Source organism: Cryptotermes secundus, unplaced genomic scaffold (assembly GCF_002891405.2).
Source record: "Cryptotermes secundus unplaced genomic scaffold, Csec_1.0 scaffold1059, whole genome shotgun sequence".
NCBI lineage: Eukaryota > Metazoa > Arthropoda > Insecta > Blattodea > Kalotermitidae > Cryptotermes > Cryptotermes secundus.
In genome coordinates this window covers 67,454-211,632 of record NW_019722450.1, presented here as the reverse complement: position 1 = coordinate 211,632, position 144,179 = coordinate 67,454, and the positions used below count along the sequence as shown (strand labels likewise).

Genomic DNA, 144,179 nt, shown 5'->3' with positions numbered 1-144,179 from the left:
GAAATATCAGTCACCATGGCAACAGTCCAATGGTACAGTTACATAGATGACTGTAAACTTACAATTATCTCCGATCTGTCATCCCTTGACATGAAATTTTCCAGACAGGGAGCGTGAATATACTGGAGTAACTGAATAGAAAAAAAGAAAAATTCAGTATTTTCCTTAATCTGGGTGTACATGGACCACTGATCCATGGACGACCGGGTAACAAAACCCTAAACTAATTTAGTGACATGACGATAACGCGGCTATTCCTTCTTCTACTTGTTCGTCTCTGATGAACTGCGAACCACTGCACGCTATCCTGAGTAAGAAGAACACAGTCCACATCTCGCACTCCAATTTCTTTTAGATTCATTTCAATATTACCATTCCATGTAGGACGCGCGTAGCTCAGGCAGTTAGTCGCCGGCTTCCCACGGCGCCGGCCCGGGTTCGAGTCCAGGTGAGGTCATGTGGGATTTGTGGCACTGGGGCAGTTTTTCCTTTAGTACTTCGGTTTCCCCTGCCAATTCTCATTCCACCGACCGCTCCACACTCATCATCATCCAGGGCTGGTACAATAAGCCAATTAGTGGCCGACGTACCATGTGGACTCAAGTCTCACCCTACCCCACGACACTAAAATAAAATGTAAGATTACATATCCCATGTGGTCTAGTAGTCAGAATGCTCGGATATAGATCCAGAGGTCCCGGGTTTGATTCCAGGAGCTACCAGATTTTCTGAGTAGTAGTGAGTCTGGAACGGGGTTCACTCAGCCTCGTGGGGATATTTGAGGAGCCATTTCAACGAAATAGTGGCTTCGGTCTAGAAAACCGAAATTAACGACCGTGGGAATCCGTTGCGATGACCACGCGACACCCTCTATCCGCAAAAGTTGGCACTAACTTCGCCAACAAGCAGCGGTCGCTAGGTCGGTATAGTTCGCTTGTGGACTACAGGCCACAGAGTTTTTTCTTTGTATGTGTTCTCTTGTCTAGTTAAATTTCTGTATATATTTCTCGTCTATTCTAAGCGTGCCACATGTCCGACTCAGCCTCCTTGATCCCCTGCCTAATTACCATCCAGTAACAAAGACGGGGTTGGTGATTACAGAGAAGGTGGGCCATCTCGTAATTCGCATATCCTTCTCGTGGCATTCGATCCGTAGACTGCCGGATATGACACAGATGTTGCTGAGAATATCACGACGTCTTCAGGAGGTTCACATCTGGCAAACCGCGGGAAAGATACATAAGTACCACCAGCAAGAACACGAGGCGCAATAAATAAAACAAGAAGTAGCTAAATTAAGTTCCGGTCCTATTTCTACAGAGTTAAAGAGGTCGACATGCGTTAAAAGTGTACTATAGCCGTCCTTTACAGCTTCCAATCATGATTACAGACTGAATTTCCGGGAAAGTGAATTATAATTCTGTTCGTTACAACTAAATCAAGTATGCCGCCGGGGTGCACCCAGTTTCGCATGTAACGCTTATACGGATCTAACTCCTGGGGAGTTAAAACTGCAGTGAGATCCGACTACGTCTATAGACAAAAAAAAATTAACTCCGTGGTTTTAGTCCGCAAGAGCATTATACCGACCGAGCGACCGCTGCTTGTCGGCGAAGTTAGTGCCAACTTTAGCGGATAGAGAGTGTCGCGTGGTCAGCGCAACGAATCCCAACGGCCGTTAATTTCGGTTTTCTAGACAGGGGGCGCTATTTCCTTGAAACTGCTTCTCAATTATCCTCACGAGGCTGAGTGAACCCCGTTCCAGACCCACTACTTCTCAGAAAATCTGGTATCGCCGGGAATCGAACCCGGACCTCTGATTCTGTAGCCAGGATCTCTGACCACTAGACCACAGAGGTGGTCCTCCGACTACGTCTATCTACTACCAAAATCAGTAATACGTGGAACTTCATTCCCACTAAAAGAATATGATTTGAAGCAGTTCAGACACCAATGGGTTCAGAAAACAAACAAGACAATCACTTATTCTGTCAACATCTGCTTTATATTGCTGTTTTAAATATCAAACTTTATTACTAACATAACGTGATAATATAGACACAAGATGAAGTCATACTGAATAAACGACGAAACTCAGAAAATGATACCAAGTATTCATGTACGCCTGATGATGACCTGGTTAAGGGTCGAAACATATAGCGAAGATATCAACGGTAAAATAAAACAGATATTGACACGATGGTGTCCATCTTGTCTATTTTCTGAACTTACTGCTGTCCGGACAGCTTCAAATTGCATTCTTTTAATTAATTATACACAACAGTATGCACACCATAAACATTCATTCCCACCTCATCTACATGGCTCACAGCGCGAGGTTTGTTAACCTATGGGAGCTGGCATAGCTCAGTCGGTACAGCTAGGGGCTAGAGGCTGCACGGCTGGGTTCGATTACCAGCATGAACAACAGACCGGCTCTGAGGCTTACCCAGCCTGCTGTCAATTGGATACCGAGGGCTCCTTCCCAAGGAGTAAACCGGCCAAGGTGCCAAGCTGACGACTCACCTCCATCTAGTACCGAGGTCAAGAATGGAGCTATAACTCCGCTCGCCCATAATTCTTCACTGTGTGGTGATTAATTACATGGAAAACTTTGCGTTTATTTTGTTCACCTATATTGTGCTTGACCACAAATATGCATTTATTGTGGTTAAGAAGTTGCATCTGTTTATTGCTTATTGCAACGCGTTAATGACTAGACACGTGTTTTGAATTGATAAGTTATTTAACATTTATGATTCTTAAGTACAAGTAAGAGTAACACACTTGCTAATCTATTCAGTTTACATTGAGTTTAGCGGCGCCTTTTTCTTCGCTTCTTCTTCTCGAGAGTGACAGACTGCGTTCCCGCTGCTGTGGGACGCGGCGACACTTCGTTTGGCGGAAGTGCCCTGTCGGCTTCTGTATGAGGTGCAGATCCCAAATCTGACTGCTCATGATATGTTTCCTTCAATTCCCTTACAGACTTCCACAGCGCACTCATGCTTGATACTTCTGCAAACAGCCCATCTTGTGCAGTGTCAAGCTTCGGTTTCTCATCCTTTGGTGCTGGGAGGAGTGCAGTCGTTTCGCTGGTTTCCTTCTTAACAGAGGATTGGAGCTGGCTGGAGGCGCAATTGGTCTCTGTACTGTTTGCATGAGGAGTGGGCTTTGAATTCGCTGAAATCTGTTCAACATGTGGCTGTGGGTGTTCCTTATTATTGAAACAAGCCTCTGTCTTTATCTGATCCTTTTTGATAGGAGCATCGTTAAGGCCAGCTTCTATTGGCCATTGTGCCTCTGCGTTTGAGTTATCTTCCAAGTCAGCCAAAATGTTACAATTCGGCATGTGTCTTAAATGTGGTTTTTCTCGCAGCCTGTAGCATGTTAGCTTATTCTTCAGTTTTACTATATATGTTAGCTTCTCGTCGAGTTTATCCTCTAGTTTGCGTATTTTGTCAGCTGCTTCTGCAGGCTGTAAACCGTTAGGATTATTATCACTAATGTCCACACTAGTCTGTGTTGCTGTACTTACTGTCTTCACAGAGCTCGTAACCACCTGACTCTCTTCTGAAAAATGATCAATTTTGACCTGTAGCCGCTCTATCTGGTTCTTTTGTTCTGCTACTATTGATTCGAGTTTCCTCACCTTCTCATCAGCTGCTATCAAAAGATCGGCAGAGATTTTCGGTGCTTCTGCCTTCACCTTCAAATCCTGGATCAATATTAACTTGGCCTCCTTAAGACTTAACACTTCATCAGACAACCTCTTCATTTTTCTCAAATCATCTACCAAGCTTACCCCCAATGTAGCTTCAGTTTTCTCGTTACTAGCTTCCATCATTTCCTGGTTTGCGTTTATTACGGATGAAAGCTTTCCTGGTCTGTGATGTACTGACCCCTCAGCTGGTCGAAGATATCCTTAATAAACTGCTACAAAGACGTCTGCTCTTTTGTCTTCTCTCTTCGTTATTTATAGTGGCTTTTCGCAGTTGAGATTCTTCTGCTTCTGTGGCAACGGCTTTGCTAGCTGGAGACTCACTCACGACTGAACGCAATATTATCACGTGTCCGGCAATCGCCTCGAAGTCCAAGTTATTCCCTCTCTCGTAACTCACTCGTAACTGTATCAATCCTCACTAATCACTGGCTACTGAATAGTGTTCGCTGCTTCCTATTTAGCCTCGGCACAGACAACACAGAAAACAGTTACGTCACAGGTACCGCCGTTGCCTGACGCCGTTTTTACAAGTGTTGCTAGCAACGGTGTCGGGAGTTGTTTACGGTTGGGTAGTAACCACTGTATTCCTTGTTACGTCACCGCGGCAATGATTGCCTGGCTCAGCCGCTCCTCTGCCACGTCACAGTGGTGGGAGGGTGTTTACCGAGCGTTGAGTACTGATGGAAGGAGTGGGGGTATGTGACGTCACTGGCGAGACCACAGAGTCCACGCGCCCCCCACTTCCCGTTGCGCCATCCACGTCACACTGCTCCTTATATATGCTCGGCACGGATCACCCACAGAAAACACATCGCTGCACAGCAACGGGTATCATGTATTATTATCAGGCGTGTCCACCCATGCATTGCCTAGCAATGGACGCCCTATTGTTTTGCATTCGTTGCTGTGATATCTGTTTACCGGTCAGTTAGCTAGCAACGGACGCTCTTCTATTGTTGGATGCTCGCTGGTTGGAACATGTTTGCGTATTCGCCTCCTAGAAACGGCCCAATCTGTGACAAGATAATAATTTGCCCTATTGGTTCTATTGTTCTAATCGAACAAGCAGGAAATGACCCTTCCAACAGCGCATCTAACGTTGCTCGCGCATGCGTTCCGAGTGATTATCAAGCTGTTGCATAGCAACGGTCGTGTCTTCTCGCTACACTTCTCCGGCTCTGTTGTGTCATACCGCTGCGTGCGTATCCCTCCTACATGTTTACCTAACTGTTGCATAGCAACGGTCCTGTCTTCTCGCTACATCCTTCCGGCTCTGCTCCGTCATGCCGCTGAGTGCGCATCCCTTCCACGTGTTTACATAGCCGTTGTATGATCGTGTTTTTCCCTGCTATATTCCAGTTCCTGATATCAGGCCGCGTCATGTACGGTTATAATTCCGCAGTCTGGTTTTTACCTATTTTTTGTTGTTTTTCATATTAATTCGTAATGAATATATAGTGAAAGTTTTGAGGACCTTAATTACATTAGGCCACGTCCACACGTCTAGGGGAACGGATCTTACATGCACTAACACCCGTGTAATATGTGTGTCGTGGATCGCATTTTTCAGTATGAGCTGCTAGTAATGCGGTTTTAGAAAATGAGGCAACTGAAAAATAAAAATATCGACATGATTTTCTTCACTATTTCTTGAAGACGAATGGAACGAGGTGATAAAATATTCTGAAACGCGACAGACATGCTCTGGGCACTGGTTTGGTGTTAATGACGCCCTGCATGTCTAACACAAGTATCAGTTAATTATTTTCACCAATATAGAGATGGAAAATTTTGGCAAGATATTCTAGGAATGTTAAAGAGTGCTTAATCAAGTAAATTTTTTAGATTTTATGCCCGTAAACCTAATGGTACACACTTATATTTTCTCGCTTTATGTTAGGTTTAATGTTCGTGTGTACGTCTAATAATTTTAAATTAACAGTTTGAGTTATGTACGGTTGTATGTCCAAACAGGATAAACTTATAAAAGTGTTAATTTGAACTGATTTCCCGGTTATCGAAACCCTCTTCCATATCTTTGCCTGATCATTCAGTATTTAGCTTCTCGAGAGTTTCCCGCGTACATAATTTTAACCGTCGCCGTACATCATCGTATCCTGCCAGTAAGCTAAATAAAAAAATCCAGGAGAAAGATTCCCTCTTTGGGGACTCACCTCCATTTAAGTGTTTCTAACAGCATGTAGATAAAGCTAAAGGCAAAGGTATCCCTGTAAGAGGCCGTGAAGTCCCATTGGGTTGAGACGTCGAGGCTCCCATAATTTGTTTAGAAAGTGGGCTCACAGATGGCGGTAAGTTTTTTGTCAGCCTTACGCTCCGGCCGACCTTTACCCCCAGGAATATTCCTGGTACTCATTTCTGTTAGAGGCTGAGTCGACCCCAGGGCCATATTTGCTGCTGGAAGGATTAGGTCTTTTGCACCTCCTCGGGACTCGAACCCTTTACGTTCCGGCTTGTAGCATAGTGCCTCAACCAACTACGCTACCGCGTGTGCCCAGAAGTATGCAGATGCTCCAAAATATTTTCGTGTATACGTATCGTGACCTAACATCTGAAAGTCGCAATTTTGTCACATTAATTATACATAATCCGCAGAATCTGCAATATATATATATATATCTGTTCAATAAGTGAATGAGTTATGCCCACTGGCGTAACTCATGTATGTCTTTTTGTTCAGTTATGTATTATTTTAATTCTTGTATTGGGGGTTTTACTCAGGTCCGTCTGGTATAGCTAGGACGGTGTTTCTTTTCGGTCTGTGTGTAGTTTCGCTATTGTCCAGTAGTTTCACTGCTAGTGCATTTGTGCGGTTTTCTAAGTTTCTTAAGTATTCGGTATTCCACTTATTTATTTCCGTGAGAAGAGACGGAAAAATGGAGTGAACAAATGTGTCCTTTCCTGTTCAACGGCGAGGTAGGCACGTGTCAGCGGCAATTAATTTACACGCAATAACAGTGAACGTGCAATTTCCTGTCGGACCGTTGCTATGCAGTGATGCGGTAAACACGTGATAGTGGCAGCGTATAAACACGCAATAATAGAAGAATTCTTGGAAGAGGTGTAGCGATGTATCAGCCGCTACCTAGCAACTGCTGAAGGGACAAACAAAAGATTTTATGTGAGCTGTAGTTAGAGTGTGCAAATCAATGAAACAGTTAATTGTGATTATGAGGTATAAGGTCAGGAAATCCAATTAGCAATCCAAACCCCTCGGGCTGGACGACCGAGGGGTCAGAGTTCGAGTCCCGGTGGGGGTAAGAATTTTCATTTCTCCACGTCGTGCAGACCGGCTCTGGCGCCCACCCAACCTCCTACCCAATAAGTACCGGGGGGGGGGTAAAGCGGCAGGGGCGTGAAACTGACCATTCACCTCCGAGGTCAAGAAAAGTGGATCTATACATCCACTCCCCCATACGCCTTCATGGCGTAGTGATTAAATAGTTAAGCACAGGGACAAATTTACCTGTATAGAGCCATACAAGTATATTCGCATATTTATAAGTTTCTTATTGGTATGGCATTTCATCTGTTGGAAGGAAAAACGAAGACTGAAGGTACGAGGGTAAGTCAATAAGTAAGTTAAAATGGATATAGAACTTAAACAAATAAGAATACTGATTTGAAAAACGCTTTTATTTCTCAACATAATCTCCCTATACACTGAGGCACTTGCCCCATCGTTTCACAAGCCCCTGAAAACCAGCAGCATAAAATTCTTTGGGCTGCTGTCGGAACCAGACGGTGACTTCCCTATCTACAGCTTCATCTTCGGGAAAATGTTCAGCCGAATGATAATGTTTAAGAGGGCCGAACAAATGGTAGTCGTTTGGAGCAAGGTCGGGGCTATATGGAGGATACTCGAGGACTTCCCACTTGAAATTTCGCAGCGTCTCGTGTGTCTTGTTGGCAGTATGGGGACGCGCGTTGTCATGCAAGAGCAACACGCCTTTGGTGAGGAGTCCTGGACGCTTCCGTTGAATGGCCTTACGAAGTTTCCTGAGAATCTTACAGTAGGAGTCGGCATTTACGGTTTGTCCTTGAGGCTGGAATGCGGTGAGCAGTATGCCTTCGTGATCTTAATCACCACCTGGTTCCGACAGCAGCCCAAAGAATTTTATGCTGCTGGTTTTCAGGGGCTCCTGAAACGATGGGACAAGTGCCTCAGTGTACATGGAGATTATGTTGAGAAATAAAAGCATTTTTCAAATCAGTACTCTTATTTGTTTAAGTTCTATACCCATCTGTAACTTAATTATTGACTTACCTACGTATATGAAGACAAAATACCGAGAACTGTAGAGAGATAAGCAAGTGAATAGATGTAACAAGGACCTTAATAATTTATCTTCGTTTAGAAATGTTCAGATGAAAGGAAATCAAAAACGCCAATCTCGGTTCTTCCCTAACAGCGAAAGACTGACATTTACAGTCACATAAAACTATCCTAAGAGAATTCACCGTAAAAATCTTAACAGTCGCTAATGCAGTCACGAAATTCCCCGCATCTTCTAGAGTTCTATCCTAAACTAGATCAATTCAACCCATTATCTTAATATTCACTGTCATCTAAACCTAGATCTAACAGGTACCCTCTTTCCACCAGATTTTCTGATCAAAATTGTGCATGCATTTTCTCTCCCGCCCGTATTATGTATTTTAAATGAACTGTACATGGACAATTTCACAGAAGCACAATTCTGTCTCTCTCTGGGTTACCCAGTCTTTAATTAATTAATAAAAAAATAATATTAAACTATGATATAATAAGCGCCGAAGTTGTCTGATATAAAAATAATTTTCCGTAGCCCTCAGATACCGTATCTCAGGCAACTGACAGAACCAAAAGCTCTTTCTGTGGGTTTTACATCCCACCAGAAATCACTTGTCAGATGACAGAGCAGACTTCAACAAGCCGGACATGGTGTCTCCGGTAGTAAGGAGGCATGTCACGGAGAACCAGGTTTTGTCACGCATCCTAGATATAACACGCGTTAATCAGGCGAAACTACGGAGACGCAACAAAACGCTACTGTGTGGTTCCTACCACCTGCCGGCGTATGCAGGAAGAGACAAAAGACTGCGTAACGACAGCTTTCATCAATACGGTTTCACTATTTTTTTTTCCTTTGGCGCTACAGCCCTCATTTGGGCCTAGGCGTATCTCCATGAAACTCTCCGTTTCACTTCGGTTTTACTAGATCTTAGACATACGGTAGGACTCCTTGGGCGGGTGATCAGCTCGTCGCAAGGCCTCTACCTGTACACAAACACAGGAAAACGCACACAAACATCCATGCCCTGAGTTGGATTCGAACCCACGATCCCGGCTTCCGAGCGAGCGAAGACTGTGCATGCCTTAGACCGCTCGGCTACCGTGACCGGCACGGTTTCACTATAGTTCTGCAGAATCAGAAGTTCAGTGTTCGGTTCCTGAACTGTCTCCATGTGAACAATTGCCACATATTATTTTCTGTGACGTCCGTATCCAAATAAACAAACTGTGCTAATAATCCCTCCAGATTTCAGTTAAATCAAAATTATATCCCCCTACAGTGAGGGCTTCTTAACATAAAATTTTGATTAAAACTTATTATTCAATCAAAAAAATCAGACGTTTATGTATCTGTCTGTCTGTCCATCCATCCCACACTACATATCCCACATGACATGACGTGAGACTGACTCCAGGTCGCGGTGGGTAGACCGTGGCTGAACCGCACGGCGTCCCGTGTTCAGCCGACCGCGGTCCCATCCTTGAAAACTGTTTACCGCAATGCACGAATTAAGAAGTTACAACCGCATAAGACAGACCTACAGTTATGCTAATTCTTATCGCGACGTCACTGTCGTGATTCCGGCGCCTTGGATCGGCTCAGCAGGAACCGAGATGAGATACGGGATAACGGCTTAGTCACCTCGCCTCTCCACCGTCCTTGCTTTGTGTTTGTCTTCCGAATGACCCAAACGCAACTGCCGGAGACAACTCTTGTTTTCTTTTGTAACGCTAGAGATTTTCATACTCCGTTCATGCAGTATGCTTGTTATTTCTGGTTCGGAACCCATCACAATCGCCGCGCGGTTTAAGGCATGAAATATCTTCGTCGGCTCGAATAATGGTACCGTCGGTTCGAATCCCACTCAAGGCACGGATGTTTGCTTGTATTCTGTTTGTGATAGGTGGCGGCCTTGCGTGGGGCTGATCCTCCGTCCAAGGAGTCTACCGACGGATGCCCTATGCTCCAAGTGGGAGTAACAGGAGGAGGATGTGAATGCCCATTCTAGCTTCGATCAGCGTTCGTTCAGAAGACTTCATTTCACCACGTTTCATCGGGAGCCGGAATTGCGCAGTCGGTATAGCGACGGGCTACGGGTTGGACGGTTAAGTCCGACTGCCGGCAGTACAAGAGGTCAAGAATGGTAGAGCTATACCTCCACTCCAAGATATGTCTTCATGGCGTAGTGCTTAACAAAGAGATACTTTTACCTCTCTGTTTTTACCTTTTCGTGAAAGGAAAGGCCGAAATACAAATGGCGCTATAGTTTTTTCTTCCAAGTATGTGAAGAGAAATGAATACGTCTTTTTTGTCGGGAAATCTGAAAGGAAGAGACTATTTGGGAGACCTTGGCGTAGACGGGAGAGTATTATTAAATGGATCTTAAAAGTGAGGGTATGGACTGGACTTATTTCGCTCAAGATAATGTGACGTACGGACTTATTGCTAGGCAACGACTCGGTAAACACATTCCCGCAGAAGCGTAAGCGAGCAACAATACGACGTCCATTGCTAGACAACAGATCAGTAAACAAGCCTTCTCAATAACAAAGTGGCTGTTTCTGCGTGGTCCGTGCGTCGAGTTTAAAGAGGGACAAAGAAGATCGTTTTTAGTTCTGTCTTCTGGATTTAACGCCGTGTGTAGTCCGTTGTAAGTCGAGCTGATGTATAGCTTTACCATTCTTAATAATGTATCTGATGTGAGTGGTCAGCCTCACACTCTGGCCACCTTACCCACGGGGAAAATCCCCTGTTATCCGCTGGACAGGAGACTAGGTGGGCCCCAGAGCTGGTCTGGACGGTGTCGGGAGAAGAAAAATATCTTTCTCATGTCGAGAATCAAACCTTCTACGTCCAGCCAGCCGCTATACCGACTGAGCTATCCCGGCTGAAAATCTTATGTACAAGGGAACGTAATTTGTGACTATTGTTTCTGCAGGACGAATATATTTGCAGTGATAGCTTTGTGTCTGTAATAAGTCTATATCAATATAGTGAGGCCGATGAGGCATAGAAAACGAAGAATATTTGGGAAACTTGGACTACTTCATGAAAGCACACCTTTCCGCTTCTGCGCAGTCTCAGTCCCTGCTTCGGAAACTGTGTATTAAAGCTTCCTTGTTGCTCAAGATGGCGGTTGTCATAAGATTATATTACGAGAATAACCTTGTAAGGCAGTCTCTTTTTGTTTCTGCACGATTTCAAGTCACTGCATATCAGTCGTTTCCTCGTAAATCATTGTCCATTTTCTCATGTCTCTTTGTTCGAAGTGTTTTGTTGTCCGTGACAAGTAGCTGGAAAACCCCAGGTCTGACCACGTCAGGTACAAGACCCATTATTGGCAGCGCGCCTGTATCTCTTACCGACTCAAAACTGTCAGCAACTTTAATTGTACACTTGACAGCATAAGCGAAACGGCCGCACAGAAACTGCATTGGCAGTGAAGTTCTGAGAATAGTACAAATATATTTTTGAGTGGTATTCTTGTATGTCATACACCGGTAACATAAAATTCTTTACGCCGTCGCCAATCAAATACTTTTGTAATTAGAAGTTATTTACAAACATATTGAGTCTGTTTGTGGTACCGATCACAGTGGCCGTGTGGTCTAAGGCATGAACTGTCTTCGCTCGCTCAAACACTGAGATCGTGGATTCGAATACCACTTGAGGCATGGGTGTCTCTTCTTAATGGATAGATCTGGGCGCCGTAGGTTCTTACCGGAGCTTCTTGCTACATCTTGGGAATGAAAATTCATACGTCATTTTGTTGATAAGATCGTCTTTCTGGACATCTTTCGGGTGCAATTGGACACGTGCAAATAAGGAAATATATAAAACAACAACGAAAGACGCAACTACATATGCCACATGACCTGACGAAGCGTTCAGTCGATCTGGAATGTTCGCAATAGGATCCAATGTTCTGAAGAACGCCATAAAGGAAACAAGTACAGTCCATATCGTATGATAGCTGAAACACAGAAGCGCATTAAATTCGATTCTGAGCACTGTTATTTAAATTCGAAATTGTTGTGAAACTTCGTCTCTGACATTAAGGGAGGAACGTAGACTGAGGGTGTTTGAGAACAGGGCGCTGAGGAGAATATTTGGACCGAAGAGAGATGAAGTGGCAGGAGGTTGGAGAAAACTGCATAATGTGGAGCTTCATAACTTGTACTCTTCTCAAAATATAATTAGAATGATCAAATTAAGGGGGATGAGATGGGCAGGGCATGTAGCATGAATGGAGATGAGGAATGCTTATAGGATATTGGTAGAAAGCCAGAAGGAAAGAGAACAGTGGGAAGACCAAGGCGTAGGTGGGTGGACAATATTAAAATGGATCTTAGATAGATAGGATGGGATGGTATGGGTTAGATTGATCTGGCTCAGGATAGGGACCAGTGGAGGGCTCTTGTGAACACAGTAATGAACCTTCGGGTTCCATAAAATGCTGGGAATTTCTTGAGAAGCTGCCGAATTAGCGGCTTCTCAAGAAGGGATCAGCTCCATGAGTAAGTTTGGTCAGAGGAACTGAAAGACAGTCGTCCTTCTCCAATTGACAGAATTTGGTAACACTGTAAACCACACGCCTTCTTTGATTACGCAGTATTTGACGAACCGTGCTTCATCAACGAGAAGTCGTGTTGTATTGGCCGTTGTAGAGAGGAAGTAAACATTGCGTCTTGTCTGAAAGATGTGTACCTCACCGCGGGCGTACTTCGCTTTGTCGATTTATAGAAGACGTTTAGCAGATAACGCCTAGAATGAAGAACTGTACAAGAACGATTACATTTGCCGTTGGACCATCGCACGAAATCGCAAATTCCAGTAACCATCAAGATCCCATCTCTTGCTCGAACACACAAACAGAAAGACAATGGTGTATGCTTACGGGTTTTGTTGGTCACTTTAGATACATATATGATCATAGAAAACCTCATCACGTATTGAGACTGCTGACACGCTCTACTGACCGCAATGAGAACATGTTTAAGATTCACTGCAAATTACTGGTATAACTCATTGCCAGTGCTCTGAGATTCTTAAACTACAATGCGATTCTAAATTATTTCCCGGGTTTCCGTGGCCTATAATTTTCAAACCGGAAACAACAAAATAAAACTGCTTACGAAGTATGAAAATATAACTCAGAAAGTTGTATTTGACAACGCTGTACTGACCGCACTGATGTCTGGGAAGAAATATGACGTCATATTTCAAAATGGCGATTGTTCAAGAGAAAGCAATGTGTCTGAAAATCATAGGCCACAGAAACCCAGGAAATAATTTAGAACCATCCTGTATATGTGTGCCTTTCCCATAATGTTTCAGTGAATTGTTTAGTTTTTATAAAACTGATAGGAACTGCTTGCCAAACAACTCTGACATTCAAGTATGTAATCTAGGAGTAGGAGGATTCTTATGTGATGCTGCGTAAGTCGAGAGCACAGCCAACCGTTCGTATAATTGTGAGAATGTATACAGTACATGGGTATGTGAAAAGTGCGTAATATTGATGAGGTTATTCATGTCCGAAACGGAAAGTAACACTGACCAAAAAAATCTCCGTGGCCTATAGTCCGCAATCAAACTATACAGACCAAGCGACCGCCGCTTGTCGGAGAAATTAGGCTGAAAACCAACTGACGCGAGAAGCCGCGCGCGGTTTGTCGAGTGTTGTCGCTCGCGGCCGTTATTTGTATTGCTTTTATGAGCCGCGCGCGGTTAAGTTTTGGAATGCGGCACACAGGCGGCAGAGCTGTTGCACGTCTAATATGTACAATTACGGACGCGCGCGACAAAGAGCTGCTAGCCGCTCGCGACTAGTCGCGCCAGTGGGTTTTCAGCCTTAGTGCCAACCTTTGCGGATAGAGTGTGTCGCGTGGTCAGCGCAACGAATCCCCACGGCCGTTAATTTCGGTTTTCTAGACCGGGGACGCTATTTCCTTGAAATAGCTACTCAGTTATCCTCATGACGCTGAGTGGACACCGTTCCAGACCCACTACTTCTCAAAAAATCTGGTAGCGCCGAGAATCTAACCCGGACCTCTGGATCTGTAGCCAGGAACTCTGACCACTAGACCTCAGAGGCGGTCAGAAGATAGAACTCTCAATAATTAAATTTGCTCACAAGATTTGGTGGAGACGATACATCAAATGTAATCGAAACTGACTGACTGGTTTCGTAGAAGAAATATGACGACGGAGAGATGTTTCTCAACAATGAGTTCGTCAAAAGTTGCGCAAATAACACTTACAATCACTCGTGGCTTATCGTGCTACATTCGGAGTAGGGGCGGAAGTTCAAACCGTGGAATGAACTACATTACCTTCGCAAGTAAGAAAGCTAACTGGCTGGCATTTTAACTCCCGGTCTGCTTTCTCAATCATAACGAACATCTGAATGACATTACAAGCAACAATGACGGAATAACAGAAAGCAGCAGTTTGTGCATCATCCGGGCGATTCCTAACATGGCGATACAGAGAAACTTTGACTCGCTACTACTGCATAACTGGAAATGCACAATAATAGATCTGAGCCAAATTCAGGACATTTCCCGCCCAACAGTAGTCTCCAACGCCTCTGGTAGATGGGGGAAGCATCGAGATACCGCTGAGCCAGTAGAGGCCGAACTCGCTGGCTGAGTCGGGACTGATGGCACGCACCAGTACCGGTAGGGTATAGAGACTGGTAGAATATCACAGGGGGACACACAATGGACCAATATCTGATCTAAGTGCACTGGGAAACCCACCCTCTCCAATAACAACAACAACAACAGGGATACTGTATTTATAAAAAGAAAAAGTTCCCCTCTGCTTCATTAATCACCATGAAATAAAGATCGCGGAATAGACATATACGTAACCCCGTGCAGGTCCATATAGAGATGGAGTTTCTTCCTAGCAAACTGATTTATTTTCAGTTTTAAGTTCTACGAGCCGGGATGGCGAAGTCGGTATAGCGACTGGATACGGGCGGGACGACCGAGGGGTCGGAGTTCGAGTTCGAGGGTCGTGAAGCTGACCAGTCACCTCCAACTAGTACCAAGGTCAAGAATATACATCTATACGTCCGCTCCCCAATACGTCTACATGGCGCAGTGATTAATTAAGCACAGGGACAACTTTAGCTATGGCTCTACAGTCCTTTTGTTGGACCTTGGCCGCTTTTTCAGTTTCTTAATCTATACACAGTCGGTAGGGCTCCTTGGAAAGGGGCATCAGCCCGTCGCAAGGCCTCTACCTACACACAGAACGACATAAACACAGAATAAACGCACAAACACACACAGACATCCATGCCTCGAGTGGGATTTGAACCTACGATCCCAATGTTAGAGTGAGCGAATACAGTTCATGCCTTAGACCGCGCGGCCACTGTGATCGGCGTGACAACTTTACCTTACCTTTCTTTTTAATTTAAAGCCTAATTAGTGGGAAGGATGATCTGGCTGACCTCTGTTTACGCGGAAGCATTTAAATGTACAGTGGAGTCGTTGCAATGATGTCTCCTTTTGCTCTTGGCTTACAGATAAGGCTGATTCCGGCTTCATTTAAAAGACGCGTTTTGAACCGATTAAGATGGGAAGATGGTTGTAAATTATGAATTAAAATGGATGAGAAAGGAAAGGATCGTGGAATATTTGAGATACTATCTCTGAATTTGCACACCGCCTCTGTGGTCTAATGGTCACAGTTCCTGGCTACAGATCCAGAGGTCCGGGTTCGATTCCCGGCGCTACCAGATTTTTTCTGAGTAGTGGGTCTGGAACAGGGTCCACTCAGCCTCGTGATGATAATTGAGGAGCTATTTCAGGGAAATACCGGCCGTGGGGATCCGTTGCGCTGACCACGTGACACCCTCTATCCGCAGAAGTTGGCACTAACTTCGCCGACAAGCCGCGGTCGCTCGGTCGGTATAGTTCGCTTGCGGACTAAAATCACGGAGCTTGTTTGTTCTCTGAATTTGCACGGAGGACTGAAGAAATCATGTAAAACCATAGTCTAGATACCTTGGTGGCCGGCCTGGACCTCCCATACACGAAGTGGTTCTTTCAGCTATATTTGTATCCGCAACACATTAATATCGAGGCAAATGAGACAAGAAAATTGAAAAAGACAGCACTTGAAATCCACTGCTCTTCTATCCAGAGTCCAACTCTTCATTATTCTTAACTTGTCCACGAGGTCTTTTTTTTCTTCTTCAATGATAGTGGGGTGGGACTAAGTCCCTTGCACTGCGGCCACTTCTGGCCTATTGTACCAGCCCCCGATGATAGGTGAGGGTGATTGTGGAGCAATTGGTGCAATGAAGATTGGCAGGGGAAACCAAAGTACTCGGAGAAAACCTGCCCCAGCGCCACGTTGTCCGCCACAAATCCCACCTGACTAGACCCCGGGATCGAACCCGGGCCGCCGCGGTGGGAAGCCAGCGACTAACCGCTTGAGCTATAGCGCGGCCATGTCCACGAGGTCGTACTCTGTTGCCTAAATATAAAGCAAGATGCAACTGGCCCCATTCAAAAGACAGCTGCTTTGATACTTCATAAAACATTAGTTAAGACTCAAGGTCTTTTTCTTTTCAACCGGTCCCTTGAGCGTCGTGGCATGTTCTGCGGATGGCATCATGAAAATGAAAAAAAGTGTGGGTGTGTACTGGTTGATTTTGCGGTATCACATCCTACACTTCGGTTCCTGTATCCTTAACAGGGGAAACCAATGTTTCCTAGCTCCTGCCTTCACATCATGTTTTATTTAATGACACTTTATATTACACAGTCTATACGGTGTGGAAGTGCCGATCACATCGGCACAGCGGTCTAGCATGAACTGTCTTCGCTCACTCGAGCACTGGAATAGTGACTTCGAATCCCACTCAAGGCATGGATGTCTGCGTGCGACGGGCTGATCCCCCGTCCAAGGGGTCCTACCGTGCACTGCATTACGAAACTGGAAAGGCGGCCAAGGTCCAAACAAAGGGCTGTAGAGCCACAGACATATGCAGTGTCGAATCGCAGGATGATCAGTGAATAATGATTGGGGAAGAATCTGGAAGGAAGCGATCGTGGCCTAATTTTATGAGATACCCCATCATATCTGGAGGGACTGAAGAAGAACATGACAACTTCAGACAGGATAGCCGGTCTCCGGGGCGATAGTTTAACTCGTACCCTCCCGAATAGGAAGCAGTATTGCTAACCATCGCGACTTTCCATTTTACCGCGTCAAAATACTAATTAAGCGACTGCCTGAGCAGCCAACAGTTGCTGCAACAAGTGGAACGATCTACCCCCCCCCTCCCCCTAAACATGGTTCTTAATTTCTTGAACACCTTGAAGAATGAAGCTAAAGTTATTTCTATGCTTAACTGAACACCACGTCATGAAGACGTATGGGTGATTGGAGATACAGCTCCATTTACTGGATGAAGGAGAGTGACGAGGCTTTATACTTCGGCCGCTTTAACGCAGGGGAAATAACAACCAGGAAAGAATTGGATAAAAGGCTGGATGGGGCCCAGAGCGGTGTGGAAGAGGAAGAGAAGAGAAAACCCGTTTCGCCTTCCGGAATTGGCCGGTTTGAATATAGGAAACAAGAAAAATGTCTTTCGTCCTGTCGGGAATAGACCTCCGGTAGTCCAGGACGTATCTTGTTTACTATAGTGACTGAGCTACCCCAACTGTGAAATTACTGAGGCACGGTGTTCATCCAAATAAGTAAGTAAAATGTAAAGGTATCCCTGTAACACGCCGTGGAGGCCTATAGGGTTGTGAAATGTTGAGGCTCCCACATTCTCCAGATGATAGGCTCACAGATGGAGGTGAGGCTGTCAGCCTTGCGCTTCGGCCGCCCTTTTCCCCCGGAATATTCCTGGTACTCATTTCTGTTAAGAGACTGAGCTAAACCCAGGGCCATAGTGCGGCTGGGTGGATTAGGTAAATTAAAAGTTCATCCAAATAACATTTAAGAATTCACTTTCTACCACACAGAAAACATACTGCTGTTCAATTACAAAAAGCAACTGATTCATGCCGTAAAGGGTAGTTCGCGGCGAAGTATTGGAGAAATGCACCTATTTTCTTCGCCATTAGCATACACCGGTCTGTGAATATGAATCTCCCAAACTGATTAGAAAATATATGTAACAGTTGCAATGCTGCTCATTTTCAGTTGTGTGCGTTGTTTTGTTTTGTGCTATGCCAAGAAGGTCGCATTTCCTATCACACAGCCTTGTAACATTGTATGACTTAGCACTAACAGGAATTGCTTACTCCACATAACGTTTTATTTAGAACATGAAGTAAAACTATGAAACATAACTGCATACATAGAGAAGAGACTGATGTTACTGAAGCCTAATATACAAACCAGGTCAATAAGTACATTTAAGTACTGAGGCACTATGCTACAAGCCGGAAGGTCGGGGGTTCAAGTCCCGATGAGGTCACTGGATTTTTTCAATTGACCCAATCCTTCCAGCCGCACTCTAGGCCCTGCGGTTTACTCAGCCTCTAACAGAAATGAGTACCAGGAATTAATTAAATAATTTTCCTGGGGAGTAAAGCACGGACGGCGCGTAAGGCTGACAACCTTACCGCCATCTTTGAGCCGATTGTCTAGAATCTAGATAATGTGGGACCCTCAAAGTCTCACAATCCTATGGGCCTTCACGGCCTGGTACAAGGATAGCTTTACTTTTTTACTTTTAAAAACTACCAAGCGTTTGCAACGACAGCGAAAACATAAACCTCCACGGCAAGTGACACACCAATTCCTAGCATTTCTGGCGTAGATTAACGAATAGAGTAATGCGACTTTCAGACGTTATCCTTATGCTAGCATAAGTCTCGCTGAAATTTCAAAGCGAAATTGTTAAAAAAACAAATCTCGTCAAAAATATCTGACATCAATAAAGTGAAAAGTTCTGGGAAGACTGTGTAGGATTATAGGTTCTCACAGTTTTGGTTATGTAAACTTCTATTTTTTGTGATATGACGCCATGCAGTCCGTTGAAAGTCAACTGACGTTTCAGAGGAACATGTCACGTCCATCTTCAGCACCGAAGAATAAGACAAGCAAGTCACCAGCAACCAGAAAATCCAAGCTGTTTCTACTTGTTACCTGCTTCATACTGGTTTCTTGCTTGGCTTTTTTTTTCAGCCCTGAAAATGGAAGCGACACGTTCCTCTGAAACGTCGTGTGACTTTCGACGGACTACATGTCGTTAGAGCCCAGAAAATAGAACTCTTCTGGATCTGTTACATTTATGATACTAAACTTGATGGAATAAAAATATCAACTATGAGATGCCGCTTTATAGAAGGCATTTTCCGACAACGTGGACATAGTAATACGAACAAATCTCCCACTGCCGCCATCGCATAACTACCTGCTACCACACACAACAGAACAGCAAGACGTAACCTTCTACATGAGGATGTCAACAAAAACAATACGACCCGGAAGTAGGCCCATTGCATCGCTTATCTTCGGTCAAATATAATTCAGATAAATGTGGGGAGCAAAGTTATTCATTCCATTATTCCTTGATGCTATATCTACTGCTGAAGTTACGTAGCGTCAATTAAGATTTGTATTCTACTTCTGCAATTCCTTTATGAAGCAAAATTCCTGTCGTAGAGCAAAAATAAGACCCCAACACCAACAGAATATGTGCAGAACACTTCTGAAATTTAGCGGACTACCAGACAGGCTAGGAATACACGGAAATATATAGAGTGGCAGATAATTTTCAAATTGGGAATAATTAAATAAAACTTCTTATGAAATATGAAAGTGTAATTAAAAAAGTTTGAGTACCTGTAGGCGGTTATGAACACCCCTCCAAACAGTCGTCTATGGGGTCTATGGTATATCTAACTGCACAGAAGTTCGTCTACTTGATTTTTGTGGGCTTCGAGAAAACACTTCCTGGATTCGATCAACATCTTCCTGCGAAGTGCTCGGTCTTCCTGATGCTTTTCGGTGCAGAACACTACCAGTCTCTTGAAACTGCTTTAATCAACGTCGGATGGAATTATCTGAAGGTGGATCTCTTCCATATTGAGTTTTGTAACGATGCTGCGTTTTGATAACGGACTTTGTTTCGAGAAACCAAAAGTACGCACACTGCCTTCTCTTGAACAGTCGCCATTTTGAGGTATGACGTCACATTTCTCCCAGATATCAATGCAGCGAGTACAGCGTTGCCAAATAAAACTTTTTAGTTACACTTTCATATTCCGCAAGCAGTTTTATTTTGTTGCTTCCGGTTTGAAAATTACAGGCCACGGGAGCCCCGAAAATACTCGTAATTTACAATCACGTTGTACGTGTATTTCCACTCCTGCACATGCCCTCGTGGGGTTGCGCTTAATTAACTGAGCGCAGGGATACCTTACTTACAGAGAGACATAATCAGTAATCAAATGGTATACATTAGCAATAAGAATGTTTTATATAATTTGAATCACATATATGAGAAGTACACGACCCCTATGCAATATTTCAACCATAATTATATAACTCCGTGTCTTTAGTCCGCAAGTGAATCTATACCGACCCAGCGACCGCCGCTGTCGGCGAAGTTAGTGTCAACTTTCGCGAATAGAGGGTGTCGCGTGGTCAACGCAACGAATCCCCACGGCCGTTAATTTCGGTTTTCTAGACCAGAGCCGCTACTTTTCAATTCACATAGCTCCTCAGTTATCCTCACGAGGCTGGGTGGATCCCGTTCCAGACCCACTACTTCTCAGAAATTCTGGTAGCGCCGGGAATCGAACCCAAGACCTCATGATCTGTAACCAGGAACTCTGACCACTAGATCACAGAGGGCTGTATTAAAAGGAAACGTATCTAAAAGGAAATTATGTTCGGGTTTTTCGGTGCTGTGCGTATACAAATTTTACAGTATGTACTTCGCTACTGGCTACGTCACCAAGAAACAGAAACCACTCGCGGGCTACGAGTGTTATATCACCTATTTATTGCGGCAATAGACCTTTATGACAATGTTTGTGTTCCAGATTCACACTGCTTTACGCCCTACTTTCTACTCCAGTTAACTCTTCTTCAGTATTCCTTACTACTAAAATACAGACATTGAGCATTCGGCTAATGTGGCGAAACATTTCCTCCGGATGGCGCACAAATTCTGTTAGCTGTTATACTGTTCTCTTTCTTGTAAGTGTTCCTCTCGAAGGCTAACCACTTACAGAGGGTCATTTAGGACGTAATTAAGTTCCAAGAATAAAATAAAAGCAAAGATTATGAAAGAGAATGATACAAAATATGTATATGTGATTTTTGTATATTACGTAATTTCCGTTGTTAAAATGTAACTCTGAGTCTTCAGAAACCGATAAATGCTCCAATCGAGTTATCTGTTACAGAACACAAAGGTTCGTCACCTAATTCGCATAAGCCTACCATTGAGCATGATCGTCAGTTAGATCAAGCAAGTTCACATTTTAGGGTCCCTATCCGCTTTTGAGTGCCTGAACCAACCTCTATGTAGGGCCAGGCCATAGCTCAAGCGGTTAGTCGCTGGCTTCCCACCGCGGCGACCCGGGTTCGATCCCGGGTCTAGTCAAGTGGGATTTGTGGTGGACAAAGTGGCGGTGGGGCAGGTTTTCTCCGAGTACTTCGGTTCCTCTGCCAATCTTCATTCCACCAATTGCTCCACAGTCACCCTCACCTATCGTCTGGGGCTGGTACAATAGGCCAGAAGTGGCCGCAGTACAAGGGACTTAGGAACTCTATGAAACTTGCAAAGTATATCACGGTCCATCTCAACGGCTTTCTTCATGAATCCCTCCCATCAGTCTGTGTGGCTGTGTATGTATCCCCACTTCGTTGGTAGGCAACGGCTAAGTAGAAACGATAACGATAACTGCTGGACGCGCCGTTTCCTATGAGGTCCGTGTCGTATAAAAGGACAGTAGGAGATTTGTTCTTCATAGAATTTCTTGTTATATGATACAATTTACATCATTTTTAATATGCGCTTATAACACCAGAGTGGTCAAGAAATCGATAAAAAGAAACTGTAAGGGAAATGTATAAACTTACTTACTTACTCATGGAGCTGAGCTCTTCTGGAGGAGCCGCCAATTCTGCAGCTACTCAAGAATTTCCCAGCATTTTATGGAACCCGAAAGTTCATTACCGTGTTCACAAGAGCCCTATCCTGAGCCAGATCAATCCAATCTAGACCATCGCATTCTATCTCTCTAAGATCCATTTTAGTATTGTCCACCCACCTACGCCTTGGTCTTCCGAATGGTTTCTTTCCTTCTGGTTTTCCCACCCATCTCCTATATGCATTCTTCGACTCCCAATTCGTGCTACATGCCCTGCCCACCTCATCCTCCTTGACTTGAGTATAGACAAACTAGCAGAAGTATCTGCTCTTCGCCCGGAATATGGTTCCTGTCTTTATCATATCACAAATAAATAACAGCTAAAACTCTAAAGAAGGAATAACATTAAAATATTGTATTCAATGTTAATTACAATAAAAACGGAAAACAATCAAAACCAGTTTTTGGTGCTGGGGTTGCAATGACTACTCATTTACCTCTCCGGTCTAGGAAACTGAAATTAACGGCCGTGGGGATTCGTTGCGCTGACCACGCGACACCCTCTATCCGCTAAAGTTGGAACTAACCTCGCCTGCTAGCGGCGGTCGCTCGGACGGTATAGTTCGCTTGCGGACTAAAACCACGGAGTTTGTTTTTGTTTACTCGGTTACCTCACATACGTAAAACACTTCATCCATCAGCCTATGAATTGGCACTTGAACTAGTAATACACAGCGTAACAATTAACGGATACACGCAGGTATGTGCTTCAGACAGGGAACGAGACAATTATAATGACGGAAATGGACACAAATTCCTATACTATCTCAATCGGTATAGCGATAGGCTACGGGCTGGACGGCAGGAGTTCGATTAGTAGCAGGGGCATGGCATCTTTCTCTTCTCCACGTCGTCCAGACCGGCTCTGGGGCTTACCCAGCCTCATATCCGATGGGTACCGGGGACCCTTTCCCAAGGCCGAGGAATTAAACTGACTATTCACCTCGATTTAGCGCCTAGATGAACAATGGTGGAGCTTTAGCTCCACTCTCCCCCGTATGTCTTCAAGGTGTGGTGCTTAACTAATTAAGCACAGGGACAACTTGGTCCCCCCCCCCTTGGCACTACAGCCCCAGTCGGCCTAGGCCTACCTACATGAACTTCTCCGTTCACTTCGGTTTTTCTAGATCTTACACGTTCGGTAGGACTCCTTGGGCGGGTGATCAGCTCGTCGCAAGGCCTCTACCTGTACACAAACACAGAAAAACGCACACAAACATCCATGCCCTGAGTGGGATTCGAACCCACGATCCTGGCAACCGAGCGAGCGAAGACAGTGCATGCCTTAGACCGCTCGGTTACCATGACCGGCCAGGGATAACTTTACCTTTCCTTTTACTCTGGAAACAAAATGTCATATTACTGATCTTAAAAGAGAATTCTGAAATTCATCCATAGGAAACAGAGTATGAAGTCAATTTCATGTCAGCACATTGCAGCTATGTACTGCTTCGTAGGTTCCCCCCTCCCAATGGCTCTTCCAGCCCATTCAGGGCCCAGGCCTCTTATTCAGTTCCGTAATCATTTTTTCACAGATGGTAGGACTCCTTGGGCGAGTGATCAGCCCGCCGCAAGGTCGCTACCTAAACAAAGGACAACACAAACACAGAATAAACGCAACGTCAAACATCCATGCCCTGAGTGGGATTCGAAACCACGATCCCAGCGTCCGAGCGAGCAAAGACAGTTCATGCCTCAGACCACGCGGCTACTGTGACCGGCATGAATTGCTTCCCATCCACAGGCAGCTCTTCTTCATCGTAAGTTTAAACGCAGAACTCGGGATAAATTAAAATATGCATGCAATTAAACCAAACGTCTTTTCGTCGCAGTATTTAAGCATAAAGATCGGAAAAAGGTCTGTTTACTCGTATAATTAAAAAAAATGGGAACAGATTCTGAACCGCATCGCCCTAACAGTTTCGCGTACCGCAAATGCTTGGATGTGTGGGTGTTCTCTGTTAGAGTCGCGGCAGGAAACTGGAAACTGGCAGAGCACCTATAGACCATGGACAGAAATATATAGGCGATTCCAAGTCCTAAAGCAAAACTTTAGAATGGAGTCGAGGTGACGATTCGTGGCAGAAACTGTACATGTGCAGCTGCCCGATTTCCATCCGTTTCAGAGTTACGGAGTTCGAACTCTTAGTTGTGATTTCGTTTATATCTTCGTGTATAAGCAGGGTCAGCTCATTCGGTATATCGATAGGCTACAGGCCGGACGGTCGAGGGATCGGGGTTCGATTCCCCACAGAGGTAAGAGATTTTTCTCTTTTCCACAGCGTCCCAACCGGCTCTGGGGTTTACCAAGCCTCCTATCCAACAGGTACCAGGGTTCTTTCCCCGGGTGTAAAGCGACTGGGGCGTGAAGCTGACCAACTCACCTCCATCTCGTGACGAGGTTAACAAAGACTGGAGTTATATCTTCACTTCCTTATACGTCTTCATGGCGTGATGCTTAATTAATTAAAAACGGGGGCAGCTTTACTTGTTATCTTTGTATGTTCATGTGGCGGAGCCTTCGTAACGTCGTAATTACTGCACTTGCTTAAGCCTGACAAATTTCTTTTAAATTTGCTTAGTGGGGGGTGGAGTCCAACTGGATCCACTCGGCACGGCGGGCACTGATTGGCCTATTGTACTCTGCTCCGGGTGATTATGATGGAGAATTTGATGGAATGAAGATTGGCAGGGAAAACCGAAGTACTCTGAGAAAACCCGCCACAGCGCCACTTTGTCCACCACAAATCCCACTTCACCAGGCCCAGGATCGAACCCGGGCCGCCGCGGTGGGAAGCCAGCGACTAACCGCTTGAGCTATGACGCGGCCCTAGCCTGACATTACTTTCGACGGCAAGTGGTGGTGATAACGCAAGGAGATGGCACTATTTACTAAGGCGGAATATTCTGATATGCATTTCGTGTATGGCTTCTGTGGTAGGAAATCTAAGAACTGCAGCCACAAAATAGCAACCTCGGTATCCAGATCAGAGGCAACTCAACAGACGTGTGTTCCTAACGGTACATTGTAGTCTGACGAAAACATGTGCATTCACACCATCGACACATGTTGGCCATGCCAGACGCAATGTTCAGCGTAAGGTGGAAATGTTAAATGCTGTACAGGCTAATCCATCGACTAGCTCTCGTCGGATAGCATATGGAACACCTCTCCCAGACAGCAGGTTGGCTGACAATGCAACAGCTGTAGCCTTTACTTACTTACTCATGAAGCTGAGCCCTTCTTGAGGAGCCGCCAATTCTGCAGCTACTCAAGAATTTCCCAGCATTTTATGAAACCCGAAGGTTTATTACCGTGTTCACAAGAGCCCTCCTCTGGTCCCTATCCTGAGCCAGACCAATCCAATCCATACAATCTCATGCTATCTCTCTGAGATCCATTTTAATATTCTCCATCAACCTACGCCTTTGTCTTCCCAGTGGTCTCTTTCCTTCTGGCTTTCACACCAATATCCTATATGCATTCCTCTTCTCCCCTATTCGTGCTACATGCCCTGTCCACCTCATCCTCCTTGAAGCGATCCCTTTACATATACATTTGTACAATGGCCGCTTGTCGGCGAAGTTAATGCCAACTTTAGCGGATAGAGGGTGTCGCGTAGTCAGCGTAACGAATCCACACGGCCATTAATTTCGGTTTTCTAGACCGGAGCCGCTATTTCCTTGAAAGAGCTCCTCAATTATCCTGACGAGGCTGAGTGGACCCCGTTCCAGACCCACTATTTCTCAGAAAATCTGGTAGCGCCGGGAATTGAACCCGGACCATAGGATCTGTAGCCAGGAACTCTGACCTCTAGACCAAAGAGGCGGTCGTACAATGGCTACAGCCAGGGGATAATAGTGTTCGCTTCTAATTCTGTCGGTGGCATCTACAAAAACCGCAGATGAACTGGACTTCGTCTGCCGAGCATTGTGGACTGGTGAGGCAACATTTACAGGAGTGGAGTAAACAACCTCCACAACCTACGCACATGAATGGGTACCACTAAATCCTCATGCTAATAGACGCTCTTCATCTCAACAAATATTCTTCAGCGGCAAACGTTTCAGTAGAAATCGTAGACGATAATGTAAATTGACCTTTTTCTTTTTAGTTTCTTGGGGTGGGGTCACACAATCCGCTTAGTACGTCGGCCACTAACTCCTCGCCTATAGCACCAGCCCCGGATGATAGATGATGAGTGTGGAGCAGACTGTGAATTAAAAATTGGTAGGGGAATATGAAGTACTCGGAGAAAACCTCCACCAGTGTCACTTTGTCCACCATAAATCCCACATTACCTGACCCGAGCTCGAACCCCGGCCTCCGCGGTGGGAAGCAGGCACCTATCCGCCTGAGCTACGGCACGGCCTAAGTTGGCCTTACGTGACAGCGAATCACTGACACAGCTTTTCTCCCTTTATTGAAGGATTACCACCTAACTACAGCCCTTCTTCATTTTTCACGACAAGCGCAAAACTGACTGAACAACCACTTTCCGGACACATGGATAGAAAAATGTGGCGCTTATCCTCTGGCCTCCACGTTCTCCTGACTTGCATCTACTTTATTTTTGTCGTGTTTAGGCATACATGAAAATGTTTATGCTACGGAAGTAAAAGGTTTCGATGACCCGATCAAAAGCATCCTGGGAGCTGTGACATGCATTAAAGGTCCAACCTACACATCTGGTTTCGTGGTCAGAGACTCCATTCGGTGTGGGTGAGACAGCAGTTCTTCCGAACGAATACGCAGAACTACGCCTATGCGAGTGCCCATTACACGACCAGATATTCTGTTAAACATAATACGAAATTCAAAAAGAAGAAAAAGCTAATAACTTCGGAATATTTGATTTTCGTTAATTGTAATGAAAGGTAATAAATAAAACTGTTACATAACCAAATGTGTACATGATGGGTGAATTATTTATTTTTTTAAACTCGACACGAATGATGAATGGAACAATACATGTACACTTTCTGGTCTTTAACCCCCACCCCAACATCCTAAAGTCTGGCCACACTTTAGAATCACTCCATACATGTAGGTGCGGGGCGTGAAGCTGACAAGTCACCTCCAGCTAGTGCCGAGGTCAAGAAAATGTGGATCTATACATCCACTCCCCATACGCCTTCATGGCGTAGTGCTAAATGAGTTAAGCTCAGGGACAACTTTGCCTTTTACATGTGCGTTTGTGCAGGCACACCGACAATACATCAGCCACATACAGAGAGAGAGAGAGAGAGAGGGAGAGGGAGAGAGTATAACAGCCAGATGCCAGAGATACATCAATTTATGGCGACTGGAAAAGTAAGCGAGATTGAAGGAGTTTGTTACCAATTAAACTCTTGAATATTTATCCATTATTTCTCTCACTGATTAATCATCCCTTTTCAATAAATTAATCGGTTAGTAAACACATATGTCATGAGAAATAATAACTAATTAACAACAAACATGTAGTTTGATATTTGAAGACAAATGAAACCGGTTAATCTGCTTTCCATTTAGCAGACAGGTCTATGCAGACTGATAGTTTTTTTTTCTCTCTTTTAGTACAAGACAAACGAGCATGTTCATCATTCATAAAGTTATGTTTCATCTGACACTCTTTAACCTCCGACGTTAAAATACCTACTGATAATCACACATATTTCAGGAATTTCAATAATACTGGAATGAGTCCAAGGTTCGCCGGTCACGGTAGCCGAGCGGTCTAAGGCTGTCTTCGCTCGCTTGGAAACCGGGATCGTGGGTTCAAATCCTACTCAGGGCATGGATGTTTACTTTGTGTGTGTGTTTTTTTTTCTGTGTTTGCGTACAGGTAAAGGCCTTGCGACGTGCTGATCACCCGCCCAAGGAGTCCTACCGAATGTGTAAGATCTAGAAAAACCGAAGTGAACGGAGAAGTTCATAGAGGTAGGCCTAGGCCCACTGGTGCTGTAGTGCCAAGGTGGAAAAAGAAAAAAGTCCAAGGTTCATTGCTGAGTACACTAGCCAATCAATGTAATTAAAGAAAGACACAAACTTTTGAGTGTCATCACTTCAGAGGGGGAATGGTGCCTTCCTGCTTCACACCGCTTATGTCAAGTGATTTACTCAAGTGCTCAGGGCCGCGCCATAGCTCAAGCGGTTAGTCGCTGGCTTCCCACAGCGGCGACCCGGGTTCGATCCCGGGTCTGGTCAAGTGGGATTTGTGGCGGACAAAGTGGCGCTGGTGCAGGTTTTCCCCGAGTACTTCGGTTTCCCCTGCCAATCTTCATTCCACCAAATTCTCCATCATAATCACCGGGGGCAGGTACAAGAGGCCAATCATTGGCCGCCGTGCCGAGTGGACCCAGTTGGACTCCACCCCCGACTAAGCGAATTAAGATTGGGAAGGGTTCATTCCTTACTGTAGTACACAGACTTATCTGCAGCATTTGTTGAGGTTTATGAAGCATCCTCAAAAATGTGAGTAGTGAAATTTGAAGTATGAAAGCCTCCCATGTCGAATTTCAACAAAATCTATGAAACACTAAATTTATGCCCTTACATAACCCAGGCTTTGTAAGAGACCAGTATGGTAAAAAAAAATTAGAATTTCCCAACAACATTTCAGTTGAAGCCTTCTACATAAAATTCCAGCATTATCTGTGAATTTTATGGGGTATTTGAGAAGTCCATTTATTTCCTTTTGTAAAGTGGGCTTTACTGTCAGTCAACATGACTAAAAACCTTTCAGTTGAAGCCTCTTATGTTGAATTTGAAGAAAGTCTGTGTAACGGTAGAGGCAGTGACACTTGGTTACACATAGATGGGCAGATATAACCTGCGCATAAAGCATTTTTTCTTTTACTTTTAAAATAATGGTTAAATTGGTTACTAGAAGTAATATTTTTAAAAGTGCGTTTTGTGTTTACGTTTCTTCATAGATTGTTTTGACTGACATATTTAACGTTTTTATTTAAAATATGTGGAGCACTTGAGTAATTTTTTTCTTAATTGCTACTGGGTTGGGACTAAATCCCTTGTACTGCGGCCACTTCTGGCCTATTGTACCAGCCCCAGATGATAGGTGAGGGTGATTGTGTAGCAATTGGTGGAGTGAAGATTGGTAGGGGAAACCGAAGTACTCGGAGAAAACCTGCCCCAGCGCCACTTTGTCCACCACAAATCCCACTTGACCAGACCCGGGATCGAACCCGAGCCGCTGCGGTGGGAAGCCAACGACTACCCGCTTGAGCTTTGGCGCGGCCCCTTCCCAGTCTTACTGTTATACAAAAACTTTGCAGAATATAACTTTGCTACTTCAAAAACAAAACATGAACTTTTAACAACTACAGAAACTCTATTACGAAGTCAGGTATAATTTACACCTATTTTACTCTACAATAATATACTGAAGTTGAGGAGGTCCATTCTATTCAAAAGAAGTAAAAAAAAAATCATTAATCTGCTAACGAATTAGTGATGAAATGGAAGACAGGAACCTAATTTCAGACCAATGCCTTCAAACAATTGGCTAACAGCAGCAGACATTTGTTTCTGTACCCCTAGAAATATGGACAGGTATTTGGGATGTTTCCAAACAAAATATCAACTCTTTTGAGCACAATACCTGTTCATACAGTAACAGTCATTCAGCTAGTTAAAAAGAATTCCCACCATTCATTTATTTATAATTTCATTGTGAAAGTCACTTGTATTGGTCTTGAAATAAATACATAAAAGCTTAATATATGAACACATTTGCAAAATTAGCCCTACTGCTGTTGTATTTGACTGAAGCCAACAACTTCAGTCCACGTCAAGAACTAAAACTCTCCTTTCACTGTCACTGGACTTAATTCACTGGGTTCTGTTGAGCTCTTTTTCATATGTGTACCTTAAAATAGCAAGAAACAATACACAGTGAAGGGGTTAATGCATATAAGGATTTAATAAAATATGAACTTCAAATAATTTCGAAATATTTTAAGACACAGAATGCCTTATAACACTAACAACATGGAGTCTCATACTCCAAGGGAAGAACAAAAATTACATTCCTTTGGAAAGAAAATGCTAAGAAAAATATGCGGACTGAAACATGAAGTAAGTAAGTAGTTTAGAAAGTTACTTAATAAAAAACTTCGTGGTTTACATGTAAGTTCATAATGTTTGGATAGTGAAATCAAAGAAGCCAAGGTGGACATGAGGAAAATATGTAGAAATCTGATGAGCAGACTTCCTGGAAAAAAAAAATCTATTTGGAGGACTGGAAGATGTTGAAAAGATAACATTAAGATTGATCTTGAGATGTGGATTGTAGGGAAGAAAGATGGGTGGAATGGTTATAGAATTAAGTCTATAGGCCAACTTTGGAATTAGTGAAATTTATTTTTTTAATGCATTAAGAAACTATGATTAGTAATAAATATAACAGCTGTGCAAGATTTTGTTTGGATGATGAAATCAAACAGCACAGCTTGGATGAATTCTTTAACATGCCATGAAATCTCTATTAATAAACAGTGCATTTTATTTCAGACTGAAAAGTAAATTACATTGTTGACACTACAAAATATTTTTGTCACCTGTAAGCTGTCATCCCAGAAATTTTACTAAAACAGCGAAGGATTTATGAAATATGGCCTGTTCTACCTTCTCGGCTTACTCCTACAAAGGATCTGTGGAATGTAAATAAAATCTATTTTTTAAATGTACTTCTTTTCACTGTGAATACCACAGTCCAGCATTATGTGGATGCACAGCTGACACACATCAAAAGAAATGTATCATGCAAATACAACTCTCCCGAAGTTCAGAAATGCATTTTCACTATTTTTAAATGGGTTGTATGAAACTTGTGGTTCGCGGACCGCATACGTCAAATAATCCACTGATCACACAACATATCACAAACTGTAAAAACCACTGTTCAACACTTACCTTAATAAAAGAATAGAGTAGGAATCCAACGAAGAAATTCTGTTGGACACTAATGAACTCTATGTGAAATCGGTCGCTTTTCATATTCTCTGAGCGGCAACAGAAAAGCTGTCCTACTTAAAAAACAGAATATCACTCACACGCTGAAATGTCATACTTTACAGATGTTAATAACTAATTCTCACAGTTGACAACAAACATTATTTTAAATTATACAGAAGTATGGAGGCATTCACCAAAGTATCGAAAAACTTCATCCTGCCGTAGAAAGAGGCACTATTCCACCTAACGACATTTATAGACCACACACAACACAAAACTAGAACTGGTGTCCCTTCTCCACCATTCCCTGGCCTAGAAATACACAAATGAACATGGATCAACTGCAGTTTAGATATGCATGCACGCCTCGCAACTGTGCCCTCTAGTGACATTTACCAGAAGTGAATGCTAAAAGACCATCCGGCCGAAATTTGATACGACTGATACGCTGCCATCTGATTTCCGCCTTGGTAATAGCAGTAATTCTACTTCGTGGGCTCGGTAGGCAAGTGATCATTCATGTTATGGGCTGGGTGTAATCTGGGAGGGGGGTTCCAACTTTTCGAGAGATCATATTGCCTCCAACTTCTAGGAAGTCGACGGAAATAAACATAGAGGTAATATATTCCACCGAATCGTTCTCATCCACCCACCAATTGTCATAAGCAAGAAGACTGCAATTTGAATTTTCGCCTCCGTGAAAACTGAAACCTCATCACTGAGCTTCGAGTTTGTAGTCTGTAGCAAGCAAGTCCATAGAAAGATCTGAGAGTGTGGACTGCACATGTCTTTCCCAAAATGCTATTTTGCATATGACGGCGATCTTAATTGTTATAGAATCACCCTGCGATAACAGGACTACTGGCACCACACATTAATAATTTCACTGAGAATAGCGTGATATTAGATCTTTTGGGTCACTGCTCGGAATGAGTTATTTAATAGCATGGTCAGTGCTACAAATAGTTAATATATTTATTATTAGTGAAACGAAACTTTGTGCGGTTTTTAACACAAAATTGGTAGATACTTATTTCCAAAACACAAATATATGACACCAAAAAATCCAAATCATATATTATGAAACATAGCTAACAAACAGCTAAACAGATGATGGAAACTGGAGACAATGCATCATTTGTTTCACCCAAATACTTTCGATATATCGAAAGTCTTCACGTCACCAAGAAGTCACCACAGTGGTTTAGATCATTCAGACTTCAGAAACTCAGTTTGATGAAGGAGTGAAGGTGCACCTAAAAGAAGGTTTACACTGTATCCAACACATTACATGTCTCATTAATGAGCTGAAATAATCTTATCTGTTGACGATACACACATGAAAATATAATTAGATATACTGCAATCTCGACATACTACAAATAAACATTAGACTTCGAAGCAAAACAGTGTAAGTTTATCGTCAGTATTCGCTTTATGTAATGTCCAGGCTTTAATGTAGTAGGAGAATTCTTACTACGCCCCAAATAATGCTTATGACGGAATACCTCAGTCGTTATAGCTACGGACCTCGGGACAGAGGACCAGAGTGCAGTTCCCGACAGGGAGAAGATATTTTTCTCTGATTAATTTGATTTGTCTCATTCTGGTCCGTCACACTATTAATTACAAAGTAGATAATTTTCAGTCCAGTGTGACATACAAGTTTACAACACTTCAGTCTTTATTCACCTTACATGTTTCGATCCAAAAGAATCATCCTCAGAGGCGCACCACTACGATCAGGAAACACTGTCACATAATTTTAAAATATGCACTTAGGTTATGAATAATGCTCGCTATATCACAGCTAGTTTTAATGTTTCCCTTATGCATTCAGGTTGACGCTTCTTGAAGTGTAGATTTACTTATGATGTTGTTTTGTTTAAGCGTATTTGCTGGGTATTCTGATTGGGATTTCCCACTGCACGCAATATGATGTTCACTTTTCCATAAAATAGCTTCCCTGTGTATTTTAAATTGTATTAAAAATCTATTGTATGTAAAAAATTAGTTATTATGTTAAAAATCGTGAACCAACATTGGGTCATGTTGTTTTCCTCCCGATGGTAGAAGATGTCGTTTATTTCTCTTGAGTGTATGTTCTTATTGTTAGTTGTGTAGTTTACGTTCGTGCTGTGTCGTATGTACTGATTCATAGCCGCTAAACTGGCTTTGGGGACAAGATGGCCTCCTATACAATTGGTAGGAGGGGCCGTTTCCACCCGATTACGAAAATAATATATTCATTCTCTTATATTATCTTCTTACAACAGATTATTTTACGCTGGTCCATTTTCTGTGTCGTGCATCTTAATGGGGCACAGACTGGGAACAGCGTCGTATTTTGAGAATTTCTTTGTGGTCTTACAGGCATATATAAGATTTTTTTTTAATACAGCGGTTTCTGTGTCAATAAGTTGCAGTCTATGTCCAGCGCTAGAGATTTTTTTTTTTTGTATCTTGCTATCCAACTGACTTAAACGGATAATCTGAGTGGTAATACGTCCATAGGCGTGTGAAAATAATGAAGATATTACAAAATATTTACTAAATAGTTTTAGTTCAAGCCTAGAGACTTACAAAGAAATGTTAATATTAACGAAATTTATTTTAAACTAATGCCAGATTCGACCTTATATGAATTTTTGTTCCACAAATGTAAAGCAAAACCCTGAAGAAATTCGATGAATGTGAAATGTCTCTCATCTCACCTCACAGTTGCTATATGAGAAACAATGCCTCAGTCTCCAGTACAAATTAGGTCGACAATCGTAAAATGTTATTAAAACAAACATATCGACACTTTTCATTCAAAACTACAATATTTTATCAGTCATATACCTAATCTTAACGTCACCCTTTGAAGTGCGTTAGTGTTGGATTCGATTGGCTCCGAAACGCGAACTTTCGGGGGGTTTCCTTTACACTTTTGACGTTCTGATTCAATTAGAACAATCCTAGAGGGATGAGACGTTAAAGAATCCATTCCTAGAAGTATTTGTATCGCTTGTCATTTTGGAATCAATCTGCACCCTATCTGATTTCGACTCTATGAATTCGATATATAAATCGATCTTTTGCTGAGCCAGAGCTGTAAATTAGATTGATATAACAAATAGGCAGAAGGCTGGTCAAAAGGGATCTATATTCATAACACTGTCTTAACAAATAAACAATTTCAGTGTTATAAAAATGTTTATGGGCACTTTTATTTACAANGAAGATGGAGGCGATACGTTCCTCCGAAACGTCGGTTAACACCACATATACACGGTGCCAAATCCCAGAAGACTGCTTTCTTCACAGTCACCGCCGTGAAAGCCTCAAATCTCACAATTTTACTGTGGTCAAGTCAAGGAGGCTGAGTGGAACATGCAGGACACATGTTAAGGTAATAATTAAGAGTACCTACAGCCTTTCAACCGAAAACCTGAAAGAGCTAAACAACATAGAAAACTTAGGTGTAGATGAGATGATACTACATATTAAAATTAATCTAAAATAACAAAGAGTTTGTAGTTCTTTTACAGCTGCTCTCAGTATGGCTATCTGTAGCCTGTGGTGTCTAAAGATTGGTTAAGAATGGGTTGGAAAATGTGTGAAAGGAAACAATCTTTGCCTAATTTCAATTAATCTCTAGACATTTGCTTGATAGAGCTGAGGAAAATCACGAAAAGTCTCTCGCTATTTTATGTCCCAGGCGAGATTCGAACAGGACGCCTGTCGAATATATGTCAAAGAATAACCGCTTGTAGTAGTTTATTCGTTAGGAAAGTAATGTGTGGGGATGGGGACTGGATTAATCTAGCTCATGAAAATCTGCAGCAGTGGGCTATTGTGAGCATAGAGATCAGAAGGCGTGAAACGTATTGATTAGCTAAGCGACTATCTGGTTCTAAGGGAAAATCTGGCTCCTGTGAATTAGTTTCACTGTTTAAGTGCCCAGATGTTGAACTGTGGCGTCAGAGATCCTGTCTTCATGTACGTTCAAGAAGGTGACATCCCCGACAAGCAAGAACAAAACACGCTGGACTGCAATTTGTTCAAGTACACGTCAGGAATTGCCGCAAAGCGGTGAGACTACATACATCTGCTTTGTTAAGGACTCGTAGTCAATATTCGGTCACGCGAGTTCCCAAGTATCACGTTTTGCATGTCTTGAGGTAGGCTATACGGGGGCGTCAGTTGTTTTATTTGGCAGCCTTGCAAAGGCGGGAGAACTTTGTTTCGTAAGAATATTCTCACTTGAAATATTCGCTTCCTCATTTACATAAACGTGGTGAAATAGCAACATTCTGGTAAACAGTACACATATAAACATACCAAAATGGATGTCGCCACGGGGGGGGGGGGAAGGGTAAATAAGGCATCTGCTCCCCACCTCCGGATATTTAGTTCCAGTCCTTCAGCTCAGGACTAATTCTGATCATGAAAACGGTTTGTGGCGCTACTTATGTGGCCACACAACTATGGAGAGATCCGCTTCTCTTTTCTGTTGTTCCTCCAGTTGGAGTTGGCACAATCTTTACGGCGCCCATAATAAAGATAAAGCTATCCCTGTATCAGGCCGTGGAGGCCCATGGGTTTGTGAGACTTCGAGGATCCCAAATTTTTTAGACAATCGGTTCACAGATGGCGGTGAATTTGTCAGCCTTAAGAGCCGGCCGCCCTTGACCCCCAGAAAGATTAATGGTACTCATTTCTGTTAGAGGCTGAGTCGACATCAAGGGCCATAGTGCAGCTGGAGCCCGTAATACAAGAAACTGAAATGAAACTATAATACAAACTTGAAAACGATTATGGCCTGATACAAACACGATCTGATTCCTAGAACAGACTTTTCTTCGGTGTTTATTTCTATTTATTTATGATATATTTGACCGCCTCTGTGGTCTAGTGCTCAGAGTTCCTGCCTACAGATTCAGAGGTCCTGGGTTCGATTACCGGCGATACCAGATTTCTGAGAAGTAGTGGGTCTGAAACGGGGTCCACTCAGCCTCGTGAGGATAATTTTGGAGCTATTTCAAGGAAATAGCGGCTCCGGTCTAGAAAACCAAATTAATGGCCTTGGGGATTCGTTGCGCTGACCACGTGACACACTCTATCCGCTAAAGTTGGAACTAACTTCGCCGACAAGCGGCGGTCGCTAGGTCGGTATAGTTTGTTTGCGGACTACAGGTCACGGAGTTTGTTTTTGTTTTATGCTATATTTGACGGTGCTGTCGGAAGCTTGCTTCATCAACGAGTTGTATGGGAAATAATGTACAGTAATGAGGAGATGACGTGCAAGAAGCGGTAACGGTCTGCTGTGAGATATTATCTTGGGAGACAAAGGAATATCAAGGTAGACGTCAGTCAAGTTAAGCGGTCCGCTCAGCGAGACTTCAGCTCGGTGTATAAAGACTCAACAGGGATAGAAATTAGGAACGACAGAAACTGAAGACAAAGAAGAAATGTGAAGTTATTTCTGCGCTTCATTAATTGAACACCGTGCCATAAAGACGCCTGGGGGAGTGGAGATATAGTTCCACCATTCTTAACCTCGACACTATATGGAGGTGAGTGGTCAGCTTCACGCTCCTACCGTTTTGATTTCGAGGGAACAGTCCCCGGTACCAATTGTATAGGAAAATTGACGGGCCGCAGAGTCTGTCTGGACTCTATGGAGAGGAGAGGAATCTTGCCTTTGACAGGATTTGAACCCCGACTCCTCTGTTGTTCAGCCCTTAACCTAGTCGCTATACCGACTGAGCTATTCAGGTTCCTACCTTAGAAACATAGAAAACAAAATGACAGAAGTGTGAAAATAAATATTAGACAGAGGAAAAAATTAGAAGGAGAAGGAAAAAAGAAAGCAAAGTGAAAAGAACTGTGAGAATAGGGAGAGAGTAAGGCAAAGGGACGGAAAAGGAAGGAAAAATGGAAAAATAATCGTATGATAAGGAAGTTTATAAAAAGATAGACACTGAGATATAGGTAGAAGGAGGAAGGAAAGAAGGAAGATTTTCTTAAAATGGAGGCAAACAAAACTCCCCGATACGAGTCCTTAAACCTGAGCAAGAGGAAACTAGTGCCACTGTGAAGCATGATACATAAAGTATTAAGTAAATTTTTAATTTGAAATAGACTTATTTCAGTATCTGGGTCAAGTCGAATCGACAAACAAATGTGTCACAGTTCTGCTTACGTAACACAGTCGCCATTTGCATTCAAGCTTTAATTTTACCCAGCATTTCATAATTTAAAAAAGCCTATTTCAGAGGAAGCGGTGCGTAGGAAGACGTTCTTTCAAAATCAAACGAAAGATCAATAAATTCCTGCAAAACAGAGCTCAAATATTCCAAAACTACGACTTATGTGCCGTTTCTTGCACTACAATACGTAACGTTGTCTCTGTGCTTAACTGACTGAACCCCCTGCCATCAAGACGTATGGGGAGTGAAGGCATAGCTCCACCGTTATTGACTTTGGCAGTAGATGAAAGCGAGTGGTCAGCTTCACTCCCCGGCCTCTTTACCTCCGGGTAAATATCCCCCATAACCATTGGTTACAAGACGGGGTAAGCCTAAGGATGCTGCGGAATAGAGGAACATTCCTTACCCTGCAGGGAATTGAACCCCAATTCTCCAAACTCTAACCCGTTGCTACACCGACTGAGCCATCCTGGCTTCTGTTGCTTCCATTCCATTGGTTATTTATTGCTGTTTGATATAGCAAGACTGGAATAGGAATAAAGGTTGTAACGTTTGGAAATGTCGTTTGAAGTTTGTTTCTTTTTGAGCCTCTTCATTGTTGCAGTGAGGTTAGCGAGATTTACAAATTAATGTTATAATTGCACAATATGCATATGTTCAAATGTCGTTATGAAGTGGCGAAGACTATGCATGAACATGCAGACAGACCTGGCTTTATTTCTTAAAAAAAAAAAGAAAAATAGGATATAAAGTTGAAACTTAATATTATTTCGTAAAAGTTTCTTAAGATATAAAAAGCATGTATTTTATCTTTAAAGTGTTATAATTTGTGTTTAAAGACAATTGTAAACACCGCAGCATTTTCAATTACAAATAATATCAACATTAAATTACATTATATTAAATATCTAAAAACAATATCTTAGCTAAACACATATTCTTAAAAAATGTTAACTTATGTTTTACCAAAATTCAAATCCACAAATTAACATGCCTAATCACAAAAGGGCTACTTAGAAAAACAATTAAAAAACATTGAAACTTCGGGTGGCTTAGGGCTTACTTGCAGGTACCCCAGAATAACTACGAACTCTAATGAATCCGTCAAACATTAAAAAAATGTTCTGTAGATAGTGATACTTTGCCTGAAACTGAATCTAAGATTGCTATTCTTGCAATATGATCGTTCTCTCTATCAAAGTGAAATCAAATGATTCTCATTCAAGTTCCAGATCGTTTCTTATGTTTATATAAATGAGTGGCACCTTTAGTGCATAGAGGTGTCACGTGGTCAGCGCAACGAGTCCCCATGGCCGTTAATTTTGGTTTTCTAGACCGGAGCCGCTATTTCCTTGAAATGGGTCCTCAATTATCTTCACGAGGCTGAGTGGACCCCGTTCCAGACCCACTACTTCTCAGAAAATGTGGTAGCGCCGTGAATCGAACCCGGACCTCTGGATCTGTAGGCAGGAACTCTGACCACTAGACCACAGAACTTAGGCAACAAGCGCCAGTCGTTCGGTCGGTTTAGTTCGCTTGGCGACTAAAATCATGGAGTTTGTTTTTTATTATGTAATGTAAAGTCCCTTGCTGGTCTCGTATTGAATTTTAAATTCTTTGTAATGGTTCCCACCAAACTATATGAAAACTAGAGTTTCTTATAAGAAATCAAGTGCGTTTCAAATTAGCGCCAAAAGATATAGGTTTGTTGTAGAAGAGCCGCATTGCATCCCTGCAGTACAGTGAATTCTGTGAAAACCTACTTGATGTAGGTAATTCGACCTAACTGAAGTTATCGCTGTTGTCAAAATTTAAACAATCGAAAGTGAGAATTTAGAACTGAGCCAAAATTATTTTAAGAGGACATTTTTGTGTAGATTTCCTATACACATACCGAAAGTAGTGTTCGAATCTGTAGCAGATGGATATCTCGGGTTCGTTTCAATTTAGGTCAGTTACAGGTGTGCCACAACAGCGGAGTTTACTTGAACCAGAATCAATATTTCAAAATTCCCTGGGTTTGATTCCTAGCTCAGAAGTGGTGTGTCCTGACTGAGACTTTATCGTAACTTCAATCAGTCAGCGCTGCTCTGGAAATAAGCGGAGTTAACAGCCTTCTTCACTGCTGTTGTTTTACAAATCGATTTATGTCGCCGTGGGCCAGAGATGAGGCAGTGAATGAAGTCAAAACAACTGCTGTAATTCCGTCTCAAAAACTCTTAAATTGGCAATGTTCATATTCTGAAAAGCAGACCAACTTAATATGTTTCATCCTTCTTTAAATATAGTCTTCAACGTGGTACATATTATATAAGAGATAATAAATATGTGAGCTATTGCCTGTACCAGTAACATCTGCTTCTCTACCATTCTCAGCGTCTGATGGCTGCCAGAGTCATGTTGTGCAGTATGCAACACACAGAATTTACCTCAATGAGATAAATATCACTTAGAGAACAGGCATTTTTTTTTCGAAGTTTACGTAGATAATTATTGGTACTTTAAAAAAAATATATTTAATTACGGTTGTTCAAAGCCGTTTTTATACTACAAAGTATTTTCATTATACCTTCAGCCTTATAACATAATTATACAATAAACGTATATTTTATTTAATAACTGTCTTCATTATATACACGCAAATCTGTAATCTATATACGAGTATACACAGATATATTCTACTCCTAATTACTGGGTTTTTTGACTTTATCCACCATCCAGTATTCTAAAGAAATAAGATAACACAATATTTCGGGAACTAGATCTGTTTCCGACCTCGAGTGAGGGGTGGGAGATATCTACTCTGTTGGATCCCTTAATTAATTCTTTTAAAATTCGCTTAGTGGAGGTGGAGTCCAACTGGGTCCACACGGCACGGCTGCCACTGATTGGCCTATTGTAGACTGCCCCGGGTGATTATGATGATGGAGAATTTGGTGGAATGAAGATTGGCAGGGGAAACTGAAGTACTCGGAGAAAATTCGGCCCAGCGCCACTTTGTCCAACACAAATCCCACTTGACTAGACACGGGATCGAACCCGGGCCGCCGCGGAGGGAAGCCAGGGACTAAGCACTTGAGCTATGGCGCGGCCGTTTGTTAGGCCCGTTAGAAAGAGCCAACTGCAACCACCGGAATCTTTAGAGTACTGGGCAATAGAAATATTCCAGAAATCCACTAATCCCAATTGTTATATACCAGGCATGTCCAACATCAAAGAGGCTGTGATCGACATTTTAGTGTCAAAACTGCCAGTGATCTATCACCCCCTCCTATCGCCGTACCTCGCTTTAAGCAAAAATATTGGTAAAAATAACACGACGCATGATGTTTGTTATAAAAGCAACATACATTGAAAGTACAGACTACTTCAATACGTACTTTCCCTTCAAAATCTGAATATAATCATATTATATTGCAAGTGAATTTACGTGATTTTCACGTATAATTTCCTTATGGACCTATGAGATCGACCAAAAATCATCCCTCGATCGACGCGTTGAACATGCCTGTTTTATACAATCGTCAGAACCCTCTAGAATCTGATTGTATTATAATTTTGATAAGGATTTATATTTAAACTCTGAATGATACAGCACTCTCTTGTGCAAGCAGCAGAATGTTTCTTTGATATTAGGACTGGAATTTTAAAAGAAAATTCCGTTTAGATACCTGTAACATATTTTCTTTTATTTCTGTACCACTTAGTTACATTTACCGAGACACCAAATGTAAATATTTGTGAATATTATTTCTGATAGGCCTCTGAGACAATAATGATTCTGTTTTACATTATCTTGCTAGACAAACAGAATAATGGGTGACTTTCAGCATAATAATTAATCATTAAAAATTATATACTGAGTATTCGGTACTGTTTGTTTCAGAGGCTCACCAAAAATTTAATTTCTGATAACTGGATGCGCAATTTACGATTTTGTGTTAGCATACGGCTTTGACGATACGATAAAATTAGCAACTTCTCTTCAAATATTAATCAGGAATTGCCAGTCTTGGCCTGGCAGCAGAGCCTGCAATCTTGTAGAGAAAAGTTGGCATGTTATTTCAATATTTATCTCCTAATTTACACTTAATATTTCAAGCAAATAGACACATTAAACGTAGAGGACGCTATTCTTCAATATTATAACATACAATAAAAATCTTGTATCTGTATATTTTCATTACAGTCAAGAACTGTAAAAATCATCACTGCTTTAAATTCACTTTCCTTCTTTTATTGCTTTTTTTTCCATTCCATTCCTAACCTGAAGCACCGAATGCTGGAATCAGATGAAAGTACACTCACATATTCCTTAACAAACGTGTTTTAAGCAGAAGCAGCAGCCCTGGCAGTCATCATCACACCTAAAACTAATTTAATTTTCCTTTCTTTCAATCACACATATAACAAATAATTAGTAAAATGAGATGCAGAAGTATTAGAGTTATGCACGGTTTGCAGTAAGCAGCCACATCTTCCTTTCCATTTAAATTTGCTGCTAGATTTTGGGACATTGCTTCTGCCTTGGTGGTTGTGGTAGTAGCAGTAGTAGTAGTAGTAGTAGTGGTAGTAGTAGTAGTAGTAGCGGTGGTGGTGGTGGCAGTTGTGGTAGTGGCAGGAGTAGCTGTGGTAGTAGTGGCAGGAGTAGCTGTGGTAGTAGGGTGCGTTGTCGTTTCCGTTGTTGTTTCGCATGGTAACGACAGAATCAATTCCCAAGAATCCCCACGCGAAACATCGGGAGTATCACAAGTAGCATTGTACTCAACATGGCGGCTGACGATTATCATAAGAGCATCTTTAAGATTGCAGTCACATATCAGAGGGTTATCTGTCAGATCCAGTTCCTTCAAATTATTTAATGGTTCCACAGTTGCCATGTCAATAGTTGTAAGAGCATTATTGCCTAAAAGTAGTTTATCTAAATTCTTTTGAGATGTAAATAATCCACTGCTTAAAGATTTTAATTCATTGTTCGTCAAGATTAATTCCCTAAGCCCAGTTAATGAATTAAAAACTTTATTGTCAAGTGTTGTGAACGCATTCTTATCCAGATCCAAATATTTCAATTTCATTAGATTTTCGAAAATATTAGGCTTCAATTCAGTTAGTTGACAGGAACTAATACTAAGCTCTTCTAGCTCTGTCAATCTGTTGAAGACGTTACTCTGCAGACTATGAAGAGGATTGTTACTAATGGTTAAGGTTACGAGCTTTTGTGTTCTCATGAATAAATCATCAGGCAAACTTTGAAGTCTATTCTGATTCATTTGTAAAGAAATTAGATTCGCTAGTGACTCAAACACTCCAGTATCAATTGTTTCCAGACCATTTTTTTGGAGCAACAATGTTTCAAGCTTCGGTAGAGATGTGAACACTTCACTACCCAAACTGTGCAAATTATTTGAAGACAAATCTAATAACTTCAGATTTTGCAGCTGAAAATTTGTATTCCCAAATGAAGACAAATTATTATTGTTTAAGAAAAGAAATTCTAGATCCTTCATGTTATTGAACTCTGATGCTTCTAATATTTCTAAATTATTATAACTTAGAGATAAATTCTTCAGACTGATCGTATTATTGAACACATTATTTGAGATGGTTGACAGTGAGTTACTGGACACGTTCAATACAATTAGTTTGCTCTGAGAATTTAATATTCCATTATCAAGGGTATTCAAATAATTAAGACTGAGATCCAGCACTTCAAGTTTCTTTAACTGGGCGAAGGTTTCGTTACTAAAGGTCAGAATGCGATTCCGGTGTAAGGTCAAATGTTTCAGGTTCAAGAGTTTGCAGAACAACAAAGGATGCAGTGAAGATAGGGCGTTATTATGCAGGGTAAGTACCTCGAGGTTGTTCTGTCCACTAAACGTATCCGTATGAATAGATGTCAAAATGTTATTATGCAAGTGCAGAATTCTTAGCTTTCCAAGGAATACGAAAAGGTCTTTGCTGAGTCCGAAGAGACCGTTCCCATCCAAGTAGAGGTGAGTCGTATCTCGAATACTAATCCCGCTGAAGAGGCTAGGATCAAGGCTTCTTAGCTCTTTGTTGCTACAATTGATTCTGTTTGCCTCTGAACAGTCACAGTCCAACGGACATAGGACAGTATCTAAGGCGGAAGAGCAAGCCATCAGCATTATTACAAAGAATGACGAAGTTGATTCCATGGTCGGTGATATTCTGTAAAGCAAACACAAAATGAAATTAGATCCAACTTGTTTTTGTAGATTAATTTAAAGTGGGTAAAAATAATTTGTTGAAGATCTACAGACTTTCTGTGAACACAGGAAATAACAAGGTTACACCGACAGTTTCCAGATCGGTTCTGGGGCCCACGCAGCCTTCTATCAAATGGGTACCGGCGTTCTTTCCCGAAGGTAAGGAGGTCGGGGCGTGAAGCTGACCACACACATCCATCTAGTGCTGACGTCTAGAATGGTGGAGCTATACCTCCACTCATCCATACGTCTTCATGGAATGGTGCACAATTAATGAAGCACAGGGACAATTTAGGAGTCGAGATAGCGCAATCGGTATATCGACTGGCTACTGGCTGGACGACCGAGGGATCGGAGTTCGAGTGCCTGTAGGGTAGAGTTTTTTCTCCACGTCGTCCAGACCGGCTCTGGGATCCACCTAACCTCTTATCCAATGTGTATCGGGGGCTCTTTCTCCGGGGATAAAGCGGGTGGGTGCGTGAAGCTGGCCACTCACATCAACTAATGCCGAGGCCAAGAAAATGTGAATTTATACCTCCACTTCCCCATAGCCTTTATGGCGTAGTGCTTAAATAGTTAAGCCCAGGGACAGCTTTACCATAAAACAAGCAATCGGAGCCAAACTTAGAAATGTATCTGACGCCACCCGATTTTTCTGTAAGGTAATTTCATACATATCAAGTGCAAAGGTTATTCTGCCATGACCACGTCGACGGATCCTCGTTTTGTGATGACGGGTTCACCACGTGAAATTGTAGCTTCGACGTTTCTTCCAGAGCAAACGCATTTTTTTCGGCCAATTTGTTTCACATTAAAATTGTAGACGTGTAGACATAAAAAATTATTTAATGCGTATTTTCCTTTACTTGAAGAATCCGTGGCATAGCAATAGTGATTTACTCTTTATTAGATTCCTTTTCAAGCTATGGACCGCGGGATTGGGAACCACGATAGCTCAGTCGATACAGACACTAGGATACGAGCTGGAAGACAGAAAAAACAGGATTATGTTTCCTGCAAGGGCAAGAGATTTTTCTCTTCTCCGAAGCTTCCAGACAAGTCTGGGGCCCATCCAACTCCTTGTGCAATGGTTAACAGGGCTTCTTTACTGGGGGTATAGTGGCTGAGCCATAAAACTGACTACCAACTTCCATCCAGTGCCGAGGACGAGAAAGCATGAGGTATATTTCCACTCCTCCAACTGTCTTCATGGCGTTGTGGTTAGTCAAGGGGATAGCTCTGCTTTTACTTTTATACAACTACATGAATAGCTTAAGGCAATTATCAGAATCTTCAGAACTTCAGAATCGTTCGAAATTTTGAAGTAGCAGTTTAGAAGGAGTTTGGGCTTAAACATAAAAGAACTGAAGAAGATTACTTTATGAGTCAATTACGAAGACGTGAAAAACAAAGAAAATTATAAAGTAAACCCTTTTAAGTATGTCTGAGAAAAGCACGAAACATGGCGGCTGAATAACAAATACGAAATTTCTGAATACCACTTATCTTGCCGTTACCTTACAAATTTATACATAAGAATATTTATTGATGCTGTGATGTGTGGACCCATCGTTAGGCAACGACTCCGTAAACACATTCCCACGGGAGCCAACTCGCAACAGTAGGGTGTCTATTGCTAGGCAACGGATCAGTAAACACGCCTAAAAATACAGGAGAATAAAAGACTGTGTTTTCAGAGGGGTCGACCCCTAGGCTATATAACGAGAAGTTCCAAGGGAACCGTTAGTTGCTGTCAAAAGCTGGGTCGAGTTCTGGCGATGGCAGTTGTAGAGGATTCAGAAGAAATGACAAGAAATGGAGTTAGACTATGACAGAAACACTTCATGTGTGATTTGAAGTGACAGTGAGACTATGATACATCCGTTGACAGGATACGGCTAGTGAAGACTGAGAACCCTATTGCGTGTGTTTAACGGTGAACTGTGAAGTGTGTACATCAGCGATAGAACTGTATTGCCTGTAGTCCCGAGTTGTGTGATTAAGCTTTCATTAAATTCGATCATCCAATCCAGAACCAGTCTTATAAGTCGGACACGAACCCCTACATATCAGTTCTCAAGGAATAAACTTTATAAAATCTATTATGCGGATTTATTATTAGGCTATCGCTGTAAGATACATCAAAGAAGAGCAATAAGCTACAAAAGACATTTTTGCACAAAGAAATGTTCAGGCAAACACTGTACAATTAATATTAAAGTGTGTCCCTAACTGTGCGGAACGCCTATTAGGTTCGCCCAGTGAATCCTTTCCCCCGTAAGTATAAAAAAACTTAAGTACCACTAGGCAAGGTAAAGTTGTCCCTGTTCGTAATTAGTTAATTACTATGTCATGAAGACATATGGAGCACTAGAGATATAGCTACATTGTTCTTGATCTCGACACAAGATGGAGGTTAGTCATTGGCTTCACGCCCTGGCCGCTATAAAAAGAACTCCGTAGCCTGTAGTCCGCAAGCGAACTATACTGACCGAGGGACCGCCCCTTGTCGGCGAAGTTAGTGCCAACTTTAGCGGATAGAGGGTGTCGCGTGGTCAGCACAACAGATCCCCACGGCCGTTAATCTCGGTTTTCTAGACCGGAGCCGCTATTTCCTTCAAATAGCTCCTCAATTATCCTCACGGGGCTGAGTGGACCCCGTTTCAGATCCATTACTTCTCAGAAAATCTGGTAGCGTAGGGAATCGAACCCGGGACCTCTGGATCTGTAGCCAGGAACTCTGACCACTAGACCACAGAGGCGGTTAGGCCGCTATAAACCAGGGGAAATACCCCCGGATAATCATTGTAGAGGAGGCTGGGTGAGTACCAGAGCCGGTGTGGACGCTGTGGAGAAGAGAGAAACTTGTACTGCACAAACTGAGCTACTCGACTCCCGCACCCCCCATCAGCACTAGACCGATTTTCATAAAATCTGATTTGGGAATTTCAAGCCGTTTTAATTTCAATTCAGCTCAGACAAGTTTATCCACCATTTCGCGTGTAGACGTACGCATAACTCGCCAAAAGTTTATTTGAAGGAGAGATGTTTGAACAAATTTGGAAAGGAAAATAAAACTCGCGTTTCACGTTCGATACATTTTCTACAAATTTTTACAGTTCTCCATACAAATTAACTAAAGGGATGTTGTTAAGTACGTTTCTGAACTTGTATATCCAACAACCAACCATGTCTTCCTGAACACATTCGCAAGTAAGAAAAATGAACAAAAAAACTGGGTTAGACTGCTTTAAAATGGCGCCTTATTCTCTTAATGTGGTGTTCCATTATAGTACGTCCTTGAAACACACGCTAAATTATTTATATTTTGTTTTTTACAGTGTGTAATAAATATGAACATGAAACAATACTGATCTTTAATTTTTTTCGGTGCACTATTCTGAATTCTCGCCAATTTGAGGAAGTGTCAGCTAACGATAAGGAGTTTCATGTGAATTTAATGCCTGTTTCCTATAAGTCAATTTACCTAATCCTTCCAGCTGCACTATGGCCCTGGGGTCGACTCAGCCTCTAACGGAAATGAGTACCAGGAATCTTTCTGGAGTTAAAGGGCGGCTGGTGCGTAGGGCTGACTACTTCACAGCCATCTGTGAGCCGATTGTCTAGAAAATGTGGGAACCTCGACTTCTCACAACCCTACGGGCCTTCACGGCCTGTTACAGGGATACTTTTACCTTTACTATAAGTCTTTATTATTTTGTTTATAATCCCTTCCGATGAAGGATCCTGATAGGTGTACACCGTATATTTTCATAACCTCTTCTGTTCTGACGCGTTGAACCTGTTTATTAGAGGTAATATTACATGAATTTTGATCCATTTTTTCGGAACTAGATAATTATTCCACTTAAGGCTGATCCCCGTTCACTCCAGGGTTAGTGTTGAAGAAGGTTTCACAGTACCTTGTTTTATGAAAAACTCGGTGAAGGCAGTCAGATGAGGAACGAAACACAACCACAAGTATACGTCTTGAATGTTCGTTACCGAATACTCTTAATGTTTCCACTGGCTGTCCCGGTCAGTAGCCTCGTGCCAGTGGTCAGTGTTGTCACAATGTCACCATGGCAACTCCACATAGTACATAATTCACGCACATAAACGTCAGTGACACAGAAATTTTGCTCAGAATGCAGGACAGTAAAACAACATTAACAAACAAGAGCCACGCTTGTGAAAATTGAGATTAAAATTAATAGTTCAACGCGGTAGCTTAGTTGGTTGAGGCACTATGCTACAAGCCGGAAGGTCGCGGGTTCAAGTCCCGATGAGGTCATTGGAATTTTTTCAATTGATCTAATCCTTCCAGTCGCATTATGGCCCTGGGGTCGACTCAGCCTCTAACAGAAATCAGTACCAGGAATATTCTTGGGGGTAAAGGGCGGCCGGGGCGTAGGGCTGACAACCTTACCGCCATCTATGAGCCGATTGTCTAGAAAATGTGGGAACCTCGACGTCTCACAACCATATGAGCCTCCACGGCCTGTTACAGGGATAGCTTTACTTACTTCACTTACTTATACCGTATAAGACTTACGTATAATTCTGTACTTCTTACACTGCAAACGGGACTAACAAGACAGATCAGTAATTAAAAATGAATAAAAAGGAATTATACGTAAGCACAGAGACAATTTTGCTTCACGTATGATTTGAGGTTTTCACAGAGGTGATTATGAAGTGTACTGTCTTGTAGGGTATAACGCCGTGTAGTCCGTTGAAACTCAACCGACGTTTCGGAAGAACATATTACCTCTATCTTCAGGGTCGAGTAAGCCGAGCAAGACACCAACGCGACCTTACTTTCCTTTGCGAATGTTTTATAAAACTAGGTAACATTACATTAGGATGTATAAACGTCTAAATTGAGGCATAAATATCTATCTATCTATCTATCTATCTATCTATCTATCTATCTATCTATCTATCTATCTATCTGTCTGTCTATCTATCTATCTATTTATCTGTCTATGGCTCTACGGCCCTTTGTTGGGCCTTGGCCGATTTTCAGTTTCTAGATCTTTTTACACAGTCGGTAGGACTTCTTGGACAGGGGATCAGCCCGTCGCTAGGGCGCTACCTGCATACAGGACAGCACAAACACAGAATAAACGCATACAGATATTCATGCCTTAGACCGCACAGAGTCCGTGATAGGCATATAAAATATGAATATGTACTCTTCACACGACATATCGACCTGAAACTTAATTCCTAAAATAACAACGAGAGTAAAGTCAAATATAACTGCAGAATTTAAATTACGTTACTGTGTCAGGCTTGGCAACTCCTGCATCTTCGAGGAGGACACTTTACGTTACCTCCAAGGATGTCACGCAACGTGTCATGACGACATTTAAGACGATTTTCATCGTAACATGGGTATCACATGAAGAAGGAGTGGGGGTACCCCCATGGTGCACTAACACCTGCCAGGTCATCTCGCAACAGAGGCCCATGGGTTACAAGAAAGTGAGACTAATTCGAAGATGCATGAACATTCCTTCCTCCTTCCTACTCGAAATAAATGAATGTTACAGCACTTCAGCCTACTGTCACCTATGAAACGATTTATGTGGCTACGGGTAAACAGCACCTGTGGTCGTAAGCAAAGTGCGGTTTGTTGTGGATCAATACGGGTGAAAGTTGGAATTCTTCATCAGCTTTTAGTGAAAGTCTCCGATGTCGAACGTTTTATGGGACTCATGGAAAATCCATGTATGGCTTTATCTCCACTATGCTTTATTATGGATCAGTATGGCAAAAAGCCTGAACTGACGAATAAATTTCGAATATTGAATAATACCAACCACCAATATCTGCGAAACGGTCTATGGGATACATGGAAAATTCGATTTATGGGGCATGCAAATTATGCCTTATGTCTGGAAGCCTGTATTACCCTAAAAGTTTGAGTCGAAACCTCCCATATCGAAGCGCAACAGAGTCTGTGAAATAGTTTGCAGGATACATTGAGAAGTCCACTTTTGGACATTAGTAAATCAGGCATTAAAAGGTAAAGCTATCCCTATAGCAGGTCGTGAAGGCCCATATGGTTGTGAAACGTCGAGGCTCCACATTTTATAGACACTCGACTCACAGATGGCGGTAAATTTTTCAGCCTTAAGCTCCGTCCTCCCTTTACCCCCAGTAAGAAGATTCCGGGTACTCATTTCTGTTAGAGGCCAAGTCGACCCCAGGGCCATAGTGCGGCTGGAAGGATTAGGTCAGTTGAAGAAAAATCCACCTCATCGGGACTCGAAACCGCGACGTCTCTGCTTGTAGCATAGTGCCTCAAGCAACTACCAGGCTTTGTTGCAAATCAGTGTTATTGCAAGTCGGAAATACTGAACGTCTCAGTAGGTACAGTGACAGGGTGCGATCTGAATGTCCGAGAAATCCAGGTTCCGACACAGGCAGGAGTTTCTTAAAAACATGGAGGCTTAGTTAACGATACCGTCAGTAACTTTGACTACGTACTCGTAGCTTTCAGTAATATCTAATATGAATCTTGTACAATGTGAACTAACCCAACCAGCCTCAGTGCAGATGTACCTGCAGGGATTAATGCTGATTGTGAAAGAGATTTTAGGGTTATGCACTATGTTCTAACGGATCAACGATATTCATTGAGAGCTCATGAAGAAGCAGATTTTTTGTTTATTGTAAAGCGGTGGTTCTTGTTATAGGTCTACAAAGAGGACTCATACAGTCCTATGTGCAATCATGCCGTGGTTCGAAAGAAAATGAAACAATATCACGTCTACTACGAAGAATTATCTAAGGGTTTATGAATTATTTAGTACATTATATTTTTATCGAACCTTTTATTTGGATTTGAAATAAAACTGTTATATTTGAAATCTGAATTCGGACAGTCTGTCCGTCAATAAAATTTTAAATGAACGTATTATGGCTGTTAGAATATTCACTGTTAAAGAAAGAAGAAGGTGTGTGCGTAGGGTAATAATTCTGGCGTTTTCGATCTGTTAATATCCCTACATTAACAAGAAAATAATTTGCTCTTTTACCTCGAAAACCGTAAGACTGTCGGAAATAGTGTACTTGGAATAAAAGGAGAGTTCTGTTTTGGTTTACAGCTTGTGTCTGAAACATTTCTTGCTCCAATAACTATTTAGCGAGTTCCCTTTGAGGTGCTCTCAGATACGTGCGAAGTGTCCTAATTCTTACACGATTTTATCCAAATTTGGAAGGTGTAACCTGATTTTAGTAAGACTCCCCAGTATCGGTTTTCATGAACATACAGACATGACAAAGTTAATTGTGCATTTTTGCAATTTTGCTGTGAACACAACAAAACAGCACTTCAGTCCTTCAGAAAAAAAAAACAAAGTATATCAAGCGTTCTTGTGAGTGTTGTTTAAAGCATGAACTTTTCTGCAGTAGTGCAGCTCGAAACACTCCGGTCTTCAACTGTTTCAAATGTGTGAGTGTACTAGTTAACAATGAGAAACTGCTTTAATCACTGCCAGCAATCACTTGAGATCAAAATTTCGTCATACCGTTCATCCTGCTGTACGCAGCATCAATAAGATTAGGGGATGGGCTCTTAATCTTACGCAGTTTAAAAATATGACGGGCACACGAACTTAACGAGGTAGGGGAATGGGAACCGCCCAGAACTTTTTACAGAGGTCGCAGTTACTTTTCCAGTGGGTTGCTGTCAGAAGATTAGGTTACAAACTTAGAGTTAAGCCGGATAAGACTATTTTTACCACCACCACCCCCCCAAATAAAGAAGAAATTGTTGACATTTGGTTATTTTCTTTCTATCTTGTCCAAAAGCCCTGACATTGGATGCGGGGGGAAGGGGTTCTAATTTGTCCACTCCTTCTGCCGGCGCCCAGGGGTCATAGCGACATTGGCTCTGCTTAATGTAATGTAGTGTCCTAAAAGTAAGTGTAACAACAACATACATACATATATTCAACCAGACTAACTTCTACTTAGGAACTGAAATAAAGTCCTTTGCAGTACTGGGGCTTATATTCTGACTTCGTTGGTATACAACAGTACGGCGAGATTGGACTTTCATGGCGAAACCCACGAAACCTAATTTATTATTGTTACCGACTGAATGAAGCTGTTGACGCCGACCATATTCATTATCATTTATAGATGGCAACACGATGAAAGAGTGCACCTACATTGCATTGATTGACGGTAAAATTGGATAATCTGTACATTTGACATGTGTGTTTATGCATTCGATTGTGGAGGTCAAGATTTTTAAGATGGGAAGGAGTTGCGAGGCATGTAGGTAATTGATTCCCAAGCCTTGGATGTTTAAGAACTATTTCTGTAGCGATCATAGACCACACTCACATAATTCAGTATGGGCATTTTGGAGAAAATATCAGAGATAGAAAAAGAAATTGCGAGAACCCAGAAAAATAAAGGTGAGATGCATTTTAGGTTAGAGTTGTGAAAGTACTAATTTTATTTTCAGAGCATGTGCAATTAATACACTTCTAATTATTAAACATTTGTATTTCAGCTACTGAATATCATCTTGGATTGCTAAAGGCCAAGCTTGCAAAGTATAGATCACAGCTACTTGAACCACCAAAGAAGTCTGAGAAAGGAGAGGGTTTTGATGTTTTGAAATCAGGTGATGCCCGTGTTGCCTTAATTGGTTTTCCGTCTGTTGGAAAGGTACGTTATGTTGCTATGTAATATGGCAATATAGCATCAGCTTTCTTCATCTGCCAAGTTACCATTTTCTGATTATTAACAAACATGATAAAAGAGTTCAAATGTGCATGCTTAAACATCAACAGCAAATTTAATTTTTGTGATACATTAATAATTAGGCAGGTTGAATGTTAATGTTAACTGCATGTGTCAAGGGAACATAGTTTTTAAGAAGCTGATAGTGACACAGTTGTTCAAGAAATTCTGCACCTTCTGTGTGAAACATGAAGGTTCATTAATTCATTCAGAAGAGGCCACCACTGGATCATGTTAGTAGGATGGATGCATTCAGTGCTCTCAGTTTCGAAAAGTTTATCCCTTTATCCTTGTCCAACAAACATGGGTAATGCATGCGAACACATTTCTCCTAATTTTTTATCACACTAAATAAATGTATGCATTGATAATGGGGTGTATATTACTGTTACAAAATAAAAATAATTGTGTACTAACTGAACATAAGAACTGTATTATAGCTTTTCTTCCACTCTGGAAAAACCTTTTTGACAGCCTTCTTCAAAATTTACTTCATCATTATTAAACTCACCATTACTATTAGGTCCAATGCAATTAATTATTATTTGGTCAGTTGCTTCATAGTGTCATCTCTTTACCAGTATTTCTTCTCAGTCTTTTACACATGTTTACACAATGACACCATGACCCTGCGAGTCGTAGGAGGCGACGAAAAGGGAAGTCTCAAATCTGAGACAGTAAAATATGGTCACGAGTCCCAAGAGACTTGGACACAAGAAAGACTGCACTGGCAAGGGCCAGCAGCATATACAAAAGGCAGACCCGTCCTCTCGTCAGAGAGGGCGCCCCACAAAAATAAGACCGTAAATGCCAAACAGTAATATCGACACCAAGACTTACTGACTGACTGACTGTCAGTCGCAAGGTGACTTGGACTTGGTAGCTGGCCATTTTTTCACCTTATACTAAAATTTACCTCTTGGGTTCAGATATGGATGATGATGACTGAAAATTTCATTAACTGATCATTTTTTAATTTTTGGCATTTGAAATTTTATGAAGGCTTATAACTGTGGTTTTAACATTTTATTTTGTATTGAAAAAAGAGTAAACAGAGGAAAGAGGAAACATATGAAGACAGTATAATACAAAAAAAAAATTTCAAGGTCAATTTTAATTTATTTTCTCCCCATATTTCAGTCATAAACCCAATGCAGTTGATATTCGCTTCTGCACCTTATAAGAGTCATACAGTTTTCTCCTAATTACTGTTGCAGTTAAATCACTGATGATGTGAACTGGCTTTATGCACTGTTGACATTTCTCATTCAGAGTGTGAAAGGAGGCGCTACCTTCTCCAGCATCAGTGTTTTTCATTTCTTGTTTACTTTTCTCAACAGAACAAAGAGAAACTTCAGCAATTCTTCATGTGCCTGCTCAGTAACCACTGTATATGTCCCCTCATTGGCTACATTTTCTATAAACTTAAAAACGTTAAAAATTACCTGTTCTGTTTGGCCATGCAATTCTTTATTCTCTATGGTTGACTGTATAGGAAGGTAATTATTTTTGTTAGTGGACAGGAGGCAGCTTGTTGTCTAGCTTTATCTCCCCATAGAAGACCTCTTTTGATAGGTTGTAAGGTTAGCAACTACTGAGGCCATGGAAGAATGTCATAGGGGTGATGGAATTTGGCACTTTCCCCATCCCACCTGCTGTTGTATTCCCCTCCAGTACCCCTTGCATATGTCAACCAGCCTTAAATACTTGTCATAAGTGAAGTTTATCATTACCGACATCTGTGTGAACAGAACAGGTGGGTGACTGGAGGGGAATATAAGAGAGTGCACTGAGTATTGAAGTGTAACGGTGAAGCCATTGAACACATAGATCCCAAAACCATGATTAGATTCAGCCAGGCTTGACCTCATGTGCTACCTCACCCAGCTGTTAAGCAAGCATAAACTTTGTAGCTTACTGCAATAGGTAATACAGTATTTGTATTTGAATAAGAATAAACACCTTTGTAGCTAAATATAGTGGATGTGTATTTGTATAGTCACAATATGCAGGCAGGCCCGCGCACATGTACATACATGTATAACAAGTGCCTGAAGTACCTGAGCTCACTTATTGAATCTGACTTTGCAGTGGAGCTGATTGGAGACAAATAGGAATAAAATACAGTCAACTACAGAAAGTTACAAATGATGTTGGATGTTTTGATGTGTTTACACTGTTTACCAACAGATATGCATTTATATTATTGAAGTCAGTTTTAATATCTTGGGCCATATATGTATTTATGATTGTAGTATTATATTCTTAGAATGTTGCATTTCAGAAACTTGTATTGTTTCTGTCTTCATGTAAAAGGGAACCTAACCTGAGATGTCCGTTAGAGAGGTCCAGTAGTTTCATCAAAAAGGAAACGCTCAGAAATATTATATTATTACAGTTTTTTCTCATGTTTAGACATATTTTTGTATTTTTTCAATAAAACTGTGTCCACATGACAAGTCAGTTTAGTTTAATATAATTTATCTTTAGGTCTTATATTTGTGTTGAATCTAGTAGCTGGAAATAAAATAGTGAAGTTATTTGGCAAGATATATGGCAGTAGATGATGTCATATTGGTATGTGCCAGAGAGGCTTAAGTTTGTAGGTGCTGTATTGTAAAATCCGCTCATCTGTGGTTCTCATGGCATTGGTGGCATTTCATTTGTTTGAAAAAATAATACTTTTAAAAATCACACACAGTGATAGTTATTCATATCAAGTGTGCTGAATTATGTTTCACATTTTCTGTTTGTTCTTGCTGTTTTATACTTTACATCCTGTTAAACAGTCATCTTTTCACATAAATACAGATAGTGTAAGGTCCTGTATGTGTATTTTTTTTATTGCTAGTGGGGTGGGACTAAGTCCCTTGTACTGTGGCCACTTCTGGCCTATTGTACCAGCCCCAGGTGATAGGTGAGGGTGATTGTGGAGCAGGTGGAATGAAGATTGGCAGGGGAAACCGAAGTACTCGGAGAAAACCTGCCCCAGTGCCACTTTGTCCACCACAAATCCCAATTGATCAGACCCGGGATCGAACCCGGGCCACCGCGGTGGGAAGCCAGTGACTAACTGCTTGAGCTATGGCCCGGCACTGGATGTGTATATATGCTCCCAGTTGTACTAATATAACTGCTGTAAATTCTCTCTTTTGCTTATAGTCCACTCTTCTCAGTACTTTGACAGCAACTGAAAGTGAAGCAGCATCATATGAATTCACAACACTCACATGCATCCCAGGAGTCATTGAATATAAGGGAGCCAACATTCAGCTGCTGGATTTGCCGGGTATTATTGAAGGGGCTTCTCAGGGCAAAGGTAGAGGGAGACAGGTAAGTAGCCCATGGCCTTTTCATGCAGAAATACGTTCATGCATTTAACACCAACATTTTGATAAAAAATGAACCAGCCAAAAGTTGTATAAACATATACACAATGAAATCCTATATTTAGTGAACATTTCTTGTGGTTCCAGCTGAAGCCCAATATAAAAAAGTGTGTTATGTCGCTGTGTTTAGTACATTTTAATTTAGTAAATAACCCGCATTTAAAAAGTAAAGTAAAGCTATCCCTGTAACAGCCCGTGAAGGCCAATAGTGTTGTGAGATGTTGAGGTTCCCACATTTTCTAGACAATCGGCTTATAGATGGCGGCAAGGTTGTCAGCCCTATGTGCCGGCCGCCCTTTACCCCCAAGAATATTTCAAGAATACTGGTACTCATTTCTGTTAGAGGCTGAGTCGACCCCAGGGCCGTAGTGAACCTGCATGTAGTGTAAAAAATTTTTGGCCTTATCAAAATTGTAACTGAATTTAGAGAAAATGTCGTTGAAACAACAGTTGATGTCCACATTCTCTCTGTTGGAAATCATTTCCACGCAGTGTGATTTGTGGTGACTGGTGTCACATATTGAAGATGAACAGCATTTTTTGCTGTTCCATTCCCATTGCTCCAAGTCGTGCTGCAGATCATACAACATATCAGTGAAAGACAATGGTTTTCTGAGAACCATGTTAAATTCAGTGTCTTTCTATTTTCTTTGGATTTTGTACCAGCTGTTGTATCTTTCAAACTTTGATGACAACATTTCTCATTGTTGTTGACTTTTGCATTGTGGCATATTCCCTCAAAGCAAGCACTGTGAAGTCACAACAGCTGGCCATTACTAGGCAGTGGCCTGTAAACATCAACAACAGAGGAATGGAGTTTTCTGCGCAGTTCATGCCGATAGGTGCTCACACAACAATGGAATATGTCATGCCATTGCTAAGCAACAATTGGACTGCAACAGAGGAATGGTGTTTTCTGCGTTATCCATGCCAACATGTTATAAGCAGAACTGCTTCGGTTCAGTCATTGTGAGCTGTTGCTGTTAGAAGCTGGTAGTGGAGGTTGGGGGCAGTTCAGGAACCCAGAGGAAGGGGAATACGCACTGTTGGAAGCTGCTACCAAGTGTGCATGTGTGTGAGCTGTAAAGTATAGTCACACACATTATCCAAGAGTCCAGGAAATCCAATTACCAATCCAAACTGCATCTATAGTCACTCCACCAAAAGACAGTCGATGTCAGAAGTGGGATTATACTATTAGAAGGGATCAAATTTGTTGATAACTCAATTGCAGTAGCAGAAGAATAACACTGAATATTTTGTTGTTGTGGTTTATACCCAGAAATAATTATTTAATGTGAAATGATGGTGTGAAGTTACTTTCACATCAGGATGCATGTCATATAAGTATAGATTGATTTCACTGAAGATCAGTATGTATCAAGTGACTATTCAGATGTATAGGGCTGAGTTTGTGTGGCTGCCTGTGTTTTCAGGGTGTCTTAATGGACTCTCACAGATCTAAGGACTGCCTTTGAGTCTGAATGATGGCAGGTGGTAGCAAGGATCAGTAGAGAGTGCCTGCTGCTAAGGGCAAGAAAAATGGCTTTTGAGTAGACAGCAAGCCTACAATGCTGCGGTTTGGGATAGACATTGGGGGAACACTGTCAGAGCTTGTTTACTTTGAGCCAAAGGATATAACTCCCAATGATGCAAATGCTGAAGTGGAGACTCTGAAGAACGTTTGGCACTACAACGCCAAGAACTCCACATACAGAAAAATGGGCCATAGGGATATGCACCTGCAGATGGACGACATTGTGATTGGACGTCACAAAGGAACTCTTAATTTCTTTTGCTTCCCAGCCTGTGAAATGGGAACTTCTTGGAACTGGCCAAGTCTGAAGGGTTGGCCACTTTTGTTACAATTGTTAGCGCTACAGCTGGTGGGACCATACAAATTTGAAGATAACTTTCAAAGGGAGTTGAATGTGCTTGTTGCCAAGTTTGATTTTCCAACATTTCATAGAAGCCAAAGGTTCATTACCACGTTCACAAGAGCCCTCCATTAATTCCTTTTCTGTGCCAGATCAGTCCAGTCCATTTCACCCCATCCTATCTCTCTAATATCATTTTAATATTATCTTCCCACCCATGTCTGGGTGTTCCTAGTGGCCTCTTCCCTTTTGGCTTTCCCATAAAAATCTTACATGCATACCTCTTCTCCCCCCCATATGATCTACATACCTTGCCCATCTCATCATCCTTGACCTGATCAATCTAATTATACATGGTGAAGAATACAAATTATGAAGCTCCTCATTATGTATTTTTCTTCAACCTCCTCTCACTTAAACTAATGTATAGTCTGATTTATGAATTCTATTTCCTAAAGCCATGATTACTTAGCTTGAACCATCTTGTAGTGTGAACATGTGAGACAAAACATGGAGTGTTTAGTTGTTGACACTTTTAAATTCAAGTACAATCTTAGAAAATTTATACAGATATTTTCATTTAAGATTTATAATAGCTGTAGTATTACTTTAACTTTTTATGAACAGAACATTTATTGATGACACACTGCATAGGTGATTGCAGTAGCACGCACAGCAGACCTAGTGCTGATGATGCTGGATGCTACAAAACAAGATGTCCAGCGTGGATTATTGGAAAAGGAGCTTGAGAGTGTAGGCATTCGTCTGAACAAAAGGAAGCCGAACATTTACTTTAAGGTCAGCTCTTTCATGGTTTAGCTCGCATATATTACTTGGAAAGTGGATTGAATGAATGACTGAAGGAATAAATGAATGATTTGTGGGTCTTACAGTTCAAGTGAAATGGGAGATTTAGTAGAATACTGACATAATCTTGGTTCACTGGTGCAACATTCTTACCCAGAATTATGTTGTCCATTGTCCATTGTCCATTGTCCATTGAGTTTGCTTGTGAAGAGTAGCTCACAATTAATGTTCTATTGTGACTACAAGAGGTTAAGAAAGTATGAAAAATCTTCAGTGTGTTACTTAACCCTTTGTGGCCCTACATTGGACTGAGTCCACCACTTTAATTTCTGTGTTCTGGTCCTGTGTTGGACTCAGTCCGCCACATATTTTATGAGTGTTATAGCCAATCTGGAGGCTATCTGAGGGAGGAAAACAGTATCAATGTGTCGTTTAAGCCTGTTTTTGCAGTCGTGTTAACAAACTTCTTTGTTGTAATACATACCTACCTACCACTCAGAGCTACAACCCTGGGTGAGCCTTGGTCTCCTCTACAACCAGTCTCCACAACCAATGCGTGCTGCCATAGGAATGGACCCACGCATGATGACCCGAGGCTGGTTGTTAGGTTTCTGAACAAAATTCTTTTTACAGGATGAGGTTGTTAGCTGACTGCCTCTGTGGTCTAGCGGTCAGAATTCCTGGCTACAGATCCAGAGGTCCTGGGTTCGATTCCCGGTGCTAGAATATTTTCTGACAAGTAGTGGGTCTGAAATGGGGTCCACTCAACCTCATGAGGATAATTGAGGACCTATTTCAAGGAAATAGCAGCTCCAGTCTAGAAAACCGAGATTAACAGCTGTGGGGATCCAATGTGCTGACCGTGTGACCCCCTCTATCCGCAAGAAGTTGGCACTAACTTCACCGACAAGCAGCGGTCGCTAGTTTAATATAGTTCACTTGTGGTCTACAGGCCATGGAGTTTGTTTTGTTTTGTTTTGTTTGAGGTTTTTAGCATCATGCCCGACCCCCAACCTAGAGGGTTTGTTGTAATACTTTTATGAATTTTATACATTTTTTGAAGGGTCTGCATATATTTTTTTTTGTAGTTATATCCCAGTGGCATTTTGCAGTGGGTGTGCATTGGACAGCATGCATATCCGTGAACAGTCACATGATGACTCCGATTCTTACAGTGAATTCAGTCAGGATTCATACATTGATGTATTTGATCATGTTGACCCTGATGTTTAAATATGTGGGCCTGATATGTGTGATAGTTGTAGTAATTCTGATGATGGCCAGGCAAGTGCAAATATTGGTGGTGGTTATGTTCATAGTGGTGGTTACAACAACAAAGATGGCGAAAATGAAAACTGGGCTCTGGGATAAAAATGACCATGATTTCTATATGAGAACTATTTTGTGCATCGTCTGATTATATACCACCTTGAAATGGAGAAATGCATGTTTCTTTACATGAATTTTTATGTTATTTTTATTGCAACTTTGTTTGAAGAAATAGCTGCTGAAACTAACAGATATGTTTGCAAGAAATCTTGTACAACATGAACCGCCAGTCAGCAAAACTTCCAACATTGTCTCACCTGAAGTTCCATAAGAAAGTGATTGAAATATTGGTAGGAAATGTTCGGAAAAAAATAATGATCCAAAAAGAGGGCGAGACCAAGTTGAAGAGACACAGAAGACTTTGTGGATGGCAAACTGTGTCTAATTCAGGCACATGGTGGGAAACTCATAAAGGATTATGCAGTTTGCTCCAACAGAAAACATCTTTTTATGATGACACGTGTCCAACACCCTAACAAGTGTTTTGATATACACAGTGAAGAAGTACTGCTGGGAATGTAGCTAATAGAAATATTCTGTATCTGATAAAGTTACAGAAAAATATACCATCTTCCCAGTAGGAAATTCTGTTCTTTTATTATTATTCTTTATGCATGGAGCAATCTGCCAATGACAGGCATGTTAAATCATCCTGTTATCAGGCATTCCTCATTTTAACTTAGGAACATCATCTCAAAAGGAAACAGAGCTCCAAGATTATGACATCAAATGCTTATACTTCATACATCTGCATGTAATATGAGATGTTTAGACGTTGCTGAAGTTCTGAACAAAGAATTTGGTTTGATTTTGATCTCCAAAGAGCAAAAGTAAACACAGTGGCACCATTCACTACATGTGTCACTAGCAACAGCAGTACAGTCCGTAAGAATATGGCACATAGTCAGTGTTCAAGCAATAGGAACCGTGGCCTTTGCAGACCATATTTTCATCACACTTAGCAATGCTCCTTCAATTTGTTGCAAGTTATAAAGCAAAACAAACCAGTTCATAATAGTAGCCGCATTTAAATTGATCAGTGGAATTCAAATAAAACAAGCAGAGAACCACAGCAGTATTTAAATAGGACTGCAAAGGGTTAAGATGATGCTAAAGCCTTCAGGAGTATTAAATTATTATTCAGTATTTTCATGTCTTCATGATAACCACTTCAAAAGAAAATAAATATTGCCATACCTACATTATTTTTTTGAAGGGGGCTTAGTGCAGCATTTTCAAATGTTATGAGTACTGGTTGGAGTGTTGATTTTTACAAACTGTATACAATTTTTAATCTTAATCTTCCCTTCCTAATTCACTGTATCCTCATACAAATTGGTGTAGAATATGAAGATCGCCATGAAACAGGCTGATAAGAAACAAAGAAAATATATGAACCACAGATGCCTGTGTACACAAGGTTATGATGCCATAAACCTTGTAATAAAAAACTAGAATAAAAATATATATGCACAGATAATCTGCAAAATGAAATTTCACACACTGAGAAGTAGGAGTGGGTTGCATTTTCATCCTAGGAAGATTTTCCATTTTAGGAGCTTTGTTCTACATAGTCTCATCAGAAATATTTCACATCATACTATTTCTGAATTTGAGTCAAATTAATATGATTAATGTTTGTAATTAGGTGAAGAAAGGTGGTGGTCTGTCTTTCAATTCAACATGTCCTCTGAGTCAAGTGGATGAAAAGCTGGTGCAAATGATTCTTCATGAATACAAGATCTTCAATGCTGAAGTGAGTTTTATACTGTTTATTTTATATACAAGTTTTTAAGAAAATCAGTGGACTTGTTACTAATCTGGTATTGAATAACAAATGTACACACAAAGAAATAGGAATTTCCATGACAACTATAATTTTCCAAGCCACAGGCATGCTTATAGAACATATTTTAAGAACTGTGAGCAGTATTTTTTCATAGATCACATCACACCAAAATAAAAAAATACCATCTACACGGTGTTGCATCCCAGATGACAGTAATCTTGAGTTAAAAAATTGATGTTCCAGAAATATGGGATGAAGGTACTCAGCAGGCTTAACATAGGATCCAGTGGTGGGTTTCCGTAAACATGACAATGAACTTTTTAGTTTCATGGAGGCAGCAGATTTCTTGACCAGCTAAAGAGCTGTGAACTGTTTGAGACAGTGCTATATGCAGTTATTAATGTTTACTCATACTTCAAGCCTCTTCACTGAAGTGATATATATGGATGACCAAACATTGATTTCTGGTATAGTTGTTAGGATTTGCCTTTCACACCCTATTAGAGTGGTTCCATGGCTCACACAGCCCCCACTGAATAATGGATGTTAGGGGAAAGGGTGAGATTGACCTCTAGACCTTCAGACCTTCAGACTGATGCTCTTCAATAAGATGATCCAGCTCTCCAGCAATGTCAGGTACCTTGGCCTAATATTAGACAAGGGACCGACATGGAAAAAGCAGCTGGACAAGGTCTTCAGTAAAGCCCATGAGGCTTTTTGGACATGCAGAAGCATGTGTGGTAAAACTTGGGGACTGCAGCCACACATTGTGCATTGGATATACACTGCGGTTGTAAGATCCATAATTACATATGGCACCACAGTATGGTGGCCCAGCGTTAAACTCAAGACAAGCAAGGCAGAACTTAGAAAATTGCAAAGGTTGGCTTGCTTGGGTATCACAAGAGCAATTCGAACATCTCCAACAGCTGCACTGGAGACACTCCTTGGACTCCCCCCACTGCATCAACAGTTGGAGGCAGAGGCCAGGTCAGGAACCTACCATCTCCAGTGCAGTGATCAGTGGAAACCCAAATCCAGTAATTTTGGACATGCATACATAACTCAGGACATGAAAAAAGAACCCATATTACAAATGGGGTCTGACAAAATGATACTGAGACATGTATATGAAAAACCCTTCACAGTCAGATTTCCTGACAGGAGCGAGTGGGAACACGGGTTTCGGCCCGATAGAGAAGGGGGACCAATCTGGTATACAGATGGTTCCAAGATAAATAAGGGCACTGGAGCTGGTGTGTTCTGCTATAGCATGAGGCAGAAACTTAGTTTCAGCCTTGGGCAGTACATGACAGTATTCCAGGCAGAAGTATATGACATTAAGGCATGTATTATGGAGAATCTAGATAGGAACTACAGAAATAGGAACATCTACATTCTATCTGACAGCCAAGCTGCACTTAAAGCACTTGACAAACACCAGGTCAACTCAAAATTGGTCTGGGATTGTCACCAAACTCTCATGGAACTGGCAGGGTACAACTGATATGGGTGCCGTGGCATGAGGGTATTGCTGGAAACGAAATAGAAGATCAGTTGGCCAAGACTGGAACTGAACATCCGTTCATAGGACCTGGACCAGCCTGTGGCATCTCTATAGGAGGTGCCAGAAAGGCAATCAGGGACTGGACAAATATGAATCACAAGAAATACTGGGGATCCGTAACTGGACTCAGGCAAGCAAAGGGACTCATACAAGGACCCTCTACTAAAAGTGCGAAGGAACTGTTGAAGTTAAACAGGAACCAGCTACGGTGGGTGGTAGGACTACCTACAGGACACTGTCACCTCAAAGGACACCTCTTCAAACTGGGACTGTTATTATTAATTTTTTATTACAAATGGGGTGGGATGAAGTCCTTTGTACTGTGGCCACATCTGGCCTATTGTACCAGCCCCAGATGATAGGTGAGGGTGATTGTGGAGCAATTGGTGGAATGAAGATTGGCAAGGGAAGCCGAAGTACTCGGAGAAAACCTGTCCCAGTGCCACTTTGTCCACCACAAATCCCACTTGACCAGACCCAGGATCAAACCCGGGCCACCGCAGTGGGAAGCCAGTGACTAACTGCATGAACTGTGGTGTGGCCTAAACTGGGACTAGGTAATAGTCCAACTTGTGAGCGGTGTCAAGAAGAAACTGAAACAGCCACACATATCCTGTGCGAATGTGAGGCCTTAGCTTATTTAAGATTGCATCGCTTGGGTCAGTATTTTATGGAACCAAGTGACTATTTCAACGTCCCCATGTACAAAATCCTACGCTTCATTCGAAGTGCAGGATTGTTGAGGGGATAATCAGAAGGGGAGGCACAATAGATCACTGTGGTCACAGTGCAAGGGCCAAGAAGGCCCACCCCTTATACATTCATTCATTCCGTGAACTGTTGGGGTATGGTAGTGCAACACAGGGACAACTCACTTCTATTCATGCCCTGTATTAGAACATTAAAACTTTTATTGTGTGTTCCTTTTATGTGTGGAATAAAAAAGTGCATGAATATTTGCAACAGTCACTGAACAACATAGTAACTGTGTCATTCTTAATATCTGAGAATGTGCAGCTACATGAGGAAGGATTGGATATGAAGATTCATTTTGTCATGTGTACTTGGTGAGTGTACAGAGAATATGAAAAGGACCAGAACCTATTTGGTTTGTTATTTTTACCATGATGTCATGGGTACCAGATGCACTTTCCCTGGGGGTAAAGCAACTGGGACCACTCACCACCAACCAATGCCAAGATCAAGAAAATGTCGATGTAAACCTCCACTGCCCCATACACCTTCATGGCATAGTGCTTAATTAGTTAAGCACAGGGACAACTTTACCTTTATTACTTTTATTTAATCATTCTATCGGTATCTCAAGAGTATATAACTAAAATGAATGAGTGGCATTACATTTCATTTATCAAGTTTGTAAGATGTTCTTAAAAATTTGCCTTTTGATTCAGAAACCAAGTGTCCAGTCCAGTACTGGAACTCTCCCTCATAACTCAGGACATGAGCTGCTTATAAGGGAAAGTGATATTGAAAATGGTCTTTGATAGCCAGAGCATTTTCTGCCACAAGTTAGTTACAGAAAGTCACACTGTCAGTAAGACTGTGTACAGAGACATTCTTCACAGTCTGTGAGAAGGTGATTAGTGTAAACACTGTAACTAGTGGCAATCTAGAAACTGGCTGCTCCATCATGACAATGCATCAGCTGATATAGGAGTATCTGACAGTGACATCACTGCGTGTTCGTAACCTCTGTACTGTCTGATCCGGTCCTACCATGTGTTCCTAAGAAAGAAAGCCCTCTTGGAGGGATGCAGGTTCAAGTCATCAGAAGAGGTGAAAGAGGCTATGACACCAGAAATTAACGAGGTTGCTGAAGACCTCCAGGAGTGCATCTAGCAGTGGTATTGCCACAAGCAGAGCTGTGTATGTCAACAGAAGGGAACTACTGTAAATTTAGTATGCAGTAAAATATGCTCACATGGACAGAAATTCATGAACAGTTTGTTGCAACCATGTGTAATTGTTTTCCAGTGTTACCTAGACCAACAGGATCTATCTTTATATTTTCCAACAGAGCAAGTGTATGCCTGATGTATGTATATATGTATTTATTTCAGTAAATTCATGTGTATGTTTTGTGGTATTTAATAGATATCTTTTGCCATAAGGTTTTGTTCCGTGAAGACTGCACTGCCGATGAATTGATTGATGTGATTTCTGCGAATCGTGTTTACCTCCCGTGCCTTTATGTTTACAACAAGATTGACCAAATATCAATAGAAGAAGTGGACAGAATTGCTCGTCAACCAAATAGTGTAGTAGTAAGGTAAGCAATATTAAGTGGGGTTTTCTGTTGACCTTGTTTGTATGAGTAAATGGTATTTAGATTTGGAGATTTAACTTCTCACAGTCATAGGTTGTTTTCTGTCTGGATGTACTGCATAACAGATGAAACGAATTAAGTTCCAACCAGTGTTAGAATTTATAAGCACTAAACTTTCTCTGTGTTCCTTGCACAAAGTGTGTGAAGTGCACTGCAGATAGAGGAGACTGTTCCATCTATTTTCCTCCATGTTTCATTTCAAGAGCTGTTGATTGGATTTTGATGCATATTGTCTTCAGGGTCTCCACAAATGCTCACTGTTGATGAGTGAAATTAATTTTAACATGTACACAACACCAGCTTTACACAAAACCCACTGAGGACACTGCACCAGGCAGTCACCTACTTATGGTATAAATTCACAATATGCTAACAAGGATTACAGGTATGCCATGATTTATGCAGTAGTTGTGTTCCAGAGAAAATTACAGAGGAAAATCTCATAAATTAATCATATTGTCATGTGTAGGGGTGTTTGCAGTACTTACAAAGGGTTTTGGATTGGATTTATTGCATCATATACATTTACACAATTCAGGACTACAGGCAATACAGTGCTCTTGCTGTTCTACACACTTTCCAGTTCACCGCTGGACATGCACTAGGATTCTCAGTCTTTGCTGATTGTCTCCTGGCTACCGATTTATCACAGTTTCACTGGCACTTCAAATCACATGTGAAGTCTTCTTGTCACAGCCCAAGTCAGCTGCCAGTTCCAAAGACTTGACTCAACTACTCTTCAGCTACTCTCTAAGCCAAAGTCAAAGTCACATTGCGACTGACGGTCAGTCAGTAAGTCTTGGTATTGAGCCCCATTTGGGGCTCATGACCAGATATTAATTATTACTGTTTGACAGTTACAGTCTTGTTTCTGTGGGGCGCCTTCTCTGATGAGAGGACGGGTCTATCTTTTGTATATGCTGCTGGCCCTTGCCAGTGCAGTCTTACTCAGGTCCGAGTCCCTTGGGACTCTCGACCATATTTTACTGTCTCAGAATTGAGACTTCCCTTTTCGTCGCCTCCTACGACTTGCAGGGTCACGGTGGAGGTATTCGACCCCGCCTCCACACGGGGTAATCTCCTCACTCTCTAAGCGACCTTCTTTGTCCCTGTATAACCCCTCGGCACGGACCGCATGGAAAACACAGCGTGTACATTAAGGAGGCATGTTTACTGCTATGTTGCCTAGCAATGGATGTCCTATTATTGCATGTGTCTTGCCGAGATGTGTTTACCGAGCCGTTACCTAACAATGGATATACATGTCACAATATTTTCTCTTCTCCCCTAGCATTTGTATGCCACAAACCCACACAGCAGTCTACTCCCCTATTTCTCACCTCTCATGATTGGTCAGCAAGCAGTTTGCGTTAAAGCAAGTGTAGCTAATTGAAATCATTGTAAATGAGTTGATTGTATTAAAATGAAATCAAGTTTTTCAAACTTGCATATAATGAGGAGTGCCTCTACAGCTGTTATTGTCTGTTCGTAGCTGCAACATGAAGTTGAACTTGGACTACTTGTTGGAGCAGCTGTGGGAATACCTCTCTCTCATTAGAGTATATACAAAGAAACCAGGTCAGCCCCCAGACTTTGAAGATAGTCTCATCTTACGTCGTGGTGTAACAGTGGAACACGTGTGTCACGCCATCCATCGCACACTTGCAGCAGCATTTAAATATGCCCTCGTATGGGTAAGTTATGAACGAAGACAAATCAACAGTGTGAAATTTGAGGTTGTCATGGATGTGACTATGAATAGTATTAGCTTCTGGGATGTGACATCACATAGTCTGGTAGAAGTTTACCAGTGTTTTACAGGAACATATTGCATTTACTCTGCTTGCTGCGTTTTAAATGACTCATTCTTCAACCCAGAAGATCGAGGCAGTACAATCTTCAGACATGTTGGTAAACTTCTACCAGACTACATGGTGTCACATCCCAGGAAACAGTACTCTTCTTGAATCACAACAATTCAGGATAATTTCAAAATATTATATTTACCTTTATTGACATTCAAAGTGTTGTTTTAAATATGCATGTTGATAAAATACAACAGTTTTACATTATAGTATGGTAAACAGATATTTCAGAATTTATGTTTATTTTTAATTTCTGTTGAAGGTTTTGGAATGCTGAGTGCTTCCTGACTTAAATTCTAAGGAACATTAAATCAAAAAGTTATTTAATTTTAATAATTATCCTGTATGTACACATCTAACTTTTATCACATTAGTGGATAACATGGCACTGTCATGTCATAGTTTTTCTACACATGCTCAGTTCCTTTGATGACTATACTGAATTAGATAGATCATGGCTATTTTTATGATCAAAATATCTGTAAATCTATGATAATACAGCAGGTACCAGTATGCTAAAAAGGAATGATGATATCAGAAAAGCACATCAGCGTGATTTTGACATTAATGCTATGTTCAGTCTCACCAATTGCTGTTTTGTTTCTGGGTCATCCTGGAGGACTCAAGTCACATAATTTATCATTATTATTTTCAAGCAGATTGGGTCCAACAGTTCTGATGAAGGTTCTGCACAAATTTCTTTTCTCATTTTTGATAAATGAAATACTTTAGCCTTAAAACAGTTTGAATCTTAACAACTGTTTGACACAGAAGTGGTAAATTATATATTTATGTGATGCATTGTGCCGGCTCACCAGTACTGACAGTTGCTGCACAGGAATGTTAATTCAGTATGCAATGGTCTGTTCTAGTGTTTCCTTAGAAGTGACTCTTCTGGATTCCAAACATGTTACAATATTCAATTCTCAACATATATATTAAAATTAAAGCTTTGTACCATAGTAAATTTTGTATTTTATTTCTTTTTGCAGGGAACAAGTACCAAATACTCACCACAGCGAGTGGGTTTACATCATGTCATGCATGATGAAGACGTAATTCAAGTTGTGAAGAAGTGAAGTTGTATTCACAGTTCGCATATTGCAGTATGAGCTTTCAAGATAAAGGACGAGGGAATGAATCCCATGATGAACAGGCACAAGGAAGATGTACCTTAGAAAGGTCCCTTTACACAAAATAAATAAGATTTATTACAATTTCTTAAGATTTATATTTTATTCTCCATACATCAACAGATAATGCAACCTCTCAGCATGATGACAATTTATATAAAGTTCATAAATGTGACTGTTCCAACAGGTACTAATCTGAAAATGGCGAGTTCAGACAAGTTGAGTCCATTTCTTGTCATCCCCTCTAGCAAATTTATGATATTCCTCTGAAGCCATTCCTGAATGTCACCTCTTCCCGTTGCCAAGTTGGAAGTTTAACAGTTTGGGTAGAGTGATATGGGGCTTTATCGAACAGATTCCAATGGATGGTTACAGTAAAGCTGTTTCTCAATTTAGTTCAAAAAATTTTTAAGTTCATTTTGTTATGGTGGTTGCTGCCTTTTATCTTTGACTTAAAAATCAGGAATGTTCCAGGAACCTGTTTTCAGAACCAGCATCTACAGTTATCGGTGATGACCAGCACTGTCATTCATCATTAGATCATCATACCTTCTTGCAAACACTTACTAAGTGTATATGTCAGCATCCAAGTACACAGCAGGTTTCTACTTCACACCCAGTACATTGTTTTTCTTTATAATTCTAAGTTTGCCCTCTGTCTTACAGTATAATTCCTTTCCATTAAGAATAACCTATTTTTCTTTCGTTTTTTTTAATTGGAAACCAACCATTTTCATTCACCTCTCAAGATTCTCTGCTTTCAAGGTCACCAAAACATTTTTCATTGTCAGAGCTCCTTTTCTAGTGTAAAACTATGAACTGTTTGCTTTATTACACACAAATCAGCCATAAAGTTCAATTCTTTCTATAAGTGAGCTCACATCTCTTGCCAAGTGACTCAGTTTTACTCCACTACAGCTTGGCATATTGGCTTTTCTTATTTTGCAGATAGTGGATTCAGATCTTCCAGTAGCTGCTGCAGCATATTTTATTGTACTTTCAGTTAGGTACTTCACATTTCCACTTGAATTTTTTTTCTATAAAAATTATGACTTTCAGTGTGAATAGTGGGTCTTGTTTTAGTTTTTCATTTGAAGAATATTTGCTCCAAGGTACTGTTTACACTGCATTCCAAGAAAAATTACTGCATATACTGTATGTATAGACACAAGCAGTAACATCTCATAACCACCACTTCCACCTGCTCCTTTCCTCACCACAAATCTTGAATCACTCAGTAGGTTTGCACACCTGCATGTAAAGTTAATGCAGCCAACTAATTAGAGTAGATCCACATAGTATGAAAGTTACAACCATATTCAGCATCAAATTATCACTCAGACATCTTCAAGCATGTGATAGAAGATCTTAAATACAATGATATCCCTATATAAGGTTTCTTTCAGAACTAATTGATATGAACATGAAACTGAGGAAAATCTTAACAGGAGAGAATTTAATTTACTTACTTATTTATGGAGCTGAACCCTTCTTGAGGAGCCGCCAATTGTGCAGCTCCTCGAGAATATCCCAGCATTTTATGGAACCCGAAGGTTCATTACTGTCTTCATAAGAGCCCTCCATTGGTCCTTATCCTGAGCCAGATCAGTGCAATCCATGCCATCCCATCCTATCTTTCTAAGATACATTTTAATATTGTTCACCCACCTATGCCTTGGTCTTCCCAGTGGTCTCTTTCCTTCTGGCTTTCCCACTACTACCTGTATGCATTCCTCTTCTCCCCCATTCATGGTACATGCCCTGCCTACCTCATCCTCCTTGACTTGATCATTCTAATTATACTTGGAGAAGAGTACAAGTTAATTTAATACTGAGGTTATTTACCTGGGATCCCTGAAACTGAATGTTAAATGGGGGAAAACCTTAAATTGAGGAATATCAAATAGAGATTTCACTGTAAATAACCACTGCAAGTTAATAACTTTGTTTCCTACCATTTGAGACAACACAACTGAACCTTTCTACCTCAATGTCAACTATGTCATGGCTGCAGTTTGTCTAATATCAGTCTGATTTTCTGAGCCTTCACCTTCACATCCTGTCCACTGGATTGTGATTTTAACACACAGTTAAGTGGCGCTGAGATAATCTTTGAAAAGATAGCTGGAGTAATAAGATCAGTTCGTAAAAACCATTCTAACATTAACAACGCTCGCATCAGTGATATGTCAGAGACTGTCCCTGAAGACTGGAGCAGTATATTGCCAATGGCTTGTAGAACATCACCACAATTCAGAGTTGCACATCTACAAAAAGAAATACCACAACTTTAACATCTATACTTTGCTTAGAACTTCAATTTCTTATTATAACATAGCATAGCAAATTTTCACTTCTTTCGGTAACAAGTACAAAATAAACTATGCTTTACTAATCAGGTACCTTGATTATAAATATGGCAGCACAGTTTTTCAGTTATCTAACTTTCTTTATGCATGACATACAACTTATGCAGTTTGAAATAATGGCATTATTTAATAGAGCATAAATGGTTATTCACTAATAAAACAGTTTTCTTACATTATGGTTGATAAGAATGATAACAGCAAGGACAAATAATAAAAATGAAGTCAGTGCTGTTTCAAGTTCAGCGCACACAACTGTGGCTTGATGGAAAATTTCTGTCCCTAATTTGGAATCAGCATCTAATGTAATTAATTTAAAAAGTTACTTTTATTTTATGTTACCATAACTGTTTTCATCAGTACAATCAGACTAATGTCCAGTGCAAGTTACATAATTTGCTGTACATGCATGCATGTCAGAATAAATGCATGAACTTGTACCAAACTTGAGTAACACACATAACACAGTTGAAATCATACCAGTACTAACATAAATACAGTGTCACAGGTTCTAAATGCCACGACTGGAATACATGCAACTTTTTGACATACGTTCATAAATGATGGTTGTAAATCAGCTGTTATTATAGTAATGGTGTAAGCTGTATAGGAATCCACAATTGTTTGTTTTCCTGTCAAACAACTCATTTATGTTACCACACTTGTCATGAAAATAGCCGCCTTTGTAAGACACCTGAACAGGTTTCCCATGGCTATCATGTTAACACTGGTAAAACATATCTCATTTTATTATATTTGTCACACAACCACAAACTGAGATCACTAAACAAGTTTCATCAATATATATATGAAAAAGAAGGAACAATGTTAACAATGTTACATTTGTTCAGATTTAGTTTGTACAACATTTTTGTTCTTCAGTGTTGTAAACAGTGTCAAAGAAGTTAATTCATCTTCCTATCTCACTTTTTGACGAACTTTCTACTTCACACAAACATATAATTTCAAGTTTTGTGTTAAGGTCTTAAGTTTTTCCATTTTGTTGCCATAATTAGGGGCATTCAAAAGTCTGCAGTTTCCATCAATCAGAGTATAGTAAATCCTTAATGTGACCGTAGTTTAACATGCGCCTGCATGGCTGTTTTTTGTCACATCCGACTTAGGTCAATGGACGCGCAGAGGATGGGGAAATATGTGTGAAATGGAGGGGAAGGTACTGCACATTGTGGTGGCCATCATGTAAATATTTTTCAATGGTTAAAATTTGGTGAAGGTTAGCTTGCTCACATATACTGAAATGTGAACTTTCTATTAGACAAGGGTAGGACAGAGGGAGTGGGTTAACAGGACCTTTGCAGGCTGCTAGCCATAAATAACTTTGGAAGCAAAACTGCAGATGCACTTGCTGCAGAAAGTTGTGGGGAAATAGTGGCAGCTATCGAGTCCTCATTTTATGTGATGGTTTTCCATATGTATAATGTTCAGAGATTGATGGTTCCAATGATTTTGTTTGTTCTATTTTAGTTTCACTGTATTTGACCATATCAACATAACAAGAAAGCATAAAACTGGCGAAGTGAGAGGATCCTTTTCTTTTAGATGGTTATTTAATGATGCTGCCAGTATCAGGACTATACAGGATCAACCTGGGAGGCTACTGATGTTTTACTTCTGTATGCTGTGGTTTAAAAACTGTATATTATGAAATGTATGAAACTACTCACGTTTTACATGCATCATTTAGTTGAGAGAGGGATGTTGGCCACTCTTGTACATTGCAGAATTGATTCACAGTTTCCTTCACAACTTCTACTGCTGGGGAGTCTATCCTGCAGAGTTTTGCAACCATACACTACAGCCCACTTGTAATAACAGCAACATAAAGTTATATTACAATGCAATTGCATTTTATTCAAAGATGCATTCCTGAAGACATTTTATAATTCAAGACAAGTTTTCTCATAGGAATAAATGTAAATTAAGGGGAATTTTTTGGATTTGGGATTTGCATAAGTGCAACAACACTGTATTCAATAAAACGTTTTTTCATTAAACTTTCCACACTTCACAAGGACAGTAATAAATTGGGCTTAAATTGGTGCTATCACAAATATGATATAATTTCTAGTTGCCTGAGTTTATGACACATCAGGGCTGTCCAACTGGTGACATGCAGGCTGGATGTGAATATCCTTCCATTCGTCGTAATATGCATTAACACTCTCCTCTTTAAAAGAGGTAGCACATGTTGTTGGGAAAAAAAACTTCATAAAAATTGCTTAATAAGTATTTATGTAATTTTTAAGTTAATTTCTACATGACACATAATAAATAACTTATAAAAGTATGGAATTAGCATCACTTCATGATCACGTGTCAATATTATGACAAGCCAATGGGCGTTCTTAAGCATCATGAACCTGCCAACATTCAATTTAAATACACACATGCTTGTTCTTCACAGATCTCATCATTGCAGGGTCGATATCTGACTTGGAAAAACATATTTTTTTGACATGTTGCTCACATGTACAGAGTGACCTCTTGGTGATGTGAAATCAAGACAGCCCTGTTGCAGATCATGTGACTCCCACTGAAAAATCATCTTAATTTGTCATTTTGTCAAAAATAATTGTTCTTCATGTAGTGAAAGTGATCATAAAAGCTGTTTTAAAAACAAAATATTTTGATGAATCAAGATATCTGATATCATTCAAATGTATGATACCTAATACCTTTGGCACTTAGCATTTCAACCGTGTTGTGGAAGGAACAGGTAACTATGAGAACAGCTCAATTCTGAAATGATCACAAAAATATCTATGCAATGTTCCTCCCAAACATTAGCAGTCTTCCAATGGACTACATGGGGTTATATCCCAGAAGACAGAACTCTTCATAACAACTGCTGCAAGAACTTCAAATCCTACTTGATGTGTATTTACTGGTAATGCCATTCCATGCACACTTAGGAAGCAAAACTTACTTTTCAAGTGAATCCACTGACACAATGCTTCCACTGTTAGTAGATGAAGATTTCTGTAACTCTGGTACCAACTCCTTCGGAATATCTTCATCAGATTCCCAGCCTCCCCCTGCATGGCCCGGCACATGAGCTGGAAGGGTTAAAAGGGATCCATTTGCAAGTAAGGTTTTACCTAATGATCAGAAATATACTTGTTTCTTGATATTTAAAATGTAGGAAATTAATTTTCAAATTGTGTATACTTTATTTAACATCACTTTATTAACTGTAGTACTAATGTAGCATCAAAATAAAATGAGATGAATACAAACTGGAAAGTGCTGAAAAGCAAGAAGTGTTCATGGCCTTCATCCTAAAGATCATACTACGTAGGTCATACTGAAAGTCATGAGCAACTTTTTTTTGCATGCAACCTGGGAACAGCAGATGAAAGAGAGTACAGTTGTAGGTGGAACCAAGTGCTGTGTTAACCTTGAGTGTCTTGTGACATCAATAGCTTGCATCACGTGACCAGTATCACTCCTAACAAATTGGCCAACAATGATATGTCGTTTCGCCAGCATGCTGTCATCGAATTTCTTGTGAAAGAGGAAATCCCTGCTGCAGAAATTCACCAGACTTCAGCGTGCTTATGGAAGTGTGTGCATGGGTGCTAGCAGTGTTCAAAGATGGGTGAAATATTTTAAAGATGGGAACACCAGCATCGAAGATGAGCCTCGGAGCAGTTGTACTCGAACAGCCTCAACTGAACACAACAAGGAAAGAGTGGATGAGATCATTCAAGATGACAGGCGTGTGACTGTGGACACAATGCAGTACAAGAGATGATTGAAAGCTTGGGCTATAGGAAAGTTTGTGCTCGTTGGGCCCCGCAGTTCTTGACCGAAGACCACAAAGGTCGGCAAAAAGCCATCATCTCAGAACTGCTGCAGAGATATTGACAGGAAGGCGATGATTTTTTGCTCTGTTTTGTGACAGGTGACAAAAGCTGGTTTCACCATTTTGAGCCTGAAACGAAACAGGAGAGTATGGAATGGCACCATTTGCATTCTCCATCAAAAAAGTAGGCAAAGACAGAGCCATCAGCTGCGAAGGTGATGGGCACAGTCTTCTGGGATGCAGAGGGGTTTATTCTGGCTGAATTCCTGGAACCTGGGCAAACCATCAATGCTGGTAATTATGTCCAGATGCTACACAAGCTCCGTCATGAATTGCGTGACAAACATCCAGGACGAAGCATAATCATCCTGCGTGACAACACTCGCCCCCACGCCACTCTCCTCACATTGGAAGCAATTGCAAAAATGGGGTGGGAAGTTCTTCCACACCCCTCCTATAGCCCTGATCTGGCACCCTCCGACTACCATCTTTCTGGATTTGTGAAGGATCAGCTGCATGGACAACGTTTTGAGACAAGGGAGGCAATTCAGAAAGCAGTGCGACAGTGTCTTCGGATGGCTGGAACGGAATTTTACAGAAGGGGAATTTTCAAACTCCCAGAACACTGGGAGAAATGTGTACAAAGAAGTGGAAATTATGTGGAAAAATAAAGAAAGGTCTGTAGATTGAGGTGGTGTATTTGGTTTGTCAATAATAAAGCATGTTACTTTACAAAATATCGTTGCTCATGACTTTCAGTACGACCCTCGTAGCATAATGAATCATAGTGTGTCAGAGCAGAGTACTGTTACGCAATACATTTTAAAGTTTCTGTTGTCACAGGATACTGTGTGAATTCATGCTTTGAAATTCATAAGTCTGAATGCTTCTAACATCTTAGATAAATTTAGATGCCATTACAAAATGAATAGGAGATATTCATGTAAACAGAGTGTTTAATGCTGTGTCATATGCCTGTTATTTCATAAATAAAAAAAAAAGCATGAAAGTAAGATTTTTATTACAGTTTTAAAAGGATTAAAAACTGTCATAGTTGTGAGAAAATGTCAATATTATTGCTTGTGGGGTCAAAGAACTATAGTGACATCAACATAATCAAAGTTAGGAGGGAAGAAATAAAAGGAGAAAAAGGAATCTCAGTTACTATGACCAGTGCCCTGGCCAAGATGTGAACCAGTTTCCCAAATCCATTAACATGTTACTTGAATTTTAAGCAGGAATTTAATTTTTTTCAGATAAAACACTGCAGCCCATGGATGGATGCCAAAGCCACGATGCAGACCTTCATTAAGTTGGACAGTCCTGCTTTATAGAATATTCAGTATGTTACACAAAGCTATTTCTGTAACATCTTCTTACAAACAATTTTTATCTTACTCTCCATGTTTACACACATAAAACTGAAGACAGATTGCAAAGAACCTTTTATCATGACTGATGCTGTCTGTGCTTGTGCTGACTGAATGTCAACATTTGAATCCATCAGAAGGTTCACACGAACAGCTTCATAATGACCAGGTGAACTTGTCATGGCTGATTTTATCTTCTCAGCTGTTTCATCTGTTGGATATATAAATTTCTCCAACATGTCCATCATCTTTCCTTTAATTGTTTCTGTAACAGGAGGAAGACAACTGTGGGGAATGTGAATTCATTACACTATAAATGTATCATTTTCATCTCTGATTATGTGACCTTTATATCCTCAGCTTTTATTAAACCGGTAAGACTTCTGTAATATAGAATAACAGCAAAAATTAGTTTAAAACAAATATCGACAAACTGTCCTAGTGTAGTCTGTGATAANAGAAACATTTTGTAAGTTTTGAGGTTTTCACGGCGATGACTATGAAGAAAGTTGTCTTCTGGGATCTGGCGCCGTGTATTCTTCGTTTTAACCGACGTTTCGGAGGAACACATCGCCTCCATCTTCAGGGTAGTTGAGTTGCGTGCGAATAGCTGCTACAGCTATCTCTATTCGCATGCAACTCAACTACCCTGAAGATGGAGGCGATATGTTCCTCCGAAACGTCGGTTAAAACGAAGAATACACGGCGCCAGATCCCAGAAGACAACTTTCTTCATAGTCATCGCCGTGAAAACCTCAAAACTTACAAAATGTTTCTTGCTGTTTGTCATATTTCTAGAACAGTAAGTTTTTATAGGTACAGGCTACTAAACTCTGCCCTCATCATTATCATCATTAGTTACAGTGATAAACACGACCGCCTCTGTGGTCTAGTGGTCAGAGTTCCTGGCTACAGATCCTGAGGTCCCGAGTTCGATTCCCAGTGCTACCAGATTTTCTGAGAAGTAGTGGGTCTGGAATGGGGTTCACTCAGCCTCGTGAGGATAACTGAGGATCTATTTCAAGGAAATAGCGGCTCCAGTCTAGAAAACCGAGATTAACGGCAGTGAGAATCCGTTGCGCTGACCACATGACCCCTATCTGCAAAAGTTTGCACTAACTTCGCCGACAAGTGGCAGTCACTTGGTCAGTATAGTTCGCTTGCAGACTATAGACCATGGAGTTTGTTTTTATATAGTGATAAGATTACTACCATCATGAAATTTGAAGGATTAAACATTAAGGCCTGTTCCTTTGAATCTCAGACTCTTAATCGTTGTTTCGGTCATCCTAGGACTCATCGTCCCGTTCACAAGTAATGGAATTCCTATTTTGACATTTCATATGAACACAGAAAGTAGGCTAGTTTCTTAGATAATCTGATGCTGGATAACTGAAATATGTATGACTATGACAATTGTATCTACTGACAAAGAAGGCATTGAGAGCTATGGGAACTCATACTCAGGACAGCAGATCTCTGCTGAAATTTGAACTGAATACATGCCAAATATGAGGCAAGAGTGGCAGCACACAATGTTTGTTATAAAAGACAAATAACTGAAATCGTGTTATATGTTCTAACAGATCTACTATGTTAATTATATGAAATGTGTGATTACGAGGAAGATACTGCAAAATTCAATTTAAAATTCACCAAAATCTGTTACTTTTACGATAGAATATTTATTGATACTTAAAATTGGGGTTAGTTACCCTGTCTGAAAAAAAAAAGATCCATAAAACAGTCCTGAAAATTCAAGAAATGCATCCTACATTTGTTTTAAGGCAAAATAATTGACATGCATACATAATACATTACCTTCTCTATCAACAGGGCTGCTTCCAAATCCCTCATACTTTCCTTTTGCATTCCCTGTTGAACCCAAACCTCCAAGCTGCAGCCTGCCTTTTTCTTCAGTCTGCACTACTACTCCTGTATCATCTTGCTGAACCAAGTCAGGATTGAATAACATGTCCAGGAGTTCCTTAAAAACCATAAACTGTATGAAATCCAGAACTTGTATGCTTCTTCAACTATAATTAGAATGATCAAGTCAAGGAGGATGAGATGGGCAGGGCATGTAGCATGAATGTTGGAGAGGAGAAATGCATATAGGACATTGGTGGGAAAGCTGGAAGGAAGGATACCACTGGGAAGACCAAGGCGTAGGTGGGTGGACAATATTAAAATGGATCTCAGAGAGATAAATGGGATGGATTGGATTGATCTGGCTCAAGATATGGACCAGTGGAGGGCTCTTGTGAACACGGTAATGAACCTTCGGGTTCGATAAAATGCTGGGAAGCTCTTGAGTAGCTGCAGATTTGGCGGCTCCTCAAGAAGGGCTCAGCTCCATGAGTTTGAACTCAGGCTCATTCCTCTTCCTCACATTAAGTGTGATGGGTAGACCTGATTATGAGTCACCAGATAACTGAGAGAATGGTAGTCTAACTATAAGTATGTAACAGGAATTTTTGGGCTGTGTAAAGTTTGCATTGCAATAATTTACCGAGTTTTTATCAACTACAAGGGTACTTTATTTGTGAGAATAATCCTTTTATGCCTGAATTATATTTTAAGTCAATCCATAATCATAAGAAAAACTTGTGATCTGGAATTCTGTATAGTGTATAATTTTTAAGAGCATATTTATGGTACACTGAATATAACTTAAAATTACATGTAAAAGTACAAGAGTGTGTGATTATGAAAGTTACATATGTGTAGTTAAAATCAGTTATCTGTACTAATATGAATGGTTAAAATACAAAGAGTTGAAAGCTTTGCTTCAGTACAGTACACATTTTTCAAATGCATTCTTTGAACTGGTAAAGTAAAAAATATATATCTCATCTGAACAGGGGGTGAGCTTTTCCTTGAGGGCATTACTATCTGTTTTCATTGGTACTTTGGATCTTCAGTGGTGAGGAGAAGGCAAGGGTAAACTACAAGGTGGTTCAAACATGACCGGGACTGATTTGTGTGTAAACCAGCTGCACTGAGCAGCAGCTGTGCAACCTTGAGAGAGTGAAGCCACAACCTCCACCTTCCCTCCTGTTCAGGTTAGAACCTGTTCAGTCCTGTCTGGGAGTTGCTAGTATGATGAGAGAACAGAAGGTACAGTGGAGTGTGGAACAACGCATTGTGATCAAATTCCTCATTGGAGAAAACGTCCCGTCCGCTGAAATTCACCACAGACTCCAACAACAGTATGGGGAAGAGTGTCTCTCATGGACCCGTGTGTTTGAGTTGTGTAAGTGCTTCAGAGAGGGCAGAGAGCGCGTGGAGAATGAACTGCATGATCGTCGGCCGCGAACATCCGACACCAAGCCAAACACTGATTGTGCAGACACGCTTATTCGTGAGAATAGGCACATCACTATCAAGGAACTTGGAGCAATGCTGTCCATCAGTGTTGGCAGTGTATGATGAGGTCATTGGATTTTTTTTTTTCCAATTTACCTAATCCTTCCAGCCACACTATAGCCCTGGGGTCGACTCAGCCTTTAACAGAAATGAGTACGAGGAATATTCTTGGAATATTCTTTGGAGTAAAGGGTGGCCGGCACGTAAGGCTGACAACCTTACCGCCATCTATGAGCTGTCTAGAAAATGTGGGAACCTCAACATCTCACAACCCTATGGGCCTCCAAGGCCTGTTACAGGGATACCTTTACTTTACTTTCTAGCCAGCATTATATTGGTAACTGCATGAGGTAGGATGGTGGGTAACGTTGCTAATAACAATTAGGAAAACTGCTTATGTGGTGGGTAAGCATATGAACATTATAAATTTGCATTTTAATGGCTTTATAAGAATGATAAATTTTCGGATCCTAGAAGGCCACAATCTTAATATCCATTGCCATGAGAATATCTAATCCTATGAAGTAACTATGTACTCATTATATGTCAACATTCAGATAGTTTGCAACATCATTTACCAGTTTCACGTCTCTTAAAACACACAAACACAGTCTCACACATACTCAGGGAATAAAATGGATTTGAACCTGAGACCCTTCATGAGTGTTCCAAACAGGTTAACTCATTACCTGAGCAGTTTTTCTCACATTTTCATATGGACTCATCCCAAGAAGAGGATCAGGTGGGCCATTATACATTCCTGCCAATTTTATATAACCATCGTTTCTTCTTAAATAACTCCGAAAACTTAGGTGGCCATTTTGGATCAAATAAATCATGATTTTCAAAACCTGAAACAAAATTAATAAAAATACTTGCTCCAGAGTAGAGCTAGTAATTTTAATATTACACTTTTTCTCTAATTACCTTCAGTTTAACACATGCTGAAGGTTTCTCCAGTCTTCTGTTCAAATACTCTGCTAGCTGCTGACATTGTGGTGGAACTTGAAAGGTAATTTCTGATAATTGGTTAGGGCGAGTACTGAAAATATCCAGTATACATAGAGACCTGCACTGTTATCAGGTTCTATATATGGATGTCAAAATTATAAATTAATCTTGCTATTTTAATTCTTTTACATGTATGACATGCTTTACAATAAGAAAACACTGCACTTTGTCCACAGAGTGTATTAGTGTGTTCCATGTGATTCTCACAATAAACTGCATTAACTAGTTGCTGTCTGTAATGGAGACTCAGTGTTTCCTGTGAGATATGGACGGAATTTCTACATATTATTTAGATCTGCTTCATGTTTCAAAGTGGCTCATTCAGATTTGTCTGAAGGAATTTAAGAAAACTATTTGCAAGAAAATACCACAGCTTCAATGACCAGTTTCATGCCTATGTTTCAAACAAGATATTTATGACAGTACTTCAATATTTGTTCAGGCAGATCATATAAAACCACAAAGACATTCAGTCATATCCTCATAAAAAGTAACTACCCTATATTATGGCAGATATTGTATTGCATTGTATTTATTAGCATTCATCGATCCATTCAGGTACATGACCACTGGATACAGAAATTGTCATATATAAAAAGGATACTTTCAATTTCTTTGAACATGTATCCTGCAGTTGGCTCTTCATTTTCTGCTGTTGCTCTGGTTAAAAGTGGTAGCTGTAACATGAGTAACCAACATTTTAAAGTCGTCTTGATATAATGAATTCAGTTAAATAAGTGGGCTGCCAATGGGTGATACAAGAATGAAAACTGTGTAAGCAGGCGCAATAATTTGCAATTTAATAGCATGCAGCACACATTCTTTAACATGAGACAAATGCTTGATATGCTGACTGTTTAATGCACTTTGATGTTACTGCATGTTTACATGCTGTTATATAGTGAAATATTACAGCACGTTTCTAACACTTACGAAATTTGCGAACGACACTTTATCCACAATTTCTGACAGAACACCACCAGGTCCCGATTTCACAGTATCCATATTTACAACCTTAACATCTAGTTGAGCTGAAACACTGACGTCAATTGCCCAAATGTTGGGTTATGTTTGTACGAAATACACGTGTCCTATTTCATTACATTTTTGAGGCATAAAGGTATTAGAGTTGGTAAATATACTGGCATAGAACATCACATGGCACTGACAGGGATTTGTGTATTAAGTACCATAAATTGCCATTTCTATCAATATTACAATTACATTAGGACATTTCACACTACACTACATATATATCTACTCCATGGCCATCTAGATCATCTAGATCTAGAAATATATAGTCCTGTATTTCTTGGCGCAATTGAACATATTGGTGTTATGTGCAACGTCCAGAAGGTCCAGAAAGCGGTGTCAAACGAAGTAGGGCAGTGACTTCAGAAAGAGAAATTTGTTTCAATTTGTGATTGTGCATATAATTTAATATAAGGTGCAGGTAACTCTCTAAAGTACGAAATAACACATACGTATCACAGTGATAGTAATTACCTGGTTAAGGATTAGGAGCTGAATAAAAAGCCTATTATGCGCAGGAGAAACAAAAGACTGTGTTATGGCTCTGGAGCCAAGACCAATTTCTCAACCAAAACAATATGATTACTTACTCAAGTTCTTGTTAGTTGGTGACAGTGATGTAGGCAAGCAAGAAATCTTAAGTGGTCTTGAAGATGGGTCAACAGAATCACCCTTTTGCAGTGGAGGGGGTAAGAATATGACTTCGCAGATACATGTATGTGTTTACTGATACGTCAAGTGAATAATAAAAGAGTTTTGCTTCATGAAAGCTATTGTAATTAATGTTTCTTAAAGGCAGTGTGATGGATTAATGGCCTTATTTTTTGTGTGCTTACAGCATATAAAACTACAATAATACTTTTGGATGGAAAGCGTGTAAAATTGCAGCTATGGGATACTTCTGGACAGGGTCGGTTTTGTACTATCATTCGATCATATTCCCGTGGAGCACAAGGTATACTGTTAGTATATGACATCACAAACAAATGGTCATTTGATGGTATTGACCGCTGGTTGAAAGAAGTTGAGGAGGTTAGTAACTGATTCTGGATCATGCTTGTATCATCAGTTTTGTTTCATTCAAGCCTATATTGTGACAAAATTTAACACATTGAGATACTAAACCTACATGTGGAGGTGCTGTTTTATGTTTGTGTGTTTGAGCACATGTGTGTAATTGTGCATTTCTCTAACCACATCTCAACAAACTTTTTATTGCTATTGGTTTCACCCACAAAAATTAGAAACTCAAATATAAGTAAGGAACATACTTGAAATCATATTATTTTTAGTCAGTACGGTAGTTATAAAATACATGTCATACGTTTCGAGCTGCAGCAATAAGTACCAGGTTACCTCAGAAAGTTCAGTACTATGTATTGGAGTACAATGTGTGACAGGATGCTGCAGGGTGTTATAAAAGACTCAGACACATTCAACAGGTATTTGTAGCAAGATATTTATAATAAGCCAGCATAAAGAGAACATGTGTAATGCACACAGAATTGTATGTGATCCTACCTAGGCTCTGGTTATACCATTCACATGTTTATTTCTTTTTTCTGCGACTGGAGATGTAGTTTGATCAGAAACGTTTCTGCTTTTATCACCAATGGAAGCATTCACTACCATTTTGTAGGAGCATTGTAACACCATCACAGTACATCGTGAGAAGATGGAAATGGAAAATTTGGCTTCGTAAAGGTGGTGCCATCGGAAGTAGCAGCCCATAAGACAACACAGTTTATTCTCAATGCATTATTCACCATAATATAGTAAAATTGATAATTAGTTTTATTTTTCAGCCTATTTGTTTGTTATGATTTTTTTAATAAATCTGTTAAAAAGCTTTGTGTTGGTAGTAATCATAATTTCTGTGTCACACTTCAGCTTAATGTCAGTGAATCAGGAGTTGGTCTTGATACAGTGTGGTGGCGTTTCTCTGTACTGAATATCAGGCCTCAAGAAATACAACTTAAATCTACTAGCCATTAGCAAAATCCACTTTCTGCAGTCCAACAATTTGTTTCATAGATATATTTTTATACTTGTCTCCAGTTTCCACTAACTTGCCCAAGGTGAGTGGATGAGTGTTTTTCTGGAGTCCTGTTGATGCTTGTTGATTTATTTTAGCATGCACCTGGTGTTCCAAAAGTACTAGTCGGAAACCGTCTTCACCTAGCCTTCAAGCGTCAGGTTGGGGCACGAGAGGCGGAAACATATGCTGCAAAGAACCGCATGGCATTCTTTGAAGTGAGTCCATTATGTGACTTTAATATCCGTGAGAGTTTCAGCGAGCTCTCCCGCATGGCATTGCATCGAAATGGAATGGAGAGGCTCTGGAGATCAAACAAAGGTTAGTGACAGTGTATGTAATAATGAACATGTGGGTAATCAAGTTGACAACACTGAATTTTTGGGGGCAAATTTTAAAGAACAGTGGTTCTCCGAGTGGTTTATCTAGAACCCTTTGGTTTCATGGGATGTGGGCAGAGATTGCTTTGATTTTACAGTGATAGCAAGTAAGGAGTCAGTCATCTTTACTAGAATTATAAATTCAGTAGCTGTCACAGAGATAATGTAGTTCTGTCTGGTTTTTATCAGTATATTATGCTGAGTTTATTACAGTGTATAAAAATAGGATCACAGCTGCCTTAATGTCTAACTTAACTTGGATTAATTATCATGATTCTGGGGGGATGANGCACATTAAAAATAAAGAATTGAATTGAATTGAATTGAATTGAATTGAATTACACAACTTCACAGCTTTTAACATGTCCAGTTTAGCAATATTTTCAAGTGTAATTAAATGGTGCAGTTTTTCACTGAATTAGTTATAATCTGTTATTAACCACTTGCATGGGGAATTTTATCTGCTGTGTAGTAACCTATCCTGGGTAATTTTTTTGGCAATGTAACTGTGAATACTTCAAAATGCAAAATCTTCAATATATAAGAAAAATTGTAATGATTATGATGTAGGCTTGTATTGTATGTTCATCATATTCCACATATATTAAAATGATGAAGTTAAAGAGGAAGAGATGGGCAGGGCATGTAGCCCCCATGGGAGGGAAAAGGAATGTATGCAGAGTTTGGTGGAAATCCAGAAGGAAAGAGATCACTAGGAGACATAGACGGAAGGATAATACTAAAATGGATCTTAGAGAAATGGGATGTGGGGTTTTGGACTGGACTTATCTGGCTCGGGATCAAGACCAGTCTGTGGCTCTTGTGAACAAGGTAATGGACCTTCTGGTTCTGGAAAATGCTTGAGTAGCTGGGTGACTGTTGGCTTTTAAAGAAGCAATCAGCTCCACGGAACTCAAGAACCACTGAACGGACTTCATGAAATCGTTAAGTAAAATCTGTTTGACACATTCCAGTTTAAGTTAAAATCAGACCAAAATAATTGACACTTTGCATGTAGACCTAGTACATGTCTGTGCATATCTTGGACATAAATCATTAAGCATTTATCATAGCAAAAAAAGAGTTCTGATAAAAAGTGAATGATACATTTGATGTCCAACACTGATTGGCCCTAAGTCTAATAGTTTTTAAGGTATTTAAGAAGAATTGTTATCTGATGCATACACTTCATAACTTGTATATTTAACTCTTCTGTTGGTCTTCCAAACCTAGATAACATTACCAAACTGTCAACAATGGTGTCTGCAGGACTTTCCCCCTAAATTTTTGCCAGTAGTGTCGTACTTTGTTTTATCCTGAAGGTCAGAGCATACAATGCACTGTCAGATCTATGGCTTTGCATTGTGACCATTTTTCCTGTATGCATACTATTGAAAAAAATGGGCTGATATTCTAAGCATATCTTAAGATTACTGAAGTCTGTTACATTTAGTAGTACATTAACAAAGCTTTTTACCGCCTGATTTTATAAGTTTACATGTACATAAATATATATGTGATTAAAATATAATTGATCATGGTGCCAATCACAGTAGATCATTCTTCACAAAGACAAATGCCTCACTTATTTCAGAAAAAAATATCAAAATTGAGAATGAAACAATAATTCTTGTTTATTTATAATTCATGTAATTTTATCTCTGACATATTTGGCGTGTAAAAAATGACACATTTAAAATACTTGCATTTATCAGTGCTTTTGCTTCAGGTGTTAGTTGTACTCTAGTTATTAGTGCTCACCAGAAGTGGGAATTCAAAAATTGAAAGGCTAGAAACTGCTAAACAGCAAACACATAATAATTGTTGTGCTATATGTAAATANGTATTTTATGTTTTGTATTATTTATGACATGTTTTATATCCATTTTTTGGATCTTTGAAACTTGTTATTGTTTGATTCATTGTACTATCTAGTCGTGTAATTTATGCATGTATCCTGTTTTATATTTAGTTCTGTGACATGTTCTATATCCTTTTTTGGATTTCTTGAACAAATATAAATACAAATACAAATACAAATACAAAATAAAAATAATTTCTGCATATTGATAAAAAAAATGTCATGTTGCAACACAGATTTTAATGTGTGGAAATTTGAAGATTGAGAGTGTATTCTTTAACTGTAAGATTTTTAATGTAACGCGGTCTTAAGCTTTTAACCTTCATCTTGTATATGAATAATATTTTATTTACTCAGTGGATGTAATTTTAAAGGATAGCTTAAAGCATTCTGTAAGTAATCATCTAAGGAGTGTAGTAGCTCTTTTTTTTATTCTAAGTAATGCATATTACATTCAATGTCATGTATGTAACATTACACGGTGTATCAATTTGGTTTGATTAGAGCTATAGGACTATTTTAATTCTTCACAGGCCACAGAACCCACCATTGATTTTTCATTCTTGCTTTCTCTTGTGTACATTGTATGAACAAAAGGTAATTTTGATAGTGACTCTGATTTACTGTATACCTGCCAACCATTTTCATTGTATTGCAAAGAATGTGAATCCATATAATTCTGGCTTTTATTATGTCCCACAGTTCTGAGCTTGCAGGAGCTATGCTGCCGTGCAATTGTCGCCCGAACAACTGTTTATGGTATTGACCAACTTCCACTTCCTACTGCAATAAAATCTCATCTGAAATCATATGCCATGACAAGTTACACCACATCGATGCAGCACCGTTATGTTTTAAACCATAATCGAAGTTCAGTTGGTAATAAGACTGGACAGTCAGCACATCACAAAAAGTTGAAGTTTGTGGGAGGTATTTCAACTGGAGCAACATCTCCATCCTCGTCCAATTCCCCTCCAGCAATGGACTCGTCAAGAACAAGTTGTACAGGACGTAATTCATGCAACATTTCATGAGGAGTACAAAGGTTTCAATATTGCAGATTTAAGGTATTTATTTTATGTGAGGTCAGACTGGAGTACCATGACATTTGTTTGAAGGAAATGGTGAATTTATTGCTCAAGATTTTCTTGGGATGTTGTGATGAGTAGTAAAACTGACACATTGTTTCAGCAGGACTTTGTAAAATGAACTCCACAAAGGCTTAGCATTACAAGTCAGCATAAAGCTTTCCTTTTTTTTGGTTTGAATGTACAGATTTTGAATATGGACTAATGAATTATTCATATTAAACTCTGGTCATGTAAAGTTCACCATTGTTGTGATGTTTAAAAGTACTGAGTAATGGAATGTAGTAACAGTTTGTGTCACATGTGGTTACCTTCCTTTTACTTTATAATTCATTCTCTAATGTGATTGTTGTGTATTTTGATTTTCTGTCTTGCATTTGTTGTCTTGTCTTCTTTGTGACTGAATGTTTTCCCTAAGGAGTGGTTGATGTGAAGGCTTTCAGCCTTGTTTCAGTAAAAGGAGATAAACAGATCTGTTGAGATTTGCAAGTGACCAAAGTTTGTAGGTTGTAAATTAATTATGAAGAAAGGGGTAACAGTACAGGTAGACAAAAGTTTGATAGATGTAGATAGACAGTATTATATCAGTACTACAGGTCAGAAGAGGTTGAATAGATGAAAAGCGAAGCGTAGGAACATATTTTTATATATTTTGCATGGAGTTTTGATTTAACTTATGAATAGGTTTGGACCAGACTGAACTATGATAATCATTTGATTCTTTAAAATATAAACTAAACATGAAATCCAATTGTCACTATACCATACCTATATACTTTATTTTACTGTTGTAATGTTATGGATAAAGCAGACTTCCCATAATTAGATTTAATTGATTTAGATTTTCTTATCAGTTTTCGTGTGACTTAAATGTACATATATGGTCCTAGATTTTGTATTTTCAGAACAGTATGTAAAATTGTTGATACGTTTGTCCATAATTAGCACGTACAAATCCATCCATTTCACAATCTTGCATTTGCAAAATCTGATCATATTTTTCAATATATTATTACCGTCCATTGTAATATTTGTGTATTATACTTACTATTAACTGTTCAGCTAATCAGCAGTTCATATTGTTATTCTTTATCAGTAGCAAAAGTGGGTATAAATATTTTAACATTCTGTATGTAAAGCAAACGAATGACAGTGCCAAAAATAAGAGAATCAGATGGTACAGATGCTGTGAAAGCAGGCGCTTATATTTAGGAGACAGGAAGGGATGTTCCCTACACATACACACATGTCTTTGTATCAGCCAGTTTATTTAGAACAGGTTTGAAGTGGGTTAAAAATGAATCACTGTTAGTTAACTGTACGTAAGACAGGATGTATTAGGTCAGAAGGAAGAGAATTGGCTGACACATGATTATTAGACTGTATCTAAAACTTTTTGAGGGTGCATCATCATCACGTAATTTACTGATGTAGACAGTTACTTCATGATTAGAAAATTACTGCATTTGGTATTTTCACATCAGTTTGAAATTCAAACATACCGAATCAAGATTTCTCTTACCAGATGGCAGAGGGGATGCATGGATGATGAAATTAAGTACTGACATTCTGAATGCATATATCATGATCTACATTACTATTTTTGTTTAGAAGTAATACTTATCTTATTCACAGATCAAGTCTTATGCAAATTCATAGACAAAATCTGATATGCCCTTAATAACAAAATGCATGTGGGTAGAATACCTTGAGATCGTACTTAAAGCAAGTGAGTGTATAAATCATAAATGTACAAAGTGCATAAAACTTTCAGAAGTGGAACTACTTTCCATGTAAAGTTATATATCAATAAAAAGTTTATGTGCTTCCTGAATACATCTCAGATCCATCCCCACTTTGAGAAATGCATAAGCTTGCAGGTGATGTGGGCAGTCATGTTACTGCTATAATAAGAGAGAAAGGAAGGGCCTTGCTGTGTTTGGGAGAAATTAACAGAAATGAGACATTCTTTATTCTTTCATCTGTGATTACCAGGGCCCAGATTTTGATGACCTGAAAATATTTAAAAAATGACCGAAAAAATCCAGAAAAATTACCTAAAATATGACCCCAAAATATGCAGGGCCCGGATTTTGATGACCTGAAAATATTAAAAAAATCCAGAAAAATTACCTAAAGGAGAAAAGAAAGAACACTTCACTTCCATGTTATTCACATTTCAGAAAACATATGAAGAAAAATTACAAAAAAATAACAAGAAATAGCCTTAAAAGTAAAAAAAAAAACCCCAAAAATGAAAAAATGACCTTAAACCAAAAAATGACAAAAGTTACCTATAAAATTTACATTTCTGTAACCAGCAGCTCATATCCGAGATTTATATATTTAAGAGCATCACACAGGATACAAGGAAAGAAAGATGACATGTCAACAAAATCCAGGCCCTGGTGATTACTTATATCACTTGCTTTTATAGGAGTGTTCTTGTTATAAGACAGCATGTGATAACATTATTTACAGACATAAGTGCATTATTAAAGGTTATCATAATTCTTAAACTTAGACCATGAGAAACAAGATTGTCATACCAAAGGTCTTGTTGAACACATGAGACATATCTTCTGTGAGGTTGCCTGTTTAAGGTATGATGTACCCTCAAATGTGTTTTTAAAATTTAGTTGTATATGGACACTTGAAGCTTAACATATTTTTAACTTGTAGGCAGGAAATTAATCAATTTTAGAAATGAATTCTTTTTATCTTTTTTCAAACTTATTGTTGCATTTGAGTGAAACGGTGTATTACGGTTAGGTGCGTACAGGGTTTCAAAATTCTTTGCTTTTTTAAAAATGTTTCAAATGAACTTAGAGATGTTATTGAAACCTGTGTATATCATAAGCATGAGAGGTGGCTGCAAGTGGCCCAGGATCACATGCAGTGGCTGGTTCTGGTATTAGCAGTGTTGATCCTTTGGGTTCTCTTACCAGTGTCTTTAGTAGTTTACTTTAATTAAATCTGGAGATATTATAAGTAGGACCACCATTGTGGTCTAGTGGTCAGAGTTCCTGGCTACAGATCCAGAGGTCCGGGTTCGATTCTTGGCACTACCAGATTTTTTCTGAGAAATAGTGTGTCTGAAATGGGGTCCACTCAGCTTCATGATGATAATTGAGGAGCTATTTCAAGGAAATAGCCGCACCAGTCTAGAAAACCGAAATTAACGCCATGGAGATTCATTGCGCTGACCACACAGCACCCTCTATCTGCACTTCGCCGACAAGCAGCAGCCATTCGGTCAGTATAATTCGCTTGCGGACTAACACCATGGAGTTTTTTTTTTTTTTATTTGGTAATATAAGTAGTGTACAAATTCTTTTGCATAATGAACCATTTTTGAGAAATCTGATGAAGTTTAATTCACCACTCTTGTACATCAAAGTTTACCATTTGAATGGTTTTATAATTTCCTTAAAAGGTTTAGTATAGATTTCCATGAACCAAATTTCAGAATATGTTTCTGAGATGAAATAGATGGTGGATAACCCCATTATATATACAGTAGAACTTGGTTATAACGTCATCAAAGGGACCTAAAAATAGTGTCGTTATAAACGAATGTCGTTGTAACCGAAATGGGCACTTCCACAGTAGCTTTATGTTAGTCACGTAAAAATCTACCAAAAACCGAGTTAAAATGTTGCATTTTTTAGTGAAATACGTAGTTAAGCACAGACTAACGTAACATTAACGTGGAATTGCCCAAATGTGTAATATCAAAGACATATTACAGCGCTTTTCACTGACAATACACACCGCACTAATACTGTATATTAAAGGTAGGCCTACTCACCAAATTACAGTAGATTACATCAATTGTTGTGCCTTACTGTACCTAGATACGAGTACAGTAATCAGTTATCTTCATCTGTTTCCTGTTACTTGCCCAATACACACTTTCTAAATTACGTTCAATGTCCATATCAGAGAAATTCAGGAATGAAAATGACGTTACATACGAGGTTGATGCATTTGTGCATGTCGTACTAAGCAAGGTATAAAAACAGTTGCTTTATGAGGAATTAGTTCGTACCATTGAATATTTGACGCAATAGACAAGGTGTCGCAGAAACCGATGTTGCTATAACCAAGTTTTACTGTAGAGAGAAAACATACAGCTAAAAGTTACGTAGTGTCATGCTCTTACCAGAAATATTGTGTAGCAGGGTCCTATGAAATTTCTTTTTGTTGAGATGGATTCGTGTAATTAAACTTCTAAATTTATTTCAAGACCTAATTCAAATGCATAGTTTATATGTTATCAAAGGTGAATATAAAGATAGTCTTCTGTGATGTGACACCATGTACTTTGGTAGGTAGTTACCAGTGTTTTAGGAGAACCTACTGCTTCCATCTTCAGGAAAGAACAGGAAGATACAGTGGATGTAGGGATAGAAGGTTGGCTGCCATCTCATTTTTTCACTTGCAGACCTGGTTCATAGGCTATCTTCCCCATTTCTGTACCTTCCTTTTCTTATGTTGTTTACTCTTCTGCCCTGAAGATGGAGTCAGTGGATTCTTCCAAAACATTGATTTGCACAGTGTCAGATCCCATAAGACTGTAATCTTTATATTCACCGCCTTGAAATTCAAATCTCACATGAAGGAAAATGATTTTGAGTGAGATATAGTCTTTGTAGGATCATGTTACCTACAACTTCAGTGTTAAAAAGTAAGCCAAGCAGGAAACCAGCATGAAGCAGGCAGCAACCAATGCTGGTGCCATACTGGTTTCTTGCTTGGCTTACTTTTTAACACTGAAGATGGAAGTAACATGTTTCTCCAAAATGTCCGATGACTTTAATAAGGTACACAACATTATATCTTCGTAAATAGAACTCTTCAAAAGAAAATTTGTTTTTTATGTTTGAATTTTTCATGAATTAGCTAAGTAGTAGTACATTCTGTAGCAATAGGTATGGTATAAATTGCCAGGTACAGAACAAGTTCAACAGAATTTATCCCAGCAGGAAGTAGAATGTTATGAGATCCATTCATTTTAAATATTAGGAACAGGGATGCAGTGGAAGGAATGTATTATTTTACATAAAGATGGTAATAAAACTGAGAGTTGTAAGTACAGAGGAATAACACTATTATCAAGTACATACAGAATTTTACCTAACACTTTTCTCTCAAAGCTCAACTCATACATAGACAAATTCATTGGAGGTCATCCACGTGGATTTCAGTGTAATACATCAGTACTGATCAGACATTCTGCTTTTGTCAGTTACTAGAAACAAAATAGGAGTATAGTGAGACAATACATCATCTAATACACTTCAAGGAAATCTATGACTCCAAAGAAAAGTACTGTATAATATTGTCACAGGTCCAGGGTTCCATGGGTTTGATGACAAATAATTGTTGATCCTGGATTTGATCATTGGGTTTATTGGATGTTACTAACACAATTACACTCAGTTACAGTACTTCACAAATTCAACTATAACAAGTTGCCCACTTTCTGTGTTCTCTCATACTTCCTTTTGAACTCTGAGCTTTGTTTCTGTTCTGGTCTGTTGTAACCAACAGTTGCCACGGGAACTGCACTAGTTCTGGTTTTCATTTCCATGGTAGTGGTCTGTTATGTATGCGTTTTCTTGGAAACATGCATGAATGTTTGCCTAGCAAAATGGATAATTCCTTGTCTGGCTCCACTGTTCCGGCTTTTAGGCAGTGTTTACAGAGCGTTGCTCAGCAGTGGTCTGTTCCAGCTTGTCCTGGCCATGTGTTTTAACAGGCCATTGTCTAGCAATGGATGCCCGCTCTGTTCAGATATTCCAGGTTTTAGGCAGCACACCACAGTATTCTCATTGAATTTGGTACACCCATTAAACTGGTTAGGCTAATTAAAACCTTTTAAATTAAAGCTGTAATAAAATCTCTGTAGGTAAACAATTTGTTTGGTGCATTTCCTACTCTGACTAGTCTAAAAGAGGAAAATGCTTTACCACTGTTCCTTTTCATATTTGTTTTAGAATATGCCATTGCAGAAGTCCAAGAAAATCATGAAGGATTGGAATTGAATGGGCCTAATCAGCTTCTGAGGACTGAAAAGAATTGTATAATGAGGAGTTTCATAATTTTTATTGTTCACCAAATAATGTTAGATTAGTGAAATCAAGGAAAGGTGAATGGGGCATGTAACTCATATGGTAGATATGAGAAATGCATACAGAATTTTAGTTGGGAAATGTAAGGGGAAGGAGCCAGTTGGGCGACATAAGCATAGATGGGAGGATAATTTTAAAATTGGTCTTGAAGGAATAAGATATGAGGGTATGGACTGTATTCATCTGGTTTAGGACAGGAATCAGCTGAAGGTTCTTGTCAACATAACAATATGCCTGTGCATTCCGTAAAAGGTTGGGAATTGCAACTGTTAACTTTTCAAGAAGGACTGCTGCATGAAGTTAGTTCCAATCTGTGGCACATTTCATGAAATTTTTTACATGCAGTACATTTTGGACAAAATAGAACATTATCATCAAATCCACTGTCAAGTTCTTGAGTCTCTCATTTTATACTTTCTGTCATGCAAATCATATAGCATGTTGCAATGGCTGAAGGATACTTGCCAAGTCATGATGGATTTTATATTGCTGCTATCCCTTTCAGACTGTAGAGACAAACATTATTTGTTGGTTTTGTATTTCATACGTAAAGCTGGAACCATATGGAAATTTATTTTCTCTTAATTTAACGGCCAAAAATAAGATAAAAAATTATGCATTGAAATATGGCAATATGAGTTTTCAGCTTAATTGGTCTTTATTCATTTTGTGTTTAAAATTGCTAAATTAATTTGTATTCAGGAAAATGATTAAGTTGTTGGATTTATTCCATTTATGTTGCTACTTGTATGAAGACCATCATTTTATTAAACAGCTCTTTGATTTGAAGATGTTCTCTGAAACCAGACTACCAAAAATCAAGACTTGGCATAATTTGTGTAGAAGGAGCAAATCTTTAAGGTTTTTGAAATGCTGACATTTATGNGTTGTCATAGGAGTAGCGACAAGACTACACACACGTTGACAAGAGAACCCCACACTTTAACTGTCCCTTATCACCAATGTTGACTACCAGTTTTCACAGGCATAACTTTTGGCATATAGCAAGAACTGTAATCCATTCAGCAATTTGGGTAACAGCAGTAAAATGTAAGAAGGTAAATTTGTAGGTTACCTCATTTTAATATTTAAAGAATTAAATTCACATGAAATATCTGTTACAGTTGTTCACCCACAAACTTTTTTTGTTTTTAATAATTTATGCAAATTTGAAAGGTACACATGTATGTATAAAATTGTGTTTTTTGTTTGCTTCATACTATACAGTTTTAATTTTACATGGCAGTTGCCTGATGTATGTAATCAGTTTATGCAAATATTGTGTTTGAATTACCGTAGCTTTATTTTGCTTAAGTTATTAATATGTGTTATACATAAAACTGTGATTTTCATATCCTTTCGGAGCTTATTGCACATTATTTGCACAGTGTGCATGAAATGAACATACATAGGACTGGTTGTGTCTGCATGTTTCAGCTCAACAACAGGTGGATGGACGCATTTTGATAAAATTTGGTATGGTCATTTATGTCATTGGAGGCTACCTAAAACCCATAGCTTTTAATTTCTTACAGTCAAAATACCATCGTGATGGATGCATGACCTTGTGTCATGATAGCACCACTTAATATGGGGTCCTGCAAATTTTGTTTGTTAGTTGGGGGGGTGGGGGTAACTTGTAAAGCAACAACATGGCAGCTGTAGAAAGTGAAATGTGTAGTCAGTTTTCAGTTTTGTAGTGGTAGGTAAAGAACCACTGCAGTTGGGGTTTAGAATAAAATGATGCAAAAAAACATGTGGAAACTCCATTTATTTACAGATTTATACACTTTCAGTCATGTTTTAATCAAATCTGCTTCATAATAGCATGCAGATCATTATCAATGCAATCAGTATTTATGGTTCAATTGCCCTGATCATAACGTTTATGTCACTTAATTTTAGACATGAAACAGATGTGAATAGAGTGGTATTCCCTCCTGCCCCCCCTTTATTTTATTAAGTACTATAGCAAGGTTTAAAACATTGTCATTGCATTATATTTTACAGGATCGTTTTTCAGTGTTTAATAATTGCATTGATTTGTTGTGAACATTATTTTTGTAAGTTTTATATACAGACGTCCAGAAGAAATGTATCCAAAATAAAATAATTATATCTCAGAAAGCATTTATTATACACATTCATGGGTTACACCATTACAAAGGGAAACTATTGAAGTTTTTTTCCCCCCCCCTGAGTATATAACTTTCTCAGTAAATTTAAATGTGGGCTCCCTTGCTGGCACGACAAATATCCAGACAATATTCGACTTTATTCCACCTTGCTTGAAGCATGTTTGGTGTTACCATAGCCACAGCTTCCCTTATGCAGGCTTTCAGGTGTTGATGGTCGTTGAACTTAACCTAGTAGACAGTGTTCTTCACATAATCCCACGAGAAAATCCAGTGGGGTTAAATCTGGTGACCTAGGAGGCCATTCCATCTCTGTGCAGGTGATACCTAATATGGTGGCAGAATTGTGGTGGCACCCCATCTTTTTGGAGGATAGTTTGAAGTGGTAATTGGGGCAGCACATATAGCTCCATCATGTCCAAGTACAAATGTCTGGTCAGTCTTTTCCAAAAAGAAAAACGGTCCAATCAACTAGTTGTGCATTAAGCTGGCCCACACCTTCACTTTGGGGCTGCTTCTCTCCAACTCACATGTGATATGTGGATTTTGACTGCCCCAGATCCTGCAGTTGTAGCTGTTTACAGCTCTATTGACATGGAATGTCACCTCATCTGAAAAGCACACTTGGTGGAGAAAATCAATTCTTTCTAGCATGTCCACAGCGTATTTTGTGTGTGCTACTTGGGTCACCTGGTTTCAGTGCATGATTCATTTGAATCTTGTATGCTCTTAAATGAAGCCTTTTGTGTAGCACATCGTGCACTGTTGAATGTGGAATTTGCAACTGCAAGCTAGCAGCACGAATGATTTGTGCGAACTTCGCTGGAATGCCTCTCGGTATAATGCAATCGACAGGAGCTTTTACACATAACAAACTATCTGTAGTCCTCAGTTTGTTGTTCCAGAACCGAATGCTTTTCCATGTAGGAGGTTGACTTCCATATTGCATTCTAAAATTACTGTGGGCAGCCATAAAACATTGTAACACTTTTAGCCACAACATGTATTGAACTTGTGCCTGTGGTGTTTACATCGTTACTGAGCTTATTAAAGGTCACCAGCTGGCGCACGCATGTAAGCCGCACGTATAAAAAAAGCTTTCTGAATTTTCCTTTCCAAGGACATAAACTGGATACATGTATGAAAATTAGTTTCCAAGATATAAATTTTCTTATTATGGATACGTATCATCTGGACGTCCTATATAATTCAGTGTAATAATTACATGGGGCAGTGTCTGAGATTTCATTTAGGAAGTGTGTGGTCCATGTTGAAGCTAATGGATAATGATAATGTAAAACACAAGTAATATGAATTTTAACTAAACAGATGCTGTAGGATCTGTTACCTTTGGTATGCAAGGGTCAGTAACGTACTCTTGGCCCTCTTTTTGAAGGCTTTAATTTTAACCCACCAGTCTTTGCCACTGTGAATGTTTCAGGAGGAATAAACTAACATTATAGCAGTCATGAAATTTATATCCTGAGTGAAGATTTAATGTCCTTTGCTTGGACCTTACGTACAGAATTTTATTCCAGAATGTGTAAGTATCATCTGCAGGTAATGAACATTCTCTCAGCACAAATACTGTGTCGTGCACTGAGTAGTTAGCTCAAGTGTTAAACAGCTGAATTGTAATTAGTACATAAACTAATTAACTACATGGAGCTGAATCCTAATTAGTACATAAACTAATTAACTACATGGAGCTGAATCCTTTAGAAGCCAGCCACCAGTGACTTGGCTATTTAAAAATTACCTAACACTTTATGGAACTTGAAGGTTCCATACTGTGTTCACAAGAGCCCTCCACTGGCTCCCATCCTAAGCCAAATGAATTCAGTCTGTACCACCCCATGCTATTTCTTTAAGATCCATTTTAATATTATCCTTCCATCTACATCTAGGTCTTGCTAGTGGTCTCTTTCTGCCAGGTTTCCCTACCAAAATACTGTCTACGCTTATCTCAAATGTACTACATGCACAGCCAATCCTATCCTCCTCATGTTGATCATTCTAATATTATGTGAGGAGCACAAAATATGAAGCTCCACATTGTGCAGTTTTCTTAAACCTGATGCTATTTTATCCCTCTTCAGTCCAAATATTCCCCTGAGCATTCTGTTGCCAAACACCTTAGTCTGTGTTATTCCCAGAATTTCAGAAACCACATTTCATACCCATAGAAAATTACAGGCAAATTAGTAATTTTATTTTAATTCTTACATTTTTCGATACCAGAGAAGACAGAAAGTTCTGAACTGAATGGTAGCAAGCAATTCCGAGATTTAATCTACTCGTAATTTCCTTCTGAATCACATTTTGATGTGTTGTTGTTCCCAAATATATTAACTTTGCCATATTTTCCAAGGACCTGTTAGCTATGTTTCTATTATGATTTTGCCATACATTCTGGTGATGTGACAGCAACATGTACCTTGTTTTCTCTGTGTTCTCTTCTAGATCAGCTTCCTTACTAGAGTCAGAGCTTCTATGTTGTTCTTATGGTATTTATGTTATATCACAGTAGATGTACATTATCAATATAGACCAGAAGCTGATGTGTCCCAGTTTCTGTTCCCCCTGTGTTCTTGGACCTTCCTATTGGTGTATTCTTAAGCGAAGTTGAAAAGTAATGGTGAAAAAGGAGCTCCTTGTTTTAGACCATTTTGAGAACATATAAGAGAGATGTAAACCTATACTGACTTTACAATAAATTTAATTTAATGCATAATCAATTGTACAGTGGTTCCCCCTGAACTGAATCATAGGCTTTCTTGAAGTCTATGAATAGCTGATATACTGTCCAATTGTACTCCCATTTTTTCTCCAGTATCTGACAAATGCAAAAAATCTGATCACTAGTTGATCTGTTATGTTGAAACCCACACTGTTGGTCCCCTATAATTTTGTCCACTTATGGACTTGACATTGAGAGAAATATATTGGATAAAATTTTGATTGAAGTTGGTAACAAGGATATGCCCTAGTAATTCAGTTTTATCACCCATCTTCTAAATTGGTAATCCTTCCTCTACTGAGGCAATTCTGCCTTATTCTAAATAGAATTAATGAGTTCATGGCTTTCAGGATATAATGCTTTACCTCCTGCTTGGATCATTTCTGCCAGAAATTGATCATATTTGGCAATTTATACTTTTTCAACTTTGCAATAGTAATTTCAACCTCAGATTAGCTTCAGGTACTAATAGCTCAGCATTCTATCCCACAGCTGTGAGAGGTCAAATTTATCTTTGTTCATAAACTGCAGTTGCTGCAGAATCATTTCTAAACACAGAATAGAGGGGCTTCTCTCATAAGCTGAATCTCAAAAATTTATTCCTTCACCTTGCCACTGAAAGGAGATTACAGAGATGAGTGCAACTGATTCCATTCATCTTGTGCAAACCAACAAATTTATGTACCTATTTGTTAGAATGCTGTTAGATATCTATTTTACTCTGACAGTTCTTAGGAATTTACATGTCACTTTTTCACTTTAAAGACATTGACTGTGGTAATAGCACTCCAAGATCAACACCACAGACACCAAATCCTGCCCATTTCATTTCATTCCAAATTTTCCTTAATTTTATTCTTATCCTCTACATTCCAAGTGGCCACTTTTACCAAAGGTTCCTTGCCGAATCTTTATATCTTTCGGTTCTCCCAGCTGAGCTGTTTGTCTCATAATTCTAAGAAGAAGAGAGGAACTAAAGTTTTTACTGTGTTTAATTAAGCACCACACCGTGAAGACATAATGGGGAAGTGGATGTATAACTCCATCATTTTTAAGCTTGGCACTAGATGGAGATGAGTTGTCAGCTTCATGCCCCAACCACTTCACCCCCTGGGGAAAGAATCTGCACTATCCACTTGATATGAGGCTGGATAGGTCCCAGAGATGGTCTGCAAGCTGTGGAGAAGAGAAAAACCTCTTGCTCTCTTGGGAATCAGATCCTAACTCCGTGGCTCACCAGTCTGTAGCCTGTCGCTACATTGACTGAGGTATCCCAGCTACAAAAAGAAGTCTAAATCACAAAGTTCCTTATATGCTTTTTTCCTTACCCTGTTCAATTTAGGTAGGTCTGTATATTCCTTAGCACCTTTTACTTACACTCATAATCTTCCATATATGTCTTACAGTCATACACTACAGGATGCAGAATAATATGTTGTAGCTGGCATTTTGAAAGCAGATGACACCAGAGTAGTTTTGGAAATAAAGAATTTTTTTGTTATTAGTATTACAATTATGCCAGAGGAAGCTGGTAAAAAATTTGCATATTCAATGCACAGCAGTGTTTAATGGTTGAAAAGTCTTTTATACTAATTTGTTCATGAAACTTACATCAGTATTGTTAGAATTGTTTCAAAACATTGGTTTCTTACAGTGGAAATGAACAAATGAGAACCAATCAAATCTGTGAAAAATGAACCTTCGAAAATAGCTGAAGGAATCATTTCTTTCATCCTCTTTTTGTGGGTGCTGTACAGTTTTAGACTCCATCCATTAGAACTGGGTTTTGAATCCCTGTCAGAACACCTATAATGTATGCATATTTCTGGTCTGTCCTGATTTCCATGGTCTAATCTTGCATCCAAGAAGTCCTTTTTTTTCATCAGGATTTAAGAAGGTACCTCCAGTAGAAGAGACCAAGTTCAAAGCAGGCTGTAGTAGCAAGAAGAGAAAATTGCCACTAAATAAGCCAATATTTATGATACATGAGGAAGGTAAACATTTCACTTAAGTTTGCTGTTGGCTAATTATGTGCCTGGAGGTAATTTAATTGCTTGTAATAATTTAAAATTTACATTCTGTATTCTGTTAGAATGTTACTTCTTTCCAAGTTTGTCATAGTACCAGTATATTTGAAATCTCTCAGTCAAATATAACATGCTGAAAATTTACTTCTAAATATAACCTCAAAAAGTTCATGTCACTGCCATGTTGGAACTTTTCTACCCATACCAGTCTGCAAACATCCCCATGAATCTCACCATATTAAATGTCATGTCTGTCTATGTGTCATTAACATTAAATAAAAAGGAAAACAACTCTCCAGTTTCTGAGATATTTATGTTTCTCATTTTAAGTGCTGAACTATTTTAACAAAACCACATTCTTCAGTATATCATCATACAACATTTCAGATTCTTCCAATGAGTAGCACTAGCACTGCGTCCAGGGGCACAGTGGCCAGACTGTGAACTTCACTCACATCTAACTACAGCCAGGGACCAGAAAATGTGAGGTTTACCTCATCTACCTTCCCTCTATGGTGCCCAGGCACAAATACAACTTACATGTTTAACCTTAAACCATAATACTCAGTACAAATCTGTATCTGGACATTATTCAAAACACCTTAAAACAGAGAGAAGAATCCAGTCTCTGAAACGTGTTTTGAAATATAAACACGACGGTGTAGTAGATAAAAAAAAAGGACAATGGATAATGTCCAGAAACATATTTGTACTAATGTACCATCGTGAGGCTGTGCCATAGCTCAAGCGGTTAGTCGCTGGCTTCCCACTGTGGCAGGCTGGGTTCGATCCCGGATCTGGTCAAGTGGGATTTGTGGTGGGCAAAGTGGGGCTGGGACGGGTTTTCTCCGAGTACTTCGGTTTCCCCTGCCAATCTTCATTCCACCAAATTCTGCATCATCATAATCACCCAGGGCAGGTTACAATAGGCCAATCAGTGGCCACCATGCCCAGTTGGACTCCACCCCCCACTAAATAAATTAAATGTACCATCATCACAAACTTTTATACCTTACTGTAATACTCAGCACATTATCTTGTAAGAATCAGGTGATAACACTTTTAAACTGAATTCCAAAATTGTTGTCCTTTGCCTGTAAAATTACTATATAAAGCAGGCTTTTAAACATATAGGTTAATATGACCAACAATGACCGCACAGTTTGTTGTAAAAACGTCAGGAAGGAAAGATTTATATTTCTAAACAGAGTCCTTTATTTTCTTTGTAAATAATATTGCAGTTAAAGTTATTTACTCCCATAGCTGTCAGANGACACGTGGGGGGGGGGGGAGAGAGAAAAAAGGCTAAAAGAACCTCTCTGAGAAAAATATTCACAAAATGCTGGACTATATGCTCTGCATAAAGTTTTGCAAAACATCCCCATTTTCATATTTCACCATTTGCAACTTATTCAATCTAAATTCTATTGTCTATTTACACACACAATAATTTAAAATATTTGCACAATGTTGAGTATTATGCTACCAATTACATGTATTTCTGGAATAATATACTGTGGTTATATAAACACAAATACAACAGAGCACTGTGAAACATGCTGTTACTGTACATTCAATCCAGTAATATGCAACAAGTATAACTCATTACACTCCTTGACATTAAGCTTTCAAGGAAAAATTAAACTTAAAAAAAAATGTTAATTAAAAATAAAAATTAACAACAGCTCGTCACTCTCCTAACATGAAAATTACAAAACGCTTTCATGCTTTGTAGTGAATGAGCATATTTATCCAGTAAGGGATTAGCAAAAGAATATATTGTTCCATTCTCATTTTGCTAAATCATCACTGACCAAATTACATTTGCTTCTGCACCTTGCGACACAAAATTAAGTCCAAATTTGTAACAGGTGTTATAGTACATCTCAACATGAATAAATCCAATTCCTTTGCTCCACTTTCATCTGAACTCATAGATCTGTATACTGTGTTCTGGAACATGACTTAATGTCAGAGACTGATACCTGAAAAAATTAATTACATTAGAAAGTCATAATTATTATACATCATACTGTTATATAAAAGCCACACTTTTAAGAGGTACGTAATTTTGCACTTCAGCAATCTCCCCAGTTAGTTTTGCACTGTGCTAGAGTTACACGTGAATCTAAGACCACAACTTATCTTTAATATAAGAGTAAGTTAAGTTTTATACATCATTTGAAAACCTCTAGCAACAAGCTGAGTACCATACTCAAGCTCTGACAGAAATTCTATTTCGATGTGGTAAGTTACAGGAAAGCATTCTTCCTCTGCTAACAGAATGGCATTAGTGTGTTTACTGATACTACCACTGTTCATACTCTGATCAACCAAGGAAAATCACCTTTCCCATATATGTATAGATCAGTGACAATGACAATGGCCCTTTAAAATCAACCAGGGTGAAGCAGCTACAAATATCCTAAAACACTTCCAACCACCAGCCAAAATATTTCACTCAGCTGTCATTTTCCATTATTTTTGGGGGGGAGAATGCTGTAGTCAGAGGTACCACTTGGCCTTTCTAACAAACCTCAACTGTTTAAAATAGGATTAGTTTATGATGGCATGATTAAAATTTGCAATTCAATTTTGACTAGGACAGTGGATTGCAGTTTAGTAATGATATATGATGTATATATGCCTACTACACACCAGAGCTGGGGTTGGTACAGCTTATCACATAGTTTACAGTCGTACCATTCCGAACTCCTATGGTAATAGTAGCCTTCGATCGTAGCTGCTGATTTCTGAAAACAGATGTAGTAAAATCCTGCAAATGATGCTCCATTAATATCCTTGATTGTGTGGTCAGGAACAAGAAAATGCTCTTTCCACCTCATGAAGACGTAGTCGGTTGTTTTCAGGCCTTCATAGTCGAAATTGTCGGAATTGAACGTTTTTGCATACTGGTAGAAGGATCCGAATTTACTCTGTTAGAAACAAAGTTGCATGATTAAAAACAGAACAGTTTGGGGGAGGAATTATTTTCAAAAGTATCCACTTACAAATTCTGCCTCTTCACTGAAGTTCAACAGCAGATTCCTCACAGACATTTTCAGAATTTGGAATTTACAATATTTCTGCCTGTGAGTACTTGTGTAATTTTTTACACCAATCAGTTAACTTTAGAACAGTGAAGAGTGAAATATGTGTAGAATTTTTATCTGATTAAACANGAACATCTCATGGAGCACGGTCCAGCGAATTTTAACCGAAGGTTTGCACATGAGACGGGTGTCTGCAAAATTTGTTCCTCGCTTGCTCGGAGATGACCAAAGAGAAAACCGCGTGAATGTTTGCCGCGACTTGAAGAGTGAAGTGCAGTTTTCCCTAACAGAAAGCAAAATTTCATGCACACTCTTTGTTCCTTCTGGTTGGCCATCTCACTAATCGCCAATGGGTTGAAACAGGAACGCACACAACAGAGCACCACAGACAAACCACTTAACTCAGACTGATGCCAGCTCACTAACAGTCGCGGGAGACCCCCAGCTAACACCACCTAGCAGCACAACTCGTAACTACAAAGCATGCGCGCGCAACAGGTCGTTTCCGGTTATTTTTGGGTCCCCCTTCGTACCATGCTACATATGTAAGGCATCAGATTCCCTAAAATAATCTATGGAATGACAAATGGGCATAATCTTATGTAAATATGTTGTAAGGGTTCCAAAGATGGAAGGGGATGTCTTGACTACTTGAGAAACTATTTGTTTCTCAGGAAGGATATCACAAAGTTCCGCAATTCAATTCAATTTATTTCAGATTCAAAAATAGATCCATATACAGGCTGGGAAACAACCATTGGATATAAAATGAGTCACAGATCAAAAAATAAACATTCCATTCCCACAGGAACAAGTTAAGGCATTCATAATATAAAACAAATAAAAAAGAACATATCAACCATATATACAATAAAACTTCCCCAATTTACAAAAACAATGCAGAACCAAGACATCTTATTATAGAACTCTCAAAGATTTCAGGCATCAGTACAAGCTCTTTTTTCATTTTCATTACTCATCTATTATTTCCATAAAATCCAATACTTTAGGATGTGGAAAAGTCATATTAGATAAATAAGCAGTACAAAGAACTAAGTCATTTTGGTATTGCACACAACAGGTCATGTATATTTTGGTCACTTCATTCGATTCACTGGTCTTTAATTGAACGAGATGCCAACAATGCATATGTAATATATGNAAGAACATATCAACCATATATACAATAAAACTTCCCCAATTTACAAAAACAATGCAGAACCAAGACATCTTATTATAGAACTCTCAAAGATTTCAGGCATCAGTACAAGCTCTTTTTTCATTTTCATTACTCATCTATTATTTCCATAAAATCCAATACTTTAGGATGTGGAAAAGTCATATTAGATAAATAAGCAGTACAAAGAACTAAGTCATTTTGGTATTGCACACAAGAGGTCATGTATATTTTGGTCACTTCATTTGATTCACTGGTCTTTAATTGAATGAGATGCCAACAATGCATATGTAATATATGTGTGTATATGTTTACAAATGTTGAGGAATGTGAAGGGACAAGGGGAGGAAGATGACTGAGAGTGCATACAATTCAGTGCTTTTTTCAGCTCCTTAATGAGATTACTGCTAATTCTTCATGTAGATAATAATTCCATGAATTACAGAAACCTCATACTATCCTCTTGTCAACCCTCCTATTTCCTTTACTAGTAAATTCACACAAAGTTCAGCTAGAAGAGGTGAACTGTGGGGAACAGTGCTTTTAACTGAATCTTCTAATATTTTAACTTGTCAAGTTACAGACGGTTAGACTTCTATTGGGATGACTTTTGATGATGAAAAGTGAATGCATATTCCTGCTAGTAACATAATTTGAAAAATCAGTGTGGTGGTATCATGCTATCACTTTTATCCATCAGACAGTCATAAGGTCTTTGTTATACAAAAGAAAATAACAATGAGAATAATGATGGGAGTGGGCCCAACTCATACATATAGAGATTTATTTAAAAAGCTTGACATACTACCAGTCCCATGTGTATATTTGCTGTTAATAATTTGGAAAAGTTTCAACAATAACTCTGTGTATGTCATTGGTACCAGAAGGAATGAATTATTCAGGCGTCAAGCTATTTAATATCCTGCCATCAAATATCACAGTTTTAAAAAATAATAAAAAGCAAATTAGGTTTTTTTTTAATTGTTTCATTTTGGTCCATTACACTATCAGTCACAAAGTTAACAGAAAGTCCGTCAAGTGTAACAATTTGTAGGTCACTTTTTTATTATTATTTCTGCCTTACATGTTTCAGTTTGACACAACCATCATCAGAGGCACTTGCTATAATTATGGAAACACTGTCGCTGTTTTTTGTTCACAATTATGTTTGTCGTGTGGACGCTGCTACGATATGTTGACGTGTAAAAGCACAAAACATGCTAAGATAGTTGAGTACACTCTCAAGTTCTCACTTTTCGTCCGAACCTATTTTTAAGTTAAAACACTAAAATGTTAAAATATTTGATATAAAATGCTGAGCTCCTCCTTGTTAATTCATCCAGAAGATGGGAGACGTCAGCTTGAGGTTGTATGGCTTATGGTTTGATATGTTCCTGTGTGCTGTGTGTAACTGTCTGGATGATATGGCTTGCCAGCATGTGTGGAATGGCAAGGTGTGAATTTGATTGTGGTTTTTCCACGACCTGTGTGTGTTGTCCTGACAACTTGAGCTATTCTGTCTCAGGCTTGATTATATACAGTAACTGACTCGTCCTATATCATGTAACAATGATTTATAGAGATGAAATAAATAAATAAAATAAATAAATATATTTTATTGGACCAAGGACAAATGATGTGTAGTCATCATGAATTTGTAATATGTGACATGTTTTATATCTAGCACTATGGGGAGATGACTGGATCCATGAAAAGATAAATAAATGTAAATGTAAAATCCAACAAGGTTTCCCTGTCACTTTAGTTTGTTCTGTATAAACAAAAATACAGTTGGTAAGTATCAATCAGGACCGTTCATGATAACTTTAGATTAGGCTACTCTAGTTTACATTGGTATTTCTTTAAAATATTTATGTGTAATGAACTGCATGCTGTGACAGTTGTGTCTTGGTGGGGAATGTGAATCCTAATCATTTCAACTAGCAGTCAGTCAATTTCATGTTAAATAAAAACTAACATGTTTATTCTATAGAAAAATATGGGATATAACACTACAGAAGAAAACTTACTCCAGAGGAAGTGTTAAACTAATAGAATATCTGTTACAAGGCATAATATGATTCCGTTCCATATGTACAAGAACCAATTCAGTCTTTACACGTGTAACATTATTTCACTGACTTACCCAATGTTTTTTGTCTACATCTTCATCCCACTTTCTTGTTAAGAATGGATACTATGTGTAAGAACCAATTCAGTTTTTACACATGTAACATTATTTCACTGACTTACCCAATGTTTTTTGTCTACATCTTCATCTGCATCCCACTTTCTTGTTAAGAATGGATACTTTTTACTAATAATTTCACCATCAAAAAATGTCGTGAGGGTTGGGAATTCTTCTGTTAGTCCTTTAATCTTGAGGTAACCGCATAAATAGGAATTTTCTTCGTCAACGTGCTGAAATACAGACCACATATGATTATACTTACAAGATCCGTTTCGACTCTATGCTCACTTGGAAAAGCCCTACACAGTATTAAATATGACAAACTAACCTGCAGAACTACTTCAACTTCGTAGCTATTTCCTTTAGACTTCTGATGGCCCTGAAACTTTGAACCATTATACAGTAAGGAACGTGTAACACCTGGCTGCTTAGAATTTGCTGGAGGCGGTGGAACTATGTCTACTTTAACCGGCATCGTGTCATTTACATATATTACAAACTGCACCTCTATATTTACAAACTAAAAATGTCTACAGTAATGCTGCTAAAGATGGCCGTATCCTAACAAATCTCGAGCCCAAAGTGAAACATATACCCGAACCCGGCGCGAATTTTAAATAATTAGCCTCAAACCCGAATATAATTGTCAAATGTATAATTTCAAAACTGGTTACTCTCTTATTACTCTTTTTTATACAAAGCTTAAATTTATCGAGAGTTACAGCACATTTCTCTTTTCAAATATGTTATATAACGCAAAATTTTGCGTTAAAGGTACATAACTAAAGAAATCTCAGAATACTTCATAGGAGATTACAGTCATGGCGGACGTAGATGAAAGAAATTCACGTGAAGTGAAAGAAAATAGTACGACTGTGCGGGGTAATAAACAGTGGGTTCGTCTAAATGTTGGGGGTACATATTTTTTGACAACAAAGACAACACTTTCTCGTGATACTAACTCGTTTCTATTCAGGCTGTGTCAAGAAGATTCGGATTTAATCTCAGACAGGGTGAGGTAACAACTATTTTGCACACAAGCTAAGTGTACTAACCTTATTTAACAAATTTAAGTATGGGATGAATTAATGTTTTAGGATGAAACAGGCGCATACCTCATTGATAGAGATCCTACATACTTCAGTCCTGTTCTGAATTATTTAAGACATGGGAAGCTGGTCATAAACAAAGATTTAGCAGAAGAAGGTAAGTGTAGAATCCATTGTTGCATTAGACGTTAGCAGCACTGTTTATGAGTCTGGCTACATTTTCTTACAGAAGATGATTCTCTTTTTAAGGAGTTTTAGAGGAAGCAGAATTCTACAACATAACAGAGCTTATCCATCTTGTGAAAGAACGCATTTGTCACCGAGATGCTCGACCATTAAGGGATTCAAAGAAACACGTATATAGAGTATTACAGTGTCATGAAGATGAACTCACACAGATGGTCTCAACAATGTCTGATGGTTGGAAGTTTGAGCAGGTAAACTTTTATTAAATGGATGTAAAATTAAACCACAGTCAGTGTGTGACAATCTCTGATGAGTAAGTTGTTGAGCAGAAGAACAGTTTGTATCCAGATGTCACTTTTGTTTTTAATAAAATTAAGTCTAAGTTTTGACTTCATTATTAACTAAAGCAACATTATGCATTCTCAGCTCAAGCAATTTACAGATGTCCAGTTAGTGTTTGTTCCATTTGGGAGTTGACATTGTCCCAGGGCTTCTAGATCCTTTAGCTTTCTCTCTGTTAGAGACAACAGGTACTTACTTACCCTTGGCTCTAAGACGCTTCTCTTCCTTTATGACAGATCCTCATTTTCCTTTATTTGCCTTTTGTCTCCATTGGTGTTGATGAAGCAAAAGGAGGGAAGCACTTTGATTTAGGAGGTGATGGTGCTCCCGTCAACTAGTATTAATACTTACTAGGAAAGATGTAACTCATAAATTCTTTTTTTGTCCCTGTAAATTCACCATTCATCATAATCTCAACCAACTCTTATAATGTATAATCTTTGTTTAGTGCAGTACTCTTAAAATTGTCATTGGTGCAATCTTTTCTTTTGCAGCTGATTAATATTGGGTCACAGTACAATTATGGGAATGAGGACCATGCAGAATTTCTTTGTGTGGTTTCGCGGGAGTATGGGACAACTGCACTCAACTCAAAAGAAACTGAGCCAACTGACAGAGCAAAGGTGAAGAAATTTAATATTCAGCAGCATTAATGGGTTTTATAATACAATGACATTCTGGTACTACCTATTTACCCAAAACAACTTTGTGTGGTCCACTTATGGAACAATACCTGTACCAGTAGTAGAATGTATTTGCATGAGAATGCATGTATGCAAACAGCAATGAATACAGGATGGATATGGACCAAATTTAGCATGCTCACTAGGAAGATAATTGATTCTTTGGTTTTGAGTGAATTTAGTGTTTTCCTTTCTGTTATTACATTTCTCTGCAAACATTGTTAACCCAGCACATTACCAAGCAATTTTTTGTACCATTACCAGGGATGGAGCAATGTAATGGAATGTAACTTATCACACTGACATTTATGTGATAGAGAACTGGTTGTGTTTAGATTATCCGTGATACGTTTATTCAGTTTACAGGTTTTTTAAACACAATTTTCTGTTAATTTTAGTTTCTTGTTAAATTGTTGACTCTGTAAACTGTGACTTTTACATTCATTCATTCATTTATTTCAAATTCAGTAAATCCAAAACATAGGTTGAAATACAACCCTGGATATAGAACATGTCAATAATAATATTAATAAGTTCCAAACATTGAAACAGTCAAGATAAACAATAAAAACAATATAAAATAATACACAGTGTAATAACAATTTCATTAAATACAAACAGATTAAAACAATTTAAATTATCAGTAACATGAATCTTCTATATACAATTCCACCCATGCAGAGGTTCTTCTGAATTAATCTTTCATAACTTTCCCAGTTTTCTGATACTTTGTTATACCAGGTAGTTTCATGGAATCCTTCACTTTCTATGAGCTGTTGCTTAATGATCTCACAAGTTAAAGAGCAGAGATAAAAACAACCTCATACCACTCCTCTCCATGTGTTGCCACCAGAATAAGTTCATGGTGCAGTGATGCAACTTAACAGTTATTTATTTTCTGTGCATATGTATAGCACATTCTAAAAGGAAACATTTAAAGAATATTTAGACCCAGTTCTTCAAGCCACTAGGCGCAGGATCTGGAAAATAGTCAACTTCTATTTTCTTCATTGTTTATAAATGTCACCAAATAACAATACAACATTTGGTTCAGAATAAATGTACTCTTATTCTGAATGATTTAATTTGAGAGACACCCATGTAAAAGTTGGTACACATACATGAAGGGAAATTAAGAACTTGGCGTATAGATTTATGAGCAATTTTGCATTTATTTTCAGGAATTTCCTTGAATATGTAATAGAGAAAACATTTAATATGGTTACTGCCCCCTCCTTGGTAATGTTTTTATTAATTCAGCATGAACCTTTGTCATTAATCTCTTTAAGGACATTCATCAGTAGCTTAACGAATGAGGTTGTGCTTGCTATGCATGACGTAGTCTTGCAGAGGAGAAGAATAAGTTTTCAAAGTGAAGAAACGTTTTTAAAATTGTACAGTATTTGAGTTCTTCACAGTGGTGATAATTTAAGTTGTGGTCTTCTTTATTATTATTATTATTATTATTATTGCCATGCCATGCCATAGATCACTTAGATGATTGCTTGCATCACACTGCAGCAGTCCAGGTTCAGTTCAGTGTCAGTTTATATGGGATATGTGATGGACATAGTAACACTGGGACAAATTTTCTTGAAATACAGTGATTTTCCCTGACAATTCTACTTCTACCAAATGCTCCACTTCTCTCATGTATCATCTGAAGCTGGTCTGTGGTCAATTTACAACCCAAGTATCAAGGAACTCAGTCTCAGCCCACCCTGAGAATAATAACAATAGCAAGTGACAATAATTACATAGTTATAACCTAAAAGACTGTAAAAAGGTTAAAAAAAAAAAGGTAAAGCAATCCCTGTAACAGGCCATGAAGGCCCTTAGAGTTGTGAGACATTGAGGCTCACACATTTTCTTTAGACAGTTGGCTCACAGATGGCAGTAAGGTTGTCAGCTTTATGCACCAGCCACCCTTTACCCCCCAAGAAGATTCCTGGTACTCATTTTTGTTAGAGGCTGAGTCGACCCCAGGGCCATGTTGCGGCTGGAAAGATTAGGTAAATTGAAAAAAATCCACTTCATTGGGATTCAAACCCGCAACCTTCCAGCCTGTAGCATAGTGCCTCAACCAACTATGCTGCTGTGTGCCCCACCTACAAGACCGTACAGTCATAACAGAGAGGACCAGAATCTGAATTTTCCAAGTTGATTCCACAGTCTTTTTTTCCTGTAAATACATATCTTATAAGCACATAGGTTTAAAATGGTGAACAGAACCCCTTTTGCAGCTGTTTTTGTTTTACTATGTTGTATATGTAGTCTTTTGTTGTTCGAACATGGTGGAACCATCATGAAAGACAATAAATTTCATGTTTCTATTTGTCAGACATTATTTTGAACTTAAATTAAAATTTCCTATCATTCAGCAAGAATTGTGATCATTCTTGGTGAATGATGGGAGTTTTGAGGAGGTAGAACTTGTCCAGTTTGTGAATTGCTACTACCAAATGAATAAACCCTTGCTAATCCAGGTACAGTTAATCCAGATGGCTGATAATCTGGATCAAAATAAGAAAAATGCTGTCCACAGTTGAGTATGTACTTTGAAAGACACATGGCATTTAGGAACTCAGATGAGTCACTTGTCTGTTCAGACAAAACTTGACAGTTACTTCAAACCTGCATTATCACATTCAAAAACAAGTACAACTTCTGAGTCTTCTATCAATGAATAAATGCATTGTCTTATAGTTTTTAAATAAAGGCTCTACAGTGATATTTTTTATTTCCATCAGCACCACTAATCATTAAATTTTCCCTTTATTTGTGTTATTGCTTAATCTGGATGACCCCTCCCCACCCCAGTTATTCTTGATTAGCGAGGGTTTATTGTAAATCATCTTTGTAAGTCATACCTTCCTGTTGTTAACAATTGGAAAGCAAAATGTATGTGCAGTGTAACTTCATTGGTACAGTTTTCAAAGGATTAATTGTAAAAGCTGCATAACATATTAACATATATGCAGATCCATGCATTTCTAATTCTTGGCAATGACACTGTGTTCTGGTCACTGGTTTACCATTGTTTCATTGAACTTAGCAGTCACCATCTTCAGAGTATAGTGACTAACAACAGGCAGCACAGTCCCATTGCTCAGCACTGGGTAAAACTCTAATGAACCACCATGATATTCTGATGACTCAGAAAAATGTTAGTTTTAAAGAGCTGAGCTAGAAAGCACAGAACCTAGGCACCACAAATATGAAGGTATTCTAATGAAGAATATACTAACAAAGTTCAACTGTAATTTTGCATGTTTCATGGAACCTTTCATAAAAAGTGTGATAATTTTTCAACAGGTTTTGCAGCAGAAAGGATCACGGATGTGAATCTTGGTTGGAGTAGGCATCCAGTTTCAAAGATTGGAATCTGGACTCAATTTTTTATTTCTGCAGCTTTCAGTCTAACAGATGTGTTTATAATGTGTTGGGCATAAAAATAACCCCAAGAGATTACCAGAAGGTAGTGAGTTGCTCATAGAGATCCACAGTTGGGTTGCTGGAGTCGTGTTGGAGTGTTGACATTCACACAAGATTGTCCTCGAAATTGAATGTTATTTTCCGAGCTTGTCCCATGATGTGAGAATTGATATCCAGGCATTTATGCAGTGGGGCTGTGGAAGTGATCTTCTCCCAGTAGGTATGAACTATGTTAAACATGCTAATTCCTGTTTAAAGGGAGAACTTTCGTTTTATAGTTATATATTATGATCAGGTTTGAAATACCATTTCTCTCCTCAATTCTGACTGTAAGCGCACATATTTTCTGTACTGGTTGTGTGAATTTCCCCTAGTTCACAGCTGATATTTGTGTGGTTCCCCCTTCGTGCAAGTGACCTGCAGTTGGTCATTATTTTGCTGACTTCTGTTGCTATAGCAGGAGAAGCACTGGTGAAGAATTTTTTTAAGATTTTACCTTTTATTAGCCTGCTGCATGATCTGTAGTCTTTTGCTAAGAATCAAAAAGGAATTGGAGACATTAACATTAGTTCTTTTTCATATTGAACTTTTTGGCAGCGGATTAATAATAATGAACCACAAAGACTTTTTATGTTTCTATTCATCCTTTCTGAGACTTCTTAACTTCTTGTAATTGTTCACTCCCATATTATCACTGAGGAGGTAAGTCCACATTGAAGTGTACATTGTTCCAGGACATTGTTATGTTTGATATTTGAGACAGGAGTATTTATGCTGTTTCATTATTTTGCGTTTATTCATAAGATTTTTCTCTTTTTAAATGTGCATTAGAAATGTTAAAATGTATTAATATTGATCAGCTTTGTTACATTGGGTATGTAATATTTTAGTCCAATTTGTTGGTGAAAGTATAATCTATCATGACAGGAAAGGACTAGTACTATGTATATAATTTATGAAGTGCTCAAATTATGAAGAATCAAACTTTTTTTTTTAATTCTGCAGTTTGGTAATGCTTGAAAGGTTTTTTATGGCAAAGTAGAAACTTCTGAACTCATCTGACCATTTTACAAAAGGAAAAAAATAATCTCATGACAGTAACCACAAAATACTCAGTTCAACTCATAATGATGTAAATAAATGCCACTACATACTGACATGCCAGCTGGTTTGTTTTGTGGTAGACGTCCAAGAGAGTATGCTTTTAATGTTTATGTATGCAGTTAAAAATGTGAATAACAAGACAGCTTAGTAGAAATTGTAAATATCTGTTGACTTTTCCACCAGTGTTGTCATAACGCACAGCTTTCGTTCTTCTCTACCTTCCATAAACAATGCAACGCTTTTCCTGTTTTGTTTTGTATATCTTTTCTCACTTGGTCTGTGTAGTTCCTTGTAAATCAATGAGTGTTTATTCATTTATTTTTTTTAATGCTCGTGACAAAGAAAAATAGAAATTTATGGAAATCTGATGAAATTCCATAAACATGACAGAAATATGTATGGCATTTTATATCAGCAGTGTCCTTGAACAATGTTGGTAACACACGAGATGTGGATATTCTGTTACTGTGAAGACTGCAAGTCATGACCTTGCCATTTTAATATTTATATCATGGTATGTTGTATGTTATTTCAGAAAACAGTGGTATATGTTTTTTTAATGATGTTTATTTATAGTATGGATATTAGTGAAGTAAATCCTGTTAAGGATAATTAGAACAATATAAAAGATATTGGCTTGCACATGGTGTCTTTCTCTAGAGGTTTGAAGTCTTATTGAACCAATGCCGAATTACCTCTAAGTGTGCATAAAGATTAAATAATTTGTGGGCAAATAAGAGATGTCTAATAAATAACACTCAGAATAGAATGTACTTGAAACGGGTTGCTTTGTATAGTGTACAGGTCACATTTATATGCCCGTATATTGCCCCCTTATGAATGTTTGCAGTGAGTGAGAGAATAGCAGACTTGTGTCAGAGGCAGATTATCCAGATTGTCCAGGATACATTTGATTCTAAGAAAACTGAATTATTTCTAATTTTGAAGTACTGCACCAACAATACTTATAGGTAGAAATATTTATTTTAAATTAACTTTCATATTTATCTTATTTGTTAGACCACTTTCCAGGCAGTCATAACATCCATTTTTCTTTGTAGATGTATATAGAATGCTCATAAACGTGGCAACCGAGGGAATATAAAACATAGAAAATAAAATTACCAAACTAATTAATCCTAAAGAGACAAATTAAGTTGAATGCACACTCTCCACTGGAGAAGTAAATCCCAGATGTCCTTTCATACAAGTCCAAATATGTTCAGTTGTAGTGAATCTGGTACATAGCGTTCCTTCTTGTTAATCAGTGGGTATGAGAGTCATCATCATCATCAGTAATCTGTGAAGACGACAGGTCCACAGCCTCTTCCAAAACAATTCTTCCACTTAATGCGATCTAGAGCTTTCTCCTTCAAATGACAGTATCCTCTTCTGTCCCCAAGGTCATCCAGCATCTTCTTACGTCTTCTTCCTCGTCTTCTTGTCACTTCTATCCGCCCCTCTATCTTTCCTTCGATAACTTCTTTTAGAATACAGTTTCTGCGTAAAACATGACCAATCCAATTAGCCTTTCGTTTTCTTATTTCGTGTAGGATATTCCTCTGCTCACTGACTCTAATTAACACTTCATTATTTCTCACATAATCGGTCCAACTGATCTTCTCCATCCTTCTCCAACACCACATTTCGAAACTTTCCAGATGTTTCTGATCTACTGCCCTAAGTGTCCATGTTTGAGCCCCATACAGAGCTATGCTCCAAATGTAGCATTTCACTAGTTTCTTCCTCAAATTTAAGTTCAATTTGCTGGTAAAAAGATTCTTCTTGCTAAATGCAGCTTTTGCCATGGAAATCCTGGATTTAATTTCACCAGTACACCTTCCATCATCTGTTAACAAGCTACCCAATTATTTAAAACATATGAAGGAAAATATATGCATGATTAAATCAGAAGTGAAATGAGACTACATGGCTTGGAAACATAGCTCTATCATTTTCACGCATATTTCAGGAGTGAAGTATAGTTGAGTAGTGGTTTTTGAGGTGGGAGATATCTGCTTGGGAAACAGAAATTATGTGAGAGGCAAAGTATTATGAAGACCATAACTTTATATCTTCTTCACATTCTTTTATAACAGCACTTTTCTGGCAAGTGGACAATTTCAGGTATGATCCTGTTTGGTTAAGAATCATTATTTTGTAACACTCTGAAGTCCATCTGCTCTACAAATCCAGGTATGTCATAACTTGTAAACACAGCCTTCTGGAAGATAAGTCCTGTATGTCTTTGAATTTTCTGCTGGCACGTGAATATTGAAAGTGTTGAAAGTAGAATGAAACTTTCTAATGATGACACAGAGGTTTATGTCACTGATAACACACCTATGTTCCCACAGTTGATGGAAGAGTCTCTCCACTGTATTCTCACAAGCACTGAAAGGGTTTGCCCTTTGAATAGGTCTATATTTTTATCATGATTAACGATAGTATGTAGAGATTATACAGCATCAGATGACATTTGGGAAGTCATATTTGAAAGAATAGTTGTTTGGCTGAGATTCAAACTGGGTACTACCACAGTATGGTTAGCTTAATGTGCTTCACCCTTTTAGTCTGTTCTACTCAGATTTTTACATTTCAATGCATAAGAGCACTTGCTTGATATTCAACACTTTTTCCTGTAAACTGTTACCCAAAAATGTTTGGGTACACCTGTCATATATCATGACGTGCATTCATCAGTATAAGATGCATGTGCAGTGCTGTCCCACGGAAAAAAAAAACTCCGTAGTTTTAGTCTGCAAGTGAACTATACCAACCGAGTGATCGCCGCTTGTCGGCGAAGTTAGTGCCAACTTTGGCGGATAGAGGGCGTCATGTGGTCAGTGCAACGGATCCCCGTGTCCATTAATTTCGGTTTTCTAGGCTGGATCCACTATTTCCTTGAAATAGCTCCTCAATTATCATCACGCGGCTGAGTGGACCCTGTTCCAGACCCATCACTTCTCAGAAAATCTGATGGCGACGGGAATCGAACCCAGGACCTCTGGATCTGTAGTCAGGAACTCTGACCACAGACAGAGGCACTGCTGCCCCATTGGTTCTTTATTTCAGGTCTCTACTGCCCATTGGTATAAGCACATTGCAGGTTAGTAATTTTCCTTCCCCTCCATTTTGAAGTATCCCACAAATCATTTACTGGTTCTGGATGTACATTTTGCTTGCCTAGTACAAATTTAGACTTGACTGATACATTATTCACCCTATGATATTAGGTATATGCAAGATGAAACAGAAGTCAAGCCTCATGCCAACTCTGCAAAAGTATGAAATTCTGATGAAAGAATGGTATTAAAGTTTGAGTTATAAGAGTCTTAGAATAGACATTAGGTAATTTTACATATTTACACATTTTGATACATTTAAAAATTTATACAAATGTTTGTTGGCATCAGTTCACAATGCCCAATCTGAATTAAAAATTCTTCCATTCCATAAATTTTGAAATGAAAGCACCAAAATTTCTTCCTCTAGAAGAGTTGCTGATGACAGACAGCTTCCATATTTATAACATATGCCTAAAAATGACTTACCACTAATTGTGAAGTCATCATTTTGTACAGATGCACCTCAATTTAAGTTGTGTTCCATAGTCACAGAAGGTAAACTGCATAAATCAAACATAATTTTAAGAATCAATGGAAATATCTAAGATGTGCTACAAAAAGTATCAGAATATTCTTGCTGTAAAACGATGTCTTGGGTGGTATGGCGTGTCCTCTTTCTTATTTTAATGATTATGTAATTTCAATGTGAATAAATTGTTTATAAGTATTTACTCTGAAAAGAGACTGCTAGACATGCTAACAAATAGGAATGGCATAATATTCTTGAAACAGGCACAGAAAACCTGCACCACTTATGTCAACATCACTGTCTTAGCTGTCACGAGAGAGAGAGACACACACACTCTCCCTTTCTCTCTAACATTAAAAAACATTTTAATACGTTTCTCAATGCCTGAGATGGCAGAAGCAGTTTATATTAATAATAAAGGTAAAGTTGCCCCTGTGCTTAGCTAATTAAGCACTACACCATGAAAATGGGGGAGTGGATGTATAATCCACGTTTTCTTAGCACTAAGTTTGAGGTGAGTGGTCAGATTCATGCCCCGGCCACTTTACCCCTGGGGAAAGAGCCCCGCCCATTGCATAGGAGGCCGGGTGGGCCTTAGAGCTGGTCTGGATGACGTGGAGAAAATTCTTCACCCTACCAGGACTTGAAATGTGACCCAGTCATCAAGCCAGGCACTATACTGACTGCTCTATCCCAGCTCCTTAGGAGTTGTATGGGGAGATAGTTGAAGATGATGATGAAGAAGCAGGTAATTGTGATGACAGGGAAGGGATAGCAATACACTGTTTCATATTTACGGTCACTGAAGCTGATGGTAAAATTTTACTAGAGGTATTTGGTGTATGTGCTGGCTGTGACCTTTTTAAAAATCGTTCATCTTTTTGTTGCTTTCCAGCCTCTGATTTCTCATGCAACAGCAGATGTGTGGAAGAGGTTCTGTGGGTGAGCCAGAGTTCCCCTTTGGCCTTTGCATTCCTTCTCTCACACCCATACAGTAATCTTCTCCCCACCACTTTCAATCAGCCAAGCAGTTTTCATTAAGGCGGGCAGTGTTAATTGAAACTGGTCTACATCAATTGAATGCGTTAAAATTAATTCATGTTTTTTGAACTCGCATAATGAGGAACATGTGTATGTCTGTAACAGACAAAGGTTCTGCGCACAGCTTGATTCTGTAACTTCAAAATTTAGCATACATATTGTTTCAGACACTTATTTCATTTATTACTTACATGAAGTGATACGTAAAAAGTTGTTTTTAATTAATTTACTATTACATTATTTGTTTACAAAAACATGAGTAAGGCATAATATTACAGCAACAGTGAAGACAAAACCATAATTATAGGATTTGAGGTTTTCATGGAGGTGTCTATGAACCATCTTCTGGGATGTGGTGCTGTGTAGATCTTGTGTGAACCAATGTTTCAGAGCGTACCACGATACATTCCTCCGAAACGTTGGTTCACACAAGATCTACACATTGCCACATCCCAGAAGATGGCATTCTTCAAAACCATAATTCACAATATTATACCACCTTCAAAAGTCTTCCATGTTTTTTACAACGTATAATAAATCTTAATAACAGACAAAAATATTCAAAATAAAGATTGATCAGGATGTTGCAACTTTCTTCAGAGGTCCATTCAAATATTCAGCCAGGGCTTGTGCCTTTTGCTTAAGAAGGCCAAGTGCAACTGTATCTTTTGCATAAAGACATAGGAGAAGGTTAGCAACTTGAGTAATGGCTACTTTCCCTTCCTGAAAGAGAAAGACATGTCAGTATAATAAGCCCATGAAAACCTTAAATGTAAAATGTTTAGAACAGATGATATATGTACTCTACCAAACCACAAAGATCTCTCTGCATCTTGCAGGATTTGAGATTTCCACAGTGGTGATTATGAAGAATTATATCTTCTGGGATATACTTAATATAATAATGAGTAATACTTGTTCTAGTCTGCTTTCCCTAATTTTTCATCTTGCTTTCTCTACTGATGTATCATTTGTTCATTTGACGGGGTACCAAAATATCTTTCCGCTGTTCTTTCAGTGTTCCTTACTGTTATTTAATAGTAGTAGGGACCCAGACATATTCTTCAGCCAATATTATATCTAACAAAACAAACTCTGTAGTTTTTGTTGTCAAGTGAACTATACTGAGCAACCGCCGCTTGTCGGTAAAGTTTTCTTTTAATTAGCATAGTGGGGGGTGGAGTCCAGTTGGGTCCACTCGGCACAGCGGCCACGGATTGGCCTATTGTACCTACCCTGGGTGATTATGATGATGGAGAATTTGGTGGAATGAAGATTGGCAGGGGAAACCGAAATACTAGGAGATTCAACACACGCAACCACGAGAGTAGAACACACCATAAGACACAATATACACACACAACATTAGAACATAAGAAGTACGACCCCCATGTGGATGATCAATAATACACACAAATTTTAAAAATATGACGTATGAGATAATAGGTTTTAACAAGTTTTAAACACACAAACTTTATTATTATATAAGGACGTATACAAATTTAATATCATTTGTAAATGGACATATAAAGGCAAGCAGTGAAATGGTTAATGGATCGATACACCTGAAGATGGCAGCATACTGCCGAAACATGTAGCGTAGAAGCCGTAGATGGGATTGTATGCACTTGAAGACCGTTAATGTATACACATTATGAATATGAATCAGTGCAACAGGACGCTAAAATACAACATACTAGGAGAAAACCTACCCCAGCGCCACTTTGTCCACCACAAATCTCACTTGACCAGACCCGGGTTGAACCCGGGCCACCATGGTGGGAAGCCAGTGACCAGCCACTTGAGCTATGACGCAGCCTGTCGGTAAAATTAGTGCCAACTTTAGTGGATAGAGGATGTTGCATGATCAGCGCAACAAATCCCCATGGCCATTAATTTCGGTTTTCTACACCAGAGCCGCTATTTCCTTGAAACAGCTCAATTATCCTCACGAGGCTGAGTGGACCCTGTTCCAGACCCACTACTTCTCAGAAAATCTGGTAGCGCCGGGAATCGAACCCAGACCTTTGGATCTGTAGCCAGGAACTCTGACCACAGACACTGTGTACATATAATGTCCACATAAAAAAAAAATGTGGTTTTAGCCCACAAGCTAACTATACTGACTGAGCGACCACCACTTGTCGGCGAAGTTAGTGCCAACTTTAGTGGATAGAGGGTGTTGCATGGTCAGTAGTGGGTCTAGAATGGGGTCCACTCAGCCTTGTGAGGATTTAAAAAAAATCCCCACAGCCGTTAATTTCGGTTTTCAAGACTGGAGCTGCTACTTATAGCTCCTCAATTATCCTCATGAGGCTGAGTGGACCCTGTTCCAGACCCACTACTCAGAAAAACTGGTAGTGCTGAGAATCGAACCCAGACCTTTGGATCTGTAGTCAGGAACTCTGACCACTAGACCACAGAGGCAGTCATAATGTCCATACACAATACTAAAATTTGTTTCAGACCTTACATCCAGTAAAAGTGTTATGTTGAAGCATGTGCTTAATTAATTGAGCACTATGACATGAAGACATGGGGGACTGGAGGCACAGCTCCACCATTCTTGACCTTCACATTGTGTTTGCATTTCACTTCACTTCATTATATTACTGCACTTTATAAATTTAATGGACCATTCATGTGAAAATTTCAAATTCACAATGGAGAGTAAACTGTACATTACATTAACCCTACCATGAAACCAAACATAATATTACGGTGGAGAGTAAAAATCCATAAGGAAATGGAATAAACAGTGAACCTTTGATATAACTCAATTACATAACTTAATCCCATACTGTATAGACTTATTTACAATGACTATAAACAGTAATAAAGGAAAATAAACACCGATTCAAGGCATTACTACTGCACAACACTAATGTGATGTTCATGCATAGTGCTCAAATTTAAAATGTAGTATTATTCAAGGAAACATTAATCCAGACAAAAGCAATGAAGAAATGGTTTTAAATAACTCCATTAATTATGGTACAATCTGTGCTTCGACCACCGCTAATTCTCCCATTCTTTTAAGGCTCACTGTCCATTCAGCCTGTATCACTCTGGTCAGTATTTCCGAATCTGTTCTGTATGCCATTCATATAAGAGCAGCACAAAATGTGTTCATTTTTTAAAAGGATTTCTGTTGCAGTGTGCCGTGAGGTTAAACATTGTAGAAAAACGTTAGTTCATCTTACAGTAACACATTTTAGTTTTGGAATATGTGTCATTCACCCAGAATATGCAATCCAGAAAAATGGTGAATAACTTGTAATGTGACAATATCATGTAAGTGGCCAGAACTAATAAACTTTCTGCAGCATACTGCTCAGCATCTGTCATTAAAATTAATATGGGCAGTGAGATAAATGCTACAAACCATACAGTCCATTAGAACTAACTGCAATCGATCTTCTTTAAAAGCATTGCGGCCATTCTTCTCATAAGCCGACCAGATATTGCTTGCAATGGCTGCAGTTACTCTAGCATTTTTGTCTCCATATCCACTGTATGCCAACAGTGCACCTTCCTGGTTAAGCAGTCTGCAAAATATTTACTTAAAAGCAACAATGTCCTGAATACTGTTCAAAGTCATAGTACCAGAATTACCTTACTTCATACATTTTATTAATTTCATATTATTAAATACTTTTGTTGTCCTAACATTCGTATAATCTTTCTAAAATACTGAAGTGTGCAAGAAATCGTAAATCTGTTACGGGTTTATGCCAGTAATCACACGATTGTGGCAATAAATAATGGAGATTACTTAAAATAATAAAACTCACAAGGTATTTTCAACACCACCTGTGTTAGCTTGGCTCAAAATCTGAGTTAAAGCTTTTGGCTTTAACATTCTGCTTCTTACAAACTATAACTCTGCTATCTGACAGATCGGTATGGCACCAAATTCCGTCTATCAATTATACACCGCCACACCAGCCATAACCACCATAAGTACCTAATATATAACCGTTCGTAGGATGCGATAGAACTGATCGAAACTGATCGAGGCATATCATTGTTGCCAACTACGTACGATATCTTATCCAATATTTCTGCCGTGAGGTTAACCACATATGTAGGCAAAATTACTGGGAATTGTCAAGGAGTTTCAGCGTAACAGATCAACTACTGATCAGATTTGTTTGCGTTCATCAGATACTGAAGAAAAAATGGGAATCCAATGAGGCAGTACATCAGCTATCAATAGCCTTCTAGTAGTTCAAGTAAGCATATGATTTAGGAGGGAAATACAATGCAGTATTCGCGGTAAGTTTCATATTCCAATGGAAGACCGACTTTGTCAGTAAAAGTTCATTTGAAATATTTTTAGATCGCTTTATATGAAACCAGCCGTAATGTTCATATAGGTAAATATTAGGCAGTTATGTTTCGTGTTCAAAGTAATCTGAGATAAGATGCTTTATCACCAGTGCTTTTAAACTTTTCTCTATAATACGCCAATAAGAAAACGAGGTGCTACTCATACTGCTTGGGACAGAGCTTATTGTCTATGCTAATGATAATTTATTAGGCTGCAACATAAGTGCCACAAAGAAAAACACGAAGTTCTAATAGATGCTGGTGAGCCTGGTGAGCATACTGGCCCAGAAGTGAACGCAGTTGATGTCCATTCTTTAGAATGCAGAATTAAATAGCAACATAAAGGCAGCTAACAGATTCTTTGAAAATCCAGCAAAGTTCAGATATTTCGGGACGATGCAAACAAAGTGAAGTTTTATGCATGAAGAAATTAAGAACATATTAATTCAAGGAATGCCTACCACCCTTCAGTTCAGGATATTTGTCTTCTTGCCTGCTGCCAAAAAAAGTTAAGATTAAAATGTGCAAAACTATAATTTTGCCTGTAGCTTTGTGTGGTTGTGAAACTTGGTCTCGCAATAAGGAATAAACATAGACTGAGTGTGTTTGAGAATAGTATGCAGAGGTAAATATTTGGGCCTGAAGGCTGCCGTAATAGTAGGCCAGAGAAAAGGAGCAGAATGTGGAGCATTATATTTTGTACTCCTTGCTTAATACTATTAGAATGATCAATTCAGGGAGGATGTGATTGGCAGAGTCTGTAACATGCATAGAAGTGACCATAAGGAAGACCTAGATGTAGGTGGGAGGATGTTATTACTATAGATCATATATTTCATCAATGTCAAGTTGAATCCAAAATTCCTGCCACATACAGTACACAAGAAGGATTTTTCACCTGTGGTGAAAAATGGTTTGTTAAGTTGCCACTCTGTCCAAAACTCTTCCTGCACTTGTTAGAAGAGTATGGTTTCTCACCTGTATTAATTTTTTGATGTTCTGAGATTTGTGAAACACAGTTTGACAGTGTTCTCCTTCACAAAGCACCAATGGATTTTCACATACTATCAGGTCTGGACTTCAGAGTGGCCATACCATAGTGGGTCCTCATCCAATCCATTGCCTACTCAATGTGTTATTATTTCAGTTTTAGGTAGGCCGCACACCAGCATGCGTCAAGACACAATGTCTGCGACATGATGCAAAGAAAGGAGCACAGTTGAAACGGATGAGATTATGAAAACTGCCGCACACTGATCTGAGTCATGACATCAGCAGAAGGACTCAGACTGGTGTGTGGCGGTTTTTATAATCTCATTCGTTTTACTGTGCTCCTTTCTTTGCATCATGTCGCAGACATCGTGTCTTGACGCATGCCGGTGTGCAGCCTACCTTAGAGTGTCATGTGTTAGCACATTATTCTGCTGCAAAGGTACTTTATGACCACCCCTATACATAGGAATGAAATCTATTCACATACTGGTGATCAAATACCACCTTGTGTCAGGTGTGGAACAACACAGAAGGTCTAACTTCTTATCTGAAAAATCTGTTGGGTATTTGTTTCATTTCACATTGCTTCTATTGGGCATTTTCTCATGGCTGGCTCTTTATTTACTGAACAGTTTTATATTGTTAAGACTCTGTATATGCTGGGAATTTTTTACTTGGCTTATTATGTAAATAATCATCTTGTTTACTACAAATATTACATTTTGTGTCACTGAACATTTTATTGTACTGTACATTATTCAATGGACTTAACAGTCCTGAAAGTTCTTCAGATTAATCTATAGGCCTACTGATTTGTGGGATTAAATTTCATGGTGATCCATGTTTTAAAGAAGTTACATCAACAGTGTTCGGTACAGTGGGACAGTTCGTATGAGTCTTGAGGTGACATTTCAGATGGTCTTTACGATTGAAGCACTTTCCACACTCACGACATGAGAATGGTTTTTCACCTGTATGTATCCTCATATGTTTCTTTAAAGTACATGTCAGACTGAAGCTCTTCCCACATGCGGTACACAAGTAAGGTTTGTCTCCTGTATGTGTCATCATATGTTTCGTCAATGTAGAGTTGAATCCAAAACTCCTGCCACATACAGTACACAAGAAGGGTTTTTCACCTGTATGGCTTCGCATGTGGTTTGTTAAGTTGCCACTCTGTCCAAAACTCTTCCCGCACTTGTTACAAGAGTATGGTTTCTCACCTGTATGGATTCGAATATGTTCTTTAAGGATGTGGCTGTGACAAAAACTCTTACCACACTCTGTACACATATAGGGTTTCTCTCCTGCAGCATGAGATTGCATATGTTTAGCATACATATTACTTCGTCGGAATGATTTTCCACATTCCACACATGTAAATGGCATCTCATTTGTGTGAGTTCTTAAATGCCTGATGAGTTTCTGCCTTCTTGGGAAAACTTTATTACATTCACGACATGCAAATCTTTTACTACCACTCCTGCTCTTCTCTTGACCCTTGGAGTTCAATTTGTTATCTTCAAACTTTACTTCAGCTGCAGACAGCATTTTGTCATTTGAATTCCATACATCTGAAGGACCTGGCCGAGGGTTCTTCCACACATCAGCTGATTGAGTGCCATCCTCAGTTCCTAACCTGTAAACAACACAAAATTTACAGTAGCCATAATCACATTGGTGGCTTTATAACTTACAAGACTCCTTTTACTCCCTGTAAAACATTCTAATGTGTATCTTGTTTTTTGATGGTGGCACCATCTAGGTGTGGGCTGAATTTTCAATGTTTCAGTAGCCTTTCTCTCTCCATCTTCAAGCCAAAGTGACTAACCCAATGATCCCTGCCAATTCTTATTATACAGATCCACTGACTAGTGGTAACTGCTCCATTTGATACATCAAGTCATATTCAGTAGATCATGTAAGAGAGCCAGCCAACCTGCCAAATCTACTATCATAGTCACCTCTCCCATTTATTCTGCTTTGTGATTAATTCTTACTTACAAAGGAGAAGAACAGTTTTTAATCTGCATGCAGGATGTCATTAAATTCTTTTAAGTACAGCTGCAGTTACACACTTAGGGCCAGGAACCTCACCTGTTCTATACCTTGTTTTCTATGGCCCAGCCTAGTAGTCCATCATGAATGGTCCGTTTCCTGACTTGCATGGTAGTGACCACTACCCTGCATATATCCATGTTTATACACCTTGTTCTAACCCATCACGACATCCGAACAGTATCAGTTCTCTGTCAGTAAGACTTGATGACAAGGAATTTCCATCTGTCACCTGGTGAAGCTGCTTCATGTCATACACCAGACCTGGCCTTTTGTAGACAATGTCTCCTTTGACTTGGGGAAAGATCACCTCTGTGGTCTAGTGGTCAGAGTTCGATTCCTGGTGCTACCAGATTTTCTGAGAAGTAGTGGGTCTGGAACAGGGTCCGCTCAGCCTAGTGAGGATAATTGAGTAGCTATTTCAAGGAAATAGAGGTTCCAGTCTAGAAACTCGAGATTAACGGCCATGGGGATTTGTTGTGCTGACCATGCAACACCCTCTATCCACCAAAGTTGGCACTGACTTTACCAACAAGCGGCGGTCACTCAGTCGGTATAGTTCACTTGCGGACTAGAACCACAGAGGTTTCTTCCCCCCCCCTTCTTTTTTTTACTTGGGGAACACTTATGACATGACATATAGATATGGGATCCTAAGAGCATTCCACCAGTAGAGACATACAGGTCAGCTATATAGGTGGTCCAGGTTCGATCCCGGGTCTGGTCAAGTGGGATTTGTGATGGACTAAGTGGCGCTGGGGCAGGTTTTCTCCAAGTACTTCGGTTTCCCTTGCCAATCTTCATTCCACCAATTGCTCCACAATCACCCTCACCTATCATCTGGGGCTGGTACAATAGGCCAGAAGTGGACGCAGTACAAGGGACTTAGTCCCACCCCACTAGCAATAAAAAAAATTATGTTAAAATTAGAACATGGGAAGAAGACTAAAAATGCTGACTTTAAGTAGCAATTTGGCACATCATTTAGTACTTTATATTGTTTTTAGACTTAGGTAACATATATTTCCCCATTTTTGACAGATTAAAGCAAACATTTGTAACTAACAGTGGAGTATCATTTAAGATTTTTCTCAATTTATGTGCAGAAATCTTGTCCCCAAGACAATCCTTAAATGGGGATTTCATTCAGTGTTGACAATTTTGCCTTCTATTACAGTTTATGGAGCACAGTTAGAACAGAACGGGGACTCTAGATCACCATAAATCACTTGTCATACTCTGCCAATTTGCCTTATTTTCTTCTGGCTCTACTGGAGAAGGCTACTTCACATGTACCCTGTCCTGGTTGTCTATTAACCCATCATCTTATGTTCCTTGGATATAAAACCAAAATGGAAGATGTTTTTGGACTGTTGAATACTCACTCCTTTACTTCTACTTTAATAGACAGTGGCTCCCAGTCCTCGTCATCACTATTTTCCTGAGTTATAGACTGCAGACTTGCTTCAGGGTCTTTCTGAAAATATATAGTCAGTGATGTTACCAAATAGGAAAAACATGTAGACTGGATTATTGTTTATTTCACTATAAAATAGAGTAAGTAAAAGGAAAGCTGTACTTTGTAATCATATTCTTTTCTATGAACCTTCCAAAATACATACACTGTACAAAGCACTCAGTCCTTCTGGAGGCCCTGCAAAAATGCTATCTTGCTCTGTTATGTTCTCTTTACAATAAAAACATGAAGTGAGGACACTGTGCTTGACTTTTTTCAAAACTGACTCATCAGAGCCTCAAATTATGCACCCACCACAACAAAAACAAAGTTGACGATGAAAATATTATACAAACACAGGTGAAAATACCCTGCACAGTTTACATCATGCAAAGACCAAGTACATAAGTCATGCGCATAAGTTCTCCCTAACATATCTTAGTTATATATTCCAATGGTCAGTTTCATGAGGCAGCAGTGATCACAGTTCCTCGGATATGCTTCAGAGCCACTTTCAGGGCATCAGAAATGTCTATGGTGTTGTGTTTCATCATCATTAAATATCCAATACCCAGTTTAGAAAAACTGTCATGGAAATCATGACCGCATCTATGGTCTAGTGGGCAGAGTTTCTGGCTACAGATCCAGAGGTCCTGGGTTCTATTCCTGGTGCTACTAGATTTTTCCAAGAAGTAGTGGGTCTGGAACAGGGTCCACTCAGCCTTGTGAGGATAATTGAGGAGCTATTTCAAGGAAATAGTGGCTCCAGTCTAGAAAACCAAGATTAATGACCGTGGGAATCTGTTGTGCTGACCATGTGACATCCTCTATCCGCTAAAGTTGGCACTAACTTCGCTGACAAGTGGCAGACACTCAATCGGTATAGTCTGCTTGTGGACTACAGGCCAGAGAGTCATGGAAATCATACACACCTGTATGCCTTCCTTATGGTTTGTTTGCATTTTACTAAGGTACTGTCTTAGAGTTGCATCACTGCTTTCACATCTCAGCTTGAAGTCATACGATGCATTTACCTGCTGAGCACATTGCTGGCAGACTTGTGATGGTAGACCATCTCCAGAAGACAACTGAAAGAAGACACATTTGTTTCCATAGTTACAGAGAGAACTGAAAGGAAGTCCTGTGTCATGAAGGGTTCATGATGCTTTGTTGAAACTTTTGTTCCCATTTTTTTTGGGATGACATTGTTGTGGCCCATTGGTTTACTGATTCAGACAAGTGGCAGTCTCTTGTTATTACTGTGATGTGAATAATCATAAAAAAAGAAATAAAAATGCAAGCCTCTGTGGGAAGTAAAAAGTAAATGGGGAACAATATATGCATACATTTGAATATGGTGAAGCTCTTCACCCACGCTTCCACATAGGATCAATGAGAAGAGTCCAACAGAGCTCCATTTTTCAGTTCCCCTTAGGGGGACACAAACTGGAAGTTGCGACAGAACTTTTGTTTAAAACATTTTTTGCTCTCATATGCATTAGTGAGTTATGTTTGAGCTCACATAAAGATCCATACCAGTTTTCATATAAAGTGTCCAGTATTGTTCTCCAGTTTTAACCAAAATTTGACTGTTAAAAAGCTCCCAAATGTCATATCTCAGGAAATTCTGTTCAGCAGTTCTTGAGATGTTACATACAGAGAGGTGGAGAAATAAGCACAGTGAAACTAATATACACATTTTGTTTTTGTTGTAAACATACCCAAACCTATAATAATGTGCTCTGAGCATGTGAAACAATATGTAATGTACCTTATTCTAGGTATGTCATATTAAAATATAAGTAGCTGACTGCAATAAAACAGTAAAAGGAGGCAAGCAGCTATGTACAAAAACCAACCTTCAACTTTGGGGCTAGAGTCTTGATTCTATAAAGCAGACATCCTCCTTTCTCAAAAAGAGGAACAAATGTGTCATCTCGTTCCATACAGAGTCGACATATGTGGCCAAAGTTCAGAGACATCACTGCAGCTGTGTCTGAAAAATAAGCACTTATTCTTTAGCAATGTGTTTTGAAAGCATAAGGAACTTGCCTTCTGGGTCTATGCTACAGACAACCTTGTAATGTGTCTGCCTGTCATTAGCAGTAGCATTTTTTTTATTGCTAGTGGGGTGGGACTAAGTCCCTTGTACTGCGGCCACTTCTGGCCTATTGTGCCAGCCCCAGATGATAGGTGAGGGTGATTGTGGAGCAATTGGTGGAATGAAGACTGGCAGGGGAAACCAAAGTACTTGGAGAAAACCTGCCCCAGCACCACTTTGTCCACCACAAATCCCACTTGACCAGACCCGGGACTGAACCCGGGCCGCCGCGGTGGAAAGCCAGCGGCTAATTGCTTGAGCTACGGCGCGGCTCTACTTAACAGTAGCATTCTAGAATCCAATTTCAAATTAGGGCATGATTAAAAAATAAATTATTATGAATAAACATACATATAAACCGTTTTATTGACATATTTTGTTTCATATTCACCAAATTTGTATTTTTAAACTGAATTTTGTAAAAAAAAAGGAAAAAGGAATATATGCATATATAAAGGCAAAGGTGAAGTTATTCCTATGGTTAATTAATAAAGCACCATGCCATGAAGACATTTGGGGAGTGGAAGTATAAGTCCATCATTTTTGACCTCAGAACCACCCATATCCTGGGAGAGAACGGGTGCTTCTCTTTGAAGAGTTCTATTTTCTGGGATATAACGCTGTGTAGTCTGTTGAAAATTAACCAACATCAACTGACTTTCAACAGACAGGGCAGAACTCTTCATAATCACCCCTGTGAAAATCTTGCATCATACATAGGTATCTCTACTTGTTTTTGATAAAATTTTATTTTCAGTGCAGACAGCTTAAACAAGAATTTGGTATACATGCGCAGAAGCAGAGCATGTGATTACTGTTATTGAGAGAAAGATACAGAATGATCTGCACCTGCACAAAGCTTACCTTTTGCTTATTTATGAGAATAATATTGGTTTGTCTCATAATCTCATGTTACTAACCAACATGTGTATGTTTTACTTACTTATGGAGCTGAGCCCTTCTTGAGGAGCCGCCAATTCTGCAGCTACTCAAGAATTTCCCAGCATTTTATGGAACCCGAAGGTTCATCACCGTGTTCACAAGAGCCCTCCACTGGTCCCTATCCTGAGCCAGATCTATCCAATCCATACCATCCATCCTATCTCTCTAAGATCCATTCTAATATTGTCCACCCACCTATGCCTTGGTCTTCCCTGTGGTCTCTTTCCTTCTTGCCTTCCCACCAATATCCTATACGCATTCCTCGTCTCCCCCATTCATACTACATGACCTGCCCACCTCATCCTCCTTGACTTGATCATTCTAATTATACTTGGAGAAGAGTACAAGTTATGAAGCTCCTCATTATGCAGTAACATGTGTATGTTACATGCTGAATACAATTGCTAGCTCTTATATGAACTTGTGTGAGAGAAAAAACAATTATGGAGTGTGTCTGTCACATTATTTAGCAATAGTGTATTTATATTCTCAGTTTTTGTTTAGTATTGTTCTGAGACTTTACTGTTTGTCATTGATTGTTCTGCAGACAGTCTCCTGTACAGTCATAAAGAATAAAGTCAACAGTCATGTCTTCTTGGACAATCAGGTGTACAATTAGTATCTGATATTTCAGAGAATGTTTTTGTCTCCATCATCAGGCATTGATGTGATCAATGCCATCTTTGCTGGATTTATGCAGAGTAAGCTGTTTACTGCCCCAGTACCTACTTCACAGTGAGGGAACAGAAGCTGGAGTCAGTTAATCAGTGGTGTCCTGTCCCAGCATGGAACACATGGCAGGGAATGAGTGGAGTCAGTCATCACAATCCAAATTACACGTCACTGGTTCTTCCTTATGATTTCTCACTGCTTTCATATGTTTTATTATTGTAAAACAAGTAAGAGCTGTAAAAATAGTGGTTTGAAAACAGTAATTCCAGAATATTAAATAAAACAGTTCTTTTTCATTATCTAATCTACCACAGTGACCACCTCTGTGGTCTAGTGGTCAGAGTTCCTGGCTACAGATCCAGAGGTCAGGGTTCGATTTCCGGTGCTGCCAGATTTTCTGAGAAGTAGTGGGTCTGGAACGGGGTCCACTCAGCCTTGTGAAGATAACAGGAGCTATTTCAAGGAAATAGCAGCCCCGGTCTAAAAAACCGAAATTAACGGCCATGGGAATTCGTTGTGCTGAACATGCGACACCCTCTATCTGCTAAAGTTGGTTCTAACTTCGCTGACAAGCAGCGGTCGCTCAGTCAGTATAGTTCACTTGTGGACTAAAACCATAGAGTTCTACCAAAATAAATTCACAGAGAAGCTCTTGCCTAGGCTTTATGTGTTAAATATACAATGGAAGCAGTTTTTTTAAATATCAACATTAATAATCTACTGCAGAACATCTCTCAGGGGAAAACACATGCTGACATTAAGGATCTGATCAAAGGTGCCCATGTGGCTCAGCAGAGTATGCCACATTTGCTCCTCCATGTATGACCTGAGTGGTGTGTGTGAGTGCCACTCAGTTTCTAGTTGCTCCACTTAGCAGAATGTCACATTATTTGCATGATCTGACTATGAGCACCTGGCTATAAAGTTATAGTGATGGTCCATGGAGGGTAAAAGCTAGCAGTCTATTGGGCATTATAAGCATGCCAAGAGAAAGATGTGATGATGGGACCCAGATTGACCCTCTCTTCAATAACGACAGAGAGTTTAAGTGTGACTTTCTGGTGACATCTTTTGATATTGCACCTCCACTGGCATTTGGTGCCAAATGAGAGCTTCATTAGATGCTCATTATTCAACATGCTGACTACACTAAACATCTTTCTTGCAGAAACATCATGCTCAGTTCTTTTCAAAATTGCAACTCTTGAAACTTGAAGGACATAGTTCTGGAATGACAATTAGTGAAAATAAAAAAAAAAAAAAAAGCATCACCTTTATACTCCAATTACATATGCACACTTCTGTTTGTCAACAGATGACCAAGGGGCCAAGAATTTCCTCTTCTCCATGTCATTCAGACTGGCTCTAGGGCCCACCCAGTCTCCTATCCAATGGATATCCGGGGGTAAAGCGGCCGGGGCGTGAAGCTAACCACTCACCTCTAACTAGTGTAGAGGTAAAGAATGTGGATCTATACATCCACTCCCCCATACACCTTCATGGCTTAGTGCTCAATTAGTTAAGCATAGGCACAGTTTTACCTCATAAGAACGTAATGCCATGCACATCACGAGTGTCATAATAGTTTTAAACACACAAAAGCGCATATATCAGTATTCTTCTACGATTAGGTTGGCACTATCGTACTACTTCGTACCATGTGCATATAAGCCTACAAGTTTATACAATCTGCTATTTAATTACAGATACAAATTTCAACCCAACAGAATCCCAGAGTTATTGGATATGCTGATTCTGATTATCAGTTATAATCAAGTACTTCTTTGCATCAAAATACATTATCTTACGTTAGTATTAAAAGCTTCTTTGGACGTGTTTAACCTCATATATTAAATTTAAATATTATTACTTACAGTAGCGATGTGAAATGATGTTCATGAAATTTTCATTTAAAGTTCATTTAACCAAAAGAGTTATGAGGCTCAAAAGTCCGACAATGTAACATGTAAAACACTATTATTACTTGCACAAATCAAAACTCGTGACAAAATCAGACGCCAAACACCAAACCATGGATACCACACGTCATTTTTATCGGTTATTTTACTGCGCTGTCATTAGATAATCTATATAGGTTAGAAGGGTAGGATGATAGCTGAATTGGAAGAGATTTGGAAGGAAACAGTCGAGGACTAATCCCGTCGAATCAAAATACTAGCCTAGCAATTGACCGGAGGGACTACGATCGACTATGATAAACCATGAAAACGTCAGTCAGTATACCTGATGAACCAGGGGAAAGCCCACATGTCATTGTTTACGATGTTTATTTATTTATTTATTTCATATCATATCCATGGATCATTGTACATGATATAGGACAAGTCAAATACTTTACAATGTTTTTATTCTTCGGTAAACATACCACTCTTATAGCAGGATAATCTAAATATCTAGGACATAAACGCTTGCAAATATGCCGACAGTGTCATATTATTCGATTCTGCAGCACAAACAGTATAGCTAATGTAGGGAGCACACTTCAAATCAACGCAATGAGGGGCAATCTTCTTTGTATGCGAGTGAGGTTAACATGTTTAACAAGTATAACATTGCTTTTTGCTTACTTTAATGCGGCATAATATGGTTTTCCAGTCATGTCGATGTGTAATCATGTGTGACACAAAAAAGAAAAAAAACGATAGACGGGAAAGTTAGAATTTCTGTGTTAGGCAATTTGCCCCATACATAAAATCATGGTTGATGGAGGTAATGAATGTCATTCATTTGTGTTAGAAGATGTACGAAATTTGACATGTGTTCTGTCATCCAAAAATGTTTGAGATGTTACTTTACGGTACTGGTATATTTTCCATCACAAGTATACTGCTATTAGATATTTAAAGATGCCAGTCAACCAAAGTAGTTGATAAGCCATCATGAAGTAAGCAAAAAATAAATTAATTCAGCACTGAGTGACTAAACATTTTAGCAATGATCAGCAATCAGCGTTTCAAGAAAAGTTTGTGTGAGTTTTTTGGTCTTCACCATGGTGACAGTTTTGATTGTGGTCTTCTGGATTACAAAATTGTGTAGTTCCATAGGTGGTTACCGCCTACAAGACTACATGTTTCTGTAACCCTGAAGATCATAATTTAAACAATCTTGTGGATTATAAGCACTTCATCATTGGAGCTATTGATTGACTGGGTCTTTGCTAAAGCCATATCTTTCTTCACTTAAATTGACACTGGTGCTAATTCTGAATATATCTGCTGCTTTGTGCTAAAAAGCCTAATGTTAAAATTTGATGATAGAAGATTATATGAACAGACGTGATAAAATATCCATGAATGCAATGTCTCAGCTTGAGTCATGGAATATTCAAATGAGCAGAAAATTGAACATTCTTTTGTTCTAAGTGATCAGCTTTGAGTACATTCCCACACTTCAGTCACATATCATAGCCCTTTTCCAGATATAAAATACCAGCAATCACAGAAATTCATGTAAAATCATTGAGAAACTATTGATGGGCTTTACTTTGTCCACCATATTAACACATGGCAACAGGATACTGACAAAATTCCACCTTCTGTTGGCGGTATACCACAAAAATATTAACTATAGTTCATGTTAGCTGATGATGTATTCCAAATGTTTGTTGTGATTAGGGCAATGGACTGATGGTCAACTGTGGTAAATTGTAGTTACTATAGGATTCTGACGATGGTGTATAACACACTGATATATTGGGTTTTCGGACCTTATCCATCGTCCTGGTTTTAAGATAACTAACGACGTTTTGGAAACTGGATCTGTTTCCGTCCTCAGGTGAAGGAAAACACCTATTCTGTTGGGTCCGTTAGAAAGAGCTAGCCTCAATCACTGGACGTCCAACAGAATAGGTGTTTTCCTTCACCTGAGGACGGAAACAGATCCAGTTTCCAAAACGTCGTTAGTTATCTTAAAACCAGGACGATGGATAAAGTCCGAAAACCCAATATATTAATGTGGTAAATTGTGTTTACAATTCCACAACTGTTGCAACAGTTTCTGGCTCATTGTGAACTGAGTTTAAAAGTTGTTATGCCCAGTGCCTAGGTATATATTTTCATAGAAACTTGGAATTTGCTTATTGTCATAACAGTACTTTCACTTGGTTCTGTTAGCAGCATGGTAAGCATTCAGATGAACTAGATGGTATTATAAGTATGCCTACAAATAGTGTGTGACCGTTAATAGTAGTTGTGTAGGCTCTAATGTGTACAGTCAAATTAAACCTCTCAGACACTGATAATGTGGCTCAAATTCTGAAGAGTTCTAGCAATGGCCAGATTTATAGAGTACTAACTAATATTGTGGGTTAAAATTTCATTTACAGCCTAGGTGTATGACGCATTTCTCTGTCATCTGGTGTCTTATGTAAGCAAAATCCTTTTAGATGGCCCATCCAGGGAGTCCTACCAAATATTTTAAGGATTCGGTATTACAGAACTAATATTAAATCCTGAAGTTAGGGAGGAAGAATTGTGTCTTGGTTTGTGAAATTATAAAATTTGTAAAAACCGGCATGAGTCGAGTTCAGATATACCATTACTGGATTCATCTCTTGAAAATATAATTTCTTTTATGGACGATTTTATAAGAAAATAATAAAAATTTTGATGTTATTTTTGTGAATCTGAATTTCACAATTCGAACAGCGCGCCTTATTAGTAAATACTCCTGTTGAATATCGATGTATTCCCAAGTAATATGTGGTGCCATGAAATCAAATGGAAATTTCAGAAACAGTTAGTTAGCAATGTTCAAACATTTTACATTAAATGCGTGAACTCTTGAGAGTTAGGGCTTGGATTGGAACATATTTCGACCATTGTAGAAATTGAAACTTATGCCGGTAGATGGCACTGAGCTGTCTGTGATTACTTCCGTTTCACGACTGGTGGCGCCAGGGATATCAAGCAGCTTGCAGATCCATAGTTGATTCATGGGCATTACACAAATACGCATGGAGGGTTTAGCAAACGCGGTAGTGAATTTTGTGGCGCGGAAGTGTGAACAGCGGTTGTAGAGACAGGTCGAAGTATCCTCAGCTCGCACAAAACAAGCCACTTGCTGGTAAGTTGTAACATAATGTTATTCGCTTTAGCGTGTTTGATTGTTTCAAAAGGAACTTGTGTGTCAACACAGGAATTCTTACATCTTGTTTACATAAAAATTTTGTCACAATAACTTAACGTATTAACACGCTGAAAATACGAGACAAGGGTTTTCGTTAGATCTACATATGACATACAGTATTATAAGAATTGGTATCACTAGTAATGCGAAGTTAAAATATTTGGGAAATACAGTCACAAATTGAAATTGCACTCACGAAGAAAAGAACAATCAAGTCAGGAAATGTGTTTTACAGTTCTGTTCAGAATCTTTTGTTTTCCCCACCTCCTATCTAAAAACATAAAAAATATAAGATATCGAAAAAAAGCATAATTTTACTCGCAGTTTTGTATGGGCATGGCACTTGGTTCCCGAGGAGCATATGTAGACATAAGGGGCAGAAGGTAACATAAGAGCTGGTATCATCACTGGATGTGCCTGTGAGTAGAAAATTAGGGTAGTGTTCGATTCAACCTCTTCCTAATGTGCCAAAATGAATAAGTACCCCCCCCCCTCCCTTCCTTGCATTCGGTGATGGAAATGGGTCCAGTGTCCATGCCACAACAGGAAGTGTGGATAAACCGTACGTTCCTAGTTTCTTACGTGTTTCGGCACATTAAGCCATCATCAAGTACTTTACTTTTCACGTTCACCTGTATAGGAGCCGCGATAGCGCAGTCGGTACAGCGACTGCCTACGGGCTGGGCGACGGAGGGGTCGGAGTTCGAATCTCGGTAGGGTCAAGAATTTTCTGCACATCGTCCAGACCGCCTCTGCGGTCTACCCAGCCTCTTATTCAGTGGTTACCGGGGGTTACGCGGCCGGGGCGTGAGGCTGACAGCTCACCTCCAACTAGTGCCGAGGTCAATAAAAGTATGGATCTCTACATCCATTTCTCCATACGCCTTCATGGCGTAGTGCTTAAATAATTAAGCACGGGGACAAGTACCAAGTTCACCTGTAGTCGTTTGCTAATTTACCTACACTGGCCAGTGTTTACATGTTTGAATGCTGGTTTTTAGTGATATGTAATGTTCGCCTCTAAGATTAAACATTAAGTACACGACGTCACGTCCCAGAAAGCAGTATTCACCGCCTTGAGAACCCCAGACCTCGCACAAGTAAAGGTAAAGTTATCCCTGTAACAGGCCGTGAAGGCCTATAGGGTTGTGAGAAGTTGGCGCTTCTACATCTTCTAGACAATCGGCTCACAGATGGCGGTAAGGTTGTCAGCCTTACCCGCCGGCTGCCTTTTACCCCCAGGAAGCTTCCTGGTACCCATTTCTGTTAGAGGCTGAGTCGACCCCAGGGCCATAGTGTAGCTGGAAGGATTGGGTCAATTGAAAAAAAAGAAATCCACCTCATCGGGACTCGAACCCGCGACTTTCAACTCTGAAATTGTACGTAAGTAATAAGGACAGGTAAAAAGTGCTTGTACGTAGTTCAGATTCAATGAACCAGATATGTTTTAAATTTTATCAACGGTCCGTTAGGGTTTTAAACCTAGTAGTTTATACTTTTTCAAGTATGAGTGGATAGTAATGTTATGTTGCACGTGTAGATTATTCTTACAATGTAAAGAAGGTGGTCGAGATACACGAGTGAATGACTATATACAGGATGATATTTACACGAGAACCATATTGTGACAAGACGCCTGAAAGCCGGAATAGTCCATTGCTACACAACGGCTCGCTAACACACGTTCTATGGAGATGCGGATTGGTGGAGACAGACTTGATACGGAATGCTCTTTCCATATCAGCGGAATGAACAATTTCCATGGGTACGCGCAAGCAACAAATATTTTCCATGGGTACGCGCTAGACTATATAAGGAGCCGTGCAGAGAAGAACGATTCATTCGTAAGACAGTCGCCTTTCAAGGCAGTCGCAGTAAGGAATGGAGCGAGTCTTAGACAGTCACTGGTTGTGAGCTGTCATACTTAATTGTAATCGTAAAGAAGTGCCAATAATTGCAATCTATTCCAGAACCCGTTATATTCGTCATGCAAACCCCTCAAATGTGACAATATTTTAGGAATGTTTGACCAAAATGGCGCTGGACCACCAAAAAATGGCGTTATTAACATTCGTAATATTGGGTTCTCGTTTAAAAATCACCCTGTATTGTAACATAAATATCTATTTGAAATCCTATAGAAAGGCTCTTAATTGTGACCCACATAGGAACCTGTCGATATAAAGAGAATTGGACGTACGAAACTTGAATTTTAATGCAGAACATGCCTGTCCAGCAACCTTCACTTAATTAAATGAAAGAATTATTGTGGTTATGTATAGGTTTACATGTCACAAGTCACGTGTGTGCCAGTAGAACTAATATGAGACGCTATACCCAAATATTATGACACGTCTGCTAAAGTTTATGTAAAGCTTTGCAGGTTTTTAAGACATTGAATAATTTTAATCACATCATCATAAAAAAAGATGCTTGTATAATTTGTGGCCAGTTGCAGCATAAGAAGATTAGTGACTGTTAATTTTAAAGTTGAACTTTGTTGCTTGCGGTTATTTACAGCATATGCATCCGATGGTAAGAATAGTAACCTCGTTTTCATTAAAACTGTCTCTGACGATGAACCGGGTTATATAGTTGAGTTGAAAACCAAAGTTTCGGGGACGTCTTTGTTTCCATCACCAGGTTCGATGTCAGATGGAGACATAGCAAGTCTCCAAAACATTTGTACTCGTATTTAGCTCAACTAGGAGATGGGATAGCTCAGTTGGTATAGTGACAGGCTACAGGCTGGACGGTCGGGGTTAAATTACCGGAGGGGACTAGAGATTTTTATTTTCTTCACAGCGTCCAGACTGACTCTGGCACTCACCCAGCCTCCTATTCAGTGGGTACCGGAGATATTTGCCTGGGGTAAAGCGACCGTGGCGTGAAACTGACCATTCACTTCCATCTAGTACCTAGGTGAAAAATGATAGAGCTATATACTTGCACACCCCACGCGTCATCGTGGAGTGATGATTCATTAATTAAACAAGGGGACAACTTTAATTTTTACCTTTATTTAATTGAATTATGATATGACTGATCGCCGGAGAAAAATTTAATGCATTTATTCAACATGGAAGTTTCATATTTTGTGTAATTTTTTCTGTTCAATATAACGTATCATCTTATTTATTACCCAAATGAACCAAATATCTGGTACAGTGGACCGCTTCTGTGGTCAAGTGGCCAGAGTTCCTGGCTACAGATTCAGAGGTCCCTGGTTAGCTACCCTGCGCTTCTAGATTTTCTGAGAATTAGTGGGTCTGGAACGGGGTTCACTCAGCCTCATTGGGGTAATTGAGGAGCTATTTTAAGGAAATAGCGGCTCCGGTCTAGAAAACCGAGATTAACGGGCGCGGGGATCCGTTGCGCTGATCACACGACACCCTCTATCCGCAAAATTTGGCACTCACTTTGCCGACAAGCGGAGGTCGCTCGGTCAGTATAGTTCATTTGCGGACTACAGGTCACTGAAGTTGTTTCTTTTTTTTTTTTACTTTAATTTTTACGTTTATAGGTGGACAGGAAGATAAAACTTTCTGTACAGCCAGATAGCAAGCAGCATGGATTTCAACCAGTTATAAATAAATCCATTTTAATTGTCGGAATCAAGGAAGAGAAAACATTGGACTAATGCCGGAATATATTTATTTCTTAATATCTGCCCTTGAAAATGAGCAGAAAAAGATAAAAGGGAAGAAGAAGTTAATAGAATTTGATGTAGTCGAAGAAGAATGGGTCTGCCAACTTCCTTTCTAATTGGGCCTGTACGGTGTATACGTGATGACTCATACCTTCAGATTTTCACGTTAAGTACTCTGTTAAGTACTCTGCAATTATCTCATCATCTCTAAGTCATGAAATCTCGTGATTAAAATTAAATGTCCATAAAGATTGACGAAACTTGCGAGAAAATTCCATATGTACAAGGATACAATGGGTATAGTTCCTTTACTGCATAATCTGTTTATGCATGATGTACTTAAGGATGGGATTTAAAAACACAATGTTGAGGAGTAGGAGCTATTTGGACTAATCAAAAAGCAAGTAATGAAAGAAGGATGTTAGATAATGAGCAACTACACAATTTGTACTCTTAATCTGACAGTAGTGGGATGCTGAAATCAGTACGAGGGATCACGAATGGAGAGAGATGATTTTCGTACAATATATTACCCGGAAAACTTAAACGGAGGACTCGAATTGCTAAAGATAACAAACAAAGAAAACTGTGGCCTGTAGTCCGCAAGCGAACTATACCGACTGAGCGACCGCCGCTTGTCGGCAAAGCTAGTGCCAACTTTTGCGAATAGAGGGTGTCGCATGGTCAGCGCAACAGTTCCCCACGGCCGTTAATTTCGGTTTTCTAGACCGGAGACGCTATTTCCTTGAAATAGCTCCTCAATTATCGTCACGAGGCTGAGTGGACCCCGTTCCAGACCCACTACTTCTCAGAAAATCTGGTATCGCCGGGAGCTCTGGATCTGTAGGCAGGAACTCTGACCATTATACCACAGAGGCGATCTTACTAAAGATAACACACTCAGAAAAGTCTCATCTTTGATAATGTACTTAAGCCTACGTAATGTACATTTGCTTGTAACTACAAAGTAAGTAAGTTCGTCCCTCTGTCCATATTAAACGAACTGTCTTTGACTTGAGATATTTTATTTGAATTTGTTACAGCAGATATTTAAGAAGACTCTTCGACCAAATAGTGCTACCAGTAGATGAATGTACATATCAACTATCATTTCATTCAGCTCGGAAATATTGCTTGATATTGTTAAAATTCTGTAGGCCCAAATTTGTAAAAGAAAGTAAGATCTGTTGTCGGATTGTGTGTCAGTATTAATATATTGTGACGTGTATACCCATTTCTAGGCAACGGGTCAGTAAACACATTCCCGCAACACACGCAAACGCAAGAATAGGACGTCTGTTGCTAGGCATCGGAGCTGTAAACACGCTCTTTGAGAATCCTAGTGCGTGCGCGACCGTGAGCTGGAAAGCATGTACAATAGCGATAACGCTGTAATTACCTGTAGTCCTGAACTGTATGAACGTGTAATGTGCAATAAATCAGTCATCCAAACCAAACCCCGTCTTATAAGTCGCTCGCAACCCCTACACGTGACAATAGTTTAAAGTAAGAGTGCCGAAAATTTATAAATGAAGGGCCAGAAATTGTTTTGCCTGACCAGAGAGAGATCAACGAAATATTTTAAGTATTTTGTAGCAAGTGGAAACGTGTGATATGCATAATGACCGTCATTACTCATCACATTAGTGTGACATATGGTGCTACTTGCAGTTGCCGACAGACGTATTGATTTTAATTTTAGAAATGTTAGTATAAATTAAAAAGAAACTAAATTTTCGCAATATTGATTGACGTATTGATTTTAATTTTAGAAATGTTAGTATAAATTAAAAAGAAACTAAATTTTCGCAATATTGATTGACGTATTGATTTTAATTTTAGAAATGTTAGTATAAATTAAAAAGAAACTAAATTTTCGCAATAGATCCGCGAGCCGGATATGAAGCTCTCACGAACCACAGTTTGCAAACACACGGCCTAAAGGCAAGATCCATGTAACAATCATTAATTCATTATACGAATATTATGTTCAGCATTATCCGTTATCTGAGATGTGGAGGACATTTCGAGATATGGTTTTACCGCTTTCTTCTTCTTCTTCTTCTTCTTCTTCATGTCATTATACTGACAGGTGTTTATTGCCGTGTTACTTGTAATACAAAGAGATTAGTGTTTATATTTACAATCGAACATGAGATCTTTTGAATACTGGGATCGTGTACTAACCATTTAAAAACAAGAACATTTTATCCCAAAGGACAAAAGGCTACAGAAACCTGGATAAGAAACATCTCTGTAATTTGTTCTCTTTTGGAGTGATCAGATTGGGGATGAGATAGGTGGGCGTGACATTGGAAAGATAAAAATGTATACAAAATTTTAGTCCGAAAAGCTGAATAAAATGGAAGACCTGGACATAGATGTGAGAACTATATTAAAAATGTATCTAAGAGACATAGAGAGTGACAACGTGGACTGCATTTATCTGGCTGTGGATAGCGTCCAACGGTAGGCACTTGTTAACACGGTAATGGCTTCTGGGTTCCATAAGGAACGGGAGATTTCTTGTCCAGCCAAGGGGCTATTACCTTCTGAAGATAAATTGTGCAGCATGGAGCTAGTTACTGTTACGTAACATTCCTAATTGGTCTTAAAGCCCTACTTCACGCTCTGTTAATGTGTTTAGTGTGTCAGGGTTTCTCATAAGCATTTCATAAAATCCTAACTAACGGCAGGGGCTCGAAGCAGTAACAGATGGACGTGAGGTAGTCATAAAATGTTCTTCGTTTTATGCATATGCAAACAGAACGTGTATTCTACTAAGCTAATTCGTGTCACTAATTGTATTTCGCGAGTTTCTTTCACGGATCGCCTCTGAGGTCTAGTGGTCAGAGTTCTTGGCTACAGATCCAGAGGTCCGGGTTCGATTCCCTGCGCTACCAGATTTTCTGAGAATTAGTGGTTCTTGAACGGGGTCCACTCAGCCTCGTGAGGATAATTGAGGAGCTACTTCAAGGAAATAGCGGCTCCGGTCTAGAAAACCGAAATGAACGGCCGTGGGGCATCGTTGCGCTGACCACGCGACACCCACTATCCACTAAAGTTGGCACTAACTTCACGGACAAGCGGCGGTTGCTCGGTTGGTATAGTTCACTTGCGGAATACAGGCCACGGAGTTTAGTTCTAATCATGAACAGAGAGACTGATACAGTGAAGTGTAAGAAATTTTCACGCTTTATTGCGAAAACATTCCCAAAACCGTTTTGTAGGTCGAATGATAAGGAAATCAGGGGTTTACATGTACAGCTTATCTAACGTAAAGTTTATGGGACTGAGGGGAAGATGATTCGAAGGCTTGCCTTAATTATGCTGACTGTTAGACCGGGGCTTGCGGCAATTGATGTTTTTTTTCATGCTGATGAAAGATTAACTCCTGATTCAGCATCTTGTCAGAACGGTTTCGCCAAGTTCAGTTATTCTTTTCACAATAAAAGAGTTCAATGAAAAGGTTCGCTAGCTGTGGTTCTAGACAATGTATGTATATCTACACACACACACACACACATATACACACAGCATATACACGTAATAACAACAAGGAATTGATAGTCATTTCCCGCTGTGTCTTAAGTTCTGTGCTTTGGTCTGTTCTTTTGGATGAAGCACATAAAAGCAGTTCCTGTAACAGTCCGTGAAGGCCCGTAGGGTTGTGAGATGTCGAGACTTCCACATTATCTACACGGTCGGTTCAGAGATGGCGGTTAGTTTGTCCGTCTTACGCGCCGGCAGTGCTTTAGTCCCAGATGATCCCTGGTACTCATTTCTGTTAGAGGCTGAGTCGACATCAGGATTATAGTGCGGCTGGAAGGATTAGGTCAATGGAAAGATCCAGTGACCTCATCGGGAATCGAACCCGCGACCTTCCTGTTTGTAGCATTGTGCCTCAACCAACTACGCTACCGCGTGTCCCATGAGTGCATAAAGTAAATATGTGGATGTTTTGTCTCACAAATTGTCTAGTGGATTTCAGAAGAATTCCATTTGGAACATCTGTATTGTAGTTCGTTGAGCTAATTTAGCAGTATCCCCTATGAGACTACTATAACCATAATTTACACAAAGCTGGAATCGAACTTTATCGAATTTCTCGTAGATAGCTGGTACACAGTACAAATGTGAGAGCATGACATGATGTAAGTTAAGAGAAAGCAAAGCGGCTCATATTTTTTGTTGCTTTAGAACAATCTCAATATACTCATCTAGTATAGAAATAATTCATCTGAAATTAGAAGATGTTGTATCTTAGGCTGAAGCCGCGACGTCACAACTTGTATAGCGACTAGTCTACGGGCTGGGCGGTCCATTAGTCGGGGTTCAATTCCCTGCAGAGGCAGGAATTTTTTATTTTCTCTGTAGCGTCCAGACCGGCTCTGGGGCTGAGTACAGGGGACTGTTTCCCTCGGACGTAAAGCGGCCGGTGCATGAAATGTCCATTCAGTGCCGAGGTTAAGAATGAAAGAGCCATATGCACAGTATTTAATTAAGCACAAGAACAATGTTACTATATATGTCCTTAGTCTTTTATCATAAACGCAGAAAAGAATTAGGAAAGATGTGGTTTTGACTATATTACCTGCAGATGACAGGAACAACCAATGTCCTTCTTTAAAATGTTCATATGAACTGAACTAACAAATTGTTTTTAAAAGTATGTCGCAGTAAAGTTAATTTTAGAATCTCATGCTCCTGTATTGTTTTTTGATATGCATTTAATGACGTACAAGGTAAAATACACCCACATCCATCTAGTGCCAAGATAAGGAATAGCGGAGCTACACCTCCAACCCATATGCCTATTCATCACGTGGTCCTTAATTAATTAAGCACAGGGCAGCTGTACTTTTTTACTTACAAGATAAGACGTTAATTGCTTATCATACTAATAGTAAAAAGCTGAACATTAAATTTAAAGCCTACTAAAACTGTAGGACTAATAAGCCATACCAAGTCTCAGACTTTGTCTTGATGCTGTGAAGAAGATACATATCTTGTACTGCCAGGAATCGAACCCGAGCCTCCCAGCTAGTAGCCAGTAGCCCGTAAAGAAAGGCGGAGCTATACCTCCACTCCTCCATGCGTCTTTATGGCATTTTTTTTATTGCTAGTGGGTTGGGACTAAGTCCCTTGTACTGCGGCCACTTCTGGCCT

At 39.4% G+C, this 144,179-nt stretch overlaps 10 protein-coding genes across 16 annotated transcripts in view; 4 read left to right on the top strand and 6 right to left on the bottom strand.

Moving 5' to 3' along the window:
- Nucleotides 1-31,454, bottom strand: part of LOC111861525 (tyrosine-protein phosphatase 10D) — a 154,301-nt gene extending 122,847 nt beyond the window's left edge. For 2 of the 3 annotated variants that reach the window (XM_023846174.2, XM_023846175.2), the window contains exon 1: nt 31,087-31,454. In XM_023846174.2, coding sequence (XP_023701942.1) covers nt 31,087-31,170 — 84 coding nt within the window. In that variant the 5' untranslated portion in view covers nt 31,171-31,454. Of the gene's footprint in view, nt 1-19,848; nt 20,175-31,086 lie in introns of those variants that run through there. The other variant, XM_023846177.2, reaches the window with a different exon arrangement.
- Nucleotides 31,455-40,760: 9,306 nt separating this feature from the next.
- Nucleotides 40,761-47,560, bottom strand: LOC111861529 (leucine-rich repeat-containing protein 15). Its single transcript, XM_023846184.2, has 2 exons — nt 47,476-47,560; nt 40,761-43,514 (listed from the first exon to the last, which is right to left on the bottom strand). Exon 2 carries the CDS (start codon nt 43,499-43,501, stop codon nt 41,720-41,722), a length of 1,782 nt encoding a protein of 593 aa, XP_023701952.1. The 5' UTR covers nt 43,502-43,514; nt 47,476-47,560; the 3' UTR covers nt 40,761-41,719.
- A 4,270-nt stretch (nt 47,561-51,830) lies between these two features.
- On the top strand, nt 51,831-68,516 carry LOC111861528 (developmentally-regulated GTP-binding protein 2). The gene is made up of 8 exons (XM_023846183.1): nt 51,831-51,990; nt 52,089-52,246; nt 55,484-55,654; nt 58,242-58,385; nt 61,372-61,479; nt 65,212-65,369; nt 66,919-67,120; nt 68,284-68,516. The coding sequence occupies exons 1-8, from the start codon at nt 51,927-51,929 to the stop codon at nt 68,368-68,370; spliced, it is 1,092 nt and encodes a 363-aa protein (XP_023701951.1). The 5' UTR covers nt 51,831-51,926; the 3' UTR covers nt 68,371-68,516.
- A 1,656-nt stretch (nt 68,517-70,172) lies between these two features.
- Nucleotides 70,173-81,615, bottom strand: LOC111861526 (AP-4 complex accessory subunit tepsin). 4 transcript variants are annotated; one of them, XM_023846178.2, is made up of 9 exons: nt 81,300-81,610; nt 80,971-81,043; nt 80,283-80,374; nt 80,045-80,206; nt 77,808-77,973; nt 76,060-76,251; nt 73,738-73,867; nt 72,476-72,580; nt 70,173-70,691 (listed from the first exon to the last, which is right to left on the bottom strand). In XM_023846178.2, exons 1-9 carry the CDS (start codon nt 81,369-81,371, stop codon nt 70,427-70,429), a joined length of 1,257 nt encoding a protein of 418 aa, XP_023701946.1. In that variant the 5' UTR covers nt 81,372-81,610; the 3' UTR covers nt 70,173-70,426. The 4 variants fall into 4 exon arrangements, with proteins under 4 accessions (XP_023701946.1, XP_023701947.1, XP_023701949.1 ...); XM_023846179.2 differs by lacking the exon at nt 80,045-80,206; XM_023846181.2 differs by lacking the exon at nt 70,173-70,691 and having other exon boundaries at nt 72,531-72,613; nt 81,300-81,614.
- Nucleotides 81,616-81,715: 100 nt separating this feature from the next.
- Nucleotides 81,716-88,596, top strand: LOC111861527 (ras-related protein Rab-40C). The gene is made up of 4 exons (XM_023846182.2): nt 81,716-82,087; nt 82,237-82,430; nt 83,532-83,754; nt 86,377-88,596. The coding sequence occupies exons 1-4, from the start codon at nt 81,937-81,939 to the stop codon at nt 86,706-86,708; spliced, it is 900 nt and encodes a 299-aa protein (XP_023701950.1). The 5' UTR covers nt 81,716-81,936; the 3' UTR covers nt 86,709-88,596.
- A 12,680-nt stretch (nt 88,597-101,276) lies between these two features.
- Nucleotides 101,277-106,805, bottom strand: LOC111861532 (glucose-induced degradation protein 4 homolog). 2 transcript variants are annotated; one of them, XM_023846189.2, is made up of 4 exons: nt 106,551-106,805; nt 106,285-106,452; nt 102,460-102,737; nt 101,277-101,786 (listed from the first exon to the last, which is right to left on the bottom strand). In XM_023846189.2, the coding sequence occupies exons 1-4, from the start codon at nt 106,695-106,697 to the stop codon at nt 101,723-101,725; spliced, it is 657 nt and encodes a 218-aa protein (XP_023701957.1). In that variant the 5' UTR covers nt 106,698-106,805; the 3' UTR covers nt 101,277-101,722. The 2 variants fall into 2 exon arrangements, with proteins under 2 accessions (XP_023701957.1, XP_023701958.1); XM_023846190.2 differs by having other exon boundaries at nt 102,505-102,737.
- Nucleotides 106,806-107,000: 195 nt separating this feature from the next.
- On the top strand, nt 107,001-113,663 carry LOC111861530 (BTB/POZ domain-containing protein KCTD5). The gene is made up of 5 exons (XM_023846186.2): nt 107,001-107,235; nt 107,320-107,428; nt 107,521-107,708; nt 108,294-108,422; nt 111,798-113,663. The coding sequence occupies exons 1-5, from the start codon at nt 107,044-107,046 to the stop codon at nt 111,825-111,827; spliced, it is 648 nt and encodes a 215-aa protein (XP_023701954.1). The 5' UTR covers nt 107,001-107,043; the 3' UTR covers nt 111,828-113,663.
- A 4,394-nt stretch (nt 113,664-118,057) lies between these two features.
- Nucleotides 118,058-121,646, bottom strand: LOC111861534 (ragulator complex protein LAMTOR2 homolog). Its single transcript, XM_023846192.2, has 3 exons — nt 121,454-121,646; nt 121,045-121,207; nt 118,058-118,382 (listed from the first exon to the last, which is right to left on the bottom strand). The coding sequence occupies exons 1-3, from the start codon at nt 121,519-121,521 to the stop codon at nt 118,236-118,238; spliced, it is 378 nt and encodes a 125-aa protein (XP_023701960.1). The 5' UTR covers nt 121,522-121,646; the 3' UTR covers nt 118,058-118,235.
- Nucleotides 121,647-123,764: 2,118 nt separating this feature from the next.
- On the bottom strand, nt 123,765-132,443 carry LOC111861533 (zinc finger protein OZF). Its single transcript, XM_023846191.2, has 5 exons — nt 132,088-132,443; nt 128,358-128,494; nt 127,431-127,586; nt 126,428-126,519; nt 123,765-124,623 (listed from the first exon to the last, which is right to left on the bottom strand). The coding sequence occupies exons 1-5, from the start codon at nt 132,110-132,112 to the stop codon at nt 123,813-123,815; spliced, it is 1,221 nt and encodes a 406-aa protein (XP_023701959.1). The 5' UTR covers nt 132,113-132,443; the 3' UTR covers nt 123,765-123,812.
- A 2,739-nt stretch (nt 132,444-135,182) lies between these two features.
- The window catches only part of LOC111861531 (galactoside 3(4)-L-fucosyltransferase), a 49,175-nt gene continuing 40,178 nt past the window's right edge, over nt 135,183-144,179 (top strand). Inside the window, exon 1 of the mRNA XM_023846187.2 lies at nt 135,183-135,298. The gene's annotated coding sequence lies outside the window, so the exon portion shown is untranslated. The remainder of the gene's footprint in view (nt 135,299-144,179) is intronic.

Bases quoted from the DNA above. Each gene is read 5' to 3' on its own strand.
- LOC111861534 (XM_023846192.2), bottom strand. From the start codon at position 121,521: ATGTTAAAGCCAAAAGCTTTAACTCAGATTTTGAGCCAAGCTAACACA. The intron at 121,208-121,453 runs GTGAGTTTTATT...AATATTTTGCAG, and splicing joins GGTGGTGTTGAAAATACCTT to ACTGCTTAACCAGGAAGGTG. The intron at 118,383-121,044 runs GTTTGTAGCATT...TTTCTCTTTCAG, and splicing joins TAGTTCTAATGGACTGTATG to GAAGGGAAAGTAGCCATTAC.
- LOC111861528 (XM_023846183.1), top strand. From the start codon at position 51,927: ATGGGCATTTTGGAGAAAATATCAGAGATAGAAAAAGAAATTGCGAGA. The intron at 51,991-52,088 runs GTGAGATGCATT...TTTGTATTTCAG, and splicing joins GAGAACCCAGAAAAATAAAG to CTACTGAATATCATCTTGGA. The intron at 55,655-58,241 runs GTAAGTAGCCCA...CACACTGCATAG, and splicing joins GCAAAGGTAGAGGGAGACAG to GTGATTGCAGTAGCACGCAC.
- LOC111861530 (XM_023846186.2), top strand. From the start codon at position 107,044: ATGGCGGACGTAGATGAAAGAAATTCACGTGAAGTGAAAGAAAATAGT. The intron at 107,236-107,319 runs GTGAGGTAACAA...TTAATGTTTTAG, and splicing joins CGGATTTAATCTCAGACAGG to GATGAAACAGGCGCATACCT. The intron at 108,423-111,797 runs GTGAAGAAATTT...ATTTTTCAACAG, and splicing joins AGCCAACTGACAGAGCAAAG to GTTTTGCAGCAGAAAGGATC.
- LOC111861532 (XM_023846189.2), bottom strand. From the start codon at position 106,697: ATGCCGGTTAAAGTAGACATAGTTCCACCGCCTCCAGCAAATTCTAAG. The intron at 106,453-106,550 runs GTTAGTTTGTCA...TCTGTATTTCAG, and splicing joins AAGTTGAAGTAGTTCTGCAG to CACGTTGACGAAGAAAATTC. The intron at 102,738-106,284 runs GTAAGTCAGTGA...TGTTTCTAACAG, and splicing joins ATGTAGACAAAAAACATTGG to AGTAAATTCGGATCCTTCTA.
- LOC111861527 (XM_023846182.2), top strand. From the start codon at position 81,937: ATGGCTCTGGAGCCAAGACCAATTTCTCAACCAAAACAATATGATTAC. The intron at 82,088-82,236 runs GTAAGAATATGA...GTGTGCTTACAG, and splicing joins ACCCTTTTGCAGTGGAGGGG to CATATAAAACTACAATAATA. The intron at 82,431-83,531 runs GTTAGTAACTGA...GATTTATTTTAG, and splicing joins GGTTGAAAGAAGTTGAGGAG to CATGCACCTGGTGTTCCAAA.
- LOC111861529 (XM_023846184.2), bottom strand. From the start codon at position 43,501: ATGGAATCAACTTCGTCATTCTTTGTAATAATGCTGATGGCTTGCTCT.
- LOC111861526 (XM_023846178.2), bottom strand. From the start codon at position 81,371: ATGGATACTGTGAAATCGGGACCTGGTGGTGTTCTGTCAGAAATTGTG. The intron at 76,252-77,807 runs GTAATGTATTAT...CTCCTGTTACAG, and splicing joins CAGCCCTGTTGATAGAGAAG to AAACAATTAAAGGAAAGATG. The intron at 73,868-76,059 runs GTTCTTTGCAAT...TAACCCTTCCAG, and splicing joins AGCATCAGTCATGATAAAAG to CTCATGTGCCGGGCCATGCA.
- LOC111861533 (XM_023846191.2), bottom strand. From the start codon at position 132,112: ATGAACATCATTTCACATCGCTACT. The intron at 128,495-132,087 runs GTAAGTAATAAT...CTTATTTTTCAG, and splicing joins CATCATTTCACATCGCTACT to ACACAGCTGCAGTGATGTCT. The intron at 127,587-128,357 runs GTTGGTTTTTGT...GTCTTCTTTCAG, and splicing joins CTCTAGCCCCAAAGTTGAAG to TTGTCTTCTGGAGATGGTCT.